This window comes from Argentina silus (genome assembly GCF_951799395.1).
Source record: "Argentina silus genome assembly, chromosome: 20".
Lineage (NCBI taxonomy): Eukaryota > Metazoa > Chordata > Actinopteri > Argentiniformes > Argentinidae > Argentina > Argentina silus.
Window position 1 is genome coordinate 11,292,565 of NC_139674.1, and position 140,000 is coordinate 11,432,564.

The following is a 140,000-nucleotide window of genomic DNA, read 5'->3' on the forward strand; positions in this document are numbered from 1 at the left end:
TCTCTGTGTATCAAAATAGCATTACTTGTGCACAAGCTTCATAGCTATCCTAATAGAAAGCCTATTCTTCCTCGAAAAGGTCCATGACAATGCAAGATTTTGCAAAAAGCATCATCATGGATCACTTCCAGGAAATAAAAATCGGCAAGTTTCTGTTGTGTCCACTGTTGTTCATCCTGTCATCATCATGGTTGTCGTGGGTTGCTAGGTCTGCCCATCTCCCTCTCCGAGCTGCACCTGGATGGAAACAAGATCACCAAGGTGATGGCGGACAGCCTGAAGGGCCTGAAGAACCTGGCTAAGTAATTATGTTTTGTTTTATGTGTTTAATGTTTCAAAAACATTTGGCAAATGTTAAACCAAATTCTGTTCACAGAACAGTCTGTCCACGAACGCTAACCTAACATAAGTACTCGGATTGAAGCTATGCTTCATGCAGGCTCACAATAACAGTGAAATGCATAGGATGAACGATTACAGTTCTGATCAAACTGGTTTTGAAAGAATCAAACCCCATTTTCATTTACAGCCTTTGGCTTCTCTACCATATGTTCCTGCCTATCCTACTATAGTGTGCTGTATATACCTCTCTCTCTCTCTCTCCCTCTCTCTCTCTCTCTCTCTCTCTCTCTCTCTCTCTCTCTCTCTCTGTCCTCTCTCTCTCTCTCTCTCTCTCTCTCTCTGTCCTCTCCCTCTCTCTTTCTCTGTCCTCTCTCTCTCTCTGTCCTCTCTCTCTCTCTCTCTCTCTCCCTCTCTCTCTCTCTCCCTCTCTCCCTCTCTCTTTCTCTGTCCTCTCTCTCTCTCCCTCTCTCTCTCTCTCTCTCTCTCTCTCTCTCTCTCTGTCCTCTCTGTCTCTCTCCCTCTCTCTCTCTCTCTCTCTCTCTCTCTCAGGGAAGTAGATTTATACCCCAGGGAAGTAGATTTATCAAAGCATTATGTATTTTGAGAGATTTTCACAACATTGATATGAAAACAGTACTTTTTGAAATTCAAACAACTATTTTGCTTTTAAAATATGATACGCCGGGTTTATAAGATCAGGGCTTGAAAGTGCTATGCCAACGCATGGAGAGACTAAACAGGAACCAAAAATACTTTTATGCAGTACAAGCAGTTTATTTTGGAAAGAAAAAAGGTTTGAATATTTTTCCATTTGGTGGTTCTCATCACATTCACTTGTGAGTAGATCATGGTTAATTTTGTTTCTCAACTTGAAATTATTAATTCTTTCTCAGATTGGTGCAATTAATTGTTTCTTTCTCGTTTATTTGCTCGCACAATCATTACATTGCCCTTGCACTTCAATTTGTGAATAGTTGAAGCCCTGTTTTCCACTCTATCCTATTGGCCCTCATACATTATTTACCACTTTCCCATTGGCTGGTCTTTACACATGCTGTGCTTCTCCCATTGGCTGTTGTGTCCTCCAGGCTGGGTCTGAGCTACAATGAGATCAGTGTGGTGGAGAACGGATCTCTGGCCATGATGCCTCACCTGAGAGAGCTGCACCTGGACAACAATGCCCTGACCAGCGTGCCCGTGGGTCTGCCCGAGCACAAGTACATCCAGGTGGGTATCCACAGTCATGCCACGGATTCTGTCTGTAGTCGCAACACAAGTTTTCACAGAACAGTTGCGTCATTTACCTTGCTCATTAATATTCCTTCAAACGCTCCATGCATGCCATTAACCACGCCCTCACGTCAATGTCCTCTCCAGGTGATCTATCTCCATGTCAACAAGATTGCTGCCGTGGGAACAGGGGACTTCTGCCCCGCGGGCTACAACACCAAGAAGGCGATGTACTCTGGCATCAGCCTGTTCAGCAACCCTGTGCCCTATTGGGAGGTTCAGCCAATCACCTTCCGCTGTGTGTTTGACCGCTCCGCCATCCAACTTGGCAACTACAGGAAGAAGTAGAGTGTCCCTGAGATAGTGTGTGTGCCCGTGTGTGTGTGTATAAGTATGTGTGTGTGTGTTCGGACCGCAGCCCAACAACAATCTGCAACCCATCACCCGCTAACGACAACGTGATCCAAGTGCACACCCAAACCTAGTCATCTCTGACATGTCACAATACCATTTCAAACACATAGTACAGTTTTAGCAAAACTATTCATGGTACAGCATGTTTTCACAAGAAAGTACAGTTACAACACTCAGGACCAGACCATGGCACAGTCCTAACTCAAACCAGCTGAGCAGATATCAGTTCATGTTCAGTCCATACTCAACAGTTATTATCTCCAGGATTAACTCACGAATAACACATTTTTAATACCCTCTATAGAGTCCTAGTTATCTGTCAGAAAGGTCAACTCACTGTCCATATTTTTTGGTATGCACCTTCATATCTCATTACTGGAATGTTGTTTTGTGTAAAAGTAACGCTATGAAAGAAGACAAATAATTTTCCACAACGAAAACAAAATCTATGACCACTTTGAAAAGACGTACGCGTTTAACCCTTTAACTGTCGCACGTCAGCTATAGAGAGTGGCGGACGAGAACACCAGGAAAAAAAAAATCCAAATTTGACAGTTGTAGACATTCTGGACCCCGAGCCATTTTGCGCATAACTCTGTGACAATTAGGTTAGCTGACCTGCAGCGCGGGCAGCAAAGGGTTAACAAAGGGTTAACAAAGGGTTAACAAAGGGTTAACCATTAACAACAGCTGGTATAGTAGAATGTACTAGAGTATATTACCTGTGTAGTGCTAGCGTTCAAAGTGTACCATTAAGATATTTTGTACTCTTTGAGGGAATTCTGATTTTCTTTTCATATCGTAGTCAATTGAAGTAGAGAAAAAAAACGATTGTTTATTCTGTCACATTGCAATTTCTCCTGCTTGCTTCAGTGTTGATTAAGTTTTGATGTTTTTACAAATGTTACAATAGTTTTATGATTTTTCTCACATCCCCCCCCACCCCACCCCCCTCTTATGTAATATTAGATATCAAAACCAAGGTGAAAATAGCTCATAAAGATGTAGAATAAACAATATATATGTTTTGAACAGAAGCCATTCCCAAAGATCTATACGCATGCTTTGTTTCTTTTGACTTGAAGCAGGTTGTGGTTTCTGGAATGCCATGTTTATGCATATGTATCTCTTTTTTTTTATTTTTCCTTTCTTTTTCTTTCTTTTTTTCAAGTCTGAAGAGAATTGGAGGGTACGGTTGGACTGGCATGCCCACCGCACTCATGTTAGTGTGAATGTTGTATGTATAGACGCTGTATATAAATGCTGTATAAAAAAAAAACCTCTTCTTGCTTAAAAGCACAAGCACTTACAGTAGTTTAGACTTAATATATCGGCAATAAAGGTGTTCCTCTATTTTTCCCGAGCAGGGGCTCCAGCTAAGGTGTCCTGAACCAAATAAAAAGTCCAATTAAAAAGCAGTACTTTCTGGGGGGTGTCACAACCAGATCTTATACCATGTCAGTGGTGTGTATGAAGGGTGGCACTGTACTCCCTGTCACTAGATGGCGTTATGTCATACATGGCACAAGAAAACAGCAAGACTTGATGATGAGTTTCCTGGTGAACAAGGCCTCAAGGAGGAACAGGTGAGAAATCAGAGGAAGGATTTCCGCTGATATACTACACTCTACACTCTCACACACCGAATGCTACATAAATAAATGCCACAGGATTGTTGTCACTAATTCAATAAGATTTTGGCTTAATTGTTGACTATATAGTTCATCATATAACATCAGTTAATTTATTATCGTATTAGATCACACAGTCCTCCGTTTAAGGCCAACAAACTTTTGCAGAAGAAGGTTTTGTTCATGGGTATAGGGAGGTGTGCCTCTCTGTCCAATCAGGTCAAACGGGAAGCCATTTTTGGCTCGTGAGCGCTCATTTTAGAACTAGTGGCTGAAAATATACAAACATCCTGTAGCATGCAGCTGTTAGGAGTCCCAGAGGCACGCATAACAAGCTGCGTTCATCAACATAAGTTCTGATTTTGTGGAAAAACGAGGCAACAGCTGCCGCCATCAGGGACAATGGGGAAAGCATGGAGGTGAATTGAGTCTGTACCACTAGCCCTTGTCCACTAAAGGCTACCTACAATAGATCTGAAAGGATTGCATAGGTTGAAGCGAAAGGACTAATTGCAGCACCTAGCCTTTTGATTGGCAGGATGACATTTCATCATATTGCTTAAACCTATCGAATTGTTACAGAGATACAGGGGAGCCGAGGCAGTAGAGAACAAGGAATGTTTTAAAAAAAAATGGTTGCATTCCAGGTCGCCTACATTGCAGTCACACAGATCATCAGATGTCACAACATCTTGATAAATGTCAAGAAGCACAACATTATGCTATAGCTGTTAATCTGCTAATCCCGACTACATTGTACATTGTACGTTGTAGACAACCTGGATGATCTGTCTTCTCCATGAGGAAAGGTCATAGGGTCATGTTGTCTGTTCTCTCTGTGGTTGTGGGGTTCTCAGAGTTCAGGGAGAGGACTGAACATCCAGTACAATCAGTCTAAAGTGTCCGAATAATTGGTGGGGAGGAATATAAATATTTCACAAGAATATAAAATATGACCACAAGGCATATCTAATAACACAGTGTCATGGGCACTTCATCAATAGATAGCAACTACTTTTGTGGGTTGAATCTGGAGTTTGAGATCTCTGACCAAGTTAATTTAAAACATTCTTCAGTTGTGGTTTAATAGTCTGGAGAGCAACATAAATGTGATATGAAGTCGGTGACACTCTATGTGTCGCTGTGGCTTTGCAATAAAAGTAAAAGTGTCTCCTCTTTCAGCACATTTTAGCCATCGAGGCACATTTGAAGCCTTTTTTATATGAATCATCCACCCAGACTCAAGACATCTTGTCTTGGCCCAAAAGAACTGTAGAAAGGTTTTGCCATCTGGTAACAATACATCTACAGATGCTATGACACAAATGTTCTCCCTTGAACTCTTCAGAAACCCCTTATGAAACCTACAGTGTTTCTAAAAAATATATATATATATATGATTTCTGATGGCTATACTGCGTCAGAAATGTCTGTAAAGTTTCCAAGTTGTATAATCTCACGAGCCATTTACACTCACTGAGGTTCATAGAGGCCAACTCATCCGCACACGTCATATATTGAAGGGAGGGGGGGTGGGGGGCAGAACACTGAAGAGAGCGTGTACATACTGTACTATTTTGTCTGAGCTGGGAGGGAGTTTGAAACAGAGGGGTGTGCAGTACATACAAAGCTGAGACATCATGCGCCACCTGGTGCAAGGGGGGGAAGGCCTGTAAGCACACACATGAGTAATACAGTGAGGTAAGTATGTAAGTATGAGTATAGCCAAAGTATAGTCAAGTACTAAGAACAGATAAATAAGTAACAAATATGTTTAGCCATTCTCACAGGATTTACAAAGGTAAAAGCCCCAGGTAGATTTCCGAAGCAACAACTTAAGTTGCAACATTGAAGAATAGGTAGGTGCAAACTACACCCATTGCACTCCTTTTTTATATTATGAACTGCACTTTCATCTTGGAGATACAGATATGTTCCATCTAGATCTGTTACTGTAACAATATCTGTATGGGTATTACCAATCTCAAACATTATTAATTATTAATTGGTAAATACTTATCAAGTTATTTTTATTCAAATGTTTCTAGAAAGATGATTGAATTGGGCCTTTGAGAGAACAGGGACAAATATGATGAATAATTCAAATAACTGTCCATAAGATTGGTCCAAAAAAAAAAATCAACCACAAATGTGATTGGTGCAAGGTATGAAGAAGGTAGGTGCATTTGTATTTATACAGGCTGAAATAAATGCATCAGTGTTGGACCCACTCAGTGTATCCCAGTCAGTCACCACACAGCATAGCACTATATGACTCTTTTTTACCTCTCTCTGTTGCCCCCATGTGGTTTGTACTGGTAGAGCTTATCTCTCTGCCCAACCCCTCCACACACACACACACACACACATACACACACACACACACACGTGCGCACGCACGCACACACACACACACACACACGCACACACACACACACACACACACACACATGTGTGTATGTGTGTGTGTGTGTGTGTGTGTGTGTGTGTGTGTGTGTGTGTGTGTGTGTGGTGTTTGACAGAGAGAGAGAGAGAGAGAGATTTAGAGGCTGGTAGGAGAAGATGTGTGTGTATGCCCATGTGTCAGAGTGAAACCGTGTGCGGGTGTGTGTGTATCCATGTGTCAGAGTGTGTGTGAGCATGTGTGTACAGTAGGTGTGTGTGCCTGGGCCAGGCGCCTGGCGCGTGTCACTTACGTAACCAAGGAAACCTGAACACTCTTGCCATGCGTTCCAGAAGCAGGGCGTTAAGATCCTACAGGGAAGCAGAAGAGAATGAAACTAATCTACTCTACACACCTACAGGCTTCATCTATTGGCAGTATGAGGTACCTTAAAACTGATAGCACACTGTTTTAAAGTCACTGTCATCAGCCTTGTACAGCTGTTGTCAAAGGTTGAAACCAGCTTTGGGTCTGTGGAAAAAATGATCACAAGTATCTCATACCAGAGTTGAGCCAATAAGACAGCCTGCATACTGTAGGCTACTGCAATATGTTGCTTCCACGCATTTGGTCAACACAATGTGAAGACTTTCTTTCTTCCATTTCTATGGGAAAACATTATAAACTCAACAAAACTGCAAAACTGCTTACAGTGTGAAACAAAAAACAGTCAATTCAAATGTTTAGCCAATTCTGTACAGTTAGCCAAGTTATGTTTCACTTATTCCAGAAAGCATATCCCAGCAGCCTGTTGTTTGGTTGGTTGGACCCTAAGAGTAAGTTATCTGTGTAGCAAAACGTAACGCAACATAACATAACATGATTCATTGCATTACAGTACATTACATAACAATACGAAGCAATACAATGCAGACGAATACAAAGCAGAAGAGATAATACTAGAGTATTCAGTATACTTAGAAAACAAACAATGTAGTCTATGTTCATTTATTTGAACTTGAACTTGAGTGTGGAAGAAAATAAGAGGATTGCACATTTGATGACACTCCCAATTCACTCCCAGATCATACGGTGAAGTGGATGAAGGTTGAAGCTGTCTACATGCTTTTAGGTATTAATTTGAATGCAAATCTAATGAATTCCCACTGTATGCTGCTGTCTCCCATCCTCAGACGGTGGAGATCTGGGTCATGGGTTGTTTAACCTTCTCTCTGTATGTGGTTCACCTGAATGTATGCATTCTGTCACATATTCTACTGGGCAAGCACTGTCCTCTGGTACACTACCTCAATATAGTGGTAACAATATCCAGCAGGATAGCCTTAAATCACTCTACCAAGCAAGACTTAATGTGGTGCATGGATCAGGTGAGTTAACGTGTGTGTGTGTGTGTGTGTGTGTGTGTGTGTGTGTGTGTGTGTGTGTGTGTGTGTGTGTGTGTGTGCTCTTTAAGTGTGTTCTTAATCAGCTTGGTCTGTCTTACATTAAGTGGATGCACTTGTTGCCCTTTTAATTCTGGCAGTCCTGCAGCACACGTGAGACCATGCGTGTGTGAGGGCCACTGTGAGGCGATCGGCTGATTGGTGCTTGGGATGAGCCGGTCTGTTTTAAGTAGTTTTAAGGTTGTTGTTGTTTTTATTTCTCGTCTTAGCTAGAGGGGGGAGGTTTCTACGTTTCTCACCTCGCCTGCACTCATTTTTGCACGAATGTATAATTTGATTTATTTGTTTTCTTGGCATCACCAACCTGCTCTTTCTTGTGTGCTAAATAAATCAATTAAAATGTTTAAAAAAGAGTTTGTGCGTGTGTGTGTGTGTGTGTGTGTGTGTGTGTGTGTGTGTGTGTGTGTGTGTGTGTGTGTGTGTGTGTGTGTGTGTGTGTGTGTGTGTGTGTGTGCGCGTGTGTTTGTTTTTAAAGAGCCACTGCTTCAATACTACAATGTGGGTTTGATTGAATATCTTAGCTTTTTCATGAACAGAATGGAGTTTATTTGTTCTGGTTTGGCTGTATGAAATTAGCTGATTGTGATCCATTGTGAAATTGCAGTTGTGCAGATGTAAATGTACAGTGTGCCTGGCAAATGGAAACCATATGTGGTACCTCAGGAATAGACATCATACATGTATACAATTAGGAAAGATTTAGCTTATTAAGAAAGAAAACAAAGAAAACATACCAAACTGTCCCATTAGATTGTGCTGATGCAGAACCTTGCATTACATCTGAATGTATACAGTAGGAGCAATAGCGAAGCTGCTGAGAAAGCAAAGGGATAATTCCATTGTTTTAATGAGACATGCAGGCAGTGTACTGTTAGGGTTTGAAATGTTTGCACATTTTCAAATGTGTTCACAAGGAATAAACTGCAGCATACAGGAAATTGGATTGGGAAACAAAGGTTGCATTCTCCGCTTGTTCTAGTAGCCAACACATGACATAATGTTCCAGTGCCATGCTCTACGGACTCACAGTTACAGTAATAGTCATAGTACTGACAAATAATGGGGAAAAATAGTGTTCAAAGCCAAAGTCCACCATGTTGGATCCATTGGCTCCGTTTTGAGACATGGAAAGGAAGTAAGAGCACAGGCTTGACGTCATCAGTGTCCAGAGAGGAAGGTGACTGGACAGAATATGTGTTTTCCAAGCTCAAAGAGCTTAAATAGGGACGGGATCGGTTCCAAACGAAAGCACAGCAACTAGCGAAGCTCAAAACATGTCGTACTCAAGACGTAAACACTCAGGACAGGCTGCTGACGAGGCGAGCACAACAAGGACCGGACCTGGCAACGACAAGCTCTGTTATAGAAACATTTCACTGTTATTTGGTTTTATCACCAAATACTTTCCACCTTTTGTCAATGTTTTGCCCTTCAAGAGAATATTGAGGAAGAAATTGGCCCAGGCAATGCCAAGGTGCCCATTTGAATGCCAGCTCTAACCAATTCAATATGATGGAGAGAAAGTGGATAAAATAAACATTTATAGGACAGATTTCATGAACTCTGATTCAATGAGTACTGTAGGCCTATTAGTTTAATATATAACTAAGAATGTGATTTCATGAACATGGATTAAAGTTGGATCAAATATCTCTGGACCATAGAGTCTTTGACACTGGCGTTCCAGATTAAGTGTAGCATTTCATTCCTTGATCGCTACCGATTTATCACGGCCATTTAGCATTATTTAGCATTATTTTGAAGCTGAAATCTACATACTGGACCTTTCAATAGCAGTTTTACAGTTGTTGTTTTGACACCATTCTCTTCAGAAGAGGATACTGTTGCAATAGCAGATGAATTGGAGTGTCTGGAAAGGGGTTTTGACCAGTTTTCAAAGTGAATGGTTTTACAATTTGTGTTTTAAGTAAAATGTCTAACACCAAACAATTGAGAGTCTTGATTTAAAGGAGTAGGGTTAAGTCAGTGGACCCTGCTCTTAGATCCTACCCATTCAACCCGATGTTTATCAGTGTCTCAAGTACCAGTCCCTAAGTAATTACTTTGTTTACTGACCATAAAGAGGCCACACATTCTTTATTTTTTCACCCCTAATTAGTCATGCTAAAGGCCACTGACTGGCGTAAAGATCACCATCAACTCTGAGGTTACTGTGTCACTAAAATAACAGTAGCCAGATATAGAGAGGGATGTGGGGGAGGGGAACTTAGAGGGAGAATTTAGACTTTGTTTACAGTGTCTGTCAAGTAAATCAGATCAACAAATATGGTAAAACAAATGCCTTGAAGCAACCTTACGGGCTTGCTAGAAACATACAAAGTAAGAATAGAGAAAGAATCAGAGCTACTTCGAAAAATGCCTGTTCAAAAATGGGCAGACTTGGACCAGCAACCAGTTTGCATGACTTACAATCAAACATGCTCAAAACATTCAACTTCAACCAGGTTGCTATGGTCAGTATACCCAAAGGCCCTGAGTATCACTCCCCAAATCATGAGCCTGGGGGCTTTAACGATACATGGAAGGTGAGCTAGGATAGGGGGACATAACCAAGTCACGTCAAGTTCATTTTTAAAGCCGCAACACACTTTACAGACAAAAACCAAAACATGTTTTTGTTAAAGATAGGTTCTTTGAATGGCCATAGGGGACATGGGGGGGATTGCATGAGCGAATGAAAAAGATGATGTACAGACAAGAGGGTCAAAGGTGAATACAGAAGCAAGCAAAGACATGGTGGTTTCCCTTGGATGCAATATACAAGGAACAGTTAACTATTTGGCAAATCTTAGAAACATTGACATAGAAATTCAAGCCTTAAGGTACAGTATAAGGTGCCTGTATGCACAGTAGGTATTGTTTAAATGTTTAAGTTGAGAATCTTCAGCTATTGTTCTTGGTATAGTATGACATAGCTCAAATTGTCTCTGTAGTAAAAATATGAGACATGAAGGCTTTGCTATCAAAGATGGCCTCCAGAATAGCATGCAAGTAGAGCCACAGATGGGACTGCGACCAATTCGATCCAGACATCAACTCTAGCCTTTCAGTGACATGATGGACGTATTAAAACAAGTGATACTAGGCTTTTCGATACCCACTATTTTGTTCAATAAAGAATACAACTTTCTTACAACATGTGGAGTAGTGTAGTAGACTTACAGATAGATATGGAAGCAGATAAAGAGTGCTTTGAAGCATGTGGAGATGAAAGGAGGGGTGTCTGTCTGACACATGGTAGAGTGATTTACAGTCGAGACATATGGGATGCGTTGGACACACGTCTGCCTTACCCTACCTTTCTCCTCTTACGGTGCCGTCAGTGGAGGCTGGTGGAGGTAGAATTCGGAGGACAGGCTCAATGTAATGCATGGAATGGAATGAGGAATGGTCTCAAACACGTGTCACACCCACCATGCGTTACAATGAGCCTGTCCTCCGATTTCTACCTCCACCAGCCTCCCCTGGGGTCCATGCTTTAACCATAGCAGGACAGATGAGTGAAGACAGTGGTAAAATACAGAGTTATGCAAGTCTTTTCTGGCTCACTTGAAAGCCTCTTGTCAATTTTTCCAAGGCCTTATTTACAGCTTCAGTGCCTTCTGCTGAATTTCAGGCTGCATAATAATCGGCAGCTGGCTACACCAGCAGCCAAATACATTGCTTTTTTCTTTTTCCACAAGAAACTTTCCTTACCCTTCCAGGAAGCTTTTGTTGGTCCACTTATCTTTTTTATAAGCAAACATTAGGTGCTGGCGCTTGTTAGGGCTACTATTAGCCAGCGTTGTTTACCCTTAATGCACAATAGGATGTTTGTTTGCAAGGGTGAGGGGGAAAGGGAGGGAGGTGATTATTGGTGAAAAAGAGAAAAAATGACAGGTATATATGGTGCCATGCCTTCTTTTTGAGGCTTTGCAGCCTCCTCCACACACAGGCAGACAGACTGTGTATCTCAGGCTGCACTGCTGCACCTGCTCCTGGTTAGGCAGAGCACATCATTCTTGGATGCCACACTGTTTATTGATGACATCGTCGGTTTATACCACAGCCTGACTCCAATTTGGGCTGCTGCCTCCTGTCAGTCTGGGACCACAGACATCTGAAGAAGCCTCCCACCCTTTCAGTCTCTCTCTCTATCTCCCCCTCCCTCTCTCTCCCTCTCTCTCTCTCTCTCTCTCTCTCTCTCTCTCTCTCCCTCTGTCTCTCTCTCTTTTTCTCCTGAGACTTCTGGCTTTTGCACGCCACAGTGTTACTACCTGCTGACACCCCACACACGCAGAGAGAGAGAGAGAGATAAAGGTAAGCTTGCTCACAGAGGAGTGGACTTTTGTGGTTTCCTGGTGGTTTCCTGTTCTATTGTCCATCTTTGGCTTTCCCTACTGGGATTATCAACTGTCCCAGTCACAGCTAGGCTGTGTGGGAAAAGCTGTGACATAGTGCTAGTCCTCATGTATCCCATAGACATCCTTAGTGGGTGAAGTTACTGTATCTGATGATTTGCATGTTACAATGTGTATGTCCTATATATTCCCCAACTGCATTCATGTATTGAATTGTCTTACTTGCATAAGTGGGTTTATGTCACTAGTGACTGTGTTTGCATTTGCAGTGCAGTATTGTTAATTCAGTAACTGCCCTAAAAAGTATTTTCTATATCGTATTTTACTGTTCACTATTATTTTGACTGGCGGCATAATGCTGCATACTGCACTTGCTACAATTGCTGCATACCTCTTTATTAGTAAACAAACAATGCCTCTTAGCTTTGCTTGTTTTTCATTTTACATTGCCACAAGATGATTCATACTTCAGATAGTCAGAGGTGTTACATAAAGTAGGGGTTTTGATGTTTATCTGGTTCTGGTTTAAGGGCACAGCCCTAATACAGTCTAGCTATTTTCTGTTAAATTAAGCCATATTACAAGTATATAGATATTACAATATTCATGTAGTTTTGTGAGGGTGCAGATGATTGGTGTGGCAGACATGGACAGAAAATTGAACCATATTTCTACTGTGAGATCAGAAACAACAACTGATTGAGCAAGATGAATTGTACTGAACTAAACTTAATTTCCAAATTGATGAAGACTAAAAGTATGGCTTGTGGATTCTTTCTACAAATGTCCACTTATACGTATGTATGCATGTACAGTATATATACTTATATGTATAGTATAAGACCATTACATATAGCCTCATAATCCTCAATCCTGCTGCCTTTCTTTTTCTTTCTCTCTCCATCTTCCTCTTTCTCTGTTTAAACCCCCAGAAGATATGTTTCCTCTCCGTGTCTACATACTGGCCGCGCTGGTCAGCCTGGCCCTGTGTCAGTACGACTATGACTACCAGCCTGCCTCCCAGTACGGACCCTCAGGAGCCAACTGCGCCCAAGAGTGTGATTGCCCCATCAATTTCCCCACCGCTATGTACTGCGATAACCGCAAGCTCAAGACTGTGCCTATGGTGCCCTCAGGGATCAAGTACCTCTACCTGCAGAACAACCTGATCGAGGAGCTCAAGGCAGGCATCTTCGACAACGTCACCGACCTCCGCTGGCTGGTCCTGGACAACAACCAGATCACCAGCGAGAAGATCGCCAAAGGCACTATTGACAAGCTGGGGGTTCTAGAGAAGCTGTTCTTCAGCTACAACCAGCTGACAGAGCCTGTGGTGCCCCCGTCCAAGAAACTGGACGAGATCAAGATGATGGGCAACAAGCTGAACAAGTTCCCTGCCGGGTTGCTGGGCGACAAGGAAAACCTGACCATCATAAACCTCCAGGAAAACGAGCTGACCTCAGACAACATCGGCGGGGCCTTCAAAGGCCTCAAGTCACTGGTTTGCCTGGACATGACCAAAAACAAGCTTAAGAAGCTGCCCGCGGGGGTCCCCAGTGGGTTGGAGGTTCTCTACGCCGACTTCAACGAAATCGACAGCATCTCGGCGGGTTACTTGAACAAGCTGCCCAAGCTGCAGTACCTGAGGATGTCTCACAACAAGCTGGTGGACTCGGGGATCCCCGCGGGTGTCTTCAACGTGACCTCGCTGATCGAGTTGGACCTGTCTTTCAACAAGCTGCAGAACATCCCAGAGGTCAACGAGATGCTGGAGCAACTCTACCTGCAGGCCAACGAAATCAACAGTGAGTGGCTCAACTTGTGGCTCTGTCTCTTTTTCGACATTTGTCTCCTTCTCTCTTTCATCCTTTACTTGTCTCACTCAGTTTATGTCTCAATCTCTCTCCTGCTGTATCTTTGTTTCTTTGTCTTCACCATAGCTTTTCACTTACACAGTATAAGGGGCACTGTACTGGAAGTGATAACTCGATACAAATTGTCGTTACAAATAAATCTTACACCAAATACATATCTCATGGTGGGATATGTTAAAATTAACCCTGATATTTGAGTAACCAATAAGCCAAACTACTTTTCCCATTGTGTCCCTTGTAGAGTTTGACCTTAGCAGCTTCTGCAAGTTCACCGACTCCCTCAACTACTCCCGGCTGAAGCACCTGCGTCTGGACGGGAACAACCTGACACAAAACAGCCTGCCCTTTGACGCCTCCAACTGCCTGCGCCAGGCCTCTGATGTCGTCTTCGATTAAAGACCCTCCCTGACCCTGAGGCCCACGTGATAACCAGGCAGCCCTCCATCCCCTACACCACAATGGAGTCACTGACTTTGTCGTAATAGCCAAGCATACTATTTAGTGTGCATGGCAAATACATAATCGCATACTAAGTAGTGTGCAAATGTGTATATTGGGACACAATTTCAGTGTTGGTTCATCCCCTCTACAACTCCCTACTGACCCAAGCCAAATTGAGGTCATTCTTAAACTGTAGGTATAAACCAGATAGGACCAACCAATTCTGATTAAAAACCCTGAAGAGGTCCTTTTGTAAAATACCTTGCATATCAATACTAATACTGACTCGGCGCTTCTGAAAGTTGTTGCAATTTTTGGTACAATCGAATTGTGGCTATGCAGGGTGGCTTTGTCATGATTATCATTGGGGTATTTTTGACATAGTAAAAGACTTGTCCCATACCATTAGTGTCACCTAAATCGGCCGCAAAAGGCAATAACTTTAACTTTTGGTCTTGTCTATCTTATAGCGTCACAAATTAATAACTTGGATATGGACAGAAATGGGGACATAAAGACAGACTCTCCAAATTACAGTATCATTCTCAAACAATTTGCAGCATCCAATCTAAATCCCTTAAAGTAATGTCACATAGTGCTACAAAGTAAAAAAAAAAAAGAAAAAAAGAGAAGACAAAAAAATGGTATAGTGATACCTGAATGAAGTTCTTTTGATTAAAAAGCAAACTTGCACACTTCAAACATTCCAAACTAGTGGCACATGTTGTTTTAAGACAATTACATTGAGAAACATGGGGAAAAAAGCTTACTTGCAAATGTTAAGGATCTACGGTCCTCCATTCTATAATTGTGTGTCTTGTATGTTCTGAGGCTTTTTATGTTTTGTTGGTACACTCTCAAAATCCTATTGCTGTGCAAAAGACCTGCAGGTAAGGAATAAGAGAATCTAAGATAGCGTGTAGTGTACCGGTTCAGGTGTGTCAAGAATATTCAACAGATTTTAGTTGAATACTTTCTGGATCAAATTCAAGCTCAAATGTCATACCATGTTTAGGGAACCTAAAGACTGCCATAGCACCCATCTGTGAAAAAGATTGTATACAGCAACCATCTTTTTCGATGGGAATGTCCAAAAATATGTTTTTTATTCTTAATCAACAAGATTAAAAGGCTTCACACTGAATATCTCTGCTGAGTTGAAAATGATTCTGATATTAATTTACTGTTTTCTTTCTAATGACAAGTCATTATGCAGTTAAATAAGAGTCAGTGTTTTCTACATATTAGCCTATTCGTTGCAGTTCACTGTTACGCACACTGCTAACATTTATACAACATTGCATTACTTGCACGCCTCTCATGGTGACTGAATGATAATAAACAATGGCATTTTAAGACTGTGTGCGTCCATGGTTACCTTGTTTTGCCATGTTTGATGTGTGCTTTGCCCACGTAGCTTTGTCACAACGATGCCCACGTGTTGTGATGGTATTATCATGTTGCTCTAATGCTGTGGCAATGTTGTCAGAATGTAGTGCCAGTTGGGCACTTTTTTTTAGTATATCCTGATTTTACTTCATTATGGCTTTTGACTCAGTAATCACTGGTGAATTTACTGCGAGCACATACAATACCGTTGAATAAACGACATTTTCAACACACGTGTCGCAAAATGTTTGCTTTATACACCTGTAGCTACTGCTACTGTGACCTGTTTCTTCTTCAAGCTATCTCTAACTGAAATGGTTTACCAATCGTTACCGGGCAATCCCTCAATTAATCACATTGCTTATCCTAGACCTGTTGGTGAAGGAACAATCAAGTAAAGAACAATACACCTGCGTACTTTCTCCTAATGACACACATTTTACATAAAGCCAGGGAAGACAGGTGTAAAACACACCAGGTCTAGCGCCTCCTAGTTTACAGTGGTGGTCTTATCTGTGGGACTTTATCTTTTAGTATCACTCTGGGGTTGATTATCCAGGACTTCGATTCAAGATTATGATTCTGGTAGTGATTAGCCAGGGCTTGTGGCCTGATTTCCAGGCATTCTCTGGAGTGTTAGCCTTTTGGCAGGGCCTTAAATCGCATCCATCTGCTGCTTCCTCCCAACCCGAGCCCAGGGACTGGAGCCTGCAGATGAGATGAAGTCATACAGTTTTCTCTGATGGAGAGAATAAGAGAGAAAAAGAGAGAGAGAGAGAGAGGGAAGAATGAATAATGGGATCCCTCTCTTTCTTTACTTTCACAGGCCCTTCAATGAATCATGTGTGCCGCTTGTTTTCATGACCAGATTGTGTTCTAAGGGTTCATGTTGTGTTTGGGCCTGCGCCCACTATGGCTGGCAATTCTCTTCCTGTAGGAAGTCTCTGTCTCCCTGTATGACATTGTGTCTCTGAATATGAAGTGGAAGGTTCTATATCTAATCGATTACACATTCTCCCTGTGTGGGTTTAGTGCAGGGATGATAGGCTGTGGCCCTGGAGGGCTGGAGGGCTGGAGGGCTGGAGGGCTGGAGGGCTGGAGGGCTGGGGGGCTGGGGGGCTGGAGGGCTGGAGGGCTGGAGGGCTGGGGGGCTGGAGGGCTGGAGGGCTGGAGGGCTGGAGGGCTGGGGGGCTGGAGGGCTGGAGGGCTGGAGGGCTGGAGGGCTGGAGGGCTGGAGGGCTGGGGGGCTGGAGGGCTGGAGGGCTGGAGGGCTGGAGGGCTGGAGGGCTGGAGGGCTGCGGGGATTGCAGGGTTTGGCTGGATACCAGTGCTCATTATTTCATTTCATAGGATAGAAGGGGTGCAAATGGAGATTTGTAGTTATAGCCTTGCAAAATGGCTAATTATATCTCCACAGGAGAATGCCAGTATTCCAGAATGCCAGTATATGAATTTGGTATTTGTTTTCTTTCTAATTTGTTGCAGTAGATTAGTCTCAAAAGTGCATACACTGCCCAACAGGTACTGTACACTGGGAAAGAGAAATTACCTGCATTGGTGTTGCATAAAAGCACTTTCACACCTTGCCAGAACACTTTCATAAATACTTTCATACCTTGCCAGAACAGGCCCAAGCCAATGGCTAGGTGTCCAACAGGTGTGAGTACAATTGAGAACCATCACAGAAGAACCTAGACATTCCTAAGATGTCTGCAAGCGTGTTTTTTTTGGGGGGGGGGAGTTTAAACCCTCGTCTTGTAGAGAACTTCTCCAGGGTGAGTAAGTAGAATGGTTGGAGCTAAAGGGTCCTTTAGGGGGGAGGGTGGTAAGGGGGATTTAGTGAAGAGTTGTGTGGATGAGCAGGACCAGGACCAGGATTAGGGCCAGACTAATCTCACATTGTGCCATGTAATGCTGAAACCCCACACACTCCCTTTGATTCACAGACTAGACATGTTCTATTAATGGCACATAATACTGAAAATGTACCATTCTAGAATGCAAAACTTTGAGATGGGGTTGTTCTGACATCGACCTTATTTGGTAAAGTACCTCTTCTGGTCTAAATGCTGCAGCTGACAAATCAAAGCACCAGAGTTGGGAAGGGATGAGAAATACTGTCAAGTAGATTGCTTCATATGGGAAGTATGTGTCTGTTAGTTGTGTTTTATATTTCAGGCATTTCATACACCTCCTGTTCTCGTTAAACATTGAAGATGAATGGAAGAACTTTGTCAAAGTACTTTCTGTTCTAGTTTTGTGTGGGCCTTTACTGTCTAGTCGATGAATAAGGATGAATTGGAATAATACTCAACAGTGTCATCTTTTCCAGTCTTTTGGTAGAACATCTGTGGTCCCCAGTTAACTACATTGTGCAGGTCCTAGGAGACTGAATATTCTTGTTTTTTTGTTGTATATTTCAATTTGAGTTTGTTACAGGAAAAGTTGCTTGTAATATGTTGCATTTTGGCAGATTCTCTTATGAAATAGATGCTACAAGATTGATGTTGCTAATTCCTTAGACGACATGTTGACTGTATGGTTCATGATATGATGTTTATCAATTTCTTTAGACCACACAGTCCTCAGTTTATGGCCAACAAACTTTAAATTTAAAAGCTAAATAAGCTTTAGCTCATGGCAGTGGAAACTATCAGAAATGTATAACATTATTACATAATAATTCCTGCCCCTATGTTCTTCAGGAAGTCCCATGTGATCCAGCTATAGAGTTGACCTGTGCACTTCTTCAGTGTCTCCAACATAAATCATGTTGTTTTATAATCTTTGTTATTGCATGTGTATTTCCCTTGTGTATGTCTGTCTGGTTCACAGTATTAATGGAGTTACATAAGAAGAAATACTCCCGCACACACACTTTATCTCTTATTGAATGTGTCAACGTTTCAAGACATTCTGGGTTGAGAGTTACTCCACCGCTGATCTAAAGTCATATTCCAGATGCTCTGGGATCGCTGGTTTTGGTCTAGCATGCCTAATTAGAGCAGACACTTTTTAGGAGGCTCCAGGTCAGCTAATAAGCTAAACGTCTTTAGTAACTCTCACTTAAGGTTTGCCAGATGTTCAATTTTTCTCCACCCAGAGTCTTGTAATTAGATCCTGCTGTTACAGTCAATCACACCTTGCAAATGCTCCTCTTATGTAAAAATGTCTTGGAGAGTGCTCTATTATGTGGCACAGTAGTCTTTCAATTTCCGTTGAGTGGTATTCTAGAGGTACTACTGTGCTGAGTTTCTGGTAATTCCGTAGCCAAGACCAGAAACACATAATAAGCTAATGCATACTGTTAAGTGTGCAACGTCTAACTCAAGTGATGTCTCAAGGAAATTTGACACAATTGTAGATTAAGCAAGAGGATTAACAAAACACCTATTCTTACCATGGATAACATGAATCATATTTGTCTTTACATTATTGCACACATTTTTTGTGTGTTCTTTCACACCATTCTTACTAACCCAAAATCCTATACAATTTCCTCCTCTTCCTCTTCGCCGGACCCAGTTTTAGACCAGACCATGGAGCTCCGGCTGCCCCTGTCTAGACAATAAAGCCCTTCATAAAGCCCTGGGCCTCACTTCCTCTGCCTTTCGGAGATGTTAAATGAAGGTTTAATCAGCTGCCTGGCCTGGCCGTCCAGCTCGAAGGACCATCCTAGGTAGACTCTCCAGCTGTTCTTGCTCTCCCTCTCCCCCTGCATCGTTCCCTCTCTGTTCTGTTTATCTATCTCTCTCCACCCTTCATTCTACCTCTCCCCCCACTGTCCTCTGCATCTACTCTAATGCTGTCTCCCCCCTCTCCTGTTCTTTTCTGTTCTCCACCTCTCCCTTTCCTTATATCCTCGTCCCCCCTTTTCCCTATTCGATCGCTCCTATTACCCCCTTCCCCACTGCTATCTCGGGCCCCTTCTCCATCTCCTCCTTTCCCCCTGTATATGTGTCACTCACCTATACCCCTTGATTCACTCTCCCTCTCTAATACCTCTCTCTCTCTCTCTCTCTCTCTCTCTCTCTCTCTCTCTCTCTCTCTCTCTCTCTCTCTCTCTCTCTCTCTCTCTCTCTCTCTCTCTCCAAAGCAGGATCCAGATGTGGGGCCCAGATGTCCCCTCTCTGGCCCTGTCCTCCCTCACTGGGACTGGCCTGCCTGCTTTAACCATAAAATAAACATTGAAAGCTGAATACAGAAACAGGGAGAGTGCCCCGTAGGGACAGAGAGAGGGGGAGAGGAGAGATGGGTAGAAGTCTGCTGTGTTAACCCTATTGACATTCTTGGCTCCCCTGGTCTTAAAGTGTGTGTGTGTGTGTGTGTCACATACTGTGTGTGTGTGTGTGTGTGTGTGTGTGTGTGTGTGTGTGTGTTTGTGTGTGTGTGTGTGTGTGTGTGTGTGTGTGTTTGTGTGTGTGTGTGTGTGTGTGTGTGTGTGTGTGTGTGTGACTGCATAAGACATTGGGGGGGGGGGGGGGGGGGGGCACAGAGCGAGAGTAGCCTAAGTAGAGTAAGATTCCCTAAGCTGCATACCAACTCAGATTGACACTTTGCTAAACATGCCCCCGGGTCCATCTGCTCAAATGAGTCATGAAAAGGTCATGTGCTTTACCATGGGGATGGGGTATGGCCTAATGTTTTGTTCCATTGCACACGCAAGGGTTAACTGTGTCCAAGCCACCTGTGAGCGAGGGGGGCTGCTTTTTAACCCCTTCACCCCCGCCATAGCACAATGATGACTTCACTTTTTTACAAAAGAGCAGAAGAAGAGGAGAAAAACCGCTGCGCTGGCAAAAGTAGCCAATGCATGCTTTGAAACAGATCCCCACTCACACACACATACACGCACCCCCCCCCCCCTCCCCCCCACACACACCCCTCTCTCAGCTCAACCAGTGGATGTCAAAGGTACAGCTGGGAATAACACTAACAACAATACAAACTGAATAAGGCTTGCTCCCCTCTCTCCGACCACATGGACGCTAGTGAGACTGCTCCAGCTCTGTGGACCGGCACCAGAACAGAGCTCAAGAGGATCCGAAAACCAGCACTTCCTCTTAACCAAGCCTTACCTGGCTACACACAACACACACACAACATTTGGAGAAGCAGGTAATGTTGTTCTTTTTTTTTGCATGATGAAATGAGGAGGGGTGAAAGGCTGTTGGGGGACGGAGAGTTCCTCATTCTTTCTTTGTTTGATTATTTACATCTGGGGAGATTGCTATCCAAAGTATCCCTGTCTTTACCTTTGATCTGGCGCTCCAAGCCAGCTTCTGTTCCAAAACTAACAGTTGGTTGGAGATCTGAAAATGGCCTTGCATTCAAATATAGGGGCTCTAAATAGTGTTTGAAAGTGTTCCTTTGGCTGTTGTGAAGAATTTGGGTCTATTGTGATTTTTTCTTTTTGTCATACAGTTTTTTTCTGTAAGGTTCAGAGAGAGAAGTTTTCTGTAGTACTTTTGCAGGCATGACTAAGCCAGGTAGAGGTTTTTAGCATCATCAAATTATCCTCAGTGTAGACTTCCTTGTCTAATCAACATTTTGTTGCAAGTAATACTTTACCAATGTTTTATTTGCGGGTAAGTGGAAAATATGATTATGCCATGGTTTAGATGTCAGTGGCATAATTTATTTCCATCATTAGTCTCATATACTGTAGTTATTCATAGACACTAATGGAAACAAATAATTAGGTAGATAAACTGCATAAAATTGTCATTCCAATGCCAGACAGTTATTTTTCCAGAGCAAGTTTCAAGTAATTATCCACAGACACAGGGCTTGTTCAGTACTACTAATAAGTTAGCTGCGTCTCCACTTGATGCTGGAGAGAAGTCAACTGCATTTCAGCACAGTCATCAAGTGAAACTGAACCCAAATCCCAGTGCAAATACAGCCCTTCATGTAATTAACATAGCTGGCCACGACACAAAGCCCCTTCCAGGAAATTAATATTATCGTATTCCTCTGCATGTGTTTCCCTTTAGATTGTCAAACAGGGAAGTGCCAACATTTGTTTTCAATACTATTTTGCTCAATTCTGCAAACTCGTGGGAAGATCTGAGTCACCAGATTGTACTTCAGGAAAGCCAGAGTTTTTGCCTGACAAGAGTAATGTGATTACAAAATATATCAAGAATGATAATGATAATGATAATTCCATTTTGGTGCGTATTTACATTCTATTTCTAATTCTTATTAAGCACTTTGTTACAAATGTCCATTGAGTGGAGGTAAGAACATAACTCAAATGTGGCCAAGTAGCTGCAGCCCAAATACAAAACACTTCATTAGGGTGTTATTGTGTGTAGATTTCATACACATTTGTCAAGTCCAGGACGAGTGTTTAGTTACTGCTGATGAGCAAGTGCCCCCTTAAAGAGAAACAGATGTTAAGTGGTAATACAAACAGATGTGTGGGTAGGGAAGCACTTCAGTCTTGGCAGTTACGATCCGTTGCTCCAGTTTTAAGGATTCAACAGCTCTGCTATAGAATCATAGCTTGTTTAAGGAGGGGTGTGTATTTATGTGTGCTTGTTTAAAGGAGTTGTGTGTATAATGGAAGTGGATGCTACCTGGGATCCCTTACCTGGGATTCAAACAACAACAAAGCAGTCTCCCTGCCATTATTTTTAAGTAAACAGCTGATTGGGGATGGGGCTAGAGAAATGTTACCACTCTCAAATTCATAGACAGAGCTGTGGATGCAAGGATTGGCCATCCATGAGACAAAAAATATAGCTGTAACCACATTTTAATCCTATATAGCATTTGTTTACAATTATTTATTTAAAAAAAAACAATGGAATAACTATCTTATATTTTGCTTATAAGTGTTGACTGTGTGGTTCATGATCGAATGTTAATCGATTTCTAATCTCATTAGACCACACAGTCCTCAGTTTAAGGCCAACAAACTTTTACAAAATAAGCGTTTGCTCATGGGGGTGGGGAGGTGTGCCCCTCTCTGTCCAGTCAGGTTTTTCTTGACAATATTTCCGTTAATTTCAGGGACCCTCTTTTGGCGTGAGCGCTAATTTAAGAACTAGTGGCTGAAATTATACAAAAAACCTTGGGTTGCGGCAAATGCTCATAACTGATTTGATATTCGATGTGTTTCTTTCATCCAGAGACCCATAAATATTAGCCGCAACTTGATGTGATGTCATAAACATAAGTGATGTCTAGGTTTTGAATATCTAGATAATATGTAGGGTTGTCAGTACCCTTTTATGTAAGACTTTTATGTAAGCATATTAAATCTAGTTAGAGCGCATGTGTTGGCCAACCTTTTTCTGAAGTGGGCATCGTAATTAACGTACATTCTCCCAATACCGAAGTCTCTAAATGTGTTTGGGTTTCATGGTACAGTAAGACAGGTAACATTCCACAGGTCAACTTCTGAGGTGAGCACAATGATTGACACGCAGACCTGCTTGTGAGCCAATTACCTTGCGATTTGGCATGAGATCACTTTAAATGTGTTTGGGATTCATGCCATGTTTTACAGGTGGTTGGATTCTCTTCAGGGATTATTGCCATGTTTATGCCTCTCCAATTGGTGTTTCCAATGTCTTGGAGACTGACTGCTCTGTGCAGTCGCACTTTCCCAGACACAAGGTGATCCCTAAAGTGTGTCCATTTGCGGATCATCTTGGATCAAGGCTGCCTCCAACCTTGGGCAAGCCAATCACATGAGATTATCCAGAGGCATTGATGGGCCTTTGCCGGCGTCAAAGGAAATGAGAACAAGCTAATCACAAAACGAGATTGTCAACCAATGCCTACTTGCTTCTTTGATAATAGTTTGCCAACCCTATTACTTAAATCCCCTTATTTGACCCTAATCCTACCCTGCCTTAAATCTCATGTTTGAACAGACCATTGTGTGCTGAAGAATCAGGTGTGTGATGTCCTTTAAGGTCAGAGGTATCTGACTGTGTTTGATTGGATCAAGACATTCCTGGTTTGTCTTCAGGAGACATAAACAGGGTACATTTAGACCAGGCCAACTGTCAGACTCATTAGTACGAGCTTTTAATGCAAAATGTATGGGCACTGAATGTTTCCAACATTACCAAACTGTTCATTGAAGATGAAGAGAGATGTAAGAAAAAAAACTGTAAGAAATAGTACTTTCTCCTTTAAAGCCACACTTCGTGAGTTGGCCCAAAAGAAGTCCAGCGGCAAAACCATTTTAACAATACCATGCCAATAAAAGATGACTATGGCCATACTTCTGATTGTCATGGAATTAGGGCCAAACCATGATTCATAACACATGAATTGCTACCATGCCAATTCAAATAGAAAGAGAGGAAGAATATGAGATTTGTCTCTCTAGATCAGTCTGATTCAACTTTATCTCGCTTAGACAACAAAGCCTGATTAGTGCTAAGGGCATTAGAGTTTTCGGTGGGATGTTTGTCTGAGGGACACAAACAGGATGACAGTGCCAATCGTGGAGGTATGGGGGGTGTAGCCTGATTCTTAATGGGCCATGTCCGAAACCCTTGCCTGCCACAGTGTGGCAGGATTAAGGGAGATTCTGCCACCATGGGATTATGACCTCTGATCTCAAGACCGTGATTGGCTGAGAGGTCTCGTGTGGCCATTCATGGATGAAGGGCCAGATGGTACAAATAGGTGAGCAGTGTGGTTCATCATTTAAGACTGAAATTGTCACCGGGCCTCCTGAGCAAGGCAGAGACAGGACGCAAAGACAGGCAAATCAGAGACAAAGGTAGGTGTGTTTTTTGTGGGAAATTGCATTGGGTTGCCAGTGTCAGGGAAGTACAGTAGGGATGGATGGGACTCTGCATGCAAACTTATGGTCTGTTCAAGGAGCCATGAGTCAGTGTTGGGAGTGGACAGCTGCATAGTCTACAGGGCTGGACTATCAGTTGCTTGTTGACTCGCACCTTCATTTTTATGCTGCCAAAAGTGCTTCTGTGGATAATTTTCTGTACTCAGTTTCAAAAGTATTTAGTTTTGCAGTGAATGCAGTTGAGGCTTTGATTGGTTCATAAGAGTGTCCAGGTAGTGTCTTTTTGTGGTAATAGCTTAATGCCTGCTATAGCTATAGTATATGCAAGGTCAACATTTTTCCCGATCTTGGTCACACTAAGACATCTAACTACTAGCTGTGCACTTAGTCAGGTGTATGGCAGGACCGCAGCATCTTCCCAACATGCAGTGTGTTGACCTTGTGTGCCACACCTGGCACCTGCTGCAAAGTGAGGAGTTGGTGACCTTTATAGAGATATAAAGTGCCAGAGGCCCCATAACCCATTACAAGGTGTGAGGGCCCCTTTGAAGTGGGCCCAGACATGGAAGAGCCAGGCCCAATGAAAATTAGTTCCAGACAAACACGTGGAGCGTACACCAAGACTTTAAACCAGCACCAGATGACAGCTGAGAGGAATCAAATACATGAGGGTAGGATGGGGAGAGAAGGCTTTCTCGCCTTTTTTATCTTTGTGTCTCTCTGTCTTCCTGTCTAGTTCCCTTTCTTTTCTGTCTTCCTGTCTAGTTCTTCTTTCTAGTGGTCTCTGCCACTCTCTCTCTCTGTGTACCACATCCATGTAGTACTATCCATCTCTCTCTTTCATTGTGTGCGTGTGTATCTGTGCTCAAACATGTTTGTGTATGTGTGTGTTCAGGTGCTGTTTAACTCACTATTGTCAGGTGGACATGCTCTGTGTTCACTCTCAGAATAGCCGTGCGTGGCATCCATGCGTGTTTGACAGTGTCTGACGCTATCAGCCTCCGCTAGTCTTAATCATAGAGATTAGCATCCAGTCAGGAGCAATGCTCTTAAAGTTGACCTTGCACTGTATTCTGTCTTTAAGAGACTGAAGCTCTTAGAACAAGAGGACCGCTGGGATGCCTAGGGCATGTTCCTGGTTCTTGGCAACGTGTGTTATCTTCATGTGAACTCCGATGCTAATGACCTTCGCATCAACTCAGCTATGGTTCATTAGGGCTCGTTGTTACCATCTGAGGGCATCCCTACATTCATAGACATCTGAATGGCCTGCTTAATTGTATCGAATGAGGGACTAGATTAATGAACCATCCCCTGGAGTGAAGTCATCTTTATGCATGCATGTGTGTGTGTGTGTGTGTGTGTGTGTGTGTGTGTGTGTGTGTGTGTGTGTGTGTCCGAGCAAGCAGGTGTGCTCTAGGTTATTCCATTCAAATGTCATCCTCTCTAGTGTGTGTTCCATGACCATCAGTCTCATCTGCTTTGTTTGTTTGTATTTGTGCTTTATCCTAGGCTAAGCATCAAGATGAAGACTCTACTGGCCCTTCTCTTTACCCTCCTGCTGGTTGGCCCGGCTCTGGCCCAGGATATGCCCTATGAGGACTTCCTTGTCCAGCTACAGGCCTGCCCGCGTGAGTGTCGCTGCCCACCCAGCTTCCCTAACGCTGTCTACTGCGAAGGAAAGGGCCTTAAGCACATCCCCAACATCCCCCCACACACTTGGTACCTCTACCTGCAGAACAATCTCATCGACGTGCTGTCGGAGGACGCCCTGCGCAATGCCACGAAGCTCCGCTGGCTCAACCTCAGCCGCAACAAGATCACCAGTGAGGGTGTGGAGGAGGGTGCCCTCAAGAACATGCCTCACCTTGCCCACCTCTACATGGATGACAACCTCCTGAGCTCTGTCCCCTCAAACCTCCCCTCCAGCCTGGAGCAGCTGCGTCTCTGCCGTAACCGCATCTCCAAGATCCCTGCCGGGGTGTTCTCAGGCCTGGCCAGGCTTCGCCTCCTGGAGCTACAGGGGAACAAGCTTCAGGATGACGCAGTGACCGAGGTTAGCCTGAAGGGCCTGAACAACCTGGTCCAGATCAACCTGGCCAAGAACCAGCTGTCCAATATGCCCCTTGGTCTGCCACCCACCACCACCCAGCTCTACCTGGATAGCAACAACATCGACAAGATCCCAGCCGGGTACTTCAAGGACCTGCCCAAGATGGCCTTCCTCAGACTCAACCGCAACAAGCTGGACAATGCTGGGGTGCCCAAGAACGTGTTTAACATCTCCAGTATTCTGGACCTGCAGCTGTCCCACAACCAGCTGACCGAGGTGCCCCTCATTTCCCAAGGCCTGGAACATCTGCATTTGGACCACAACATGATCAAGAGTAAGTCTATGAGACTCTTCTACTTTCATTGATTCATATATTGAATAACAATCTGGTGGCTATAAGTATTCTGTACATTGGTTTGATTTATTCAACACAAAAACCAAGTAGATACACTCTGCGCCCTCCCGTGTCTTCTAGAAAAGATTCGGGACCAATGAGTTCATCGGTTCTTGTCATAAGCTCTAGCCATCTCAGAACAGAACATTCTAAAGTAAAATGTGGAAGAATATTTGACTAAAATTATGTCTCTACAATCACAGGTGTGAATGGCTCTGAAATCTGCCCTGTGCCATCCGAAACTTTGGATGACCAGCTCAACGAGAGTGTTCCTCAACTGCGCTACCTCCGCCTCGACGGCAACGAAATCAAGCCACCAATCCCCAGGGACGTTATTCTGTGCTTCCGTCTCCTTAGGTCTATCGTCATATAAAGTGTTATAAAACTATACCGGTAGTCTCCCAGATCAGATGACAACTAACTAACGGCGATGAAGATGCTAATCTAATCAAGGACTTTAGATCTGTGGGTTCACAGGTCGAGGATGGCATTTGCTGTTGAAAATGCAACTAATGAATTAGAAAATAACAGAATAGAATTGCAATTCCTCTCTTGAATTGGCAGAATTTAAATGGAATTGACTCTATCCTTGTTGGGTGAAATTCATCTGACACACCGTAGATAGATTTTGATGGGACTGCAGTACTGTCTTTTGACCACTATGCCTTAAAATAGCCCTTATAGTCTCCATGCAACAGCACAGTATGTATGAGTGCACTTCTTAAAACACATTGGTACATTGATCTGATCATCTGGACATGGTAGAAAACCTGCTTGAAATTGTGTCACAAAATTATGAGGGGACACATTCATTACTCTGACAATGTGACTGGGACAGGAAAAGTAGAATATTGTTTAAACAGTATATATTTAAGGCATGTTGTATGTACTGACGACCCTTGGTCCTCACTCCCTTTCTTTGACCAAGAGAAAATGCTTTTGAATGTTTAGCCAAAACAATACTTTTTCTACTGCTCTACTTTGAGTTTGTATTATAAGTTTTGTGGGGATTTAAGTCTGCTCCACTTTCTTTAGAAACCTATGCTTTTCCAGAAACATACAGTGATAAGTTCTTCCACATACCATAATTTATTTTTTATTTAAAATTGCTATTTCAAATAAATAGTTGTATTCAATTAATTAATGTTCTCTTTTATCTGGACCGTGAAATTCAATTTTGTACATCATGGGTCTGTAGTACTGTTAGCCAATATATTTTGGAAATACCAACACATGTGTGAAGTTCTTGTATGTTGTCCAGAATATGGAACATAGTGAATGTCTTGTAAAGGCCATGAATATCAATAAAACATTTTCTGATATAAAGTGTGTACATTGACTTTAAGGCGTTGCAGTGCTCATCTTTCTCTTAAATATAAAAGTACTGTATGTAATGAAGTGCAGCATAATGATTATTGTCAGGGGATTTTTATACGCACATCTTGCGTGGTTGTTCATATTTGCAGCAGTTTCTATGATTTACTGCTGAAGAGTTGGAGATCTGAAATCCCCCAGAATGCTGTTAGTCATGCACTCCCGCATGTGCCAGAGGGCTGTCATTTAAACACTGAGTCAGCAGTTCTAAGTGCAAGTTTCAAGCCAGTACACTGGAAATTAGATATTGATGCAAATCTTGTAATTGAATTCAATGCTTCACTGTGACAAATGGAATATTTTCCTCCCTATCTGGTGACTGATTTACCATGATGGCACGTCAGTGGGGCATTCAAAAATGCGACAATGTTTTGCAGTGCTCTAAACATATTTGGCAGCCAAAGCTACAACAGAATGAAAAGCAGATGGACGCCACCAGCACAATTAGTATTTTACCTTCTACACTCTTCGCTTGCCGCGTATCCCAATACTTAACCGTCTTATGCCAATTCCTCCTGAAAGCTCAGCAGTAACTGTAGATACTGTACATTTTATTCTGTAGCTAAATGGAGTGATTAGCTCTCTCTGTCTGTCAGGGATTATTCTTAAGTACCAGAGGCAAGCATTCCTCCAGTCAGTCATGATCGATCTCTCTCGCTCTGTTGCGCTTTGTCTTACTCTCTCTCCATTCCCTCTGGATCTCCATCTCCTTTTCTCTCGCTTCATTGCTCCCTCAGTTTTATGCTCTCTATTTAATCTCCTCTCCACTTAATCTCTCCATCACTCTCTCGGGTTTATTCTTATTTTATTGCACAGTTTTGGCCAGATAATTTCAAGTCCCGAGGACGAATCCTACAGTGAGATTCATGTTGATAACTTGCTATGTGGACAATGTGTTAATATCACTGAGGGAAATCTCAAAGGATGCATAGGCCTACACATCTCCATTTAAATGTCAGTCTTCATTTTCTCAGTGCAAGAGTCAGTCTTCAGACTGATGGTAATGAGGGAGTTATCACTGTTCCCATTTTGAATCAATACCTTTTGAGAATCACGCAGGGGTAATTGGTGACATCACAACTGCCATATTCATTCCACCACTTCAAGAGTTGTAGGCACTATAAAGGTAGCAGGTGCAGAACGTTCCAAAATTCCAGCACAGTGCTCTTTCTCTCACTCAGCAAAAGCTATAGAATTACCAAAAGAGAGAGAGAGAGAGAGAGAGAGAGAGAGAGAGAGAGAGAGAGAGGGTGGGGGGTCAAGTGAAAATTGAGGCCAGAAAACCGCAAACATGGATAAAGCTGACATGTGAACGCTACTCAGGAACTTCCTGTCTGTGTCCCCTACCTTGTTTCTGCCCTGGCCTGCACACCCAACTACTGTTTCCATTGGCGTAAGTGGAAGTGCCTCATAAAAAGGCTGGTCCTAGCTCAGTTTTGCATTCACTCTCCAGTGTACAAGAGTAGGGTTTGAGATAGAGTACGCTGATCCCAGATCTGTGCATAATGGCAAACTCTGCCTGCGTAGGGCCGTATGCCTCTAGGTGGAGGTTCCACACCACCGATTCAGGATCAGATATCCCCACACCAACCGAAACACTTCAGAATAGGAAATAACAAAAAAATGACGATAAAACTGACGATAAAGCGCTAACCTTCTGTAGACCAGCTAACGCAGAGCTGCTTGGCAGTGAATAGAGAAGAGAGCTGAGGCCTTTCTCCAGGCAGGGACTTCCTCTCAGCATCGTGCTAACAGGGGCTCTTCACAGAGGGCCCATTGTGTGCTGGGGCCCCATCGATTCCCCCCATACATGAAAGAAGCACATGCCAGAGTTTCACCTCAGGAAAAGGAAGACAAATATTTCAGTCTGATTATACCACGCACTCTTCTAGAAAAATAAAGGATACTCTTGTTGGGGATAAAAGGGTATTTTGCCATTGGGGGGGCCTCTCCCTCTCTCCCTCTCTCTGTGTCTGGTGTCTGTGTGTGTGTCATGTGTGTAGTGTTAGAGAGACTTGTGTTTGTGAGTGTATGAGTGTGTGTGTGTGGGTGTGTGAAAGTGGTACATGGTGTGGGGTGGGGGCAGCCTGAGTGACCAAAAGCAATCCGCTCCCCTCCGATCGGTCTCAGTGCCTACCTTCACACACACACGGTAGGGCAAGCGGGTCTACCAGACCATACATACACACATTACACACACATTACACACACACACCTACACACACATTCACACACATACACAAACATACACACACACACACACACACACACACACACCCTCCCTCCTTCTCCCAGGCACCCTGCGCGACCTCTCACCATTGGCCAGGTCCCCTAGCCCTCAGCATCTCCATCACGGCTGTAGGGACCATTCGGGAAAGCAGGAGACACAGGTAAGCGTTCTGAGTGCTATCTTCAAGCTGTGTCTATAGGGTTTTCAATGTAGAGGATTTGCAAAATAGGCAAAATTAACCCTTCCAAAAAAACGCTGCTCTCAGGAGTTTGTGCATAGGCAAGGTGGCTAACTGATTGGGTTTAAAGTAAAGTTAACTGTGGTATAGATTTTATTTGCTTACTTTTTTTTAGTATTGTTGCAATTGGACTTTTGGAGCTATGATGACCCAGGGTTTTGTTTGAAATGGTGTTGGCTTTGGTGATTATAGTCGTTCAGGTGTGGATGAACAGGTGGCTTTCTGGAATAATGACAACTCTGCTGGCATGTTGCTGATTTGGACCTTTTTCCATTTTTATTTTATTTTTGCATTTGGTAACAAAGCTCATAATCAGCCCAACAGGGAGGATTGACTTGAGCTCTTTCAGAGATGTAGTTGAAGTTGTCGTTGACTGGATTTTTTGGGCAAGATGCATCCTTATTCTGATGTGTGCCAAAGCTCCTGTAGTCACAGGGATATTGGCACCACTGATTTACAGTATGTACAGTATATCTAGATAGATGTATATAGTCATTGATTGGCACCTTGGTTTCTAAGTGATAGTTGCAAAGTATATTTCATAATTGTCAATTCATGTTGTGCCTTAATTCAGAACCCTGGGACAAGTTTTACCTTTATATCAATTTGGCTTTACTATATATTGATGACATTGTGCTGTAGATTTGTTTTTATTGCAGTTTGCTTCCTCAGTGTTCTAGAAATTAGTCTCACTTCTAAATCTGTACTGGAAGTCAGTCAAAAAATACATAAACTTTGTGTCCTGCATTTAAAGAAGAAAAAAACGGTAAAATCACTGAATATCAGGAATGCCCAACGCAGAGCCAAGCAAAACATAGAGGCAGTCTGTAGGTTACACACACACACACACACACACAGTTTCCACACACTGTACGCTGTGATGGCGTGTATAAAAGCACACCTCTGTCTTTAGTATATAGTCCCTCTTTCAGTGTTGCCATGCTGGTTTTCACGGTTTCATGACATTATGAAAACTGACAGGATTCCGTTCTAGCGGAGATGCACACCAATCACCTGACTTTTCTGGACATATCAATAAAGAATAAACAGTGAGCTATATTTATAATGACCCCATAGATAATGATTAGACGGACTTAGATGACAGTCTACCCCATATCAACGAAGAGCAGATTTATGACTAAAAAAATATTTTCTTATTATATCTGTTCTCATCCTAAAAATAGTGAAAGCAGTAGCTGAATCTTCTTCTGAAAGATAGGTGTGTTAGGTGTGTGTGTGTGTGCACTCCTCTGTGAGAGTGGTGTGTGTGTGTGTGTGTGTGTGTGTGTGTGTGTGTGTGTGTGTGTGTGTGTGTGTGTGTGTGTGTGCGCACTCAGCGCTGAATGAAGGTTTTCCTTGCAGTCGTAACTCACTGCCATCCTGTCCACAAACCTCGGTGGAATTTCGAGCGTGAGTGCTGAGACAGCCCGGGACGGGGGGCTCATAAAGGACCTCTGTGAAGGCCGAGGGGGAGAGTCAGCTAAGCTTTCTCTCACACTCTCTCTCTCTCTTTCACTCTCCCTCTCTCACTCCCTCTCTCCTTTCCTTGCTCTCTCCATCTAACCCTGAGGGCCAGCGTATCGTCCACGTCTCCTACTACTCTCACTTGCTCTTCTTTTTCTCTTCCCTTGCTCTCCGTTTCCCTGCCGACCTAGAGGACTCTCTCTCTCTCTCTCTCTCTCTCTCTCTCTCTCTCTCTCTCTCTCTCTCGCTCTCTCTCTCTCTCTCGCTCTCTCTCTTTCTCTCTCTCTCTCTTTCTCTCTCTCTCGCTCTCTCTCTCTCTTTCTCTCTCTTTCTCTCTCTCGCTCTCTCTCTCTCTCTCTCTATCTCTCTCTCTCTCTCTCTCAGCCCGAGTTAGGCCATGTCTTTCTCCAGGGAGTGTGTAGGATGAAGTTGCCCATAAGCACAAATCCAGTGTCAGTTTTGTATTCCCTGCTGTTGCTTAAGGTTAGGGTGGGGGTGCTGATCGTAGATATTTGCCTTAAGGGCAACCTCTACCCAGAGCCTGTCAGAGGAGTCTGGTCTTTTTAAAGCAGACACCTGATGACTATCAGACCTGTCCACTGGAGATGAGAAAGAGAACTTTGGCCTTCTCTTTTACTCGATCAGTCTTCCAGCCAACAGTCTGTCTGAAATGATCTTTGGATCTCAGAGTGGCAGTTTGTTCCAAACCTGTTTCCCACAAGTATGGCTAGTGTCTGAGCATATAGGTAGAGGGAGGGAGAGAGAGAGAGAAAGTCTTAGAATTCTCCTCACAGCAAGCGAAAAAGCACACATTATAAACAATTTTACGGATGCTAGTTGAAAACCAGCCCAAACTGTAGTCCTAAGCATCAATTCAAGATTCAAGAGATTCAAAGTGTTTATTATCATATGCACAGCAGAAAACATGTTTCACTGTACAACGAAATTCTTGCTTTGCTGTCCGCAGAATGCCAACCAATGTAAAATATACAATACTAAAGAATATACAATATATACTAAACAAATGTACAAGACAGCAGAATTTAAGGCATAAAATAAAATAGCAGCAATAATAATAATAAAACAGTGCAAATGTAGCAGTGCAATTATGCAAACTGGAAAGTTCAGTTATTGAGGTAGTACGGTTATATTAATCTCCTATGGGTTGTTTAGGAGTCTGATGGCAGTGGGAAAGAAGGAGTTCTTCAGTCGGGTGGTCCTGCATTTAACACTTCTGTACCTCCGGCCTGAGGGTAGAAGTGTGAACAGTCCGAGCTGGGGGTGGGTGGGGTCCTTGAGGATGGAGGCGGCTCTCCTGTGGACTCTGCGGTGGTAGATGCTCTGCAGAGAGGGCAGTGGAGTCCTGGTGATTTTCTCAGCAGTCTTCACCACTCTCTGCAGGCGTCTGCGGTCCATAGCAGTAGTGCTGCCATACCACACAGTGATACAGCTAGTTAGGATGCTCTCAACAATGCAGCTGTAGAAGTTGCTGAGGATCTTGGGCGACATGCCAAACTTCCTCAGCCTCCTCAGAAAGTACAGCCGCTGTTGGGCCTTCTTAACCAGCTGAGTGGTGTTAAGTGTCCAGGTGAGGTCCTCGCTGATGTGGACGCCCAGGTATTTGAAACTGCTCACCCTCTCTACTTCAAGTTCCCGGATGTACAGTGGCCGATGAGGTCCCCTCTTCTTCCTCATGTCCACTATCATCTCCTTCGTCTTGTCCGTATTGAGGGTGAGGTTGTTGTCCTCGCACCATGTTACCAGACTGGCCACCTCCCTCCTGTAAGCTGCTTCGTCCCCGCCAGTGATGCATCCTATCACTGCGGTGTCGTCTGCAAACTTTAGGATGATGTTGTCCTTGTGGGAGGCGACACAGTCGTGGGTGAACAGGGTGTAGAGAATGGGGCTGAGGACGCATCCCTGTGGGGTGCCAACATTTGTAATAATGCTGGCTGAAGTCCTATTGCCAATCCTGACAGACTGGGGCCTGCCAGTCAAAAAGTCTAGGAGCCAGTCACAGAGGGTGGGGTGCAGGCCAAGTGTGGACATTTTGTGGATGAGTCTGTGGGGGATGACTGTATTAAAAGCAGAGCTGTAGTCTACAAAGAGCGTCCTGATGTAGGAGTCTTTGTTTTCCAGGTGGGAGAGGGAATAGTGGAGATATCACACAATCTTGTGATAACCTTCAAAATATGATTATCTATCAAATTGTTGCAACACCGTTTAGGGGAGAATTAAAAAGATTCAGGTTTCAGCAATAAGAAACCAAAAAAATGCAAGATTGAGAAATTGGGGAGACATTTGCCATATGTCTGAGAGGATTGTAAGAAATTCTCATGTATCATTATCAGATCAACTCTAACCTTTTACTTCTGACACACCACAGGTGGCCATTAATTTGAGCCAAGATGGCTGCTCCCTTGAACGGTGAGCTTCTAGCTGCAGCAAGTGGGTTTCTAGGGAATTTTGGGGGCTCATATTTCAGCTCATTGGGCTGTCTGCACCTCCATAATTAATATTGAATTCCCTGACCTCAGAAATATGTGCTCTGCTGAAACCGGCCCCTAGTACACACACTTTGCAATATCCCAGCCTACTAGAAATATGGATATATGGAATATTCAAGATGGCATGCATCTGATAATTGATTATTAAGCAATGCATTTTCCTTTTCTGACTTTTAGTGTATGAAATATGAACTAGATCCAAGATAAATATGTGCTTTAGTGCTGGCTGTTACCAGTTTGCATTGCAATTAGTGAAACTATTTAGTATTTGCATGCAGGCCACATAGCTCAACAAGTCATTCCCTTAAACTTTGGTGATGATGGTTTGCAACGTGCATTAGTCACTTTGGATGAAGGTCCAAATCAACCGCATGTAGATTTATGGCAAATGAATGTTTTAGTCACTTTTTGTGCCTTTTTCCATACAGAATGTTGTGTTTGTCAGTCTCAGTAAAAGTTTATGGTGATAATGGCTCCTTAAAGACATTTTCTCTTTTCCACTATTAAGAACTGAAAAGTATTTCTCCCTCTGTGTATTGAGGTGGATTATGGAAGATGTTGGTGCTGCATTATTCATATTTATGTCTTGACATGTATATAACATTCAGACATATATATAAACAGTACTTCTGTCTTTGTATGGACCGTACAATGTTGTCGCTTCACTGACATTCATTTCTCCAACTATGTCAAGGTGGACTATGAGAATGTTGACGCGACTCGTATTGGGACTCTTCGTCCTCAAAGCGGTGGTGGCCAGTCCCAGGTATACCCGGCAGGTGGAACTGGACACGTACGACAGCGCCAACTATGATGTGGATCTAGAACACTTGAATTTGGAGAACCAGGATATCTATGATTATGAAGATGGACTGATTGATGAACCTCAGGTAAGAGGATACTGGTGGAGTCACAGGACAAGAAGGGGTAATTAACACTGAGATTTCAACCCAGGCCTAATTCAAATACTCATTTAATTCAAATACTCATCAAATCATTTTCTCCTCCCTTCCTTGAAGTGGTGGATATTTGAATGCCAAAGATTCTATTACATAGCTTACATCAACCATTTGAAGTCAGAACAGTGATTACTCCAAGAAAGGAAGGGAAGATGAGGGCAGGTATTCTTTGAGCATTTTAACTAGGCCCCAATTTTAGTTTCTCAGTGTCCTTTGCAGATTTTTTACAGTCTTTCCCATCATACAGTATAAAGCCTTTAATTTGTACCACTTTTGTTTTGGTTCATATTTATTCTCCACTCCTAATTGCTTGACACTTACCTTGACTTCAAGGCATTTCTGCGCCTGTTAGGGTTATCATTGGCTGGATGTATTGCTCTGTTTTAATGGATGCTGTGGTGGTTGTTAAAAAAGCATTGGAATACTGGAAGCATTGGAATTGTTCCTCATCTTGTGGAGGATGTTGTGTTGCTTGATGAGGGATTATTTTGGCCAACTGCATCATATTCTCTCTTTGCCATTATTCCGACCTGCCAAACTTATGGCATCATGTGGAGGATTTAAAGATGGCCTAGCTAGTTGTATGAGCTGCATATAGCTTTGATGCTTCTTGTTTAATACTGTATGTTTTGCGATGTTTAACACAAATGTATACTGTCTCTGCTTCTCTCAGATGCATTGTGAATAAACGTTGAATGACTGTGAAGTGTTGCTGCCTTTCCATTTGGTCATAGAGATATTACTTACCTCTGATTTGCACAAGTCGGCCTATTTCTGACTGTAATTACATTTCAATTGACACAAAGGATGCAATATCATTTTGATGGTTATTCTTCCATTACCTGCCCTGCTAATATGAGGGATATGCAACCCTAGTCTTTGTTGTTGATGAGACTGTGAATACATTCATCTATAGATGAATTCATTCAAATGTGTATTTGCCCATGAGTGATGGCTGTGCTTCTTTTGGTCAGGGTATGTCAAGTTTATAGTTTTATTGGATGAAGGCCAGACTGCTCTCCAGCCACAGTTGGTCTTATGGCCAACATATTTCATTTTTATGCCCAAGTAGTAGTCAGTTCATTTTCATCCACAGCCTGAAACCCATTAATACCTGGATCAAGTATACCCGTGTAACCATAAGATATGTATGCCTTACCGTCAGCGATATCAGTTATTTATCAGCTGTGTTATATGGACATTTACATTTAATTCAACTCTTGTGGCTGGCTCATGAACATTTACGTCTTTGTGATGAGCAAGAACTGCACCATTTGAGCTGCTGATTTACATTTGATAAATCGTTATTGTTCCCAAAGAGCAGTTTGGGAAAGAGAGTGTAGAGGGTAGGTAGAGGGCAGGAATTGTCTAATAGAGTACTTCAGATATGCTATGATGTCATTGTTATAAAAAATGTAGAAATATGTTTGAGGATCAAACCAAATGAGTGAAGTTGTTCCTCCTGTAGCTATACCTGTGTATACTGGTAGCTATGTCATTTGGGATAGCCTTTGCTAGAAAGGTCAAATATAACCCACATTAGGCCTTAAAGGGGCACTCTGGTATTGGTACTTAAATTTTTTTAATTTTTAAATAAATTATATATAGCCATTTATTCTTGAAGAATATAACTTATGAGCTTAGTAAACTGTCTTACCCCATCAGAACCCAAAATATAATCTGGTTTACTCCATTGTTTGTTAACAATGCAATTGTAAGGACACTGTATAGCTTCAAAACATGGTGAAAACTATTATTTTCATCTCATGGATGGTCAGTCATGGCATCCATAGCTCCATCTATGAATTTGAGAGTGCTAACATTTCTCCAGCCCCGTTCTTCAGCGGTTTACCAAAAAAAGTGGCGGGGAGACCATTTTGTTATTGTTTGAATCTAAGGTTGCCCCTTTAAAGTAGTGACATACAGGTAGGCATCCCAAACCGCTTTGGTTCTGCTATGCAAGTCCAGGCCAAGTGGTTTTGTCATGGGCTAAAGTTTATGTATGACATTGAATAATCTGAACCTATTAAATGAGAGTGAAAAATTGAGGGAGAGCAAGAGAGGGAGGGAGGAAAGAGGAGAGTAAAGGGCTGGGAGCGCCTACTGTATGCCAGAAGTGCCCTTCAACTCAGCCCAAGTTGGATGTGATGTGACCAGAATGCAATGCAGGTTTGGACTGCAAACACTAAAGCAGTCTTTTTTTAGCAGAGCCAATGTTCTCGTTTATTTTCCTTTGAAACAAAGAAATTAAGCCAAAACGATGTCAGGTCTTGCACAAAGCAAATCAACAAGATCAAATTGAAATAAATCAAATCAAATTGTATTTGTCACGTACAGCCGTAATTGATATACTGTAGTGAAATGCTTCAGATCTTAGACTTGCTCCCTTCAAGCCAAATCTTTTAATCTAAGCCTGGTGTGATGTGCAATCAGACAAACTCCTTAATGCAATCAGACATAGGTCCAAAAGTATTTGAAATACGTTTGATCGAGCTTGCCTTAAGTGCCAGATCGGAGGAGTTTGCACTATTAAGACTATTCAATTGGTTCCATTGTGCCAGGCAAACTCAATCAAGCACAGCTGAGTATTTGAACCGATTTCAAATACTTTTTGAACCTAGGTCTGAATGCAATCCCACAATCCAATGTACTCACTATTATGACATTAGAGATTTATGCACAAAACAGAGTTGAAATATAAATGATAATATAAAAAAATATAATATAAAACTTCACAGTTACATCAGTCAAATCTGTGTGCGTATAATGGCAAAGCCTCTTGTATCTTGTCAGTGATTCAATGTCAAGAATTCACATATCCAAATTAGATTATTCTTACATAAGTAACATACAACACCACCACATAGTGCATACAGCCGGCTGGTCACCATTTTGCTGAAAACGTAATTAAGGATTGAGGCTTTAAATTCATATTGGTGCAAATTAAACACTGCATGTAAAAAACACAGACTTAGCAAAAGTGTAGAAAAGCTCTACAATGACACAGGGGGGTGAGAAGCCTGACATTATGGAGAAAGCTCCAGCGGTTCCCTTCAGACCTTCTCTGCAGTAGAGTGTGCTGGAGAAAAGCAGTTGCAGTGTCATGGCTTCTCCCTGAAACAGTATTTAAGGATGAGAGGGCAAATTTCAGATTAGGGGGGTCTAGGGACGGGTAGTGGGGGACAAGCGGTGTGTCTAGGGAGAATCTGAGCCATGAGATGTAGAACTATGGAATGCTGAGTCTCAACTTCCCCCAGCTCTCTGTTGGTTTGTGTTTCATCTTCCTTCGGGCTCTTCTCTTTTAAGCAACTTAAAAGGCTTATGTTATCTTTTATTGAAGCACATCTTTTCTGGTCTGCTGCATTGAAAGACACTGGGAATTCCTTCAAGCAGGTGCAGACATGGTTTAGAATAGCGTGTCAAATTGCTTTGACAAGATAGAGGAGAACGTTTTAAATGTTTTCTTCAGCTACTGTGTACAGCTTCAGAATAAAACGGCTGTGTCACTGTAGATGTGCAAGTTATGTAGTCAAATCCATTTTCAAACCAATACCTGCAACATACTAATTGCCATGATCCTCCGAAAGTGATGGCTGTCCCTACCATACCAGATTTTTATCAAACACAAAATCCCCAAAGGTTGATAAATGGTATGACCCAGCCATTATGACAGTGATTTCTCAAAAAGCCTCTCTGCTGTCAGTATGAAAACGAACGGCAACATGAATATTCGCCTAACCTCTGATTCCTTAGATGACCCATGACCTTGGCATTTGCAGGGTGGGTTAGTCTTTGAATGATTCTGCCAGCTTTGGTCACGCAAGCTGCTTTTAGGTGATGGATGGAGAATTGCATGGAGAGGGGGTAATTGTTAAGGGACCTAGAATTTGAAGAATTTGAAACAACAACACATTGTAAGCAAGGATAATAATTATAAACAAGTGAGTAAACTATCACTAACACTGAAAATATGTATTCCCACCTGGTTGCAATATTTGCTAGGAGATGTCTTTACCATTCCCTCTGAAGTAGTGGTGATTGAAATGGTGAAGTAAGTGGACGGTGTGTTCAAAAAGAAGCATACAGTGCATAGGCAAAGGCAGATATACACACTCATATGCACACTCCCATAGTTCTGCCACTGAACCCAAATACTTATGGATTTAAATATAATGATAGTGGGCTAACATACACATCATCCTATTAGACAGAGATTTTCCAACAGACAAATGGTTGGTTTTATGCCAATTTTAAGAATGTCACAGCTTGTAAAAAAAGTCATGGATCGTAATATCACTCAAAGTGATGACTGACAAAAAGTGCTTGTGCAGCCGATGTCTTTCCTCAAGTGTGAAGCTTCAGCCAAATGAACCGCTCAAGAGTGCATTGGTGAGCAAGCAGTGCAGCACAGAAGACATCAATGCTTAGAACGATCCTCTCTCTCTCTCTCTCTCTCTCTCTCTCTCTCTCTCTCTCTCTCTCTCTCTCTCTCTCTCTCTCTCTCTGTGCACATTCTGTATTCCCACGTTGTTTCTCTGAATTTTTTTGGTCGCCTAGCTTTCGCCTCTCGTTTCCCCAGAGTGTGCATGTTTGCTTTTTGGGGGGACGAGGAAGGGGGAGCAGCAGCAAGCTCACTCTGTGTAAGACTACTCAAAGGCCTACCTTGTTGTCTCCCAAACTCTGCCACTGCCAAACTCTCAAGACTGCATTTAAATGTCATATCTGTTCATGCTACATTTAACAAATGTCTTCTTTGCTAGTACATGCTGTACTTTTGCAGTATCTAATTTTAGGAAGTTTAATATAAACAAAAGCCACAAGGCCATTTAATTGAGGTATGTGGTTACATCTTGGACTAGCCTACCTCAGATTAGAAATCAGTCAGAGTTGGAGTGCCCCCTGGCTTATAGACAGCTGGACATTGTTTGAGAGCAGAGGAGTGAAATATGGATTTTGCAGCTACCATGTGTGTCTTGGTTCCACAAGGACCATTCCCTTTTGGAAGATAGAATCAGCCTTTATGGGAGTGAGAGAGTGTCAGGTATTACCTGTGATGCAGTGTGGGGTTTTAGCGCCCCTGTGTGGCTAACTATAAAACTGCAAATCAGTGCTCTGGAAGTTTGCTGAATAGCTGGCAGTTAAAGCCCCCAACAAGTCACTCAAGCACACGCTTAAAATTAAGTTGAGTTGTCATTGAAGGTTTTTTGTGAACTTCTTTATTGGTAAGATAGGTGTTATATGTGTGCTTGAGGTGATGTAAAAGGATGCACCTGAAGTGGCTGAGCAAATCTAAAGTTATGGTAGTGAATGCATGCTTTTTACAATTCTACAATTTTACAAGGTGAAGTCCCTTCTAGGGCCAAAGCCTTCTCCTGCAAAGTGTTTCCAAAATTTCCAAATGCACTGATGATGTTTGTTTTGGCCGTCTGACACACACACACACACACACACACACACACACACACACACACGGATGGGTGCACTTCCCAGTGCGGTCCCTAGGTGTCTCCCTCCGGCCACCTACTGTGCCGCCTCACCCATGGTCTAATCACCTGCACCTGTGTCTAATCACCTGCACCTGTGACTAATCACCTGCACCTGTGTCTAATCACCTGCACCTGTGTCTAATCACCTGCACCTGTGTCTAATTAGCACTGGGCCTTTATGTTCCCTCACTTCCTTTCACTCCCCGCTGGTTCTTCACCGCGTGTTGAGGACTTGAGAAACGTGAGCTGTCGTATTGACGAGTACTGGTTTTCGGAGACTGTGTGCTCTCGAGTGAGTCCGTGTTGTATTCTGTTTTGCCTGTTCTACTTCAGTAAAGATCTTTATGTTTGTTACCTCTGCCTACTCGTCTGCCTCCCTTCATATGCACCGCACCTGGGTCCGCTCATCTAACTCAAAACATTACACACACACACACACACACACACACACACACACACACACACACACACACACACACACACACACACACACACACTTGTGTTGTTACTGTAAGTCTAACGACAGCATGTAAGGGGTTTGAGAACCTCATATGTGAGGAGGTCAAGAGGTCATTTAGTTACCTGTTGCACCTGAATAGAATGTGAATTTGGGTTTCAGAGAGGTTTTCCACTAGATGCACCTTGTAGTAGACTATTCCAAATGCTTTATGAACAAGCACTGTAATAATTGCTCTCCACAGAGAGCAGAAGTACAGACAAATAGCATACTGTACTCTCTGCTTACAATTGATCCTAGTCAACCTCAATTGGGTCAGGTATAATTGATTTGAGACACTAGCAAGCACAGCTTGATGGGAAGGGCTGGGCTACTCATCACGAACAGTGATTCCAATTATATAATGAGTAGCCTATTCATTTATATTCACATCCAATCTCAGGTCAATACAATATAAAGAATACTATCATGCATTAAAATAGATTTAATCTATTCAGCCTTGAATTGAAATGCAAACGCCATGACAAACATGAAAGAAGTAGTCATTGTCGCTGTCAGCCATTTTCCCCAGAGCTTCTTTGCCTCTTCTGAGACGTTCCCTCTGACGGGCAGCTGTCAGGGCGTCGTTTTCTTTTCCTGGACACCCTTGGAATGCTGGGGCCATCGGTGTCATGCAAGGCCTTGGGATGCAGCCTCGAGAAGGCAGATGAGGTCATGCCGTGCTCCCACCTAGGGGTCCAGAGGAGTTCTTGGACAGAAACTCTTGGCCGTTGATCTCGGTTTTCCATGTTTGGCATGAATGTAAGACAGCGCCACAGCCTAGATGGCCGCTCTGCCTCAACATGGGCTCTATCTCTTTGAGGGTTGTGGGATCCTCCAGGGCAGGACCTGTCACATCCTTTTTCTTCAAATCAGTACTTACCAGAATGATCAGTCCAATGAGTAAAGTTGTCTTGGAACATATTATTCCTATTCATTTTTCTTTTCAAAGTTATCCAAAGTTCTATGAAGTTTTATCATCAAAAGATATAGATGATACTGAGGGTAAAGGTTGGTGTGTAGACTGTTGCAGACAGTATGTTACTGATAGTTGCTGTGACAACTCAGGCTTTTTAATTTGAGAGAAAGGTGATATTATGTTGATTTGTGACATCATAATGACTGTTAAATAGATGTTCTAGAAGGTTCTGTCTGATGGATATTCCATGCTACTACTGTATGTCAACAGACCCAAATTCAAGTTCTAATTCTATGTCATAAAGAGTACGAGGCTCTATTTCAGAAAAAAAAATGTATACAAATGTCTGAAACTAAAGAGTATTTAAATTGTATAATAGCTTTGCACGTTGTTGTGACGTGTAGGACAGCATCACAAATAAAATATGAAAAGTCATAAGGTGTCATCTCGATATATGGCCATTTGCTTCCAAGTGAATATTGTCCCCATGTGTTGCCTGTTGAACGTTGTGGAATAAAAGCTGTCCCTTGTCATTCATAGAGCACTGATTAGCAGATTATTTATATTTTCCGAGTAGAAAGCTGGTATCAAACTTGAAATCATCCCTTCACACTTCAAAGATAGCCATACATGTTTGTTGACCAAAATGCTCAATTACAGTCAAGAATGACATTTGACTAATAGATTAGTTGTTAAGGTACATATTTACTACTTTTTTAAGGTTTAGTAACATTTTTAGTGACATATGTAAGGTTTGTAGTAAATGTTGGATGATAAATATCTTCCAGCATGAGGTTTAAGCTCTAAAATATTTTCCCATTGAGTGTTTTTGTGTCAGAGCACCCAACCCAAGGGCATTTTACAACACATACCTCCATCAGTGGTCCTTATATCACAGACTATATCATACTATATCATTGACTCCCTGTGTCAATTTCTTCCCCTTAGATAGAGATCGGCACACCTGCCCCTCCAGACTACAACTACCCAGCTCCCGGGGCCTCACTGGAGGAGGAGGAGGAGGAGGAGGAGGAGGAGGAGGAAGAGGAGGAGGAGGAGCAACCCCTCAGACCACAGCTCATCCCCCAAGGCTCAGGGGGGTCAGGGGTACTCATGGGCCCTGACACACAGGGAGGTCTGTACACACACATGCACTCACACATGCATACATCACACACACACACACACACACACACACACACACACACACACACACACACACTCACACTTGATGCACACTCTATATCACACCTGATTCATATACCTATTGTTACTATTGGCTGGGAACCTCATGAGTCCTTACACACAGGAAAGTGTGTACCTAGCACTGACAATGATAACCAAACTTGGCGCATTCACGCCATACACAACCAAACAAACGCAAGTCAACCCCTTTTCCAAATCATCCTCATTTCCAAACGCATGAGTTCCATTTAACTGGCTGACAATGGTTAAATGTGTATTGCTCAACCATATGTGTCCACTTGTCTCTTGTCATCTTAACCTAATTTTGTCATTTCTTAACCTAATCATAATTGTAAACATGACTCTGGCCCTAAACCTGAATCATGGTGCCTTCTGATCTAATCTGTCTTTCCTAACACCTAATCTTGTCTCTAACAAGAGGAGGAGCTGCGCCTGACGCCCATTGACATCCTTCATATCTCCGGGGACTTTGGGGGATCCGTGGGTTCCGGGGGCTCTGGAGGTTCCGGGGGTGCTGGGGGTTCAGGGGGTTCTGGAGACCTCCTAGGTTCTGGGGACCTCCTAGGTTCTGGAGACCTCCTAGGTTCTGGGGACCTCCTAGGTTCTGGAGACCTCCTAGGTTCTGGGGACCTCCTAGGTTCTGGGGGTTCCGGGGGGTCTGGAGACCTTGGTTCTGGAGGTTCCGGGGGGTCTGGAGACCTTGGTTCTGGAGGTTCCGGGGGTTCCGGAGACCTTGGTTCCAGAGGTTCTGGGGGTTCCGGAGACCTTGGTTCCGGAGTGTCTGACGCTTCCGGGGACCTTCTGGGGTCTGGGAGTTCTGGAGACTCTGTGGGTTCTGGAGGTTCTGGGGGTTCTGGAGGCTCTGGGGGTTCCGGAGGCTCTGGGGACTCAGGAATAATATTGATATCTGAAGGTCAGTACCAACACTTCAAAAGAGTAGACCGGTGTTCCTTCACTCCTGGTCCTAGATAGCCACAGTAGGTGCAGGCTTTTGTCCCAGCCCAAATCTAAAACACCTAATTCAGCTAATAAAGGTCATTTCAGGATCAGGGATGAAGAACACTGGAGTAGACCATAGCATAGCAAGAGTTAGTTGTGCCTTAATTGGACTTGTAGACCTTGCACAGTAGAGTTTACAGAGTTCACCGAAGCAATGGATAAAACCTCTTAGACTACATGTGATTTTTCATCATTTCTAAATGCTAAATATCCATTTAACTGCCTCACATTGGTTAAATGTGTCACTTAACATTATTACAATTCTTTGTCATTGCTTTGTCACTTATCATCATTGTAAATGTCACTCATTGTCCTACCATTGTCATTGCATTTCTTGTGTTGTCAATCTAACCCACTGCCTGTCTCACTTGTGAGCGTGATTGATTGATTGATTGATTGATTGACTGTCCATCCCACCCCTGAGAAGCACTAACCTGTCTCCTAACCCCTCCCCTTGGCTCTAACAAGAGGAGGAGCTGCCCCTCATTCCCGACACTACCCCCCAGGAGGCATCGGGTGCTTCTGGGGAGTCCGGGGCCTCAGGCACCTCAGGGGCGTCAGAGGCCTCTGGAGGGTCAGGGGTCGTTCTTGAAGAAGGTCAGTACCAACCATAGAAATGAATAAGAAAGAAACTCTTGGAACAAGGAACTCTATGGTATCCATTGAGCCTACCAAAAAGCAAAAATCATTCAAACCCTGATTGGAAAGAATGCTCTTGGGTCGTGTTCGTATTTGGTCCTGATTTCTACACGTATGTTCATCAAGATGACGCATAATTAGATTAACACTCAAAATCCATTCCCAGTGTTCCATTTAACTTGCCCCTTACCAGTTAAATGTGTCATAAACATAGTTAACATTGCTCACCTATATGTAACCTATCATTGTGGCAAACGGCACTCGTTGCCTGTGTCATCGTCCATGCTGTTCTAACATGTCTTCTTTAACACCTCACCTTGTCTCTAACAACAAGAGGAGCAGCTGCTCCCGACTACTCCAAAAACCCCTCAGGAGTCGGGGGGTACAATAGAGTCAGAGAGCTCTGGCATTGACATTGACATTGACACTGGCGTAGACACGCAAGGTCAGTACCCAGCACCACAGGTGTTGCAAACACTGAGGGCCTTATTCAATCAAAATCTGTATCCGGGGGTTGAGAAGCTGGAAAAATGTGTTCCTATCATGTATGTCAGGAAAATGCTTCTTTTTTTTTCAGTGAAAGACAAAAGTGAAATAAGTTCAGGCTTAAACATACCAGTTCACATTTATATAATAAAACATACATATTTTATCATAGAGCAAGAATGTTTTTATTTCGCCTCACCATGGAAACTCGGTTATAGTTTTTGACTGAACAGGGCCCTCTCTATATTGTAATCATTTTTTCATGTGTCATGTGTTCTCACAACCTGACAAAAACATTTCTGTCTAAAACATGGATGATCCGTTACACAGCAAACTCATCATCTTAATCTAACTCATGTCTGTTATAACCTGTCACAAACATCATTAATCAAATACGTATGTGTTTGTAATATTGGTAATCCACTACATCTCAGACATTACTCCACACAATCCACAAAATATAGACGAATCAAGAATATTGACAAAAACAGTTGATCAAGTGATGTTTTCATCGACATCGAGTGTACATCAATACTACATGCCAGATTTGTACCGAAGGTTGGTGGCCTAAATATTTTGATACTGTATATCGCTGTAGACCTATTTACGGTTCTCCATCTTATACCTCCATTTTACTGTACTTCCTTAGTCTGCATTTCATCCTGTCTATCTGTCTGTCTGTCTGTCTACCCATGGCCCCATCCATGTGTCCCAGGTGTGCCCATTTGCCTGCTGTGCACTTGTCTGGGTGGGTCCGTCTACTGTGACGATATGAAGCTACAGAGCGTGCCCCCTCTCCCCAAAGAGACCACTCACTTCTACGCCCGCTACAACAGAATCACCAAGATCAACAAGTCTGACTTCGCACACATGAGTATGTTAGCAGAAATGGGAAAAGGATCTTATCTGATCAGTTTAACCATTCGATTTTTGTGTGTCTTCTCGTTATAGCAGGAAGAAAAGTGCAAAACCATGCATGGTGAAAATGCCAACATCAACATTGAAAATGACTTGCTTTCTTTCTCTAACAGACAAGCTGAAGAGGATCGACTTGACTGCCAACGAGATCTCGTCTATCGATGATAACGCGTTCTCCGGCCTGCCGGCGCTGGAGGAGCTGGTTATCCGAGAGAATGGAGTGGCACAGCTGCCCGCTATGCCGGCCTCTATGACCCTCATCGACGCCAGCCACAACGATATTGGCGCCACGGGTATCCACAAAGAGGCTTTCAAGGTGTGTAGACCTGACAGAGATAAAATGCCCATGGCACTGGTATGCTGAAGCAATGTAAAAGTTAACCTATGGAAGAATGTGCCTTTGGAGGCGCTCTTGAGCCCAAGAGGGGTCCCATGAATAGTCCAGAAGTAAAAACTAAAAAAGTATTGGTCTTTAAGGGGCACACTTCCGAATGCCTGTGAGAATAAGCTTATTTTGCCAATGTGTATAGGCCTATAGCTAAGGGTTGTGTGGTTGAGTGAACTATCTCTTTAAAACTATACTATATGTAATTGTTTAACTTATTAGATGCACCTTAATGTTGCTTTGAATAAGTGTGTCAGCTAAATGACTCAAATGTGAAATGTTGTGTTTCATTTCTGTTCAGGACATGGCTGGTCTACTGTACCTCTACCTGACAGACAACCACATCGACCACATCCCTGTGCCCCTTCCAGACAGCCTGCGCTCTCTGCACCTACAGGTACCTGCACTCCTGCCTCTTCTCTGCCCTCTAGTCGTCAGCAGAGGATCTGCTTTCTTACCTCAATACTGACCTCTGGTGGTGACTAGAGGAAAACTAAATCCCAAATCAACCACTGGCCCTTGACCATCTTGAGACTTATGTAGATATGAGAGGATTGGATATAAAAAGTGAACACTTGATAATGCTCAGCAACAACAAGTGAGTGTATTGTGTGTTTCAGGATGTTGTCTAATTGAATCCCTGTGTCTTGTTTTCTAGCGCAACAACATTCAGATGATGCACGGGGACACGTTCTGCAACCTGAAAGACTTCAACTACATCAGGAACGCACTGGAGGACATCCGTCTGGACGGCAACCCCATCAACCTCAGCAGGACACCACAGGCCTACATCTGTCTGCCCCGCGTACCCATCGGTGATCTCATCTAACCGCACAAACACACATACACATACACACACAAAAACACAGATAGACACTTTTGCACATAGACTCCCATTAAAACAAACTCATACACACTCACATATTACACAAAAACAATCCGACAAACAGACATGCCCATACAGATACATGCACACAGTAACACACACCACGAGCATACATACTTACACGTCTCATCTTTCACATCTTGTCTATCACACATATGTACATACCACACACACACATACACTCCCATGTATGAGACTGATTCTAAAATTGGTCTCTCTATCTTGCTCAATGACAATCTGCACATAGACACACACACAATCAACTACCTTTCCATTGCAAAGGAAACTAATTTAAGCCTATTGATTCCATACATTAACACATATTGAGAGATTTTACCTCTCTTCTATACACACACATACACACACACACACACATACACACACACACACACACACACACACACAAACACACATTCACAGACACCAGAGAACTTTATTTGTCAGAGGCCAAACCGCTCTGCAACTTGATAAAAACAAACGCAAATCAATACAATTCTGATTAATCAATTTTATTGATCAAGCGATAGACCATCCTGTTTGTTTTATTTTGTGTCTCTTTCTGACTGGTAATGACAACCAGTAATATTGTTTAAATATGTTTGTTTTGTAAAGAAAAAAATAATATGAATATGAATGACATAAATCTAACACTTTGGAAAATGTTAATTTTACTAGCATAAACTAATTGAAGCTGGAGCTTATTGAAAGGTAAATTGAGTATTTAATGCAATAAAAGAAGCATTTAAACACAAGCATTTGTTGTAAAGTCTGTACTGTAATATAAAAAATATATATATTCTGAAATAACTTTTTTTTTTTTTTACATGAACTGCAATATTTGGTATATTTCAAAGTGTTGTTTTAACCATGCACAATAGCCTATACATAAAAGACTATTGTATGACTTTCGGGAGGGAGGTTGTTGGGTGTGGAAGGGGTTAATAATAATAATAATATTAATAATAATAGCTTGCTATTGTGTGCTTTGTATGGAAATACCACAATTGAATAAAGTTGTTTTGATGACCTCTCCAACACAGGAGTGGCTTAACGTTTTCATTGAGAACTGATGGGTGAGATGAATACAAAGTTGAAATGGGCAGATCATGAAAATGGCAACAACGTTTTTAGGAGGTTTGAGTAGACTAGTATAGTCTTGGTAATCATAGCTGGCGAACATATCTGCCTAGCATACAACGCTTGAAGATAAGTTACCACAGTGTATAGAAATAGGCTTATCACTTAGTAGACGTACAAAAAGTATAAATCCCAACTGAATGTTCTCCAGAGGCTTAAAAAAAGTACAGACTGGGGCATTGCGAACATTTCTGTACATTCTCATATAAAAAATATTCAATTATATTTGAGTATACGTAGCCAAGTATAAACACACAGCATGTCTAGACAGTTCTTTTCACAAAGTGTCAATGAGCTTCTCAAAAAGGTTGAGGAATCTCTCCTTCCTTTCCAAGGATTCAGAGACTGACCTTCTTCTGTCCTCCCCCTCTGTTCCCTCTCTTCCGTTTCCCATCCCTGTCTTTGCTGGTGTCTTGAAGAAGGACAATTTGTCCTAGTCAACTGCAACTGGGTCAGGTATAATTGGTTTGAGACACAAGAAGCACAGCTTGATATGGAATCACATATCGTGATGAGTTGCCCAGCCCTGCCAGTTACATAATGTGTAGCCTATTATTGGCTCATGTATTCACATCCAATCTCTAGTCAATACAATATAAAGAATACTATCATACATCAAAATAGATTTAATCATCTTAGCCTTTAATTGAAATGCAAATGCCATAACAAACATGAAAGGATTAGAAATCTAGAGCCTAAGGGAGTCAGTTGACATTGTCGCTGTCACTGTCATTTTCCCCAGAGCTTCTTTGCCTCTTCTGAGACGTTCCCTCTGACGGGCAGCTGTCAGGGTGTCGTTTTCTTTTCCTGGACACCCTTGGTGCCCGAGGTGCAAGCGCCCAGTCGGGCACTCTGGCGCCCTCAGGCACGAGAACCAGGGGCATTTCCAAAGCTTCGAGTCGCTCTTCATTAGATGGGGCTGCAGGGTTTCTCTGTCTCTGTAGCTCAGCCCTTATGTTGTCATGGTCCTCTCCAATGACAATCCTTATCACATCCCTCATCTCCTCCTCCTCAAGTCTGTCCATTGGGCTAACAGGGCGTTGGTCTTGGGCTGAGGGCCCTGCAGTGGGTGAGGAGGCGAGGAGGCGGCCCACATTTCTGGATACATCCTGGTTGTAGAAGCTGTCAAGAGGGGGCTGAATGCTGGGGCCATCGGTGTCGTGCAAGGCCTTGGGATGCAGCCTCGAGAAGGCAGATGAGGTCATGCCGTGCTCCCACCTAGGGGTCCAGAGGAGTTCTTGGACAGAAACTCTTGGCTGTTGATCTCGGTTTTCCATGTTTGGCATGAATGTAAGACAGCGCCACAGCCTAGGTGGCCGCTCTGCCTCAACATGGGCTCTATCTCTTTGAGGGTTGTGGGATCCTCCAGGGCAGGACCTGTCTCCCACAGGGTTGGTGCCAGAAGGAGCATGCGCAGAGCCATTGTGAAGGTTCCAGGTTCCATCAAGTCCAGTCCCAGAGGAGAGCTCATGGGATATGTGAACCACATTCCTCTCCTCCTCCTCCTCCTCCTCCTCCTCCTCAAAGTCATCAATGTAGTGCCCTGAGTAGTCACTGTCACTGTCACATTCCAGCACCATAGTTGGACATGAGACATTGCTCCCCTGGCTCTGCACCTCTTCATCCTCACTGTCCAGTATTATTATGTCTTCTGGCACATCATCATCATCATCATCTTCAGATAATACAATTAGTGGAGGAGGAGCGTGGAACACAAAATCCCTCCCTAGTTCATTCCCTCTGGTTGTCCAGTGGATCACTCTCTGGGGAGATCTGTCTCTGAAGCCAGGAGACGATGCATGAGCGTCTCTCAGATGGTGCTGGGACACAGAAGGAGAATGACCTAAGAGAATAAAAACAGTCATATTATAAGTTATATTATAAGTTAGAATGTTAAATGTAGACCTTCTCTGATCTCTCAATCTACAAAACTACTCTGACTGACTTAATTTCACAAAAGTAATTTCATACTGTACATCCTCACATACTCTGATTTCATACATCCTCACATCCTTTTTCTTCAAATCAGTACTTACCAGAACGATCAGTCCAATGAGTAAAGTTGTCTTGGAACATATTATTCCTATTCATTTTGCTTTTCAAAGTTATCCAAAGTTCTATGAAGTTGTATCATCAAAAGATATAGATGATACTGAGGGTAAAGGTTGGTGTGTAGACTGTTGCAGACAGTATGTTACTGATAGTTGCTGTGACAACTCAGGCTTTTTAATTTGAGAGAAAGGTGATATCATAATGTTGGTTTGTGACATCATAATCACTGTTAAATAGATGTTCTAGAAGGTTCTGTCTGATGGATATTCCATGCTACTACTGTATGTCAACAGACCCAGATAATAAAGCAAATTCAAGTTCTAAATCTATGTCATAAAGAATAATAAGGAATAATAAGGAATAATTTGCCTCTGGGGGTGCTCTTGAGCCAAATAGGGGTCCCATGAATAGTCCAGAAATAAAAAATAAAAATAATGCCTAGAAAAGATCTCATTGGTCACCACCGAATGCCTGTGAAAATAAGCTTATTTGGCCAAAGTCTGTAGGACTAAATCTAAGGGTTGTGTGGTTAAATGAGTGAACTATCCCTTTAAAACTACACTCTATGAAATTATTTAACTTATTAGATGCACCTTAATGTTTGTCATGTTGAATAAGTGTGTCAGCTAAATGACTCAAGTGTGAAATGTTGTTGTGTTTCATTTCTGTTCAGGACATGGTTGGTCTACTGTACCTCTACCTGACAGACAACCACATCGACCACATCCCTGTGCCCCTTCCAGACAGCCTGCGCTCTCTGCACCTACAGGTACCTGCACTCCTGCCTCTTCTCTGCCCTCTAGTCACCAGCAGAAGATCTGATTTTTTACCTCAATACTGACCTCTGGTGGTGACTAGAGGAAAACCAAATCCCAAATCAACCACAAGCCCTTTACTACCTTGACACTTATGTAGATATGAGAGAATTGGATATATGGCATTGAATTGCACTCCTTCGTCAACAGAGAGGATTTGAAATGGAATTCACCCAAACTCTGCTGCCCTATCAAATAGGCAACAGACAACAGACAACAACATTCAGATGATGCACAGGGACACGTTCTGCAACCTGAAAGACTTCAACTACATCAGGAACGCACTGGAGGACAGTCTGTCTGCCACACAGACCCATCAGAGATCTCATCAATCCCCCAATCTGCACACACTGTATATACACACACACACACACACACACACACACACACACACACACACACACACACAATCAACTACCTTCCCATTGCAAAGGAAACTAATTTAAGCCTATTGATTCCATACATTAACACATATTGAGAGATTTTACCTCTCTTTTACACACACACACACGCACACACACACACACACATACATTCACAGACGCCAGAGAAGCCAAACCGTTCTGCAACTTGATAAAAACAAAAGCAAATCAATACAAGTCTGATTAATCAATTTTATTGATCAAGCGATACACCATCCTGTTTTGTTTTGTTTTGCATCCGTTTCTGACTGGCAATGACAACCAGTAATATTGTGTACTAACCATAACCCTAAAAAATTATATGAATGACATAAATCTAACACTTTGGAAAATGTTAATTTTACTGGCATAAACTAATTGCAGCTGGAGCTTATTGAAAGGTAAATTGAGTATCTAATGCAATAAAAGAAGCAATTAAACACAAACATTTGTTGTAAAGTCTGTACTGTAATATATAAAATATATATATTCTGAAATAACTTTTCTTTTTTTGTACATGTACTGCAATATTTGGTATATTTCAAAGTGTTGTTTTAACCATGCACAATAGCCTATACATAAAAGACTATTGTATGACTTTCAGGAGAGAGGTTGTTAATTAATAATCCACACCTAACAACCTCCTGTGGGTTAATAATAATAACATTAATAATAATAGCTTGCTACTGTGTGCTTTGTATGGAAATACCACAATTGGATAAAGTTGTGTTTATGACCTCTCCAACACAGGAGTGGCTTAACGTTTTCATTGAGAACTGATGGGTGAGATGAATACAAAGTTGAAATGGGCAACAACGTTTTCAGGAGGTTTGAGTAGACTAGTATAGTCTTGGTAATCATAGCTGGTGTACATACATATTGGCCTTGCATACAACACTTGAAGATAAGTTACCACCGTGTATAGAAGTAGTCTTATCACTTAGTAGATGTACAAAAAGTATAAATCCCAATTGAATATTCTCCAAAGGCTTTGTACATTGTCATATAAATAATATTCAATTATATTTGTATTTATATTTGTATACGTAGCCAAGTATAAACACACAGCATGTCTAGACAGTTCTTTTCACAAAGTGTCAATGAGCTTCTCAAAAAGGTTGAGGAATCTCTCCCTCCTTTCCAAGGATTCAGAGACTGTCCTTCTTCTGTCCTCCCCCTCTGTTCCCTCCGTTCCGTTTCCCATCCCTGTCTTTTGCTGCTCCAAGACCACTTTGTCTCTTTCCAGGACCGCTCTCTCCCTCTCTAGCGCACACCTATCCCTGCTCACTGCTGCCCTGTCCTTCTCTATCAGCGCCCTCTCTCTCTCCATCACCGCCTTCTCTCTCTCCATCGCCGCCTTCTCCCTCTCCAGCGAGGCCCTGTCTCTGTCCATGTAGGCCATTTCCCTGTCCAGCTCTCCTCTCTCTCTCTCCAGGGCCATCCTCTCCTGCTCCAGCACCTCTCTCTCGCTCTCCAACGCCGCTCTCTCGCCCTCCATCATGGCCCTCTCGTTCTCCATCTCCTCCAGGTCGCAATCCATCACCCCCTTGCTCCCCTCTTCTTCTCCTTCTTCTTCTTCTTCTTCGTCTTCCTCCTCCTCCTCCTCCTCGCCGTTGACCCGGACTTCGATCTCCATCTTTCCCACCTGCCGTACGGACGGTCTCTTCTTCTTGGGCCTGGCGTCGGGTAAGAAGTCTTTACCGCCATCATCACCCGGGCGGATGGCGATGAGTAGGGGGGCACTGCCGGCCAGTCGGCCCTCAACAGCATCATTCACGAGCTGGAAGTAACGCCACTGGTCGGGGTACACCCGGACCCCCTCTGGCGGGTACTTCAGCTCCTGCCCCAAAGAAGACAAAGAAGTCAGTGTTGGTAATAGACCAGTTCGAATATTACCCCCCCATAGCCCCCCCCATTCTAATCTTAGTTATTGATCCCTCCAGAAAAGTTTGGATGGGTGGAACCAATATAGTAATGAGCCTTAACAAACAGTGACAACTGTTGCTAAATGGACTGTCACGGATAAATAAAGAAAAAAACTAATACTTTAAATGCATAAGTAGCTATGACAGGAGTGTTATTAGGGTTACTTTTACAAAGAGGTACAAGTTGATACCTTGTATTTTTTCTTCAGATTTTCCCATTTTTTCATTGCCTGGTTGGGAGTCATTTTCCACTGTAAGCCCATATGTTTCAGAATGGCCCTGTAAAAAATGTACAAGTTAATGGCAATCTATGGCCATGGATGAAAAAACATATCACTACCGTTGGACACAGATCTACAAAGCGTTTGCACCGGCTAAACCTATTTTTTAAATGCATAAATAAAAAAACTATAAATACATTAAAACAGGTGCGCCTGGTGCAGACATAGTACATCTGAACTCCTCTCTATACATGGTAAATGGAGAGAACGGTAATTACTGTGATTGCATAGTAAAATGTGAGGAGAACTAGGCTTTGACAACTGGGAATCGATACCAGCCCCTTTGGTCACACACAGTTGCACATTTTGTGATATACAGCCCTAACACACCATTGATGTATCAATCCCATCATTCACATGTGTTAATGCAGGACCGCGGAAAATGTGGTTCAAATTGGGCTGGAAAAAAATACACAACAATGACCTCAACAATACACAGACATGTGGAAACTACAATATGTAAACTTGATAAAAAACTTACCTCCATGCATATTTGGAGGAATTTCTCCTACCGGTGAAGAGGCACTGGTTAGAGACGCGCAGTTTCACCAAATCATGAGTTTCATTTTCAGACACTGAAAAAACAAACGTTTGAAGATCATTTTAATTAAGAAGACTGATTCTGCAGTCATAAAAACACAATATGGATAAACTAAATGGAGGAGTGTGCACAGTGTGGACACGTTCTAGCTGACAAGTACAGTATCTGAGGGAAGGCCATAATGTTTTGTCGACTTGGAAGGTGGCTCCCTACTAGCTAGGGTTAGAAAGCTCCAGTATCTCGACTTAGTTCACTTGCAGTCCGCACAAAGGACGTTGCCTTTGAGTACTCACATTTATAGGTGTATTCCGCTGGGTCATAAGTGTTAGTATTATATATGGTGTTAGTATACATATGATCAATGCTACTCATGTTCTACTACGAAGGGTCCTCGGTGAACACGACGGAGTGTACTCGAGTGTACTTCGCAGAGAGAGGGCTTCACTTCCGCCTTTCCAAGGGTCCCTTTCTTTCTTCTTCTTTTGCGCATGATCACAGTAGTGGCATTACCGCCACCTACCGCGCTAGCCTTATGCATACAGTAAATAAAAGATATAACACATGTATATCTCATGATATACTTTATTCTGTGTTTCCTAATCGATAATGAATTGATTTCTAGACAACGTTCGTTGATTGGAGCCTTTGGAGACAAATGGCATTGAGAAACTTGACATACTGTTGTATTTACACTCATTTCAACCTACAGTGATAACAAAAATCATTTCTAGAAATAATGCCTTATCGCCTTAGTGTAAACTAGGTTATGCCATATCACGCCTATGCAGATCAGACACCAAAATATTATTTATATATATCGATAATCTGCACTATTTATAGTAATAATACCATATTCTGTGGGTACATTCAAAGTAACCCAAAATGATTGAATTGTAACCTAAATGTTTATTTACTCAGGTTCCCAGCATGCAAGTTGCCACTTATTTATTATCAGAGGGTTGGGCAATCGTCACTGGAAGTATATAAAGTTTCAATGAAACGAAACGAAAACGAAACTAATAACTTCTCCCTATGGCGTCTGGCGGCACAAATCGTAAGCACTCGCTTGGAATCTGTTTACTTTGTGTCAATGTTCTTATCAAATTCGCCTGCTGTCTATTCATTATTGTCACTGACCATGATAATTGTTGATAGTAAATTATATGTATTTAGAATCTAAATAGAACGCAACAGCACCACCCGTGGTTTCACTTTAATTTAGCCTATACTATCAGTGTCCGCGGTGCAGTTTAGGCTATGATTTGTATTTTTAAAATGTGTTTTATTCTGTTGTCTTCACTGAAAGGGTTTGGAAAATGTTCCACAAGGGGTTATCATAGGACATAATAGATAGCAGTAACCATGATCTGTCAGTAGGAGACAGAAGAGCATTATGGTATGGGGGAAGGGGTACGATAAGAGGGCAGTAGCTTCCTCTCCTTGCTCCTTGGTTTCCTCTCTCCTATCCTCATGGATCTGAAAACACAAGCAAGAATAAAGCAATGCTTGTGAGATTGCTTTAACCTGTTTAGTTATTAACTATCCATGCACGTTGTGGAAAACACCAGTGGAGGCTGGTGGAGGTAGAAATTGGAGGACAGGCTCATTGTCATACATGGATTGGAAAGAGGAATGGTAGCAAACATGTTTGATAACGTTCCTCATTCCATTCCATGCATGATAATAAGTCTGTCCTCTCATGTCTACCTAACCTCCCCTGGAAAGCATGTGGAGAGAAGCAGCAAGCACTTCAGTATTTAGATGCACAATGCACACAGTATCACCACTGAAATGATGAAAGCAGGTGTGAGGTTTGCTTTTATCAAACAGTGTTAAACCAAAAGTAAGACTGACACTAGGTCTGTGAGGAAAATCATTTTGTTATCTTGTACATTTTGTTTAGTATATATTGTAGATTTTTTAGTATTGTACATTTTACATTGGTTGGCATTCTGCGGACAGCAAAGCAAGAATTTCATTGTACAGGGAAACATGTTTTCTACTGTGCATATGATAATAAACACTTTGAATCTTGAATCTTGATAATCTGATCTTTTCCTCAGCAGACGACCAGTCCTACAGAGAGGAATTAAGCCTCTCAGAGAGTGACTCAGGGAGCAGTGACACAGATGAGAACTCAAACAGTGATTCAGCAGGATCACAGCCAGGGGCGACACCACCTACCACACCCCAGGTCAGTTTACCGGGGCATAGAGAGGTCTCCCCTGGGCTGGCCCCCCCTGGTTGGTGGAAATGTCATGATGGGGTTGCATCTTGACATCTGGTACTATGATTACATAGGGAGGGCGGGCCAATTTATAGGAATTGGTGTGGGCAGCCCTGAAGAACATCACATGGGCATGTAACAGTGGGAGTATGAACTATGGACTATATAATAGGATGATAATAATATGTTCATTTAGGTGATTTTATACTTAGAACTGCGTCATGCTGTGTCTATGATCATTTAAGTCAGTTATCTATTCAGTGATGGATACTGTCTGGGTTTTAGGCTGAGGGAGAGCCCTGCAGGTACTACAACCAAGGTGGCTGCAAGAGTGGGAAGAAGTGCCAATATCTACATGTCTGCAAGTACGCCCTGAAGGGGAACTGTCGCCATGGAGCCAACTGTCACCTCACTCACCCCAGAAGCCCTAGATCTGCCTCTAACAAGAGACGGGGTGGGGCCAGGGACAGGAGATCGTCATCTACAGGTAAGAATGACATTAGGGTGTGATAGAGGCTGGAGGGTAGAGGTTCTAAGGGCTGTCTATGTGGGGTTACAGTGTAAATCATATGCATTTTGTTGTGGGTGAGTAAGGGAATGAATTAAGGAGTGTGTGAAACGAACTAATGAATGAAGTGATTGAGTCTGGCGATTGATGTAATGTTCACTTCGGAAACATTGACTTACTGGTAGTGAAAACATTGACTTCCCTAATGTACCTACAAGTACTGTATGCTGATTTGTGGATATGCTGGCTTGTCTGTGTGTGTTGGCTGAACAATGTACCAATATCTATTTCTATATCCATCTGTCAGAGATACAGCTTAATGATGGCAGGCTCTACCAATGGCAGTTGGATGATGGGAGAGGCTGGATTGACATAGCCAACGATCACATTCTGGAGGCCCAGTACTCCCTGCCTAACACCAAGGGGATTAAAATTTACAACACCTCCTATGGGTAAGGGAAGGAAGTACATCTGAAGGACAACTGCAGCAGACTGATTGAAATAGTTAATGGTTAATTGATCAGGACAGTCTCTCAGTTTCTCCCAATTTATTTTCTCTCTCTCTTTCTCTCTGTCTATCTCTCTCTCTCTCTCTCTCTCTCTCTCTCTCTCTCTCTCTCTCTCTCTCTCTCTAGGGCACTGTGTATTGATTTCAAGGCCATGAGGATCAGGGGTAAAAAGAATCTGAGAGTGAGGCGTTTGGATGGCCAGCAGACAAAGTGGATCTGGTACTATAGCTGCAGTCGTGGCTGGAACAAGTTTGGAGGAAAGGTACCAGGCACCAACCCAGAGTGTACCCTTATACTGATGGGCTTAACTTGTATACAGACAATGAGCAATTCTTCACTTGAACTGTCTGCTGTCTTTCTACTGTACATTAATTCTTCAAGTAATGATTCTTAATGGACGATTCTTAAGGGAGGTTGAATTCTCGTGATTCTTAAAGGACATTTAGTGAGAGGATGTGTTTTTGACACAGGATTCAAAAGGAAACCCGGGGCCGGCCCCGAGTTCTGAGATCGAGAGAAAATACCGGAGTAACCCAAACAGTTCCTTCACATTCAGTGTCGGCTCTGATACCTACGAGATCCGCTTCAGAGGTCTGTCAGTCAGGCTACAGAACCCTAAGACAACCTTCACAGAATACACATTTTCACACAATTTATCGTAATTTAGGAATTACAAGTTCAAGTTTGTGAATGTGGTTGGAGTGGTGTGGTTGTATCTGTGCTGAACAAATGCGATGCAATCAAATATGTTTATTGTGTGCTTATTGGCCGTTTGATTGTTTTTGTGTGTTTATTTGTCAGAAATGCGACAGGTGAGTGCCAAGCGGAAGAGAAAGGTTGTTCGTCGTCCAAAGTACCAGTCTCCCCAAAGTGGAACAGGGTGAGTTAGTGTTGGGTAAAGGCACAATCCATAAGACTTCTGTCCCTATCAGCAAATATTATCTACCTGTGTTTTGATTTACCTGCAAAAACACTCCTCCAAAAAGTGTAGGGGGGAAACAGTTTACAGAGATCAAATGTATTGATTGTGCCTTAATGACTGTTGATTTAATTGTATGATTACTGATTCCCAAAACATCTTAATTTGACGAAAAAATGCCCTCTCTGATTGGACAGAATCGCTTCAGCGACGTCAGCTCTCAAGAATGTGGACGTGTCCTCAGCAGCAGCTCCTAAATGGCAGTTTGAGGGGAAAAGTGGAAAGTGGTTCTCCTTCAAACAGAGTGTGAGATTCATTTTACAGAGACTACCAACATTGTTAATACTCCAAAGGGAATTTTTGTACTCAAACGCATGAAATGTGATTCTTGGAATAAGGTCAATAATATGATTGATCTTATTCTAATATGGTACTGTAGAGGTTGGTGCCATGCCTTTTGGCAGTCAAAATGAATAAAATCTGTAATCTATCATGCACTTGCACACACATTGTATAAGTATATTGATCTATGAAACCTAATATACACAATATAAATCAATCGTACAGAATTATCTGAAACCATCTCTGATGATACTGTGTGGTTCATGTTTTCTTTTTAACCTATTGTTTAGTTCTCTTCCCAAATGCATTTGCTGACCCCTGTGGTGTTATGCTGTAGGGACCCCCTCGAAAAACAAGATGATGCATCTCAAGGGATTTAATCCTGTCACCAGAATTTCAAAGAAATAAATCTCATATAATATTGTCTTTGTCTCAACAGAAGGAGTGCTCAGTGTCAAGTGCTGACATAGAGACACAATACCAGGGAAACCCCCACGGATCCATGCCCTTCACTGTCAACAGGCAGCCCTGCAGGCTGGACTTCTTAGGTACAGCCAGGACACAGTGTGAACAGGGTTGTTTTCAACAGGCCAAGTTGAAATGTATCTTGTCAAGTGTTACCATACTGACCATAAGATAAATCCTGATGTGAAAACATGTGTTATTCAAATAAATAAATAAAGTAAATAATACCTAAAGTAAATAGTAAATAGAGTAAATCATCCACTGCTGCCCAAAAATTCAGCACATACTGGCATTTATGGCATTTAGCAGACGCCTTTATCCAAAGCGACTTACAACAAATACATTTGTTTAAGTAAGTGAATCATCTATCCATCAGTCATCATAAGATAAAGTAATCAATGCCGTTTGATGAAAGTAAATGTCACTGTGCAGTTCGTCATTGCCATAACACTTTGAAACATTTAAAAATGTGTTTGTCTTTTGCAGCCATGATGCAAACCAACTTGACTACACAGAGGACACACAGGATCAAGCGGGTTTAGACCGTCTGCGTTGGGAACGACAATCATCCTTGTCGCCACGTTGACTGTAGTGGTGTCCTTCAAGCGGTATATTATTTAATAATAAGTAATGAAGGCAGGCTCTACCAATGGCAGTTGGATGATGGGAGAGGCTGGATTGACATAGCCAACGATCACATTCTGGAGGCCCAGTACGAAGTATTTTCAGGTTGTGCAATGACTCTACTATTGACAGGTTGTGCAGTGACTCTACTATATTCACTACTATTGTTTACGTGTTTCATAAGCTTCTCACGACAATCCATGTAGTAGAAATTGTTTACCTATCCACAGACATTACTGCTGTATCTGTGGATAGAGTTACTGCCTTATGAACACAGCTACTAGATGGTTCGATTAGTCTTTCGCCCCTATACCCAGGTCGGACGACCGATTTGCACGTCAGGACACACATGCACAAGTTGTTGTTTGTACGCTCAATACACATTTGCCACATTTATGTCAAAGGTTAGAAATATTTGAAACTGTTTGAATTATGTAGCAGTGTGCTGCCATCATCCGATAAATCAACTGTAGGTTGATCATTTGTTATATCTCTGGTGTTTTCAATGAAGAAAAACGATTATAGGAATTTCAAAAGCCATAATCACACATGCCTTAGAATGTATATATTCTAATGGTGTATTCGCCTTTTAAAACAGTGGGGGGTTTTTTCAACATAAGTACTACACTGCCCTAATCTGTACCTGTACTTTGCCCCTCAACCTGCCAAGATGTGTCAGACTGTTATTGAAGAACCATGACAAACAAACAGTTCTCACATTTGATAAAGATGTCTCAACTTATTGAAGCCAAATGTTTTACATGTGTTATGAAATGGAATTAATCAAATTCATGCAAATCAATATACAATGTGTTTGAGTAAATGTACGCTTCCTTATACTGCCATCCTTTTACCTTCTTCAAATAAAACATGTGAAATGTCCATGTCATTCTTTTGTGCTTGATTCAGGTAGTTTCAACTCTCCCACACAGTATTTAGTAGTGATACTATGCATTTTGTGATAAGTTGAGAATCTACTGTGCATCTGATAGGGCGATCAATTAAGGGAGTTTCCCAATGGAAAACATGCCTCACACGACACGAGTCAGAAATGAAACCGAAAGCTGTATTTGCGGGTCGCGTTGAGTAGCTGACACTTTCACTTTGCGGACTCGCCTAAAAGTAAGAACTTTTGTGTACTCTTATGTTTAAGTAATGAATCATAATTTTTAATGAAGCGTTGCGCATTATTAGAAGTCAATTAGAAGTAAATGCGAACTTGTCATACCGATGCTGTTTTCAGTTAATGTCGGCTGTCGATCTAAGTCCTTAATAATTGCTCTAAATGTATTCATTGTCAACAGTAGCTTACATATATTCATTTGTTTGTTAATTATTCAATTTATGTTGATTGCAGTGTCCAGTTTGTGGCGTTCACATTTGGTGAGTTACACGACCTATGTCAAGTCTCAGTGGCATATTAATCATAACTACGGACAATTCATTTTTAGAAATGACTCACATTGATGGCTGCTTTAGTTATGTCTATAGCGGGATAACGGATCAGGAAGTTCACATGTAGGATAAAATCTTACAATAGTTTCAGCATTATTCAATAGCAGTGTGTACTCTTGCAGAGATATGGAGAGGAGGAGGAAGAAGACTTGTATGATACACCTAGCCAGTCTGCTTCAGGTAAGGCAAAGTCCAGGAGCTTCAGAAGGGTATGCCTGTTTTACTTTTTAAAATGTTTTATTATTGGTTCTCCATGCTCAAATCTTCATTACATTTGATCTGGTTTGACTGCTGCCTACTTTATACTCTGGAAATTGCTGTGAAGCACAGACCGATGATCAGCCTACCCTCCCCAAATCCTAGTCATAACCATATGAAGGGAAAGCTCACAACTAACCTGAGACCACTAGGGGAGACTTTTTTTTAATGCATCTCTGATATGCACCACATGAAACAAAGCTGTTCCTTATGTTGACAGCCAGCGGGAGCCATTTTGAGTGGCAGCAGAATGATGGACAGCGATGGCTGCGTATTGACAACGACCATGTGATCGAGGCCCACTACTGCCAGCCAGGGGCTAAGGGAATGACAATCTACACACCACAGGGGTCAGTGTGACAGCTTGGTGTGAATCTTCTCATAGATTGAGTACTAGTATTCATCTTGAATAGCAACATCTCTCCTCATCTTATTTCAGCCTATTATCTGTGGATATCTAGGATATATATATCTATGCCATTTAGCTGACGCTTTTATCCAAAGCGACTTACGTTGCAGTGAGTGCCTACATTTCAGTATATATGGTCCCAGTGGGAATCAAACCCACAACCTAAGCGTTGTTAGCGCCATGCTCTACCAACTGAGCCACAGAGGACTATGACATATCATTAATAAGTTAAAGTATCTAAATACATACTCCAATAAGCATTTTGTACATTACGTTAGCTTTTTGTGTGTGCACAAACCCAGAGGTTGGATTGATGATGTGTTTCTTGCCTGCTTTGTGCATTCTAGGCAGGTCTACATAGATTTTGATACGATTAATACTTCGAATGCTGCCATGGAAGTACGGAGACTGACGTTCCTACCTCAGGGCCAGACTGAGACCATGGGGTGGTATTTCAGAGACAACAGGTTGTGGCGAGAATACAGTTCTCAGGTAAGTGATTCTGACAGTTCTTAAAGGTGCAATATGTAACATTCAAGCTTTCAAATGGTTCTAAATGACTTATGTTGACGTTGTTTAATCTGTAATGATCAGGGAATGACACATGTAATTTACAAACGCTGTTTTGGTCCAGAAAAGCGCTTTCTAAAATCGAGTGTCTCGGGGTGACACCTACTGTAGGTTTGTTTACAATTGACCAGGGGTGTTCTAAGGGACTGGACTCACCGATTTGTTGCTTATCTGTCTTTGGTCCACTCCCCTAGGACACCCCTTGCCATAACAACATGTTTGTATACAAACTGAGTATTGGGTAGGACACTTTTAGAAAGTGCCTTCGCGGGACCAAAACAGCATTCATAAATGAAATATTTCTTTCAATGGATCTCATTCCCTGATTGAACATCGTCATTACAACAATTAGGAAGCTTTTAAAAGCTTGAACGTTACATACTGGACCTTTAACATGAAGCTCCAAATCTGTATGGAAATTCAACTTGGATTATGATTACACGTTACATCCCCTTTCAATATTTCCTTAGCTCTCCTTCAACAACTTTTTTCTCACACACACACACACAGAAACAAACACACAATCCTCTCTACTACCCTCTCCACCCACCCTGGTCTCCACTTTCTCTCTCTCCCAAACCCAGGGCTCAAATAGTGGCTCCTCCTCTGTGAGCAGTCAGGACGTGGAGCAGAAGTACAGCCACAACCCTCAGGGAACCTTCCGCTTCACAGTGGGGAGCGCCGCCTATTCCTTAGACTTCTCAGGTAGACTTCACCTCATTGGGCTTCTCCTTACACCCCGACAGCATCATAGTGGAGGTATTTCAAGTGTTGGATGCAGCGAGGGCTAATTTTGCAAACACGGTTTCTGCATTCTCCTTGCCATTCACCCAAGCGCTCCCCTTCATGGATTTAAAGACATTGGATTGGTGCTATATAAACATTTTCAAAGTTCCAGTCTGTTGGACGTAACTTTGATACTTGAACTTTAAGCAGGTCTACATTGATTTTGATAAGATTGAGACTCAAAATGGTGCCATGGGTGTATGGAGACAAGGAAAAGAAGATACACAAAAATACATTTAGCACACTCTCATGGATGTTATACAATGCAATACAGGTTTCCCTACAGTCCATAGTACCATTTTCCTGTCAAGTCTCACAATGTTTCCCTAACGTCTGTACATGAGCAGTTCAATGACACCTCTCACCAGGTATGTTTATTACAGCTTTGACGCAAACAAACCTAGCCACCCAGATGCAGAGAAATGTCCGGAGACGTCCAAAGTTCAACTCCGTAAACGGCAGGTATGATGCATCGCCTGTGGCCTGATTCCATTTCGGCTCTTAGGATCTACTCCGTAGATGTCCAAGTATAGCAATGAACTGGATACTGTGGATGTCAGCAGCAACATAACGATGGGGGACATTTGTGGGATGTATTTTGCAGTGTATCCAGTGCCTTATCAACCCTGACCGTTGGTCCCCATCTACCTCCCTCTGCTGGCTACATCTGGGAGTTCATGGGTGAGGAGGGAGTGTGGACCGAATTCAAGACTCGTGTAAGTAAGAGTGAGTGATGAAGGCAGGCCGAACTGCACTGACACGACCTGTGAAAAGAGCTTGTGGTCAAATTATTCAGTCAGAAGAGGATCTACATGACATACAGCTGCATAACCCATTCACCGTAGGCCTACTATACTGTACAGAAGTGTGTAGCTGTATGAAAAGATTCAATTAAATGCTTGCGTGTGTCTGTGTCGATTTGTAGAGATGCTCATTTGACAGTGCTGCTATCGAGGGACACTACCAACAGAATCCTCAGGGCACGCTACGCTTCAAGGCTGGGAGGTTTTCCTATACCCTCAACTTTGTAGGTAAGACGCATCTACTCCTACTATACACCGAGGTGAGCTATGCTGACACCATAGTTGCTTCAACAGACAATGGAAAGGCTGGAAAGGACATTGTAAAAAGAAAAGTACAGTTGGCCCCACCGTGTTTAAGCTCATTACTGCTCATACTCAATTTCACATGTGAAGGTCTGCAGACATTACAGGAAGGTGATTTTCTTTTTTCTTTTTCTCATATTTTATTATGATACACCAAAACCCTATTTCACACTCAGATATTTTCCTTTGCATTTTCCTGTCCAGCACTGTTTCAGCAGCTATGGTGGGTGCATAACCAGGCTAGCTCAGCTTGGTTCGGTTCTGTATTGTAAATAAGGGTCAAGTTAGTCAGCGGCCTGATGTATGGAGCAATCTGACTGGTGTCTCATACTGTGATGAAAAGCCACTGGTCCACGGTGGCTCTGCCTATGCACTGATATACCCAAACACTAAGCCCGTTTCCTATAGGTATGTGTCAGACCAACGACAAGATCGGAACCAAAAGGGCTGTGAGAAGGACTCCATATGGAAGTGAACAAGGGGGCAGGTATGGGCCAAATTGTGATGTCAGATACTTGTCTGATCTGTTATAGAGGCAAGTATGGGTTATATCCATATAGAAATACAGTATCTGTTATGGATAAACGTGGCGAAAGCGTGAGAACTCCTGTATGTCTTGTGGCTAATGGATCTCTGCCTGCCTTACAGTGGTGGTTCTGGGTCACAGCCCCGATGGCAGTTTCAAGATGTTGATGGGTCGTGGAAAGACTATGGCAAGGTAAGAAAGACAATTTTTACTTCTCACTCTCATCTTGAAGTCACAATGCCATTAAACTGAAATACCCCATGTCCACCTGTATGATTGAGGTGAGTGAGTAACTTACCACATTATGACCATCCACAAGAGTTAGCCAATTAGGAGCTGCACAGTTTTGATAATCGTTGTCCATGACGATCAGTCAATTCCTTGTCGTTTGAAAATTGAGGTGATTTTTAGATCAGTGAATAGACAGAGACTAATGCTTGTGACTAAACATGTATGTGTTGTGCTCTTTTTTTCCTGCAGAAAAGGGGAAGAAGCAAAAGCAGTGTGTCCAGTCAGGACATTGAAGTCCAATACCAGCAGGATCCGAACGGGACTCTGGCCTTCAGTACCATGAGCTTCAACTATGAGCTGGACTTCTCAGGTAAGCTGGCTGTGACTACCCAAGTCATCTACTCTGCAATTGAGCTGTGGTGGAAAAGCGATGGGAGCCCTTCAGCAACAAAGTCATCTTAAATGGAAGTGATGGGTTTACCAGACGCTTTGGGGGGGACCTTGTGTCATGAGAAACCATCTGGCTTTGCAAGACTAGCACTTTTGTGACTATTCTACTGCTTCCGTTATACCAAGTGAACAAAAATAAAGTGTCAAAATACCTGACATACCGCATTTGTCCCAGCTCTGATACACTGTTTCCACTGCCAGAGAACAGGACAGTGCTGTAAATGATTGTTTTGATTTTATGTCTTTCACAGTCATGACTCAGAGGAACATGTCCACAAACACAACTCGATCTGTTCAACGTCTACCACCGGTGACAGGAGACGCTACCGGCGGCAATCATCTGCAGAGCTAACCAAATAGGCCGGAAAAACTGAACTTACAACAACCCATGGCAACTTCGCCCGACTCCGATGAGTCAGGAAAGCTTCAGACCCCAGCTTTGCACCCGCCACGCCTTCTACTACTTGATGTAACCATCTATCTGATGACTTAAACAGGTTAAAGCCTTGACCTCAGCAACCAAGTTCCAACAATGGTTACCTTAAAGGAAGGGAAGAAGAGGAGATGGATGGTACTTACAAGAAATTGAACAGAGCCAGATCCTCAATGCAATACCCTGTCTTTACACTGCCCACATGTAAACATGTGTTTACATGTTGTTAATCATAGCTTTACTGTACATTTCCTGTTACATGCACATGCTACCAAAGATGGCCTAAAAATAGCTTTATCCAAAGAGACATTCTATATACAGTAGTTTCCTTTACTGCCAATAATCATGAATAGAGCATTATACTGACAAAGCACAAAGTAACAGCTGTGATATAATTTCTAAATTATAATTCTGAATGTGAGCTATACTGTGTATACACTGCCATTAGTGCCAAAGTAATCATATCATTTACTGAGTGCACTGCCATACTGCAAATGTTTCACACATTATGATCACCCTTCATTCCAAATAAAGGTGATTTCCCAGTGTCTATTGATATTGTGATCTTCTGTAGAGAAGCCGTCTAAGAAGTGAATCCGTTTATCCAAGTCTTCAGTGAACCCTCACAATGAAACCCACAGACATCATAGAGAATATTAGATTGTGTATTTTCATATGTATGTACAGATTTTCATTGAACCACCTCAGACAACAACACCTCACACACAGTACAAAGTTCATAGAGGCCACTCTACACATGTTACAGCAGTGGTACACAAAGGATCTCAGCTCTCATAGAAGAATAGGTTTTTTTGTTTTGTCCACGTTTCACAACAGGAAATGCAGTCCACTTCTCATCCAATCACGTCTCCCTTGTCATGGTCACATGAACATTGCGGTCTGTGGAAACCCTCTGTGATTGGTTATAACCCTCTTATCGACCCATCTATCAATCACAGTATACCTCTGGTGTCACTTGTGTCCAATAGCGAGAGGTTTAGACTCCAAATGGCCGCCCTTTTTTTTTTCCTTCACTAGCCACTAGCCATCACCATGCCAACTGTGTGACAGCTCATCTGGACAAGTATTATGTGCATTAAAAAAAAAGCAATCCAGTAAAAGGCCTGCAGATACACTACAGCATGTGTTTTGTTAACAAAACCTCCCCCCCTTGTCGGCAAACAGCATTCAATGAGAATTCACACTAGGGCCACATCCCATATCTAAAATGATGTTCTCTCCTCATCTTCTATGCAGTAGGTGGAGGGGTGAGAAGAAAGCTCCCCCGGTCGACTTAGTCATATCTTTTTTTTTTCCTCTGTGACTTCAATGACTGCAGATTAAGAAAAGGGGACAAGGAGAGAAGGCCACTTTAGACTATTGTGACGCACCCCAGACTTCCCCTCACACACTCCACCCACATGGATTATTGCACACAACTCCTCTAAGGCCTCTCATTCATGATCACAAGAGCACAAACACACCAGGGCCCTTTAAGTCCACTCCATTTTTAAATAGCTGTATATTTCTTACATATCAACAACACCGGTCCCCTTTAGCAAAAAGTGCTCAACTCAAAATATATATATATAAAAAAGTGATATCTTCATTGTACATGTCATTCGATAGGATATGTTGAACAATTATGAACACCATGAAAATGTGTTGTACGCTTCGTCGAAGCAATCGGGTTCCGACTTGTGGAATAAAATCATAATGTTGGTCATTGTGTGTGATTTCGATATGCCTCATTTTCAACAGAATCACAGGTGTCAATTATCTAAAAAAAATGCATCTTTTGTGGTCTCCCAACTTGGTCAGGTCAGTAACATGCACAGAAAAAGTCAGAGGGTGATAAACCAAGACAAAATGTACTGCAGAGCTAAGAGGTTTGCAGAGGGGGGAAAACTAACTCATGTATTTTGAGAAGTTGCATTGCAATTTCATTTTAGTTCGGCTGGTCGCTCTGTATACCTTCAATATGTCCCTATTCTGAGCACCAGAGCCAAACCCGACTCTCCATCACAATCTTTCCTTCAGAATCTCATGCATCAAAAGTCACTGACATAAGTCCCTCTTGGTACAGGCCTCATACAGTATGCAGTCCAGATTATTAAATACATACAAGTACTCAGTCTTCATTTCCAAAATAGTGTGGACACACACACTGTAACAAGCCTTTTCAAACCATTTGTTGAGTGTTCTACTTGAGGACAGAGACTGCAGTGGGGGAGGGGGGGGGAGGGAGGGGAAACAGAGGACAACCCAACAACATGTTTAGATATCAGACTGCGGTCCTGTTGAGTACCAGAATGAGGTGAGGAATGATCGGACAGGCATCGCGTCCAAAAGATCAGGCAATAAATATGGTCGCCATTTCCCAACGCAGACAGGCGCAGATTACACTTCCTCAAGACTCCTAAAATTCATGACATCACCGCCGTCTAATCGTCCCTTTATCTCATCGGGCCTGGAGTCGGGTGCAGAGAGCACGGACAGACCAGTGGAGCAGGGTGCGCTACTGCAGAGAGCGTTACCATGGAGACAGAGCGCCAAGGGGCTACTTGGCCTTTACAGCCAGCCAGCCTGCCAGCCAGCCACAGCAAGTTTAACCAATCACCTCTCCACTGTTCCCTTTTGGATTGTCTCAAATATCAGAGGAAAGACCCCCTCTGAATACAGATGTGTGGATCTGGGCTGTATCGCTGATGTAATCACCCGCTGTAGCCCAGACCAACAGAAGGGAGGTTTGGAGAAGATAGGCTACTGTATGAATGCGCTAGAGTACAAAAACATCACACCACAGCATTGATAGCTTTACGGAATCGAATTGATTTCGGGTCAATTCCATTGTGATTCAGTGAACTGAGATTCCGTTTGACAATTTCAATCCGTACATGATTGGCCTTTATCTTCTGTTTGCCTTCTGAATTGGTTGAATTTCAATGGAATTGACCCCATCCCCGATCTACGGTATATTGTCTCAGGTAAGAAACGGTACGAAACCCTCAGCGTTACTGAGAACAGTATACAGAGAGAGACTTTTCCACAGTCTTTCCAGTCAAATCATTTGGAATCCAGGTTGCAAGTTGAATGCAGCGTCCTCAGTGTCCGGTTCAAAGATACTGGAGGAACTCAAGAATCAAAACTGCAATCAAACCAGGTCAGGTTAAAATACAAACAGCAACGCCCTCAAGTGGGTTCATCATTTTCACATTCGATCTAGAAATGTCTTTTTCTTTCTTTGTTTGTAGTTTCAAAGTTTAAATTGCCCCTTATCCATCCATCGTCTTTAAAAAAGGGCTGTGAAGGTGGGAAAAGTTACTTTTAACCGAATAAGTCTTTCAGGTCATTGTTGACAGATGCGCTGTGTTTAATCCCACCAGGGTTCATACCGGGAGCAGCAGTGGGCTGGGAAAAGTTCTGTGGGCTGAAGAAAGGGTTTGCCTGCATCCCGAACCCGCTGGGGACCCCTCCCATACCCATTGGGGGGGGCTGGATAGGGGCAGTCTGAGCAGGCTGGGCCGAACCATACTGATTGAGCCAGGGGGTGGTGGTCCCCGGGGTGGGCTTGGATGCCATTTGGTTGAGGCAGACTTTGGACTTGTTGGAGGAGAAGAGGGAGTCCAGGGCCGACATGTCGGGGGCCTTGTTAGCCTGGCCTGCGGATCCCTGGGTTAGGGCGCTGAAGTTAGGAGTGCTTGTGGTGGTAGCCATGCCTCCGTAGAGGCCAGGGCCCGAGGGACGCATGCCCATCCCCATCCCCATGCCCCCCGTCTGGAAGCCCATGGCCGGGTTGAAGCCATTGCTGATACTGCCCATGGGGGTGGGGGTGGGGAAGGCGGCGATGGTGCTGCCCTGGATGGGCGATGGCCGGGGGGCCGAGAGGGACATGCTGCCCAGGGAGGTCATGTTGTTCATCAGGCTGCTGGTAAGGTCCTTGGCCTGCCAAAGACATCAGGCAATGCATGACAGATCATGGAAAATGGATGCCTCAAGGTAAAGTACTGATCAATTCTCACTCACAGGTTGTGGATGGATGGATGGATGGATTGTGTGTGCGTGTGTGTGCATGCGTGCGTGCGTGCGTTACCTGTGTGGAGGGAGTAGCCGGTTTGATACTCTGGGGGGCCAGAGGCTGCTGGTTTCTTAGTTTGATTGCCTGCTCTTGTTCCTTAGCCAGCCGCTGTTTCTCCTCTAGAGTCAGGGACATCTTTGGAGAGAGAACGAAAAGGAGGAGAGAGAGAGGAGAGAGGGATAGAAAGAGAGGGGGTAGAGGGAGACAGGGATGGAGAGAGAGAGAGAGAGAGAGATCAGTATCAGTAATATCACCAAGTTCGAACAAAAGAGGTACTGCCCAGGCTATGAATGCTAATTCACAAGCGTGTAATATGTTTGCTCTCAGTTGTGCATTATGCCCCCGCCCGTTGACCTACCCTGTTGGGTTGGGAAGCTGGTGCGGAGGATCCATGCTCTTTCCCATTAACCCCTGCACTGCCAGAGCTCCCTCCGAAGAGTTCGTCAATCTAGAAAACACACAAACAGCATCAACACGCCATAACGTGTCTGCATGACATACAACCAATATTACCCTACAAAGGTAAATATCGTGCGTTACGTCCTTCATCAAATTCCGCTGTGCCTCGTTGAATGAGAATCGAACACTTTCCCCCCCGTTGTCAAGGAAATGACCTCTCACCTGGTTGCCTGAGCTGGGGGTGCTCTTTGTGTCTTGTGATTGGTTCCCCGGGTTAGTGATATTCATGCTCCTGAGGGAGGAAGATAAGATGGGAATAGAATAGAACGTTATTGCCTTTAAAGAAAAATTAAAACAAAAAGGTGATTATTCAAAACTACACAATCACACCAGTAGGCTATACACAATTTCACTATAAGGGTACCAAAACAGCTATGACCCGTTTTCAAAAGAATTACGATACATAAACTTGTTCTTTCATAGATAACAGTCCTTCATAGGTCATCACATTGTTGTACTGTGAAAGGAAAATCATATTCCTTCCTTCCTTTACTCCACTCCTCCCTCCTCACTTCCTTCTCAAAATGCATTGGATGAAGAGATCGAAGGGGCTCCTCCCCTTCAGGCATTGTCATCCAATGTGTTTTGAGAAGGAAGTGAGGACACAGGATGTGAGGAACAGAGGAAAGACTTCTGGGATGCAACCAGAGAGACCGTTCAGTCTGTCCTCAGACGGCAGCCTATTGTAGTGTAAGTGATTTGATTGACACCTCTGCTGCTCCTGCATGGCGTGCAGCTGCTCCAGTTTGGTCTTGTGTTCCGTCTCCATGCGACTCAGCATGTCTTTGATCACAGCCATGAACGAGTTAAACTGAAACACAGACAGCCGAGGGGAGGACAGAATGAACTTGTGAGTAAGAGAGAGAGAGAGAGTTGTGTTGGTATTCAACACCTGGATATTGTAATGATGGTGTTTCAGATATTGAAGAATAATATCCAATGATGCGTGGAAGAAGGTGGATACTCAAATTGAAAGTTAAATAAAAGACAATCTGAGACACCACACAACTGCCCAAGAGAACGGTCAGCAGGGAAGTGGCATCCACAAAGAGTTTGCAGTCAATTTTATAGGAGGTAATAAACATGAAACCAGGACATAAGGCTCATCTCAGTTAGGCTTGGCGCCAGTGAGTCTGACATGTTATCAACAGAGATCTTGGGGTCTGGTACCCCTGGTTGTAAACCATATTCCAAGGGTCACTCAAGGAAAATACATTAACAGATATTGTGTGTGTGTGTGTGTGTCTACCTGGTTGAGGTTGAGGTTGTTGTCTATACTGAGAGAGACGAGGTGAGGCAGACTCTTGGTAGCTAGGTGCTCTTTGGGGATGCCCAGTTTCTTATGGCTGAAGGTGCACTTGTAGATGCCTGTGGAGAAGAGAACCAACCATACAATCATTCCACCAAAGATCAAAATGAACGTGTGTTTGTCAGAGGCAATCAGTTCATTCATATAACCATGAACTGGTTTTATAAATATAACCATAAACTGGTTCATATAAAATCATAAACTCTTATTTCTACATTCGATCTTAGCCAAAAGGCAGAGAATCGATATACACGTTAATTCATGAACGTGAGAATCATTTCAAAAATAATAAATAAAGGCCCAGCTCCCTCTCTGACCTAGTATTCCCATAAGTACGGCAGGTTCTCTGGAGGGGATCTGCTGGAGGAAGGTCAGGATCTCATCGATGACAAACCACTTATCTAGGTACTCCAGGATCTTCCCCAGGCACACCAGAGAGTTCACCCGTACCTGAACACACGCACACGCACGCACGCACACGCACACAAAGAGTAGAGACAGTCACATATTTCAGTTCAAATTAACAAAATAACAGATCTTTTCCAGGTCCTGTGTAAAAAGGGGTAGGGGAGACAGAGAGAGAAAGAACAGAGGAATAGATAGATAGATAGATAGATAGAGGGAGAGACTGACTGCGAGCGAGGATGTCTGTAGACAGGCTGACTTGATGCGGGGGATGAGAGAGTTCTTCATAGAGGGGTAGTCGATCAGGTTGGCGAACGTAGGGATGATGTTCAGGCACAGCTCCTGTAGGGGGAGGGGGGTGGGGGCCACAAACACAAGAGAGGATACGTCATTGACCATGATGTCATCACTCTGCGACCGGTTGGCAGTGGCAGTGGTTGCCATCAGTTGGTATCACAGGGCACATACCCACTGCTGTGTTGCCAGTACCTGTATCTGTATAGATGGGGCCTCCAGGGCTCTGTAGACCATGGGCAGCACACTGTTCTTAATGTCCTCCGGTGGGGTCTTGGTCAGCAGCAGGTCCATCTTTTGCAGGAATATCAGCAATATCTAGAGAGCAAAGAGGGGTCAAAACAGAGGGACATTAGGAGTCTATTAGGAGTTGAGGGGAGAGTGTAACAGAAGAAACAGAAAACGACTCTACGTGTGAGTAGGGTAGTATAGTACCTAGTAGCTAGTGTAAAGTAGCTAGTAGTAGCTAGTGTAAAGTAGCTAGTAGTAGCTAGTGTAAAGTAGCTAGTAGTAGCTAGTGTAAAGTAGCTAGTAGTAGCTAGTGTAAAGTAGCTAGTAGTAGCTAGTGTAAAGTAGCTAGTAGTAGCTAGTAGTAGCTAGTGTAAAGTAGCTAGTAGTAGCTGGTGTAAAGCAAGTGAAAGGACACTATGAATAAGCACTTTTAACCATTAAAGACACAGACAGACACACACACACACACACACCTTAAGCACCTAGCAAAGCTTAGCGAAGACCACTCACCATATTGCTCGCCTGAGAGCATGAAAAGAAGAGAACAAAGAAATGGTGAAGCCCAAAGCACAGAGAATTCTCTCTAGTCAAGTCATTGAACCATGCAATCCCCATAGCAAACACCAAGACAGTGAGAGTAAAGCCCTTGTTGCCCCCCTGGGTGTACGAGGGTAGACTGTGAGAGTGGAGCCCTTGTTGCCCCCCTGGGTGTACGAGGGCAGACAGTGAGAGTGAAGCCCTTGTTGCCCCCCTGGGTGTACGAGGGCAGACAGTGAGAGTGAAGCCCTTGTTGCCCCCCTGGGCGTACCTGTACTGGCTCCTGCTGTTTGAAGACGGGGGTGAGGTCAGGGAGGATCAGTTTGATGTACTCCTCCTTGGTGCACTCCTCCGCTATGAGCAGCACGTTGGGCAGGACAAACGGCACCATGTCTGGGTTCAGGAACTCTGAGGTGAGCGCCGGGAGGATACGATACACCACCACTCGCTACGGAGGGAGGGGGGGGAGGGGGAAGAAGGCAAAAGGTCAGAGATCATAGAGCGGCCTGTGGTGGGATGGTAGCATGACCTGACAGTATGATTGTACATAAACAAAAACAGTGCTGATAACACCACACACACACACACACACACACACACACACACACACACACACACACACACACACACACACACACACACGTTCCAGAAAGAGCCCGTAGCCCCTTCTCCCTATACAGTGTAGATCTGAAATGCTTGGATAGGTGCAAGCAAGATGGTAGAACCTCCACCATGCAAAAATAAAAAAATACATATCGATTATTCTTTTTTGCAAATACCAATTTTTCTCAGATCTACAGTAATGTCTGTGGAAAAGGACCCTACGTTTGAGAACTGCTGGGGCTAGGGGATGTTTCTGAACAGGGCCCCGGTGTGTGGAGGATAACCACCACAGCTCTCACCTTGGGCAGCTTGGGCAGGACCTTGGGCAGGCCTTTGTAGAACTGAGACTTCTGCAGGTTGTCCCTCTGGAACAGGGAGTCAAAGTACTGCAGCGTCACCGCCCCCACGTCATCAAAGAACGGGATCTGGAAAACACACACGAACAAAACACGCACACACAAACGCACAGGGATTACCAAACTAGACTATGAAGTACCCCCCTGGGTGTATGAGGGTAGGCTAACCCTAACCCTTGTTGGGCTCCCACTCCTTACCCAAGTACTTCGGCTGGGGGGGGGGGGGGGGGGGGGGGGGGGGTTTAACAGTACACAGAGTCAGACACACACGCATGTCCACGTGAATACACAAGTGTAAACAAGTCGAAGTCCAGGGACACACTTCCCAAAGGACAGGGATAGCGTAGCCAGCGTAGGCTAAGATATGATAACAACTCTGCCCCTCACCCTGGCTTGAGGTAGGACCAGTAGCATGCTAGCCTTGAGAGTAGAAGATATACACTTGGAGCATTTCATATATTATCTGTCACACCACGTGCGGTCACATGCAGCGGTCCTGACCTTGGTCATCTGGTCGGCGTCTGGTCGAACGTTGGGTGTGACGCTGAGAAGCATCTTGACGTGCTCCCGCACCTCCTCCGGGATCTTGTTCAGCATGGCCGGACTCAGCCTGCTCAGCTACAGGGAGAAAGGAGGGGAGAGGAGGGGGTTACCACGTTTGTCCGTTCCATAGACTTGTGATTCAGTGGAACGAATGTTAAACTATTGCTTCAAAATCCAAAAATGTGGTTCTCTCTCTCCGTCTCACCTGGTCCAGCTGCCTGCTGAAGCTCTTGAAGATGTCGTGCTTGTTGACCTTCAACACGGGCTTGCCCTCGTTGAAGACGGCGTGCATGACCACGCCCAGCGAGTACATGTCTGAGGCCGAGTCACAGCTGACGGACAGGATGTACTCTGGGGCCAGGTACTCCGGGTTGGGCAGGCAGAGAGGGGGGAGGTTGGGCTCCCACTCCTTACACGAGTACTTCAGCTGGAGGGAGGGGGGGGCGGGCAGCATGGATGTGTGTTTTTAACAGTACACAGAGTCAGATACACACACGCATGTGCACGTGAACACACAACATGAATACGTACAAAAGACTGATTTTCTATAGACACACAAACAAGAAAATTAAGCATTCAAACATACACTCACACATGTATGGATTCAAACACACACACGCGCCACAAAATGGTATTCCAGTCGTGTGTGTGTGTGTGTGTGTGTGTGTCTTACCTCGGGGTCTGAGGGGTTGTTGGAGGAGATGCTGAAGTCGAAGCCCATGATCTTCCAGGCTCCGCTCTTGTTGAGGATGATGTTCTCTGGACACAGGTTGCCCTGGACCATCTTCACCCCGCTGTGGAGGAAGGATAGGCCCTCCGAGATCTGACAGAGAGAGAGAGTGTGTGTGTGTGTGTGTGGGGGGGGGGGTGATGAGAGAGAAGGGGAGAGAGGGGGGGGGGAGTGAGGAGGAAAGGTGATGAGAGAGAAAGGAGGGAAGGGGGGGTTAGAGGGAAGAGAGAGGGGAAGGAGGAAAGGTAATGAGAGAGAGAGAGAGAGAGAGAGAGAGAGAGAGGAGGGAAGGGGGGGAGGTTAGAGAGAAGAGAGAGGGGGAGAGGGCATGGAGATATGGAGTAGAGGGAGAAAGAAGACATTTTGTAACACTTGAGGGGCCAAAAAAAGAACAAACTGTTCACAGTATAACAGCCCATTCCTAGCTTAGTACTTGACAGGAGTGTTCTAGCCCCTGTTAAACTATGCCTAGTTACAGATGTTCTTATGAAAGGCATGACTCTTCATAACTATACTACCTTGTACAGAGTGTAAATCAACAGCAATAGAGAGGTGTGGTGGTTAATTGTGTTAGTCCAATAGACTCTAAGAGGAACTGGTCACATGCCTGGTAATATGCATAACAGCAATTAGAGCAGCTGGACACAAAAGCAAACAGATGAGTGCAGTAGTCACATGAGGTCGTGTGTGTGTGTGTGTGTGTGTGTGTTCAGTGTCAGGTCCTACCTGTAGCAGGCCATATTTGGTCTCCACGTCGTACAGCTTGTATTCTTTGATGTCTGTGGGCACGGGGGTGGGCAGGTTCTCCCACTGGCCCAGCACATTAGAGAGGCTGGCAAACACTGGCTCTGTACAGAACGCCAGGCAATCCCTGGGGAGAGGAGGGAGAGAGAATTAAAAGTCAGCACCACAAAATAATAAGGAATCAAAATCATATTCAAAATGTCAGATTCAAAGACAGAGAGAGAGAGAGAGAGAGAGAAAGAGAGAGAGAGAGAGAGAGAGATGCTTCTTCCACTTGCTCTGGCAGGGAGCATGTATAATTCATTGCTCAAACTGCGTAGCTGGCCCCAAGGCCTTTGATCATGCTTGGCTGCAGCGCGGGTGCGCACACACACACACACACACACACACACACTACACACCCCTTCGCTCTAACAAGTGTGTGAGAAAAGTGAGAGAGGGAGTATAAGTGTGTGTGTGTGTGTGCGCGTGTGCGTGTACTGTAGTGTGTATGTAGGTCATTCCATAAATAAGAGAGCCAGTGAGGAGTTGTTGCCGTGGTCAACCTCGCAGTCCGTTTATGTCGGTGTTCATGATCAAACCATGATCATTTCATGTAATCACATCAAGGCATAAAGCAGGAACATAGTAACATCACAGTCATAAATTCATTTGGAAACCAATGTTTAGTCCTTCTTATGCTTGGTGTCTTCAAAGATTTGGCAGAAATCCCGTAACACAAAATGGTACACCACTTCCTGGAGATGTATGGCAGTATTATGCACATTTATAATGAATGTTCAGTGATTACACATTAGTGTTGAACCCTGTAATAATCCTGGACCTCGGTCTTTGATGTGTTATTAGGTGCACCTTGGAATCACACTGTAACATTTAGTGTCTCCTGTTCTCCATGTTACGCAGGGAGAAGAGTTTTCATGATCACACAAATACAAATAACTGAGTTTGTAGGATGTAATGCTTCCAATCGTCTACCTTGACTCCTCCATGTGTGTGTGTGTGTCTACATTGACTCCTCTGTGTGTGTGTGTGTCTACATTGACTCCTCCGTGTGTGTGTGTGTCTACATTGACTCCTCCGTGTGTGTCTACATTGACTCCTCCGTGTGTGTGTGTCTACCTTGACTCCTCTGTGTGTGTGTCTACCTTGACTCCTCCGTGTGTGTGTGTGTGTGTGTGTCTACCTTGACTCCTCCGTGTGTGTGTGTGTGTCTACCTTGACTCCTCCATGTGTGTGTGTGTGTGTGTGTCTACCTTGACTCCTCCATGTGTGTGTGTGTGTGTGTGTGTCTACCTTGACTCCTCCGTGTGTGTGTGTGTGTGTCTACCTTGACTCCTCTGTGTGTGTGTGTGTGTGTGTGTCTACCTTGACTCCTCCGTGTGTGTGTGTGTGTGTCTACAGTGACTCTTCCGTGTGTGTGTGTGTGTGTGTCTACCTTGACTCCTCCGTGTGTGTGTGTGTCTACCTTGACTCCTCCGTGTGTGTGTGTGTGTGTGTGTGTGTGTGTGTGTGTGTGTGTGTCTACCTTGACTCCTCCAGCGGGTGCTGGACGGTGAGCAGGCGGGGGTGGCGTAGTCTGGTCAGCTGCTGCACTCCTTTCTTGAGCGAGTCGATGATCTGGTCCTTGTCAAACTTCTGGTATTTATCAATCATCTTCTTATCAAATACAAACACAGCCACCTCCTGGAAGCGCACAAACAACCACAATGGAGTCATTATCATCTGCAGAGTTAGACGCAGATGTCACATTTATGGTTAAGTGGAAGGAGCCTCACATACATAGATGTAGCCTATATGAGATGCTTGTCGCTTTCTGACCGTTTTTAACCATAGTCCTAACTTTCCACATTGAATAGAGAGAGGAAGCTTGTAGTCTCTTTCAGTCTCTAGACAGCCACCATTCTCCACACACACACACACACACACACACACACACACACACCATTGAATGTTGATTTGAATGTCCGTTCTACTCATTGTGATTCTATGCTGCCACCCACCTGTTTGGTGGACTTCTTGGTTCCGTTGTAGATCCTCCAGCACATGCCAGGCCCCCCGCTGGCGATGTGGCGGCCCACCTCAAACTCCCGCGTCACCGGGTTGCCCATGACAGCGCTGGTGACGTCGGCCGTCACCTTGGTGACGGTGCTCTTTAGTTTGTTCAGCATGGACTCCATGACTTGGCCTGACGTTTGACCTGGGGAAAGAGAGAGAGAGAGAGAGAGAGAGAGAGAGAGATCACAGAGAGGGTTAAAGTCATGCACTGTTAGGAAATGAATCAGGAAATGAATCCGTACGCGGACAGACGGAGACAAACGCATCTCAGACATCTCACATACACTCACACACCCTCTGACGCACCTGCCGGGTTGTCCCCAGAGCAATATCACAGCCTTGCACATCAAACACCACACCGTGTCCTGTTATGGCTACAGGCAGGCACAGTGCATCAAATAAGGCCGTCACCTCCGCATTCAATCAACAAGTTGGTGACACAGAGCACTGGATACACTCTTATGGCTCAGCCCGACACACTCGAGCTGGGTGCAATCTTCACTAGAACAGTCTGCAGTGTATGTTTCCTCCTTACACACACACACACACACACACACACACACACTGCAGTATATGAGAGAGACAGATCAGAGTCAATAAATTAATGAATAGCCTACAAATTAGTATGCATTGTCACCACCCAGTGTTTGGACATTTCCCGAGGCTACACGCTCAACCCAAGATAAATATCGCCACAATAGCAGAGAGTGAACACACACTCGGACATAATATCCTATTAACATATCAAACAGGAAGCTCCCACCACCAACGGACCACTGAGGAAGCCGTTGATCACTTCTGAATAATAAAACTCATTGAGTCACTGAAGCCTCTGTGCCTCATGTGGCATGATGTCATTGCTCTCCTTAACACCTAGGCCTGCCTCTGCCATTGCCAGCAGCCATAATCGAGTGAGTGGAGAGAGCCAAGAGCTTAAATGAGGAGGAGAGGAGAGAAAACCGGTCGATAAACCATGACTTAATCAGCCTGTCTCCATTTGTCTGTTTGTTTCAAGAGTCTGTCTGTGTCTCTCTCTCTCCACCCTGAATTTTAAAACATGACTCACACAATTTGTTTTATCATATACATATAACATAGGCTTGAGTGTCAAAGCCATGTCCCAAACACTTTTCATGAGGATACAATCATTTTGATTTCTCCATATTATACATTTGTTGATTGGACACAGTCAAGCAAAAAGTGCGTCTGTAGATTGAAACACGTATAATGTTAAATCGACAATCTTAAATCGAATGTTAGTAAATTGGATGAATGCACAGGCACAACTGGCAGTCCTTTACCGTACACTGACGCAGACACTGCTGATGTGGTCCATAAATTAATGTCAAATGTCTATTGGCACAAGTGAACCTCTGTCTGTCGGTCATGTGTGAGCAATGGTTGCAATGAATAACGATTCGAAATCATTGAGGAATACAGCATGCAAAAACGATAGACTTGTCATGTCGCCGAGAAACACCTGTGACCGTGCGACACAGACACAGAGATTCAGCAAAATAGCGGACGGCTGTGCAACTCGTCTGGCAAATCCAGTCAACAGTTGAGCGATTGCGGAAGAAGCATGTCATACATGAAATGTCATCATGGTTGGTGGGTTGTGTTGTCCTAATGACGCATACAATATTAGCACATATCCAGATGCTGACCAACCCCGAATTCATTTTTTCCCCCAGAATTGCCGTTCTCAGTTTGCTATGCTAACCACGACCTATCCAGAATAACCTGTTCGGGCCTCACCTGCTAGCTAGCGGGCTAATGTTGGTGCTACCAGGCTAGCTTAGCTAACAACAGCAACAACACCGTAGGAACACACTAGGCAGACTAGCAGTACCATGCTAGGCTAGACATGTTTATTCAAGATGCGGTCTGGCGTTACTGCGTCTTCAAACAACTGTTCCACGCTTACCTAGGTCACGAAGATGCGAGTGATATTCTGGTTCCGATGCGTCGAGTGAGAGGGCTAAAACAGCTGTCAGTGGGAGCTGTGGTACACAGCCTCCATGTCTTCCAGCCTTCACAATTAGCGAGGTTGCTAGCTGCTATCCGTGTACTGTAAGCCGTCACTTCCGACTGCTGGAGCGCTGCTTTGTCGCTGTGTCAGCGGTGACCTCTGATTGGACGAACTAATACCTACTATGCTGTCTTGTCCAATCAGACGTCCAATGCGTAGAAGCGTTGCTCTTCTAACTGATTATATATATATTATAACTTCGAACCTGATTCTCCATGGAAAAAGCCAGAGGACGCAAACCTCTGTATCCTCTTTGGAAAACCAACTTCAAGCACCTTCATGTACAGTATGCAAGTAGTGTATTGTACAAGTCATTAGCTTCAGTCACAAGAGGAAACAAATGCTATTCGATCCAAGGATTTTATTAGATGATTCATTGTATTGATTCATTGTATTAGATGATTCATTATTCATCGGAATACAGTGTAATACAACATCATAAAGTGCATTTCAAAAACAACTCAATGCAATTAAACAGCATAACTGAATTGGCACATATAACCCATGATTTCAGAACCTATTACAATAGATGAGTGTTCAGTGAATGTTCAGTTTGTTTTGAGTTTACGGATACAGTGGAAAAAAGCTGGTAAACTACAACATTTTAATTTTCACAAACAAAATAAAGTTTCAAAGAATTCCCTTTCACCCCCAAAATAAATGTACAAATATGGTTAGATTAAACAACAGTAAGTAGTGCGGTGCTACATTAACTAGCATTATTCCCTTCACCAGTTATAAATATGCTACATAATTCAAGACAAATTGTCATTTGTTAAATTATGCCATTCTTAAAACATAACATTTTCTTATATTCTGTTTAATATCCAGAAATATCACTCAATACTTTTTCGTCAAAAGCAATTTCCCTGCAAGAATGACCTCTAATCTACTATTCACAGTACCTAGAATACAATCTACCTGAGAAAACTAGCTAGCTACATGATACCAAACCCTGAATTAATTCCCAGCCAGATCGTACACCTGTTAGTAACATTACATGTAAATGTGTCCAAAACAGACACATATTGCTAGTGTGTAGATTCCAAAAATCAAGTATTTGTCAGGCATCAGCCACCTAATAGAGCAGGAATTAAGAACATAAATGAGGGTTTCATTCACAATGAAATGAAGTGCATCAGGGTGCAACTCCTCTTTAGAAAAGTGAAACAGCTGCTACGACAGGTTTGTGCACTTCTTGACTATAATAAGTAATAATTCTTAACAACAGCATCTTGTGTTGGTGAGAAGAACATGCTTATGACCTACAAACTAGTGCAACGGGGTTCAGAAACTTTTTAAAAGCAAGGCCTCATAAGAGCAACAGCGCTAAAAAAGACGAGGAATAATCAAGAGATCAATTATTTCAAACCATAGGCTACAGCTTTGGTATTGTAACTAATCACCTAACCTGATTACATCTCCAAACCCTCTTCTGCCTATTACCAGTACTCTGGTACTAGAAGATCTCTGGCAGTGTCTCAGCCAACAAGGAGCAAACCAACAACTCAACCATGGAGAATGTTGAAGAAAAACAAAAGGCTGTGATTCTCATTCAGACCACTAGGTGGGGCCGTTTCCACTGACTAGTAGGTGGAGCAGAAGTGCTTGATGAAGACCACAGGGTGGTGCTTCTGGAACTCTTTGACCAGCCGCCGCCTTTCCTTGCCAGACAGGGCGCCACTGAGCGAGATGTCCCGAATCAGCTGCTTCAGGCTCTCCAGGGTGGCCGCCTCGCGCTGGTCCTCATACTGCTGCGGCGTCACCTGCTGGCAGAAGGTGAACACTGCAACGCAGGGGGGAGGAAGAGAGTTGACAGAAAGACAGGTGGTGTATTTATTGTATTAGGAATAACTTCTTATAGTTTTGGGAATAACTTATTTTTCTATACTGTATGTTGTATGGCTAAGATGATTAGTCCTGGTTGCTTTAATACTGTATCGGTGTGGTAAATGTACTAAACTTTGACTTACTTGCCATGGAGTCTGGATCTCTTCCCTGCTGCAGGGTCTGCAGAGTCGTCCTCACAGCTTCAATCAGTGATATGGGGGTCTGTTTTCATAACAGGGAGAAAAGGGCAAGGAGAACAATGGTAAATCAAACGTAAATCAAACCCTGAATGGTACTACTTGTACACTTACATTTACATTAATGGTATTTAGCAGACGCCTGTATCCAAAGCGACTTACAACAAAATACATTTGTTTAAGTAAGTGAATCATCTACCCATTGAGAATGTCAGAAATCAATCCAACGCTTTGAGGTCAACAGATGAGAACAACAATGGAACAAGATTCCAGAGGTATGCTATTGAAGGGATGTGTCTTAAGGTATGTCTGGCATTAAAAGCAGAGGTGTGGCATTGTGAGAACCTGGTGGGTAAGGTGTTTGACGCCCTACATTACCTTGAAGAGCTGCGTATGGTTGTCTATCAGAAAAAGCACAAGGCTCTCACTCTGGGCGCGTGTCAGCTCCTTGTTCTGCACGACTGCCTTCAGAAACATCCGAGTGACCAAGGCCCTGTTGTCCGTCTTTAAGAGGAAATTGCAGGCTGGTTAGTAACAAGGTAACAAGCCGATACATAATCAATTCGCACACGGATAAGTGTCTGATTTTGATGTCATGCAAATATTATGGATAGCTTTTATGTCGGTGAAAGTATGCACTACAAAGCGCATACAAAAGGGCCAATGGCGCCTGTTGTGCTGCTGGTCCCCGGGGGGGTCGTACCTGTACGTGCAGGCGGAAGGCGTCCGGGTGGGCGGCCGTGGCCATGAAGGCCAGGAGTCTGCGCAGCTCGTCTCTCCCGCTGGGCTCCAGCAGACGCAGACACAGCTGAGAGGCCCGCATGGCCTCCTCCGTCTTCCCACAGTCTTACAACCAGAGAGAGGTACACAGAGACATGTTCAAGTGATGCAAGTTTGCCTTCATAAGAACTTTCAACAACATAAAAACCTTGCATCGCTATACATCATCTCAACCCCCCCCCCCCCCCCCCCCCTCCACCAAGTCAGCCAACGAGCCACTCTCACCCAGCAGTTCCAGAATGCCCGTGTGGATGTCCAGGTAGCGCCCAGTAAGCAGGGGCGCCCTCTCCTGGCCACTGTAGTACTTGGCGATGATGTCAAACAGCAGTCTTTTCTGGGTGGCCAGCTTCTCAGCCCCAGTCTCTCCAGCTCCACCGTGCTGGCCGAGCTGCTCTCCAGCCACCACGATCAGCTGGTCAGGGAAGTGCTCCAGACAGTCGGCAGCAGCCGCCAGCCATGAGTCTAGCCTACGGCAAGAGAGACGGGAACTAAGTTCATCTTCGTTGTTCATTTAGGACCAAACGATTATGGTTTTTTTCCAATGGAGGACAACTGCAAATGGCCGTTCAGACGTGACTGTTTCGGATTGATGTGGTAAATCAATTAAGTCTTGGTTGATTCATGACTAAACCGTAACCTAAAGTTTTGATAGGGTCACGTCTCTCAAATGTTTTTTCTGCATTGATATGTCAGCTAGTCAGCTAGAGGCATCCAAGCCATGTCAAGGCCTGTGGTACTGTAGGTACTGACTCGGGTAGATTGAGGCTCTGAGGCAGCTCTCGCTCCAGGCAGGTATTGGAGATGACCAGGTCCTGGTGGCTGGACAACGGGGCGCTGGGCTGAGGCCGGGCCGGGGATGCCAGGATGCAGTCTAGGACAGGCAGCTCCATCATCTGCAGCAGCAGGAGCAGAGTTTGCTGCCTCCACACCCCCTCAACAACTAAGGAGAGGGGGGGGGTGAGATTAGTCATAGGAGTTGGCTGAAGCACATACAACTCTGCAACCACCAGACCACTGTGTTCTATCTGTATTGACATGTGACAACTGGGTTTGCCATTTCACCTGACTTGGAGAGGAAGCTGGTGGTGGGGGCTGATGTCAGGGCTGAGGGCAGAGTGGGCTGCAGGTTGATGGTCTTCAGCAGCCTCTCCACCCGCCTGTCTGACGGCCCCACTGCCAAGGGGTTAGAGATGGTCCTCAACTCCTTCAGTCTGGGGGAAAGAGAATCATAATCATCATCATCATGGATGAGAAGAAGACGAGTTGTGACGCAAGTGTGTGTGTGTGTGTGTGTGTGTGTGTGTGTGTGTGTGTTTCAAGATACACAAGAGATCAGCAGAAACTGTGCATCTGGAAACACAGTCTGGCTGTGTGTGTGGACCATAGATGTTCTTTGTTGTGGATATGATCATTTTAATTGTTCACTCAATAAAAATGTGATGCTTCTCTTTTGGAATAGATGGCGATGACAAAATGTCACAGCAACAGAACTGAATTGATAACATAAAGGGCGAGCCTCATACATACCTGGACCCTTTCTTCCTCTTTCTACCCTGGTCCTCGGTGGCCGGGTTCTCTGTGTCACTATCGCTGGCCTTCTTGGTGGAGCCTGGCAGCGCGTCACAGTCCAGGAAGCGGAACAGGCTGCTGCCCGTGTCCTCGAAGGCCACCTCTTTGTCGCGACGAAAGAGCTTGGTGCCGACAGGCTCGAACACCTTGGCCTCCATGAGCGCCTGGCAGAGCCGGGTCGCCTTAAGGCGGGACACCTCGCTGGCGCAGAAGAGGACGTTCTGCATGAGGTGGCTCAGCACCGCGTCCACCGCGTCTGAGCCAGTGAAGCAGTCGGTGTGGACGCGCAGGTGTCTGCGCCGGCGCCGCACTTCCACCTGCGTCTGCAGTGCCTGGATGATGTTGCGCCAGAGCTGCGTGGCGCGGAAAGGCCCTGAGAATCCTTCGAGGGAGGAAAGAGTGACATACATACATACATACATACATACATACATACATACATACATACATACATACATACATACATGAGTTTGTGTTTATTTTGATTGTCTACAATATTCATTGCTGTGGTCTCTCAAGACTCAGGCCAGTGTTCTGTTTTCCATTTCTGGAGTACTTTACTGTCTGGCAGTTACATTAGACGAACAGCATCCTCCTCCATACAGTCCTATGGACATGCATCTGTCCATAGACTAGAGAGGATGCTATCCCGCTAGCTAAAACCAGACGCGTAGCATTTCATTAGCTCTGTTTTTTTTTGTTCGGAAAATTACGAAAAGTTGAGCGCACCTTACGTGCTCATCATATAAATCTTGTCATTACAGAAATATAAAATGTTCACCAGGTTGAATGTTTTCACGGAGGCTCCGTGTTTGGCTGTTCAGTCTTCTAAACCTCGGTGTCAAATCAACCGCCATCGTGCATTAGGATGTGACGTATCTACTTCGTGTCTTCTCCTTACGAAGAGCGTTCGTTTCCTAAGCGATGTCTAAGCGGTTTAACCTGCCCGGGGCCCCGCTGATTACATTCGATTTTACAGCCGGCGGCCCCCCGGGCAAGAGCCGTGTGCCCCCCGGTTCGAAGCTTACGGCTGAACTATAAACGACAGTCTTTGTGAGCTCGTATATTTTTTTGACATACTTCCTTTGTTGTGAATACACCCACTCAGCTTCAAAGCAAACCTGAAATCCTGGCTAAAAAGCAATAAAGTGCAAGTGGTCTCTGAATACTTGGAACTGAAGTGACTTTTTGACCCTCATATTTGATCATGTTTTATTTTTTTTATTCTGCTGTGCTTTATGCTGTATTTTATGCTGTATTTTGTGATGATATGTTATGTTTTCTTCCCAGGTACTGCAGATGGAAATAAGATGTGTGGTGCAATACTAGTTGTGCATGGTCCCTACAATTAAAAAGAAAACTGAATAAATGTATTGAGGTTGACCCTGGCTGAATGCCTTGCAGCTGCCAAAAAGAGGTGTTCAAATTCTGAACATGGAGTGTCTCAAAACACTGTGGTATGGGTAAAAAAAACTCCGTGGCCAGACCGTGGCTTATATGTGCCTTCCAAAGGAAAACTAGTGGACATGAAAGGACATGGTGTATGTTTCTGAATGACACATCAAGCTGCAAATAGTTTGCTATGTGACCCGCCGGCGTAGATTTGTCTTCGATTTGAGCATGCCGCTCCGCCCTTCCCGGTGTAGCCCACCATCCCCCAGTTCAACTAATCGAACGGACCCTTTCATTAACAGATTACGTCCGGTTGAAAATACAAATTGTGCAGCACCGTTGAAACTAGTTAGCTAGCGAGGTATGTATGAACTTACTTTTGCCATATTATCATGTATATTTCGTCTAACAATGATGTTATGACTGACATTAAGTCACATGGTACAAACTATGAAAGGAGTGTGTAACATAGCTAAAAAGTCTCGCTTTCATTGCCTGCCAGCATTGATTATGTACGTCGTTATAGTAGTAGCAATGCTATGCTAGTAGCTAACACTAGTAGGCCTAGTAATCACACACTGCTCGGAAATCTTGGAAGGGTGACTGGGACCCGATATTTGTTGTTGTTTTTGGCACACTGTCGTGTCTGTCAGAAATATAATGTTGCTCTGTGATTTGTGTTGTCTCCATGACATGAGAAATACACGTGTGTGTGTGTGTGTGTGTGTGTGTGTGTGTGTGTGTGTGTGTGTGTGTGTGTGTGTGTGTGTGTGTGTGTGTGTGTGTGTGTGTGTGTGTGTGTGTGTGTGTGTGGCAGCAGCAGCAGCCAAAATCATTAGTTTTGGTCATCGTGGTTTGCAAATAATCTAATGTTGTCTGTTGCAGCTGATTGTATTGCTATGTGGTCGTGATGACCCCGACCAAGGAGGGCATGTCTCTCATCGACAGAACGATGCGAATGAGGCGGGAGGAACAGGCGCGTCAAGTGGTCCTTGCCTGGGCAGTCCTCAATGTATCGCTCGCCGGCATGATCTACACAGAAATGTAGGTTGAACAAAGTAATGTGTACATCTCAGTGAAGGAAGCACTGAGCAACCTTTTGCAACTGATGCACTGCAATTGTTTTGTTTTAATGGCAAGCTGTCACATTTTTCTCTCAGGTCAGGGCAATTGCTGTGTCGTTACTACAACATATCTTACTGGCCCATCTGGTACATTGGTGAGTGATAATGCTACTGTATGTTATTGAGGAGGGGAAGAGCTTGCATTCTGTTATGAGATGTGGGGTTTGGAGGGAATCAGCACTAACCCATCCGACTAATCAGGTTGCTGGTAATGCTTCTAATTAAAAACGGAAATGTTCTTAGGACAGTATGAAATAATTAACCTGCTGGAATAAAATCATTGCCACTTCCATGTCACCCTTTCTCACAGAGCTCGCCTTGGCCTCTCTCTTCAGTCTCAATGCCCTGTTTGACTTCTGGAAGTACTTCAAGTACACCATGGCCCCCTCCACCATCACTGTCACCCCAGATCAGCATCGCCTTCTGGGCCTCAGTACCTCAGGTAAGACCTCTTGATGAACTATTGAACCATGATTGGAGGTACACATGTATTGTAATTTGTGCTGGGTTTGGTGCCCAAAACATGACATTTGTCAGTTAAACATGCCCTCATCATGGAAGTGAGCTCTGACCTGTCTCCCTCTTGTACACTCATGTAAAAGTGTGTGCATGTGTGTGGCTTTCACGTCTTATCAATGATGCCCCAGAGTTAATCCTCTTCTTTGCAAACACCATGTAAAGCAGATTTTTGTCTCTGTCCCCCCTCAGGTATCCAAGCCTCTCCCCCTCAGAAGCCAGAGAAGAAGGAAGCTCCGGACCCGGCTCAGTCCTCTCCCCTCCAGGGCCAGAGTGTGCTCAGTTTCAGCCCCTCGCGGCCCGCCAACACCAGCCCCAAGTTCTCCCCCAGCTGTGTGCCCGGGTACAGCCCCCCCCTCACCAGCCCCACCCCCCCAGGAAGCGGGGGGCACTTCTCCCCCTCACTGGCCTTTGGAAAGGTCTGTCTGTGGCAGAGCTACATGTTTAAACTTCTTTACCTGGTTTTCCCTGGGCATCTGTCAATGTCAGCATCTGAGCCATGTGATCCATCAATACAGTTCTTAATTGTCCCTGATGGGATAAATAACCTGGTATTGAACCCTGTTTTCATTGCTCTGTTACAGGAACAGGGGGGGTCCTGTACTTTAGTGTCCAACAGATGTTTGTTGATACTTGGTTAGCAGACGTTTTGCTGATAGTAAAGACATTAGCAGTTGTAAGCCGTTTTTTAATAGATGTGTGTTGATTTCAGGTGATGAACTACAGCCCATCCCCGGGGTCCTCCCCGTACCCTAGCAGCTTAGGCCCAGTGGAGGGCACCAGCCTGAGAGCTAGGTACCGTACCTCCCCCTCCGTGTTCAACGCCCCTGGGGGGAAGGAAGACTACATGGAGGACCTCAAGACCCTGGATAGATTCCTCCGCACCGAGGAGGAGAAGAGTCACCGCAGCCAGTTAGGTGGGTATGGCTGATGATGGCTGAATCTCAATACTCAACAGTCTCTTTCTCAAGGGAGATGTGTCCGACTAGGCAGGTAATTTCTGTCTTATTTGACTCCTTGACTTCTTGTTCTTGTCTTGCTCCAGGGAGTCCAGAGTCTGCATCTCCCACCCACAGCCCTACGTTCTGGAACTATAACCGCTCGGTGGGGGACTACGCTCAGAGCCTAAGAAAGTTTCAGTACCAGCTGGCCTGCCGCTCGCAAGCACCCTCAGCCCACAAGGACGAGACCGACCTTGGCTCCAAACAGGCTGCAGAGGAGGTCAGAGCTGGAATAAATCAATCATCAATAATTCAAAGGCACACAACACATGGGTAGTGTTTAGAGTGCATGGGGGGGGGGGTTTGCTTCGTTTTTGTTGATGTTAAATAAACGGATGGCTTCTGGAGTCAGTAAGTAAATCAATCAATCTTTATAGTCACTGGGGAAATAGGGTGCATACAGATTATAAACAGTAATAATAATAATAACAGTAGGGGGCGGAGTTAGGAGTAGTGGTGTCTTTGGCTGAGGTACCGTAAATATCTACCATGTGAAAGTGGTCTGTCTCAATTACCCGTGTGTTTCCTAACTTCTCCTGCCAACCTTTTCATCTGCAGGTCTGGGCCAGAATCACAACCAGTCGCCTCGTGGTGGACAGCATAGACAGCTGGACTGCCAAGCTAAGGAATGTGAGTGTCACCCTGAACTAACACTGATGCCGTGGGCAAAATCAGCCCATTAACATTTTGTCAAAGGAAATCTTTGATAATATGTGATGCTGTGTGTTTCTCTTCCCCACAGTGGATCAATGACACCATCCTAGTCCCGCTGGTGAAGGAGATGGACTCAGTCAACAGCCAGCTTAGGAGAATGGGCTGCTCTGAGCTCCAGATAGGAGGTAGGTACTGCTTGTGTGTAGAGAGAAACATGGGGAAATGTTAAACGCAGTTAATGCTGACATGCTTTACTGACCCCGTTCACACTGCTGTCTACCCAACAGAAGCCAGTATCAGCAGCCTGAAACAAGCTGCTGTACTGAAAGCCTCATCCATTCCCACCATGAATGCTATCGTGCAGTACCTGGACATCACACCCAACCAAGAGTATCTAGTGGAGAGAATAAAGGGTAAGGGGAGGCTATGGTTCAGTCCAGAAACAACCCACTAGCCCGTGCTCCCTGGACACTTGTGTGGATCTAAAAGGTTTGGATACTGTCGGTACGAGCAATATGGTAAAGATTCCACCTGCCCTATCAGAGGGTATGGTGGAGCTACCACAATCTTGCTCATACCTATCTTTCTATCCTTTCAGATCTTCACAAGTGTCTATGGCGTAAGGGCTAGTGGTTTGTTTCTGGGCAGGGCCATTGTTTATATTCGTGGCGTGTCCACTCTTGGGTTCCTGATGCTTCAAGGAAGAAAGGGAGGAAGGGAGGTGGACAGGAGATCTGCCTTTGACCAGTTCTCTCGTGTAAAATAGATCTGATCTCAATGATACAGTGATCTGTACAAATAAAGGTGAAATGAAAAATAAAAAGATGAAATGGGAGGATGACACGTCCTTCACACAACATGCTCCTTCTCCCCTGTCAGAGCTGGCACACAGCGGCTGCATGAGCTCCTTCCGCTGGAACGGGGGAGGGGATCTGAAGAGCAGGAAGTGGGACACGGACCTCCCTACAGACTGTGCTGTGAGTGCCATCACCTCCCTCTGCACATTATTCCCCCACGGTGATTTAACAGTGAAAGAAACCCCCAGACCTACCAGACCTACCAGACCTACTCCCTAGACACTTGGGTAGATCTGAAAGGATTGGATACATAAAAGCGATATGGCAAAACAAATTCCACTAAGACTATTAGAGGGCAACGTGCAGCTCCTACCGTCTTGCTTATACCTAGCTGATCATTTCAAATCTTCAAAAGTGTCTCGGGAGTAGGGGCTGTGTGTTTGTTTCAGAGCTCAGTAGTCTAGAGGCTTCCCTGTGCTTGTCTCTCCTCCATCGGCACTGATCTGGAAAGAAACTGGACAGGTTAAAGCAGTTTCCACCGCAGGCTTCCGCCATATTGTTTTCCCCTGTTCTCCATTTTCAGATCAGTGCAGGTGAAGGCGAGGAGGCTACTGTAGACTGTTGTGATGGAGGGATAAATGAAAGGTTGGTTTGTGTTTTCTGTTAGATCCTCATGCATGTGATGTGCACATACCTGGACTCCCGGCTCCCGCCTCACCCAAAGTACCCAGACGGAAAGACCTTCACCTCCCAGCACTTCACCCAGACGCCAGACAAACCCGGTAAGAACACACACACACACACACACACACACACACACACACACACACACACACACACACACACACACACACTGTATAGGCATACACACACACAACCGAATTCCTTTCCTTGTATTTTCTCTCCTGAGACTCTCACCTGTTCATGTGTTTCCAACATAGATGTGACGAATGAGAACCTCTTCTGCATTCACCAAAGTAGCACCAATCCCCCTCATTACCAGCTCATCTATCAGGGCCACATCTACAGCTTGCCCAAGGTGAGAACACAAACCATATTTACTATTTTATTTATATGCTGATTGTATTGTTTGTGTACTGCAATTCATCCTTTTGGCTGCAAATGTGAAGATTTTTAACGAACATGTCTGTCTATGTATGACCACGTCTGTTACAATTGTCATATATTACATACAACATAATGTCATATTTTAGCATCTCACCAGGGGTTTTAACTTAGTAACTATTTTCTATGCTGTCCAACATGCCTCAGTCTGTCCATTCACTATCCATCGACTTTCTTCTTCTGCTCTTAGGGCAGGAATAATCTGTTCCACACAGCTCTCATGTTCCTCTTCGTCATCAAAACCAAGGAGTCTGGGATGCTTGGGTGAGTGTTCCAATACTGTAATCACTTTTTTAGTCTCACTGGACAGGAGGTGATTATTGATGACTGACTCCTGTCGGGGTAATATTGATGGTTCATATTGACAGTTTTTTCCTTTTCTCAGTTTATTCATTTGCTCTGAGCACTTGGAGCAAACTGTTGTGAACTTTTCTCAAACCAATAATGACATTTTGAGAATATTAATAAGATTTCTTAACATTTCTGTCAAATAATGTGTCTGTTTTGTATTTTACAGGAGGGTGAATCTTGGCCTATCAGGTGTTAACATCCTGTGGATATTTGGAGATTGATGCCATGAATGCCAACTCCAACCCTGAACATTTTACAGAGGACACATATTAGGTTTTTCTTTTTTTCTAAAATTCTGGATATTCTCTCACCTCAAGATCTTCCTGTGAAGCATCATAGCCACTGCCAACAACACCAATCTCTAGTGGGTGGTCTCCCAGACAGATTAAGCCAAATTCCGGAAAACTGGCCCTATAATACAGCCCTGAGATCCAGGCTGAAGCACTTCCCTGAGAATGTCATGTGTTCCACAGTAAAACTGATATAGATCCATATTCAGTCTTTTTTCTTCTCTTACATGTGAAACAGCACAATGGATTTATAACATTTTTTTCTCAATGTGAGTTTCATTTGGAAGTATATTGTCATTTGTGACATTTTAAAAACTGTTTCATACAATTTACTTTGACCATAGTGTGCTTCAAAAACAACAGTACTGTATTTTATCTTGGAAGTATTCACAGTTGTCAATTTTCTCAGTATTCTGAGAATGTACGTACCAGTATGACTTGTAAATAGTATCCTACACCTCAGTTTTGTCTGGTGTATTGTAGAGGGTTGAACCCTTGAATGTATATAAGTGTATTGACTTTTGAATTGTTTGTCAGAGTTTGAATATTGCAGTTAGAATGCTTGAGGTTTTTCTTTTTTCTTTTTTTTTTTCTGTTGAGTGGCAGGTTCTCCTTGCACCCTTTTGAGCAAAATAACGTTTACCCTCAAGGCTGCAATGCATAAGAAGAATGGATTTTAATAATAACTAGGGCTGCAGCAGTTTATGGCATTAGCATGCATAATAAGTGTATTCCAACTTACAAAGGGATATTTGTTCACCAATTCAAATACTAGATACACAACCATGTGCATAGTATGCCTTTTGTTAGAATAGAAAGATTATGGAGGGAGACTGTAAAACTGTTGCCTATACTTGGTGCCAAAGTTAGTTGTATGTAGTACTATTCTCATTTCAGTGAACTATCTGCCTGAATGGAATGTATTTTTGAAGAAAATAAATGGCAGGTTCAATAATTGCAAGCCATGGTTGCAGAGACTCCTATTCCCTTGTTGACATTTTGAAATTGTTTGCTCTGGTATGTCGTTTTATAGTGGTTTTCAATTGAGAAATGAACATTAAACATAAAAGATTTAGTCTGTCTGTTGGGTTCTTTGTTGTTACAGCCTCTAAATCTAGGTTGTAGATGACATTTATTTGGATTACCAGAATGCACCACTTGAGGGGGGTATACACTTAAAGTGGAACGTCACTCGCTGTTTGCTGGAACATCAAAGACTTTAATAAGAGGCTTTGTTAAAACTGACTTTTTTTGTGTGGAAAGATTACAGGTTCTCCTGTCTGCTGACATTAAGATGTTGAAATGTGGCTGCCAAACTTGCTCCCACCGTAATACAAACTGAATAATGTTATTTCAATGCGCAGGTTAGAATTTGTATTTCTAAGAAAAAACTAGCTACCATCACTACTTTTTCATAGAGAACTGTATGAAACAGACACACATGTCGTCCCTCGTGTGAATTCTCCCATCAGTAGCATACTGATACTGCTTTACTGATACTGGATTTCTGTTTTTCTGGATTTCTGAATATAGTGATGTGGTTTGATACAAGCGTTGGATCAAAAATGAAATGTCATATTGACAGAAATGAGTAACTGCTGCTGGCCTAATCGCGCTTATGTTTTGTAGTACTGCGTGTCGTCCCCGTTAAATATACACTTCATTGACCATAATGCACTTGGGAAGAGAAATATTTGTTGGGAGATGCAGTTCTGTAGCCTTCTGCGATTTGCCAAATTTCTGTCTTAATCTATGAGAATTGTGAATTAATTTCACTCTTCCCTCTTTTAAGTCTACTATCTCAATATGTTGCATGTAATATGTCATGGTGGTTATCAATGATCCTCTATTCGTGTTGAGAGAGACTCGTAGGACTACTTGTACCACACTCCCTTGTTTTTAATCAGTCCTCCACTCACATCCGTTCGCCTCGTTATCTGTGTTGGTAAAGGACTTTGTGAAATAGCAGCGATGTCAGTCCAGGTTGTGGCAGCGAAAATGGCCGAGGTCGACTTAAAAGACGTCCCCAGCAAGGAATTGACACCTGAATCACCTCTGACACCTAAATCTGAGGAGAAAGGTTTAGGTAAAAACGAACCAAATGCTGTCGTTACTTCGGCTACTAGCCCAACGACGGAGCCTACCGTAAAAGCTGGGGACCCGAGCCCTGGTTTGCTCAACCCGAACCCCATGAAGATGCCGCAAGCCTCCGCGATGAAGCGGACAGACCCGCAGCAAAACGGCGGAGATGCTTTCGTAAACCGCGATGGTACGGTCGCCGAGGCCCCGAGAATGAAAAAGGTGAGGGGAACGCATATGGGATATTCATAGTTATGTTATCACCACCGCAATGGGTTTTCTTAGTGTCAGGCAGCAAGCTGGAAATCTCTGGCTAGCATTGTGTGACGATGCTTAGCATAATGCTAAAGATTGAAGCCACGGTAGCTTTGTCAGCTATCTCCCAGCTGTCAGGAGTCTTAGCTGGTCAGATAGACGATGTGTCATTGATTTTGCTTACTCAAGATATGTCTTGTGCTCGTTGTTTTAGCAGTATGTGATGGTGTGTTGAAAGACACAGATTTGGCTCTGTATGTAGCATGCAAGCTAGCTAGAACGCACGCTTTGACCGCAGTGCGCTTTCGTGGCGACTTACGAGAAATGCCAATGTTGTGGAAACTCGGAATGGTAGCGTACATGTACAGTTGAGGCAGTGGTGTGTACATAAAGGTTATAATGAAGTTGACGTTTTTGTTGCCTATGACTTGTTATTTTCCCTGTTTTGGGTTATCGTTCTCTAGCGATTGTAGGATAAAGGGATTCCCGTTCAGCAGTCCTTTCCAACATCAGCAGCCAGCATGCCATAACTATGCATGCTCCGGAGATCCCTGTCCCCTGGTATATGCCCATCTACATCTAGAAAGCTATCAGAACAAGACCAGTTGCATTTCTGTTAACCTTAGTAAATAAACCTGCTCATAGAAAATGACAACGTTGCCAATGTAGTCATGTTCGATTGAAACAGTGCGGCATGATTTATTGACATAAACCACGTACCAGCAGTCTCCAGCTGTCCGAATCAAGAAAGTAGCAGCTTTGGCTTGCTTTGCAACAGCAAGGTCGTTCAGATACTCATGGACAATGTGTATATAGTTTATAGTTAAGCAGTATAGTATAAACTATAGTGTATCAGTATAGTTCATATGGCTTTCATTTACTCGCTCCTTTTATATATGACCACCGAGATATACAATTATTTGACAACTGAAAGGTCAACGATAATTTTAATCATCGGTAATGAAGGGACGAGGAAAGGAATCTATTTTTAAATTGGGGGGCATATGTATGTGCCTTCTCTACATCACCTTATTGTGGTGGCCATTTCGTAGTTGATGCCTTTTGTTCATTGATCTTAGTCAAGCGTTTGTTTTGTACTCGTAGTGGCCATCGTAGTGGGGGATAATTGGCCTAATTGATGCATTGCCGCTCAAGTGCTTTATCCTATCAAATGCTATGTTTTGCTACCTGTCTGGTTTACCCTGACCATATCAGCAGCACAGTAAATCTGTGATCCTGTCACACCGTTGTCACCTATTTCTCGTAAGCCTTACTTAGCTTGGGGGTAGAACAGGTGCTTAAACATCCTTCAGGCTTACCTCTGTACCTCTCACTGGGCTGTGTATCATTAGCTGTTCAATAGTAGCCTCCCCCCCCCCCCCCCCCCCCCATCCACGCACACACACACCTCCTGAATCAATGAATCTTATCTTCTCAATGTTCTTTTCAGAAGTGAGCAATGGGACTAAGGTTCAAGGAAAGGAGTCTTTGATCAAGAGTCTGTGTTGATTAAACTGGTGTAGCGTAGGTCAGGTCAAAGTGTCAATAAGCAGTCGTTTATGATTAATAGTCTGATCGCTGTTGTATAGTTTATCTCAGTAGGTGTTTGATGTTCTTAAAGAGGGAGTTCATTACAGATTGTAATGACATTGTGTTCTGTTATTCAGGATAAGAAGGTGGGGTTGGTGTAAAACCATCCTGGGTTTTTTGGTGCCTACCTTTGCATCATGAAAGTGATGACAATGGTCTTTGGGGATCTTTGCCCCCCAACAACAGATTGAAACAGAGAAAAAGGGGTGGAAAATGTGACATAACACCCTCACAATTCTACCGACTATCCAGTGATAGTCATCAGAGGGAGAGAGAGCCGCATGGCACCACCAGATGGTCCATTCTCCCTCCTCTCCCTGTTAGAGATAAGAGCCCCTGGCCAGCAGCGCGGGTCGGACAGGACCAGGCCTCCTGTGTACACCATCAGGAGGGGGCGGGGGAGAGGGAGCGGTATGGCGGGGGCCTCACAGAGGAGACCTGTTGTTTAGAAACCGGTAACACATTGATTTTAGTGCCATCTGTCAGGTGCCGAGTCAGTGTTTGTTTTTGTTTTTTTTATGCAGGTACTTGCCGGTAACACCACAATCACTTTCCTGAGGAATAATTTAGTTTTTTTTCTTTTTCTTTAATAGTCAGTCCCCTGTAAAAGCCATCCATTAAAGTGATTTGTATCCGGGGGTCCGCAGTTACTCAAATAGCCACGTATGCATTGGAACAGAACAGGAGAGCAGCATGCATAGGCCTATTCCTATTTATAGCCATGCATGCTTTGTGAAGGGAGTGTGTGCATTATGTATATAGGCTAGGCTGCATCTGTTGAAACCTCCCGTGTACGTGACTCCGGCAGAGAGGCCAGGGCCACCAGTGAGTGGAGCAGCCTCTGAGGCGATGTTGGCGGTATGTGTGCACGGATGGCTGATTTTAATCCATTGCCTTACAATGTCACCACACAGGGGATTAAGGGGGTTTTTGCTCTCCGCTCTAGGTGGGCAGATGTTAGCCTAGCTTAGCTTCCGGACTAGTGGGTGAGATGAGTGACCTGTGTAACCCCCGGGTCTTGCCGTGGTGCTGGTGGCCAGCGCTGATTAGACTAGAGGGATTCGTTCGCGCTGCCAGGAGAGGAGAGGATTAGTAGCGGGGGTATAGATCTTGGTTTGGGTGCCGTACAGGGGCTAAGAAGACAGGGCGCGAATGTGCCCATCTTCATGCTGCTGCCGAAGGGCAGTGCCAAATTACAAGTGCTTACGACTGCTGAGGGTCATAGGTTGTCTCTGTGGTATACGCCCACTCTGGGCTAAAGCGTTGGGCATCAAGCAGGCTGCAGAGAAGAGCATAAGGATTCGTTCAGACAGTATTTTTTCATATTTGAGTCAAGCTTTGGAGGATAAACGGTAGGGATGGGCATGATTAATCGACGATCGATTAATTGATCATTAGAATTTCGTCTGACATTATTTTTTTAGTCGATGAAACTAGGCTTCGCGTCGTGCCAAACAATTCCCCTTACCTGTTGTAAAATCAGCGAAACCCGCGGCCTCTTGGGGCTTATTGCTTAATTTTACCACACGGGGGCAATATTTGAAAAAAACGCCACAGGCCTACTCAGTTACCTGCGAGTTTCCGTGTATTTCAAAAGTAATCATGAAGAGGTCACGGCGAAGTGTGGTGTGGGACCATTTTGTTTTAAAAAATGACTTAGTTAACTGCAAACACTGCGAAGCTGTGTATAATTATAACTCGGCCACGACTCAAATGATGTACCACTTGAACAACGCGCATCCGACCCTGGTTAGTAGCGGTGCATCCTCCTCTCAGTCTCAACCTAGCATCAACTCGGTGTTAGCACGGAGGAGCTGCGATGCACAACGAGCAGAGAAAATTACGCAAGGGATCTGAAGTTCATTGAGATGGATATGCTGCCCTTAAGTATTGTTGAGGGAGAAGGTTTTCGAAAACTGATAAACTTATTGGAACCAGCATATCACATTCCGTCACGACGTACTATCACGTTGTATGTGAGTTACTGGTTATTTTTTATGAAGCTTTGTTAATAAGCCTAATTCATTGTTGGGTAGGCTAATCTCCCTCTTTCTCGACTTGGTGCCTTTTTTGATAGTTTTGAGTTACATTTGGCAAAACCTGTCCGACCTAAGTATTATATATTTTTGGTTAAGTTATTGTTTAACATGATTGTTTTTTTTTAATATTATTATTATTTTGGAAAAAAAACAAGGGTCAGTTGTGTTTATAAGCACCGGCTTAGCTGCCGGCTCCGCTGCTAGAGCACAGCAGCGCGTATCTTCAATTGAACGGATCCGGTTTAACTGCCACAAGAGTTGTTCATCTTGTAAGTTTAACTGCCACAAGAGTTGTTCATCTTGTAATAAAGATCTCAATGAGGAAAACACGCTGTGTTTTTGTATTTTCATTGCATTTTGAATATAGCCTATAAATAGTGAATTTTAATATAAAAATATTAATGATTAATCGAAAATCGATCGTTAATTCTCCCGACGATCGACTAAAACAATTTAGTCGAATGCCCATCCCTAATAAACGGAATGTGCGATGACCGAGGTTGTGTATAATCCATCCATCTCTGTGTGAACAGAGCCTAACAACGTCCCGGTCCGCCAGTATGAAGTAAGGTTGTCATTAAGCTGCTGTTCCTTGTAGAGATAACTGGCTTACTGTGCACTGGGGAACACCTTTTTAAACACCCTGAAGACATATGGGCAGACGAGGTTCAGATCTTAAATAGACTCCTTATAAAACCTCCTGGTTTATAAATGTGTTTGGCTACAATGTCTTGTCTTCGTTCTTTGGTCTGTTCCAGGTAGTTGCTTGCGAGGCTATATGACATTTGAATGAAAGGCTACATTATGGCAGTTTGCCTTATGGTCTGTTCCATCTCAGAGACATGATTTATTGATAATAATAAAAAAAACTGGGACAAACCTAAAACTGGGATCCGGGTCACGTAAGGTTTTCAACATTGATTTGGGTCAAGCCCTTTGGAGTCAGACCCTGATCTTGGAGGTATTGAAGGACACCTGTGGGTGTCTAATGTAAGAGGGCTCTCATTGCGTTCCAGTTGATGACCTCCTGTAGCTCCTCACTGCAGGAGAACACACCTCACCATCCTGTCATTGTGAACCACGGTCTCTCCCTCCCTCCGCCCATTCTTCTCCTGCTGAGATGGAGAAACGTGCAGCGCTCCTGTGACTCACCCCCGGTGGTGCTGGTCATCCCAGGCAGCGCTGCAGCACACCCAGGGGGATCCCTCCCTGCTCATCTGAGTCAGACTGAGAGGCTCCCTGACACCAGCGTCGTGCACAGGGGAGGTTGATTGAGTGTGGAATGTGTTTGATAACATTCCGCGTTCCGTTCTATCCACTACAATGGACCCCTTCTACGATTCCTACCTCCACCAGCCTCCACTGGTAGTGCAGTGTCTCCTCTCCTCCGTCAGATCAGCAGCATCCAAGAAGACCCTGCTCTGTCCTGCCCTGCTCACATCCCTCTTAAACAGGGACCTCCAACTGGAAGCTCTGATTCAGGCAGTGTGAAGGCAGAGAGGGGGGTGAAACGGCAGACCTTGAAACAGCAACAGAAAACACTTACTTGGCTACTTCCTATGCCATGAAGGTCCAGACATCTTGGCAGAGGTGATAAGCACATACTCATGCTTTGTGTATCAGCGTGAGTAATGGCGTTACAAGACTAATCCTTCTACACTGATATAGGGGCCATTTTGACTTCCACGATTATATCAATAGATCTCATAGTCTTATTGTTGTCCTAGCTCAAGGTCAAGGAGCAGATCCTTTGAACTCTTATCTGTCAATCTAATCCATGCTCTGTGTTCCATGAAGACCTCGTCCCCTGGCGTGACTCTGCTGCCTGAGATCTCACCACCTGAGATGCCCCGGCTCCAGTCTGTCGACAGGCTGAATGTGGCACCGTGGTGTGAAGTTTGGAGCTGACTCTCTGGGCTCTTATGGAATGTCCTGCTCTTCAATCTCTCTCTCAATCCCTCTCTCTCTGTTGCCTTAGGGCCTCTTCTAAACACGATTTCTGAGTATCAGTGGATGACAGTGTTGGCATATGAGTGGTCTGATCTCTCGTCTCCCTTGAACCCAGCAGAGTTAGACCCAGAGGAAACACGTGTACTTGATGTGCAGACAAGGCAAACTGGCTTAGGCTTGCTTTGTATTATTAGTTACTGAGTGGTGAGGATGGCAAACCAGTTTGAAAATGTATACCTTCATTCCCATAGGTTAGTTAGCAGGCAAGGCCACCAGAAACCAGGCCTGCCTGTACAAACAACGAGAGTAGCAGATAGCGCCTAGCTGAGGAGACCCAACCGTGAAGTGGACACGCTTGACTGGGGCTTCAAGGAGAACACTGGGGCCTGGGGTGCATGTGATGTGGTGTTCATTAACATGGAGGGTGGTTGGAGTGTATGAAGAGAGGGGGGAGGTGTGTGTGTGTGTGTGTGTGTGTGTGTGTGTGTGTGTGATGGTTGTACTCACGACAATTCACTGAGCTGGAACAATCTCTCTCTATGCTGGGCCGTACTGCCCTGCTCCTGACTGGAGTACAGGAGTGGCACAAGGGTCTTGTGATCCTCCGAACCACTATGAAACGCATCAGTCCATTCTGCCCCTTGTGGTGGATGCTTGCAATCACAACTACTACGCACAGACACGCACACTTTTTCTTTTGTCCCCTCCTTGCCTACACACCTGATATTACTCTTCAATGCAGAACTGTGTTCCAAAATATATCGTACACCCATATGTATGTCTGCTCTTTTTTGATTTCTGTGCTTCTTAGGCTGCTTTTGACACGCAGCTGTGGAGTGTGTACTTTGGCACGGTACCTGTTTTCTGCACTTAAGTCTCAGATGGGTTATCACTGATTTTAATGGCTTTGGAAAAAAATAAATCTCTCTCTCTCTCTCCCTCCCTCCCATCCTTCCTGTGTTCACCTGAAGTCAACCCTCTTTACTCCAATGTCTTTAATCCACGGCTTGATAACGAAACCAACCAGGACGTCTGGCTGACTGGCTGAGTCACCCCACTTCCCGTGTGTGTGGTTTACACACTAATTGTGTTCCTTGGTGGAGGTTGAAGTGTTGTTCACTCTGTGCTTTCTTACAGAATAATGACTGTACATTACAACAGTGGAGAGCTCCGTGTCACCTCACCTCCCCCGTCTCTGCTGTTGTGATATTGCCGGGAAATTAGCTGTTCTTTTCACACAATTGGGACACAAACATCTCTCTTCTCGACTATCTCAGTGTGCAACCAGAACACACAGACCTGAGAATGCCTCGTCTGGGTCTCGTGTACTTTCACCCCCCCAGCCCTGTTCTCTCCCCCTGTCCTGTTGTCACATGGTACTCAAGCCCTGGCTTCACATCATGACGGCAGACATGGGTCTTAAGGCTGGAGGATCCTCCTCATGTTCTTAGAACGCTGCGGTCGGCAGAAGGCGATGATGATTAAGGGTAATTGCTTTTCCTGGAACTAGTTATGCATTAAGGTGAATTTCGCTGATGTCAAACCAGTGCAGAGTTGACCAAGCGAAGCCCAGCTGCTCTACTTGTGTGCAGTGTAGGGTCCTCGGATCTCAAGTTCTCAGGACTGCGTTCAGCAGTGTCAGTGTGCCGAGGGGAACATTTCCGGCAGTTACGAGTAACATTAGCTAGCTAGTTAGCTATCTAGCTAACGACGCACATGTTTGCCTGTGTTTAGAGTAAATGGGGGTGCATTAGAGTGCTGACTGAGTGTACATTAGGATCTGCAGACAGTACGTGTCTCTCACAATGGCCTCTCCACTGGGGAAGGAATGCAGGCTCAGCCTCAGACACAGGGCCCTGGACAAAGACCAGGCATTGTGTTCAAAAAGTGCTGCATCACCAAAGGGGGAAAAAGCACTGTTCTGTCTGCCCTGTTTCCTCCCCGCCACAGCTAAAAAGGCGCGTGCCGCCGTGCCATGATAGTGCTAATCCATTGCCCTGGGAGATACCATTCTCTTAACCCGGGGGGGAGGGGGGTAGTAGTAAAGTGCTCCAATGAGCTAGCTTGATCTGTAAATCTGCTCCCTTTCATTTAGTTTTTCCAACCTGCGGCCTCCACTGTGGTCCCCCAAGCTTTAGATAAAATGTTGGCATCTGTTGTCCCACAGCTGTTGCTTGTTGACAGTGAGTGCAGGACATTTTTTTGGTTTTAGTTGTTTTTTGTCATCTTTTTTTTTTTTTTTGTCTTCTGTGAGGGAGGGGGGGACAGCGAGGCAGGACACGTGCGTAAGAAGGAGAGACATGGCGCTCGTGTGATGTGGATGGCTAGTTCGCACCCCCAATTAAATTAAGAGCATATCCTGAAATAGCATGACCCTATGAATGACTGAAAGTGCCCTGTGTGTGTGTTTTTTATGCGATGATTATACCTTTCAGCGAGAGAATCTGCCATTTTCTGAGAACTCGTCTCTCAAACATGTAATTCCCCCAATCCTAAACTCCTCGTCCCTGGCTTTTCTGTGGCGCAGTAATCCTTAAATGGCTGCTCTTCTGTATGATTTTCAGTTAATTTGGCTCTCTCTGGGCTTAGGCTAGATACAGGCTCAGTCCTCCATCTGTTATGTCCTACTAAGTGACTGACCTTGTACCTGCGATTCTGGGTATTTATTTGGTTGTTCATTTGGAGAACTGAGCAGCTAGTTCCATCAAAGCTGCAGTGTGATCCTGCATTATCTCCCTATTAGAGGAGAGAGACAGAGAGCACGATAGCATGGTGTTTGTGAGGTCAGGATTTGAACCGGTCATAGTGTATTGATTTCACGTCGCTTTGATAAAAAAACAAAACAGTGTAGAAGTGGTAGATCCCACGATCGATACTCAACAGGGATTGGTTGGTGTTTAATAGATTCTTTTTTGATTAGTATGATGGGACTGGTTACATAATGGCCCTGGCGTGGGGGAAGGGGGTTGAAACTGTGACCTTGTTTCTGGTTCACACAGAGACCCCCATCTCTCTTACACACACACACACACACAGAGGGAAATAGTTGTTTAGTTTGTTTACAAGTCCCAGTTTACAAGTTGTTGTCTTGATTCCAGAAGTAAGGGAAAGGCGTCCTCCTAACCTGAATGTTCTCTGTTCGTCAGTGTGCTGCACGTAGCAGGTGTAGTCCCACCTAACCCGGGACACATTCCCTGCCTGGTCCTACACATACAGGCTTGGCTTTACAGTGTCAGTGAGTCGATAAATCCATTCTCTGCGCCTATCCTTGGCTTCATGTTGGAATGGAGAGGACAAGCAGACTGAAGCTAGTGATTCTATAGGGTACTGTTTGTATGCACTCTGGGGGGGGTGTGTGCGTGCGTGCCAGCCTGCTTGTGATTTGTACTTTTCTTATTTGCAGGAACACTTGTCGGTATAAATCATCTGGGCACCGTTTTGTTTTCCTTACATCACTACACCCCCCCCCCTGGGTAGCATGCTGGGCTCTGACTCACCCATGAGCTAATGCAGCACAGCCATTGGACTAGAGAGACGCTTCAAACAGCTATTGGACTAGGCCTCCTTGGAGGTGTGTGCGTCACCGATAGGATGTTGAATGGGTGTGTTGGACACCTCTTGCGTTCACCAAGGGAATGTTGACCACAGTCCTTCACCAGTAAGGCTGGATGTAGTGTTCTGCTTGAACGAATGCATCTAATGTAGCCGGTGATCATGCAGTAAACCCATGTTTGTCGCGACCGAATTAACATGCTCTTCAAGCCCTCAAGGACCCTACCCTGTGATGTATCTAACGTACCCTAGACCCAGCCAGGCAGGCAGGACAACAGGCTTACTTCAGATCAGACGTGGGAGCGTTTTCACTCAGATTGTCCTCCTCCTCTTCTTTGAAAATGGCCTCTCAAGGTCACTACTGCAGGCTCCCATTTTCTCCATGCTGCTCTGCTCACAGCCCAGGCAAGCAGCAAGCCGTTGACACTGACATGGGGTATTCAAGCTGCACTGAGTGAACTTCATAAATCAGGAGGTGTGTCTGTGTGTGTGTACCGAGGGTGGTACTGGAGCCATGGTGTCTGTCAGAGCTGCTCAGTATCCGTCTCCCTGGCCCTGGACGGAATCAGTCATTGGCATGGTGGAACAAAAAACACACACACAGTCTCTCTAAGCCCTAAAACATTGCAAATAAGTTTTATCGTCTCTGTTCTCGTCAAATGGATGAATAATTTCAATTTCAGAATCCCTGGCTGTTTGTAGGTGAGGTGCTCGGTATCATTTTCATCGTGCTTTTTTTGGGGGGGTATTTGATCGATTGATATGGGGGGGGGGGGCAGGGGGGGAGTTCAGGTTGAAGGAGAGTTGGAGTGGCAGGGGGTCTGGGGGATAATCCAGCCCACACCCCGTCTCTGGTCTCCTGTGTCAATCTGGAGCCACTCAGGGTAACCGGATCTCTCTCTTCCCTTCCTGATGCCCCTAAACTGGCTTAACTATGATAATCTGAAGTTTTTACGTCATGAAAGTCAATTATGATTATGAAACTCCCTTGCACTTTGTGCCCCGACCTGAGCAGGATGGGGGTCTGTCTGTCTTTGCCACTCTCTCTCTTCCCCCCTGTCTGCCTGTCTCTCTCCCTCCCTGTCTCTCTCTCTCTCACACACACACACACACACACACACACACAGAGGAACATAGTCTAAGATGATTTGGTGGGTGTCTGACATGTTGATGAGTCCAGAATACAAGAGCCCTTTACCAGCTGTCAGAAACGCCAAAATTAGCACACAGTATAAGGCATTGGGTCTTCCCCCCAAACCGCTGCCCCTGAAGAAGGATTGTAATTGAGTACCAAGGAGCTCACGTACTTCCTATGACCACTTTCAGTGGATCAGTAGCGACGTGCACAATTTTAAAGCATGGACCCACCCATTCAACAACTTCCCTGACAAATCACAAACAAGTGACTTGTGCTTTGCACATTTTGTTTGTTGAACACTCAATTTAAAATAATTACTGGGAATAATACCAGATGGAGAAAATCAATGTGGAATGATCGCGTGGACCCAGAAGTGACAGCACCTCAGTACTCTCACCTGGTGTTACATTTCAAAAGTTCAGATTCAGAATATCCTTTTTGAAGTGTATTGACGTCTTCAGTTATCAGTTGTGAGAACAGAGAGAGCCTCTGTAAGTAGCACAATCCCAAAGGTCAAATGGAGTGTGTGTTGTAAATAGTTTATCATCTGCCGTTTTGATATGGCCAGTGTGGGCTATAATACCAACAGCACCAGGGAGAATTAGGAGAGAGTATCATAGCTTTGTTACGTAGCTAGCTCTCATCTTGTTTTGATGGAACGCTGATGCGCCCAAAAAAACATTTTGTTTCCAAGCCGGACCTAGTTCTACGTATTTACTGAACAAATCTGTCCGTCTATCCTGCATGTATAACACACTGTACCGTCTCTCATCCTGCCACTGTGCTTAATCAGGGGGCCACTTTGTCCTGCATTATGTTGGCCTGTTTAGAACCAGTCCTCTATTAGAGTGCTACTCAGAGAAGGGGGCGCACGCACGCACACACACACACGTACCTCAGTGAAGGCGGGGCGGCTGAATGAAAGCGAACGGACGGTGCTGTGAGCGCAGCAGGCCTGGTCTAGCGTCTCTCTCACTCCTTGGGGTTGCGTAAGCAGGAGAGTCTTGGCGGAAGCGAGTGAATGCAGGGAATGAATGAGTGTACGAGGCGTCGTGGGCGACCTCAAAGAGCAGCCTGCACGCTACAGCCTCTTCACTCTCTCTGAAGATGGCACAAAGGGAAAAAGAGGACTGGGGTCTCGAGCTAGTAAGAGCTAGACGCAGGTGGGCATGTTACACAACACGCGCGCCGTTTGTGACATCTTTGTGCGTAGGCTGTGCGTGTCCAGTTTGTGTGGGCAATTTTTAATAAACGCAAACTCGCGCTAAAGACAGTTTGTTCTTTTTTTTCTTTTCTTTTTTAAAGGCATTTTCAGCTTAGTTGCTGTCATCCTAAAACCTCTGCGTTCTTTTTAGAACAGCTGGGCATTCATAGCCTCACTTAGCCGGCATCAGACAGACCCGGCTGTTAGACAGACAATAATGAGTTTCCTGAAAGCTTTGCAACACTTAAGATCATTTTAAATCCATTGCCTCTCTGGTGGAACCCTGTTCCGCCATGTTATCCGTTTGTTTACAGTCATTAAGCCTCACTGTCGCTGATGTTGCCAACCATTAAATGGTCGTTTACGTCTGGTGCCCGGTCTTGCCAGTGCTGTGGGGTATGGCCCGGTGGACGACGGTAATGTGAGATTCCCTCTCCGCTTCCCGGAACGACCAGTAGTCCTAGCAGGTGTTGACACAACACAGTTAATTGTGTCTTGTCTTATTTGGAGTCTCAACACCTGAGGTATGAAGCGTCAGATCTCACTCTTGTGGGTCAACACTTGTATCTTTCTGAGATGCTCTTGTGTGTCTTTTCTTGCTTCATGAACCTGGAATTCACGGTTTTCTCTGACCACCCCCAATTCAATTGGTAAGACACAGATAAGAAATGATATTAGCCAACCATTAATAGTGTTAGCACCCGAACAGTTCGCTTACTATATGGTATCTGTATCTTATCAGTATAAACATGCAGACTTTACCCCCTCCCCCCCCGGATATCTGCATTTGGTGCAGATATCACTGCAGGAACCCCATTCCATTCCCTACCCTAATCTTTATCCGACCCATCTGTTGTTATGCACCATTATCAAGCTGAACCCATGGAACACAACCATAAATCTCTATGTTTTCACCGCCCGGCGCTGTTGACAGAGCCGTCACCAGCATGTGAAATGAATGAAGGTGACCTGAGTTAGAGGTTTGTGTCTGAGTAAACAGCCAAGGCAGCAGCGTCTGTCTCTCCCTGGTTGGACGATGTGTTCCTAGCCAGCTCCTGTTTGCCTGTGAGAGCAGCCAGGTTCCCTCAGAAGGGAGTCTGAGGGAGGAGGAAGTAAATACCCAGCCTGCAGCCCCCCTCCCGGGGGGAACACATCCTTCCTGTTGACAGCCAAGTGTCTGTGACAACCAGGGGAACAATCCTCCATATATATATATATATATATATATATATATATATATTGTGTGTGTATGTATATATGTATATATATATATATATATATTGTGTGTGTATGTATATATGTATGCAGTGCCCTGCGTAAGTAATGGATTAGTAAAGCATGTTTTCTTCTTTTTACGCGACACTTGAAATCAAACAAGTACTATGCAGTTAAAGTTACTATTCTGCTTTTATTTGATGCTGTTTGTGTGCACCAAATTACAACACTCACACAGGATGATGAACATCATAATTAAGAAAAAGCCCAAAACAACTGTCCCACAGATCAGGAACACACTCCAGGAGGGAGGCGTGAATGTGTCAGAGACTACCATCCACAGAATATGTCATTAGCCGAACTACAGAGACTTCACTGCAAGGTGCAAACCACTAGCACTTTGAACCTCCAAAAAAGCTGGTCAGGTAACTGTTTGCTAAAGTACCTAAGAAGCTTGCAGAGGTCTGGAAAACAGTCGTGTGGACAGATAAGACAAATATTATCATGTACCAGAGTGATGGTAAGAGGATTGTTTGGAGAAAAAAGGATCTGGCCAAGATTTACAGCATACTCACTCATCTGTGAACCCTGGAAACATGGGCATATATAGCTGCCACAAGAATTGGCTAACTTGTCTTAATTGATGATGTTACTGCTAACTGCAGCAGCAGAATGTATTCTGAAGTGTACAGAAACATCTTGTCTCTCTTGTACAAGCAAATGCCTTCTTTGGCGATTCATCATACACTAAGACAATGACGCAAAACATACTGACATAGCAACTAAGAAGGTTTTCAGGTCAAAGTTCTTGACTGGCCAAGTCAGTCTTCAGATTTAAATCCAATTACAAGAACATGCATTTCATTGCATGATTTTGATTTTTGGCAAAAGACCTTAAAACAAACAACAATGGAAGATTGCTGCAGTACAGGCCTGGCAGAGCATCACCAGAGTATACCCAATGGGTCGCAGACTTCAGGCAGTTATTGCATGCAAAGGATTGTCGACCACGACAATCGTGCATACTTCATTTGGTCATCATATGATTGTTTCCAATGCTTTTGGATCCCTGAAATGGGGAGTATGTTTAAAAAATGTTGTACTTTCTAAATGGTGAACCCAATCTGAAAAAGAAAACCACTGAATTAAGGCTGATCTCTACTTTGACCTCATAGTAATTGTTTGATTTCATTTTCTGTTGGAGTTTAGAGTTAAAAGAAGACACAATGCTTTGTGTGTGTGTGTGTATAAAGCTCTACTGCAAGTCCAGGAAGTCTGATGGTGGTGGTAAGGGCGTTATAATGTTGTAGAAGGTGTCAGGATGACTGATGACAGATAATGACGGCTATATGTGTTGTGTTTGTGTGAGATTCCCTAGTCCTCTCTGACAAGCACAGTAGAACAGGCTTTGTCATTAGAACATGCCATGAGGCACAGTGTAATCCTAACATTGCTGAGATGGTGAGGCTCTCTGGAAGAATGCAGCTGGTTCTGAGCCACGTTGCTCCTGTACAGGCCATCGTGAACTCAGGTGTGACATCACCAACGCATCAGCTCAAGTCCAGAAGCTGAGTACAGGTATAGGCCTTTTAACCCTCTTATTGAAGGGTAAAAATACAGTGTATATTTTCATCTGCGGCGTGGGTTGTCCACGTGTGTCCCAGCTTCCTCCCGTCTCCTATTCAAACCCTTTTGAATAAAAGGCATCTTTCAGAAACAGAAGGCAGCGTAAGAACCTACGTCGTCAAGCAGAGGTGTCGTGTCAGTGCGTCATTCATGAAAGACTTGTCAGACTCTTCCTGTTGTGCAGATCTTACGTGGGATTCAGCGGCATGGAGACAAATATACAGTTTCTCACAGCTCTCTAGACAATGATTGGCTTTTGTCCCCCAGGGGGAAGAAGTTGGAAGATTCCGGAATGAGCCTTGTTGACGAGACTGGACGGTCTGGTCTGAACAGGTTTCTGGGCGTTCTAGAATGCTTGAAGGTTCTAGAAGCAATCAGTGCTCATAGTCTAGACACTCGGTATAAATGGATGAATTATAGAAAGAATTAGTAACTGCATATTTTCTTATGTCACACAGCCTTATGTAACTCATCCCTTACGGGATTATTTGACACTTGATCCAGGAATAACTTGATTGGCCTGCAACAGCTCAACCTCCGTTGACAGACAGACATACCGTAGTGTGCAGTAAGTGCACCCTGACAACCCTCATCAGCTTTACTAAAGTGGGGGGTTGCGATTGATGATGAACGGCCTTGAACTTTCCTGAGTGGTCTTCAAATAGAAGCAGGGGGTCAGCTCTCTCAGCCCACCCATATCCTGTCATTGCGTCTGATGGCGATGTGGCATTTCAGATGGGGGTGGGTGTGGGGGGGCGGGTTCAGTCAGGAGCTTAGCAGTTGTTAATAGGTATATTTCTGGCATGTTGTGGCATACATTAGCGGTGGAGTTAACCAGTATGAAGCAGCCTGGGGCAGTAAGGAGATGCTAAGCTAGTTTGAGATGGATACGATGAGAAGGAAACACACACACACTCACACTCATACCAGGGTGTCCTCAGCTTACCCAAGATGGTCCTCAGTGTGCCCTGTGAGGAGGGTGTTGGGAGTCTCTCCTCTCTAATCATCCGTGCCTCTCAGAGAGTTTACACCCACCACAGAGCTCACACAGCATTACACGCTTCCTTTTGTGAGACTGAGAATGAGCTGTCAAGTCACCCCCATGCCCAATAGGACACACATTGGATGCTGGCCTAGTATAGAACATCTCTATCGGATGCTGGCCAAGAATAGAACATCTCTATTGGACACAGCAAGGTGTAATGCTGTGTGTAGGATCTTAACTCCCATAGATCTAGAAAGAAAACCGAGACATATTTTCTAAACCAATGATCTATTAGAGTAGTTGGATCAGATTTCTTAGTGCTGGGTGAGAAAAGAAAGTGCAACTCCATGACCAATGGCAATGGGTCTCCATGTCCCATTGTATACAGGTATGAGTGCGCACACACACCTCACACACACACACACACACACTGTGCCTGCTCTGGATGGGTCTCAGTACACTTCAAGGTTTCAGAAAACAGAGCATCCAAGCATCACATGCAAGGATCATCTTAAACTACACAGACTCGTTCTCTCTCACACACACACACACACACACACACACACACACACACACACACTCCTCCACCGTATCGTCCCTGGACCGCACAAAGGCACAATGTTCCCCCGCGGTAACTGGCTGGTCTGTGAACTCTCTGAGTGGATAAGGAGGTGCTGGCTGGTTGGCTGGCAGGCTGTTCTAGTTGGCATGGCCCAGAGCCTGTGTCCTGTCCCCGGCTGGCCTGCGTGTGCTGCCATCCAACAGACAGCGGCATCCAAGTCATCTCTGTGACTTTCCACTGGAGCCCTTTGGATTGGCCTGTATACTAACAGTGTGAGAGACAGGAGGGGTGTGTGTGTGTGTGTGTGATGGCGTGGGGGTGTGTGTGTGTGTGTGTGTGTGTGTGTGAGAAGAGAGAGAGACAGTTTGTGTCTGAATGTTCCCACCGTCTCCTCAAAAGACTTCACCAGTGGAAAACCTAACCACCTCAAACCTTGGCGCTGAAGTCACTAGCTAACTGATTTAAGAATCCCTGGAATTTTCCCCCTCTGTTTTAGGTGATATTTGGCAACATGGTATGGTGAGAGGAATTGGCCATACAGTTTGCCATATTAGTAAAATACATTTAATATGGGCTAGCTAGCTATTATTTAGAGCCTGTAGTGTTACAAGGTGACGTCACAGGCTCCTCTGTCCCTTCATAACTGATCTTTTATGTCCTATTGGTTTCAATGGAATGTTTCAGTAGTTGCAGCCCGGAGTGCTCTGTCCTCAGTGGTCTTTTGCACCCCATTAAAGAAGAAAAGCCCAAGGGGGATTCACTGCACTTTGTTGGTATCAGTGATGTAGTCGAGGGGAAACGCACGTAAACTGCCTTTTTCCGTCTCTTTTTTTTTGGGGGGGGGGGGGGTAAATAGCGTTGACCCCCCTTTTTCAGAAGATAAGCACATTTGGCGTTTTGCTTTTCGTAATTTTCTCCAGTGTTTACCCATCTTTTTGTTCGACCACTAGCCTTCATCCCTGGTTGCCACTGACTACATTTGGCACCGTCTCCTGTCTCCTCTGCAGAGTCGGGGTCCCCACCCTGCTCCGTCTCAGCCTTGTTCCCAGGCCTCCTGGTACAATAGTCTGATACACACTCTGTCCTGTCAGAGCAACACGTTACACACACTCCTATTCTACTGCAACCAAACACACCGTCATGTCCTTGTCATCATCTCTACTCTGTGTGTGTGTGTACTGTGTGTGTGTGTGTGCTTCTGTCTCGGTACCTGTACCTGGTCTGTTGTGGTGGTGCTGTCTGAATGAGGAGGTGGCTGTGTTGAGAGAAGTGGAGAGAAGAAGTAAGTTCTGTGGAGTGAAGAAGAAGAAGAAGAAGAAGATAAAATAAATAAGTAAGTTGTCACTGTGGCTGTGTGGCCTGAAGAGTAGACGACACCATGAGGAGAGTCTCTGGTCTGGTGGCCCTAGGAAGGAGGACCAGGGTGAGGAGAGAGGCCAGAGCACTCTGTACACCAGCAGGTGGTCCAGGCCGCCCGGGGGCCTTCAGCCTAACACACTGTAGGCTTTACACACCACTGGGCTGACACCAACCATACTGTGCTGGCCGGCTCAGACATTTTCCTTCCTTTAATACAGTACATAGCCGACAATCTCCGGACGTTCTCTAGATACTCTCTCTCACGACCGCCGGCTGGATGGGGAGAGGAGATGGTGCTGGTGGTTGTGGGCGACGGAGGTACAGACACATGCAGTGATATCTAGGCTATGGGACGGTATGGCTCTTAAAGATGTCGTGTTCATGTGGCCGGAAGGATATGCTTGTCATCGCTCATTAAATTATTCTCGGGAATTCTCTCTCTCTCTCTCTCTCTCTCTCTCTCAACCTTGGGTTGACAAGCTCTGCTGTGACATAATGAAAAGCCCCCTCCCTCCCCCGTCTTTCTCCCTCCTTTCTCTCTTCTCTGCTAGAACATCAGTTCATCCCTGATATCCGCTCCTCCAGATGAAACACAAGCTCCTAAAACCTCTTCTGCTGAAAGCCCTGTTTGACTAATTTCCACCTAAAAACCAGACCCTAACCAACCTGCTCACATTAGAAATATGCCGATCAGATACAAAAGCAGGATGCCATTTCATAGGAAACGCCTTGAAGTGGATATGTTTAGATCATAGTTCAGAATAACATGCTACACATGACAAGGAGATAAAGTAATGAATTTAAAGCTTTAAATTTGGGCCCGTCCGGCTTAAGAAGTTAAGAATTTTGCTTGAGTTTGAGGCTGAAGTGGACCCATCCGTCATTTGAGATGCATTAGGCATCAGGGAAGTCTGTCAGGGTAGTGCTGTAAGTCCATTTGATCACATTCATTAAGGGGTGTCTCACTGTCTGTCTGTCTGTCTTCCTTTTTTGCCTTTGAGGATTTGTAGTCTGTATCTAATCTATACTGGTTTGATCCAGTTGATAATATGCTGTCATGTTCTGATGGTCTGAGACTCGCTCTCCCAGGCTAGTCCTATGAGCCGTGCTGTGTGTGTGTGAGTGATCTGACAACCACTCAGAGCAAGGCCTGTCAGCTCTTGTCCTCACTCTCCCTCTCCCCCTTTTAATTATTTTTTAATTCTCACCACTCTCACCCTCCCCCTCTTTTGCTCTCCCTCTTGTCCTAAACTCTCACTCTGTTCTTTTATTTTTTGTATTGCTCGCCCTCTCCCCCTTTCTCTCTATCTCCACCCCCTCCCTCCCTCTCCCTCTCCCATGTACAACCAGTCCTCCTCCAGCCCCTGTGCTAGGCCCTGTACCCCCAGGCCTGTCCTGGTCCCCTGTGGCCTATAGACTCCCTCCCTCCCTTCCTTCCTGCCTGTCTGTTTTCATAGTCTCAGTTCAACCCCTCGGCCCACGCTGGTCTCTGTCCATTCCACTCATATCACATCTCATCACATTTGACTCCATCACATCTGGGCTTGTTTGTTGTTCCCGGCGCTCTGCTCTGAGCGCAGCCCCAGCCCGGTGGGTCGGTGCGCGCCTGTTTGATGTCCCCTCTGTTTTCGTTAGCCTGTTAGCCCTTGTTCAGACCCCCAAAGGTGGTTGGCGTGCTCTGCTCTGCAACTTAACCCTAATGCCCACTACAAAGCTGAACTGTGCTTGCCTTGTTACGCATCCACTGTGTGTCGTGTGTGTGTATCCTGTGTGTGTGTGTGTCCTGTGTGTGTCCTGTATGTGTGTGTGTGTCATGTGTGTCCTGTGTGTGTGTGTCCTGTGTGTGTGTGTCCTGTGTGTGTGTGTCCTGTGTGTGTGTGTCCTGTGTGTGTGTGTAATCTGCCAACCTCCCGACTCTAGGTGAGGTCCAATAACAGACAGATTACAAGTACAGCAGGCTACACTCCCAGCTCTTACAATAATAATTACACGACAGAATGATAACAGTCATAATTCCACTCGAATGTAATAACAAGGGGGGGTCAAGCCAGAGTGACCTCACCTCTGGGGGGTCTGTCTGTCGAGCTAGGCTTACCCTGCTGCTAACACACTGCCACCTAGTGAGTTTACACTGCCACTGCAGGTAAGTGGGCTTCCTCTGGGCTTTAAACAGCACTTGGCACCAGTTCAGTCTTCCCATTTTCACTCTGCCCCGCCGCGCCAGTCTAAATGTGGCACCGCGGTCGGCCGCTCTGGGCCTATGGGTGTGCCCCTATGGGTGGCTGGCACGGATGTCATTCCTCTTCAGTTTAACTAGACCTATTGGCACACACACACACACACGCACACACACACACGCACGCACCGAGTCTGAGGTGTTGGGCTTAGGTGTCGGTGTGTTCTGCTTGGCAATGTTGAGTTAGCATATATTATTCATGTCTCATTAGCCACATAATCACTGAACATACTGTGTGTGTGTGTGTGTGTGTGTGTGTGTGTGTTGGCAGGGCCTCAATGTCAAGGGTGGGACCCAGCCAAAGAGTCCTCCACACTGGGACAACTCTGAACTGGTGTTGAAGACCCCATTGACCCTAATCTGATCTTCAGCCTATTTTCATTGGACTGAATATTGCGAGTGAAAATAGAAATTGATTAACCAGACACTGAAATGGGCTTTTCTAAGAAACCTGTTAGAGCTGCATGGGCTATGGATCAGCGGTGACTGATTAGTTCAACAGTTCAATAATTCGCAACACATTTATCATGACATTATAAATGGCCTTCATAAGCTTACAGTCAATATCCTCTACTGTTCTGTCCAAACAACTAATGATCAATGGCCTTTTCCTTTTCCTCAGGAAAAGTATTGTTTTATAAATATGAAGGGCTTTGTTCATTTGTCACGGCACGCGGCGGATGCTAGGCTAACGTTCTCCTATAATCCCAGTGTTGGGGCTGAAGGCTACGTACTGGAGAGCAACAGCTTACTCTGTTAGCAGGCTGTTGGTCCGCGGTTATATAAGCTGCCATTTTTCTCTCTCTCTCTCTCTATTCCCCTCTCCGCCCCCCCCCCTCTCTCTCTCTCTCTGTCATGCCATGAGCTTTAAACATGTGAGTGTCCCTCTGGGCAGCATATCGGCTGGTCCAGTCGCTCTGAGAAACAAGAGGCTTTTAGAGTTGTGTTCATTCAACCATAAATCCTCCTCAGATCTCATTAATAACATCCAGAGCTCATCCTATAGTGCGGTCGATGTTACCATTCACAACACTGTGGAATTCATTCATTCAAAGTCATGAGAGTCGCAGCTGTTCATTCATCGATCCGTTGAATTTAGTTATTTTATTCGTTGAATGGATGGATCATATCTGTACTACGTGTGGTCTTATATACTACTAGAGGCTTACTGGTACTGGCCTTTCTAGATAGCCAACTGTGTTCTCCTAGAGTGTGTGAGTGTTTTGTGGGAGCTGTGTGAGTGTTAGTGTGATAGCACCCAAATCCTTGATTGAGTCTGGATTAATGCCCTGTTTACTCCTGACCTCCACTCTGCCCGCAGAGACAACCGCTCACACCCACAGTATTTTGTGTGTGTGTGTGTTGGTCCGTGCAGTGGGGTGGGCTCAGGACACACCTAACATCAAGAGACACATGTCCAGGCAACCCATGTCACACAACATGACACAAGACACACACCCTGTAAACACACACACACACACACACAATGAGCTGTCATGGGGAGGCACGGATCTGCTTCCCCTCCGTGTCCCTCTGTGAGCCCTGGTCATCTGGTCACTTCACTTCAAACAACAACAAACAGATGTGACTTGCTGTGGAAAGGTACAAGAAATAGAAATGGAACCAGAACCTGGGTTTGTTATGTGATCTCCTGGAAGCTTTCTGATGACCTGATCTCCCTCTGTCTTTGTCACTATCAAGTTCCTCTCCGGGCAAGTCCAGGGCAGGCATGCCTTTGTCAGATATGATGTGAATCGAAGGACCTGTGTAGATCACCTGTTGGTTCAACAAAAAATCTTCAAAAAACGTGATGCCCCCTTGGTAGTAAGAGTCTTTTGTAGGTCTGTTGAACGAACACACACACACACACACACACACACACACACACACACCCACCCCCTGTGTTCCTAAAACAGGGCTCTTGTAATCTGACTAGTGAGCATAAAGCAGCTATTGTCCAGTGGCCCAGCAGTTGTGCTGTAGCTAGGATCCTTCTCTGGCAGGACCCACTGTCCTGAGCTCTGAGCTGGGACAGCCTTACAGTCCTAATCTGCCCCTGAAAACTGCCCCCCAAAACAGCCCTAAAGCCCCTCTTACCACTTAGCTACCCCCCCCCCCACACACACACACACACACACACACACCTTACCATCTTACCAGCCCTAACCCCCCCCCCCCCCCCCCCCAAACCACCATGACATCCATCTCAAATAGCGTCTACTTGATTCCTTCCTAGTTCTGTCTCTCTCTTCCTCTTCTCCCCCCCTCCAGAGATTCTCCTCCAATGAGTTAAGAGAGAGAGAAAGAGGCCAGGCTGGAGGCAAAGACACAAGGAATGGAGGAGCAGACCTTTGACCTCTGGTCATCCGGGGCCACCGTTGGCCGTGATAGGAGATCCCGAGTCCAGGCCATGTGAACAATTAACAATTAAACGAGTGAACAGTGTGAAGAGAGGGGGAGAGAAAAAAAAGTACTAAAGAGGGAAACAAGTCTTCATTGTGTGTGTCTGAAGGCACACGGTGGCTGGTCCACTCACAGTCACACCAGTTTGGACCGGATCAGAGTAACGTGGAGAGACGTTATAAACGGGCAGAGCCTCAACCGGCAAACTTCTCTTTCCACACTCACACTCACACACACACACACACACACACACACACACACACACACACACACACTGTGGTCATGTTGAAGAAGAAGAAGGATGTTGAAGCCGGTGAACCTAGTATTAGGAAGGTAAGGGGAGGAGGGGGGGCGGGGGGGTGGATAATAATGGTGGTAGTAGTAGTCTACTCTTATACACTATAGGATGTGTATGTTGTCTGACTGACTGGAGCTTCCCTGCTGTAGCTGATGTGTTTCGCTGATGCGTGCCTCGGTAGGCTGTTGTTAAACTGAGGACTGAACTGTGCGTTTGTGAGGAATGGAGTGTGAGAGGAAGCGTCGGTTTGAAAGCAGGATTTTAAAAGCCGCTTGTCTGGTGGACAGTAGCGGGCGGGGGCTTCGGGTATGGGGGTTAGCCTATAGGCTGGGATGGATGGGGTCAGATGACCCGTCCTTCCAGGCAGCAGCAACGTCCTTTTTATGAGCTACCAGAATACCTGTAGAAGGCATACGTGTAATAACAGCCATAGTCCCTGTGGGTATTGAGGGGGGAAGCCATACGACAACATAAGCCTAGCTGTGCATGTGCGTGCGTGTGTGTGTGTGTGTGTGTGTGTGTGTGTCTGTGTCTGTTTAATATCCCTTACAGTATGTGTTTCAACTTGTATAATGTCAGCCTACGGCCTACCTGAATATTGCAAAGCCATAACTTTTCCCTGTGAGGTATTGTGGCAAGGAACCAACCGAAAAGCACAACGTCACGATTCTTACCTTAGTCATCATCATCGTCATCATCATGTCTCGCTACATGCCAGACTCCATGACTCAACGCTGCAGCATGACGGTGGTTGTGCAATACAATGACACACGGCTTCATCTTTATCACACTCAGCATGAGTCAAAAAGGACACACAAGCCGGAGACGGCAGGCTGGGAGTCTGAGCGAGCGAGTGAGTCAGTCTCACGGTCCAGTCACAGCGTCCTGTATCCTGCGTATCCTGTGTCAGGGCTAGGCTAGCAGACTGACTGACAGACAGTGATTGGCCCGTCCCCGGTGTGCGTCATTCCTGTGTGTGTCTCGGTGGTTTGGTTTTAGGTCAGGATGACCACGGTCGTGAGGCGCGGTGGAGCTGTTCTCTCCAAGGCCGTTTGTGTTCATGTTTTGTTTTAATGTAGGCCTGGGCACTCGCATTCCTTTTGGTTCGAGATTGTCAAACGAGCAGACGGATGGTAACGTCACTTGTTGTGGGCCAGGGGCTCGCCAGGGAAGTGAACAGAATTGGAAGCTTTCAGTTCACAACTCTCAAATGCTTTTCTTTTTTTTTTTTTTTTTTAATCAACATTCTGTCACACATTCCTCTGTGTGAAATCTCGCTCTCTTGGCTCGATGACACACTTGGATTTTGGAATGATTTCGACCAGATTTTGTTTTGGGGGGCGGGGTGTTATGTAACCATTAAACAACACCACCATTCGCTAGGTCACTGATTAAAGGACGTCGTTTTTGACGTTTTTATCACAGTCCAATTATTCACACTGTGTGGCTGTTTTTATGACTCTGTTCCATTAAGGTAGTGTCCTTGCTGTCTGGGTTTTATGGCAGCAAATAAGTAATCCATCAATAAATATTAACGGTAGATTAATAATGAGGTATTAGTATTATTGTGTTACTACTGCATTGTGTGCTAAAGCTTCTTACTACCATTCCAAAATTCAATCCTCTGCCTCTGACCCAAGGGAAATGTTCTCCACATTTTCCTCACTCCTCAACCAACCTCCTCCCCCTCCTCCCTCCTCCCTGTCTGCCGATGACTGTCACCTACTTTGAAAAGAAGGTTGATGACATGAGCATCTCTTTCTCTCTACCTCTTGCCAACACTGCTACCACTCCTCCCAAACCCACTGCGCTACATTCGGTCTCTGGTTTATCAGCTTTTTCCCCCTGGATCCTTGACAACCACTTATCCCGTGCGGCGAACATCACAGCGACAGCACGCTCCTGTAGATTCTTCCTCTACAACATCAGATGGATACGTCAATTCCTCACCACAGAAGCAGCACAAGTTTTGGTCCAGACACTTGGGTTCTCCCGCCTTGATTACTGCACCGCACTCTTGGCCGGGCTCCATCCCTCCGCCATCAGACCTCTGCAGCTCATCCAGAATGCTGCCGCCCATCTGATGTTCAATCTCCCAAAATTCTCCCATGTCACTCCACTCCTTCGCACCCTTAACTGGCTCCCGGGAGCAGCTCGCATCAGATTCAAGACCCTGGTGCTCGCCTACTGGGCAGCAAAGGGAACAGCCCCTCCCTACTTGCAAGCAATGGTCAGCCCCCAAACCCCCGCCTAATCACTCCGCTCTTCCACCTCAGCTGGACGCCTGGCACCACCGCCTCTACATGGATGCAGCAGTCGCGCTACTCATGGCTTTTCACTGTCCTGGCGCCCAGGTGGTGGAACGAGCTTCCCACTGCAGTCAGGACTGCAGAGTCACTACCTATCTTCCGCCGTAGACTGAAGACCCATCTCTTCAGGCCACATCTTGACTGTCCCATCCCCTGGTCTTCATCCCCACTACCCCCCTGGACAGTTTCTGTCCTATAATATACATTTTTTTTAAAAGTAATTCTTCCTCCTTCTATAGATTTGTTTTTCTTATGATGATTGATGGATGGATAGATGATTCACTTACTTAGACAAATGTATTTGTTGTTAGTCGCTTTGGATAAAGGTGTCTGCTAAATGTAAAAGATGTGAGGTAAATGTTATCGAAGAGGAGGTTGCGAGTAAGAACGTCATTGTACTGAGTGTGAGTGGGTAAGGGGCTGATTTAGGACGTGACCTTGCCTTGTTAGTGTCCCCGTGTCCGCTTGGACAGGACAGGATGTCTCATGTCCGTCTTCTCTGTTGCAGATCCAGTTTGCGGACCAGAAGCAGGAGTTCAACAAACGTCCCACCAAGATCGGCCGGCGCTCCCTGTCCCGCTCCATCTCCCAGTCCTCCACAGACAGCTACAGCTCAGGTACTGGCACGACACCACACACACACACACATATACAGGCATCTCTCTCACACACACACATATATATACAGGGATCTCACACACACACACATATATATATATATATAGGAATCTCTCACACACACCTCTTACCAGAAGACCTCTAATTATAACTCAGGTGTACAGTATCATCTAACACAGTAAGAGTCTTTACTGGGGTGGTTAGAGTAGGGCTCAGGAATGCTGCCTGTAAGGGATACCTGGATTTAGATTAGAACAGATACTGGCCATAGAGGCTCTCACAGCTCTCTCTGACCCTGGGAGAGTAGCTGGGTTTCAGGTGAAAAGTGAAACCCACACACACACACACAGAGAGTCATGTTCTTATGAAAGTGTGAGATCAGTATGGCAGACAGGCCAGTGTAAGAGGATTAATACTGGGCGGGGGGGTGGGGGGGGTGGAGGGTGTGTGTGAGAGGAGAGACTGTTCCCACTGAGGGACTGGAATGGGTGTGGGTTAGGGAGGAGGCGGAGGTGATCATGGTAAAAAAATGTAGAGGCCCTTCACAATACTGGCTATTGAGGGGGCACCAATGCTTCAAAATGGCTCCTTCCTTCCCTCCCTCCCTCCTTCCTTCCTTCCTTCCCTCCCTTCCTTCCTTCCTTCCCCACGTCATTTAATCTATCTCAGGTCGGTGACAGAAAGATGTCCACTACACAGCTCACACCATCCCTGTCATGTGAGATCAGCCATCAGTCCAAGGAAGAACACATTTATCCAGAGGTTTTTTTTTCTCCAAACAGAGCAGAGATCACTGATGTCACAAGGTCACCAAGAGGACACATGCCAGCTGTACAACTAGCAGAGATAATCAAGACTGACTGTGTGTGTGTGTGAGAGAGATATGATATGATACTGTTCCCAAAACAAAGGCCTGGCGGTCCCTGTCTGTGTGCCTCCTCCCTGCCTCTCCCTGTGAAAGAATTCACATCCCTAATTTGAATGGTCTTTAGCGTACCAGGCTGCCCCTAATCTCTGTCACACAGTCTCCAGCACACACACACACACACGCGTCTTTCTCCTACTGTACCCACTCACCCCTCACCCCCCCCCTCTCTTTCTCTCTCCTGATGTCCTGTCCTTTAATCCCCTCATTCCTCAGCCCTCTCCTCTCATTCCTGTCGTTCTTCCCACAGAAACAGCCAGCATACGGCCTCCTGACTCCCCCCCCCCCCCCTCCTCCCATGATCTCTCTTTCTCGCTCACTCTGAATCATCAACAGTCAGATGTATTGCACTATAATACTACATATGATTGGAAATGGCAGTGTGGACATCTGTGTGTCGTGTGTGTGTGTGTGTGTGTGTGTGTGTGTGTGTGTGTGTGTGGTCTAACCTCTGGCTGCCCTCTCCCCTGCAGCGGCCTCTTATACAGACAGCTCTGACGATGAGACGTCCCCACGTGACAAGCAGCAGAAGAACACCAAGGGCAACGGAGACTTCTGCATCAAGAACATCAAGCAGGCCGACTTCGGACGCAGGGAGATCGAGATCGCCGAGCAAGGTACAGTAGGGTAGGGTTGTCTCTGTGTGTCTGTGTCTGTCTGTGTGTGTGGAGATTGGCCTTTTTAAAGTGAGTTGTTCAACTGGTCAGTGTCAAGTCATTGGTGTAGTCTGACCAGGAAGCCGTTGTGTGTTTTCATCCGTCCAGAGATGCCAGCCCTGATGGCCCTGAGGAAGAGAGCCCAGGGAGAGAAGCCCCTGGCCGGGGCCAAGGTGGTGGGCTGCACCCACATCACCGCCCAGACCGCTGTGAGTACAACACACACACACACAAAACACCCACGCATACTAATTGACACCTGCCTTGAGACAGCTGTAAGCATATTCATTTCATTAGTCTCCTGACTAAACCGTGTGTGTGTGTGTGTAGGTGCTGATGGAGACCCTGTCAGCCCTGGGGGCTCAGTGCAGGTGGGCCGCATGTAACATCTACTCCACTCAGAACGAGGTGGCAGCTGCTCTGGCAGAGGGAGGTGAGTGTGTGTGGGCGAGGGGGGGGGGCTGACCCCTCCCTGTCATGACCCTATAGGCTGTCTGAGCCCCTCTCCCCCTCCTGACTTACTGTTTCATCCCTCTGTGATTGGCTGTGCTTACGGAGTCTCTCTCTCTCTCTCTCTCTCTCTCTCTCTCTCTCTCTCTCAGGGTTCTCTGTGTTTGCGTGGAAGGGGGAATCTGAGGACGATTTCTGGTGGTGCATCGACCGCTGTGTGAACCTGGAGGGCTGGCAGCCCAACATGGTACATCAACTCACCCAGCCACACACACACACACACACACAATCCCACCATCTGCCTCTTTTATAATCATTCAAATCACCCTCACAAAACGGACACTGTGTCAACAAGATAAGACAGTACGTCAATACATATATTAATAGACCTTCAAATGAATAACCGTCTGTCCGTGTTCCAGATCCTGGATGACGGCGGAGATCTGACCCACTGGATATATAAGAAATACCCCAACATGTTCAAGAAGATCAAGGGCATCGTAGAGGAGAGCGTCACAGGGGTGCACAGGTGGGTCTCCTTCACGGTGCTACTGGCTCAACAGCAAGCTGCCCTGCGATGCCCTCCTGTTTAGAAGCGGACAGACTATGAGTAGTCCATCTCTGTGGTCGCGTCGCCATCTAGTGGCCATAGTGGGGCATTTCTGGTTTGACGGCACTAGTTTCGTAATGAATAGGCTTGAGTGAACCGGGTGTGTAAAATGTGGAATATATGGTACTACATATAGAGTACAAGTCAGTGATGACCTCCTCCTGATGTTGCCCTCCTCTCGACCCTGTCATAAACTCTAACCCTTGACCCCTGTGTGTGTTCAGGTTGTACCAGCTGTCCAAGGCGGGGAAGCTGTGTGTTCCCGCCATGAACGTCAACGACTCAGTCACCAAGCAGAAGTTTGACAACCTGTACTGCTGCAGAGAGTCCATCCTGGACGGGTAGGACTGCTCACCTCTCAACACAAGAAACACAGAAAACAAGTGTTCTGATGCACTGTAGTCCTTTAACTGGAGTAAATAAGAAAAAGCATCTTTTCACAGTCATGACAAAGTTGTACATAGGCAGAGTCTGTTGTTGTAATGCTTACCACATCATCATTATTAATATTATTATCCCATCTTGTTCAATGTAGTGTTCATACCCCTCTTTTTGAAGACTGTTATGGATGGCATGGTCTTGTTTTCATGACTGATGAAAGGATGATGTTGTTGTAACTCCCCTGTCTGTCTGCTGTCTCCCCTCAGTCTGAAGAGGACCACTGACGTGATGTTTGGGGGGAAGCAGGTGGTGGTGTGTGGATACGGAGAGGTCAGTCTTACACAGGCTTTAATAGACTCAAATGTAACGACCAGAGTTGGCCACCAGAGGGGGCTGTGTGCTCATGATTACGGTGAATGTGTCCACTCAGGTGGGGAAGGGCTGCTGTGCTGCCCTGAAGGCCATGGGCTCCATCGTCTACGTCACAGAGATCGACCCCATCTGTGCCCTGCAGGCCTGGTAGGTCAACCAATCAGACGATGGCCAGTCAAGCTGGCAGCCAATCGGCTGTCAGGGAGTCAGTGTATTAGCCTATCACACAGCAGGGAGAGGAACATGGGAACATGGGATGTATCTCAGTAATCTTAGGTGTCTTCCTCCTCTTGGCTCCTCGCCTCCCCCACGTGTGGTCATAGTAGGGTATAGTAAGGTGTTATGGTATAGTAAGGTGTTATGGTAAAATAAGGTGTTGAACTACCGTTTGTCTGTGTCCCTCTGCAGCATGGATGGCTTCAGACTGGTGAAGCTGAATGAAGTCATCAGACAAGTGGACATTGTCATCACCTGTACAGGTAGAGTGGAGCGCACACACACACACACACACATTACGTAAACGCCACGCCGCACACACACATTACGTAAACGCCACGCCGCACACACACATTACGTGTATGACACACACACACACACACACCCTCACACCCCCAGGAGCCAGACTCTCCAGGCGTCATCTGGGTGTCAATAGCCAGCAGCCGTGGCTGCTCCAGTTGTGGGTCAGACCAGTGAAGAGTTAACTGCAGCAGAGACCACATCACTCCCCCGTTAATTACCTGTGTTGACGAGCAGAACGCAGGCAGCTGCTCATCTTCAGGGGAACGCTAATTGAAAACGAATGAAAGACGGCGTTAATCACTCCAATCTGCTCATGTGCGTACACACACACACACACACACACACACACACACACACACACACACAAACTATTACATGTTTCGATTTAACACTCTTCCAAAGTACGTAAGGGGAATGGAATGAGGTGATGAGTGGATCTACATCACAGATCCTCTGAGTTAATGTCGCAAATATACAATAATAATAATCTCCCCCACAGCAGTTTGACAGCTTTCGCCAGGTATTACGGGCAGCATTTCTCTCTCTCTCTCTCTCTCTCTGCTAAACCGTATCAAGGGGGACATCTCTGATGATGGACCGTACGCTCAATCTATCTCGTAGACGTGATGAGTGTCTGTCTGGGCGTAGCACGGTCTGGGTCTAACCACTGACGGTGTGTTCCCGCTGTTCCCCATCCGCTCTCCGCTGCAGGCAATAAGAACGTGGTGGTGAGGGAATACCTGGACCGCATGAAGAACGGCTGTATCGTCTGCAACATGGGCCACTCCAACACCGAGATCGATGTGGTGAGTGTCACGTCCCAGACGGGCAGACGTTAGTGGAGGAAACAGCAGGGACGTTTCTATCGATGCCCTTGATACGGCAGAGCTGATATCAGTCACAGGCGGGAGGGAGGCTGTTGTTTTTACACTGCATAGATAAGGTTAGGTTCTGCATAGATAAGGTTAGGTTCTGCATAGATAAGGTTCTGCATAGATAAGATTCTGCAGGTGTGTTTGCGATGGCGCTGAGCGATTTGAAGTGCCTGAAGCAAAGCAGAACTTAGCTGTGTGTGTGGTGTGTGTGCGTGCGCGTGTGGGAGGAGCAGACCTGAGTGAAGCAGCTCTGAGCCAAGACGAGGCAAAATAGGAACTAACAAAAACTAAGGTACACCCTGTTCTTAATGCAGTGAAGCACTAACGATCTTTTGGACACTTTGTGTGCGTGTGTGTATTGGTGTGTGTGTGTATTGGTGTGGGTGTGTTATCGTGACAGAGACAGCCGGACTGAAGGTGTCTTTCTGTCCGTGGGCTGGGTTGCGGCTGATGTTGGGTGACCATTGTCGTCATGGTGACGGGGTTGTTGTTGTTGTTGTTGTAGGCGAGCCTGCGGACTCCAGAGCTGACCTGGGAGAGAGTGAGGTCACAAGTGGACCATGTCATCTGGCCTGACGGCAAGAGGATAGTCCTGCTGGCTGAGGTGAGAGAATCCCCCCCCCCCCCCCCCCCCCCCACACACACACACTGCAGACTATGACAGAATGAGATCACTGTGAAACAGACCTTCTGTTTGAACTCCCTCAGATTGAATCTGGGAGTAGAATATCCCTTCCCTCTCCTGTCTCTCTCTCTCTCTCTCTCTCTCTCCCTCTCTCTCCCTCTCTCTCTCCCCCTCTCTCTCTCTCTCCCCTCCCTTCTCACCACTCTCTTCTCTCCTGTGACTCTCACTTCCCTCTCCTCTCAGAGTCCTTCCACACAGTAAAGAGAAGTGCTTTTGTGTCGTCCTCAGAGCTCAGATCTCATCCGTATGCAGTCAGCCAGCGGAGGCTGGTGGGGGTAGAAATCGGAGGACGGGGCTCATTGTAACGCATGGAAACAGAATGAGGAACGGTGTCGAAACCGGCCCACGTTCCGTTTCCATGCATTACAATGAGCCCCGTCCTCCGATTTCTACCTCCCGCCAGCCTCCCCTGTCGTCGGACTACTGCAGAGCGGGTGATGAGAACAGGGAAGTGTGCGTGTGTGTGACGCCTCTCCGTTCCACCCAGTGACCATAACACAACACACTCCATTGTCACTCACTCACACCAAATGGAGAATTGAAACGAAGGGTTAAACCTAAGCTCATAGGTTGCTTCGATTCCTCATTCTTCATTTTCCCCCAGCAATGTGCCGCAGCTGCGTGAGATGATCTCACTGCGGGCTTTTGCGTTGTCACCTAGGAGAGTTTGGCCTGGTGAGATCTAGGACAGGTCGGTTGGGCTCCTCTGAGCCCGGAGACACAGTCACGCTGCCTCTCTTTGTTTGGTGGTGCACTGCTGTGCAGTTCAGGTCAGGGAGAGACGCCAGGTCTCCGGATAAAACCATAAAGCGTTTTCCCTAATCGTCTATTTCGGTCATGTCCTACTTGTGTGTTTTTGATTTGTTGAAATGGGCTGGTCCTGGAAAGTTGGGCTCACTACTCTTGTCTGTCTGTCTCTCCCTCCCCAGGGCCGCCTGCTGAACCTCAGCTGTTCCACGGTGCCCACCTTCGTCCTGTCCATCACCGCCACCACCCAGGTAGCGTTCTAGACCAGACCACACAACAGGCAGTCACCTGGTAGCCTAGATACCGGACTAGAAAGAACAAGCATGCTCACTCATATCTGATTAAAAAAAAAAAAAAAAAAGTGTGTCTCACTCTAATAACTGTAGAGGTGGGGATGTGGTGCTAACCTCAGGCTTCTTATGTAATGAGGTTTGCCTTGGCGTTGTCATGGTGATTGAGCCTTGCCGTGTGTGTGTGTGTGTGTCCGTCCTCAGGCCCTGGCTCTGATAGAGCTATACAACGCCCCAGAAGGACGTTACAAACAGGACGTCTACCTGCTGCCCAAGAAGATGGGTAAGATCCTCAGCCCTCTGTTCTCATCCCCTCTTCCCTCCCTCCTTCTCAGCCCTCTGTTCTCATCCCCCTTCCCTCCCTCCTCCTCATCCCCTCTTCCCTCCCTCCTCCTCATGCCCTCTGTTCTCATCCCCCCGTCCCCCCCGTCCCACCCCCCCCCCAGCCAACACCAACCCGACGGCACCCGTCTGCTCCTCTGAACCGTGTCTAACCAGACTGAGCCTCTGACAGAACCAGCAAACATGAGAGGATGAGGTGAAGGAGGAGAGGGGGGGGAGAGAAAGAAAGAGAGGGAGACCGCAGAGGAGACGCGTAGAGAAATAGAGGGCGGATATCGCGGATATATATTTTTAGATGGAAGTGGATGGGTAGAGATGGAGAAGAGAGAGACTTGTAGAGGTAGAGAAGCAGCTCTCTACTGTTGTCTCACCCCGACACCTCCCCGATGATGATGATGATGATTGTCTGTGTAATGACCTAGTAGCAGATTCAGAGTGTGTGAGTGTTTCAGAGTGTCTCTTTCTATTGACCCGTGCCAGTCAAGTCTCGTCTGCAGCACGGAGATGCTTCCCCCAGGCCGCAAATCATTCACAGCAGAACGCATCCTATTGAGAGTGTGTGTGTGTGTGTGCTTGCATGTCCACTCACTGAGCACTTTATTATGAACACCTGTACACCTTCTCATGGTGGAGGTGGTGTAATGGTGTGGGGAATGTTTTCTTGGCACACTTTGGGCCCGTTAACACCAGTCAATCATCGCTTGAATGCCACAGCCTATTTGAGTATTGTTGCTGACCATGTGCATCCCTTCATGGCCACAATTTACCCATCTTCTAATGGCTACTTCCAGCATGATAATGCACCATGTCACAAAGCAAAAGTCGTCTCAAACTGGCTTCATGAACACGACAATGAGTTCAGTGTTCTTCAGTGGCCTTCCTAGTCACCGGATCTGAAACCAATAGATATACCACCTTTGGGATGTGGTAGAACGGGAGATTCACAGCTTGAAAGTGCACCTGAAAAATCTGCAGGAATTGCGAGATGCACTCATGTCATCATGGACCAGAATCTCAAAGGAATGTTTCCAACATCTTGTGGAATCAATGCCACAAAGAATTGAGGTTGTTTTGAGAGCACAGGGAGGCGCTACCCAGTATTAGCATAGTGTTCCTAATAAAGTGTTCAGTGAGTGTATGTGTAAGCGTGTATGTTTGTGTGTGTGTGTGTGTGTGTGCGCATGTGTGCGCCCTGACAGTGTAGCCGGGACCCCAGCCGTACGTTCTCCTCTCCTCTGCAGGGCCTAAGAGGCAGACTGGCAGAGACAGCTGAATGTAGGTCACCCTGTCAGAGTCGCCTGCTCGCTGCACCATCCACTGGGTGGAGAGAGAGAGGTGGGGGGTGGGGTGGGGCAGAGGAGAGAGGGTGGGGGACAGGAAAGAGGGGGGGGGGGGGTGGAGGAGGAGGGGGGGGAGAGAGAGAGAGGGAGAGAAAGTGGAAGAGGGAGAGAGAAGGTGGGGCACTCAGAGAGAGAGAAAAGGGTGGAAAAGAGAAAGGAGTGTGGGGGGTAGAAGCAGCCCCAGTCTCCGCTGTGTGCTCAGCTCCTCCCTCATAAACAATCACATGAATAACTAAGCAACTCCGACTCTCTGGAGCGTCTGTGTGGGACTGTGTCTCTGTCATCCCAGTTTTATAGACCAGTAGTGAGTTGCCCCAAAAGCTTGGAAGCTGAAGTACTCCTTCCCCGCTCCGTACCAGGTTCTTCATTTAACACCTTTCGTAGAGGGTTGACCTGCAAAACATTGATTTGACAGTTATTACTCTCTTGGGAAATTAAGTTCTACTAAAGCGACGAAGCTTTTGGGGAAACTGAACCCTTGGACGAAGGAGGGAGGGATATGAGTGCGGTTGGAAAGACGGGATTTAACGGCGGTAGTTTAGGGGCGTGTTGTAAATGGTAGTTTTGGCGTGTTTAGTCTGAGTTTTAATGATGAGAGATGAGCTGTTTTGATAGTCACGGGGTCTGGTTGAAGATGAGACGTTGTGTTGACGTTGTCATGTCGTCCTGTACCAGATGAGGAGCAGCCAGACCAGCTGGGATGAGGAAGCTCTCAGCCAGAGTCACTTGTCTAGCTGTCCCTCTTCCTCCCTCCCTCCCTTCAACTCTTTCCCTCCCCTTGTTCCCCCTGTCCCCCGCTGTCATTCTCCGTCTCTCTCTCTTTCTTCCTCTTAAGTCTCCCTTTCACTCCCCTCCCTTTCATTCTGTCTCACTCCCCCCCCCTCCTCTCTCTCTCAACTTTCTCTCCCTCCCTCATTCTTGTATCTGTTCATCATTTCAGATGAGTACGTCGCCAGCCTCCACCTACCTACGTTCGATGCCCACCTGACTGAGCTGAGTGAAGAACAGGCCAAATACCTGGGCTTGAACAAGAACGGCCCCTTCAAGCCAAACTACTACAGGTAATAATAATAATACACTTTATTTATATACTACTACAGGTAAACCATCACCCCTCTCAAACATAACCTGCGCTGAGTTTCCCCAAAGAATACTGTCCATTCAAGTCCATTCTAGGCTTCGGACAAAAGATTTATCTTGGCACTGCACAGCTTTCAGTAAAACTCACCCTCGATCATTTGACGTGTATCAAGTTACTGAACAGGAAGTGTAATGGCATCCCTACATTTGTCTTTTCTTTTCCTAAGGTATTAAACCGAGAGAAGGGGATGAAGAAGTACCAATACTCCATACGAATCGCACAGATACTCATAGGAGGAGGAGGAAGAAGAAGAAGAAGAGGAGGGAGGAAGGAAGGAAGAGGGAGGACGGAAGTGTCGCACACCTGCTTTTTACCAGAAAGGGGAGGGGCTCTTGGGCAAACTCATCAGAGCGAGGGGGCGTGGCTTACCCGCGCTTTTGGCAGTGTTTATTTATTTACGCTAGAATAACGTAACTAACCCTTTTTGAGCTGCTCCTGCCATTCGCGCTCCCTAGCAACGTCTCCCGGGAGATTCTCACCACCATGTCCGTCTTCTACTCTCCAGCTACCCGTGTGTCCGTCAGTCAGTCCGTACTCCGTTGTAATCCATTACCTGATCTTTTATTGTTTATCTATGATGAAACTATTGATGAAAAAAAAAAAGAAGAAAATGAAAAACTTACAAAAAAAATGTGTGTGAATGATGATGATGACCTCTGAAGATTAAGTGATGGACGCGTTTCTGTCCGATTTGTCTTTCTTTTCTACTTGTGATTTTTGTTTTTCAGAGATATTATGGGGTTTAGATGAGGGGGGGGGAAAGGGGGGTGGGGTGGGGGGGGCTTGTTCACTGGGTCCAATCATATGTCTTTAATTTGATTGTTTGATTGAGATTCTTTCTTTATTGTCTGTTGTTTTTAAGTAAATTTTTTTTTTTTAATGCTTTCTCTTATTATTCCCTCGATTCAAAAGTGTGGTTTAGTTCAATTTAACTGGACGGTGACAGACGCAGGGGCCGGCCCTTCTCTTTGATTGGACGGGACCGCCCCCTTTCGCCTGTCACTCAAACACAGTGAACCCATCATCTCAGCTGCCTGCAACTCAGCCTCTGAGCTCTGTGGCTACGTTCCGGTATTCACTGGCATACTGCTTAGAATGCATGCCCGTTACCGTGGCTACTCCCACCTAAGTAGTATGCTAGTGTGCATATAAGGAACCTAGCATGTGTTTCTCAGCTTCCAACTGCTCACATGACGCCAGTGTTGTAGTCTGGTATTCAGCCAGCAAGAGCTTCAAGGGCATCCATGATGTCTGAAGCTGTTTTAGTTTTTTTTTCCTTTTTCAAGCATTATACTGTATTAGAAGAAGCATGGCAGTTTGTGAGATCATTACAAGGGGTATATATTTAGATATTTATATAGAATTTAAGATTTTTCTATCTTTTTCCTCCACCGTCTAATATCTTTACCTTTGAAAAATCAACATATGTCATTATAAAGATAAGCAATTAAATCATATATGATATGCTAAGTGTAATAAATGTACTGTACTGGAAACTCTCATCTTGAATACTGTGACACAAAGACTATTTCAGTGAGATATACCAAATGTACAGACAGTCTGGTACTATTTTCCTCGGCCAGGTCAGTAATGTGTTGCTGTAAAGAATTATGTCCTTATAAAACACCAACTAATTGGTACACACTGCAGTTGTCCGGGGCTTGATTCCGATTGGTCGACAGCGAGGCTAGCTTGATTTACTGGATCAGTCATACATACATACGCTTGTTGTAATTAATCGGGGACCTTCATTTTCATCATGTTCCAAAAAACATCACAACAGACATTCGTTCACTCATCTATGCGATTTGTATGTATTTATTCACAAAAGGGAATATTCACCTTTTTTAAAATCCAGATTTGGTGTAGTTTGTTCGCGGTGAGTTGTTTTTTTCTGTTAAAGAGGGCCAAACTTCTGGTACGCTAAATCAATTAATACTCTCCTCGTTGGTTGGTCTAGATTAAATTCTGACAGTATCCCAGCTGCTATTGACTACACCTGAACCAAGATTCCCTTCTAGCCAGTAGGGAGACACCAGCTTTATTTGCATTGCATAGAATCAACTTAAAAACAACATGCACTCTGGGTTCTTGAGCTTGACCCTGTAGGAGAACCCTTTAAGGAACCCTTTTTAGGTTCTATATGACACCAATAAAGGGTGCCTCAGTAAGGTTCTGTTAAATGGACAAGCTGAAGAACCGCATGTTGATTCTAGCCTACTGTACAGTAGTTAGAACATATTTTCTTTTTCTAAGTGTACACCCATGCCTCCTAAAATGTCACCTTGTTCATCCTTGTTCACCCTCTTTAGTCTTGAGCTACCATTTGTGCATTTCTGCCCCCGCCTCCGCACCCGTGGAAGTGGCACCGTGTGTCTGTGTGACCCATCCATACCTGTATGTCTACTCCTACACTAGAATGATCTTTGTCCTGATGATATCTCATCTGTTATTCGAACAGTTTGATGATCTGTGTTATATCCATTGTCTTAAGTTTTTCTGTTCCTTTTTTCTGTGTGTGTGTCTGTGTGTGTATGTATGTGTGTGCAAGAGAGTGTGTGTGAGTGTAAGAAAGAGTGTGTGTGAGTGTGTGTGAGTGTACGTGTGTGTGTAAGAGAGTGAGTGTATTAGGGTTGTGTTGTAGGACGTGGTTGCTTCAATGCAGTGGTCTCAGGATCAAAGCCTGTGAGTTTTGGGGATGCAGTCGTGGGTCCTATAGAGCAACATCACATGGGTGGGGTTGACACCAGCATCTCGTACGGTTTAATGAACTCAAAAGTATAGGAACGAAAACGCAGATCAACTCCTGTATTTATTGTTGTAAATCCTCAGTACAAATGGAAAATTCTGTTTGTTTAAGTTGTCTAAAAAACAATGTTTAAATATTGCAAGTGATAATGGTAGATGAGCAATAATACACATCTGTAATCTTAAAGAATAAAAATGTAAAAAAATTCTATCAACCGTACCTTTTGTGCTATTTGTTCCTCCGGTGTTTAACTTGCTCTCCTCAAGAACACATTAAAATGAAGACAAAACAGGATTTATACAGTTTGAGATGGATTGTTCTGGAAAGGAATGTATAAACAACTGAACCAGAGATGAGAGCTTTGTCAGTCAGAGTGTGTGTGTGTGTGTGTGTGAGAGAGGGAGAGAGAGAACATCATGATGATTTCCACAGGCCTTGATGCGGTTGTTTCCAGACACATTGTGATGGATGAGAGGACGGGCCTGCTGGTATGAAGTAAGACAGAGAGACATCGGTAAGGACACTGTCAGAGACATCGGTAAGGACACTGTCAGAGACATCGGTAAGGACACTGTCAGAGACATCGGTAAGGACACTGTCAGAGACATCGGTAAGGACACTGTCAGAGACATCGGTAAGGACACTGTCAGAGACATCGGTAAGGACACTGTCAGAGACATCGGTAAGGACACTGTCAGAGACATCGGTAAGGACACTGTCAGAGACATCGGTAAGGACACTGTCAGAGACATCGGTAAGGACACTGTCAGAGACATCGGTAAGGACACTGTCAGAGACATCGGTAAGGACACTGTCAGAGACATCGGTAAGGACACTGTCAGAGACATCGGTAAGGACACTGTCAGAGACATCGGTAAGGACACTGTCAGAGACATCGGTAAGGACACTGTCAGAGACATCGGTAAGGACACTGTCAGAGACATCGGTAAGGACACTGTCAGAGACATCGGTAAGGACACTGTCAGAGACATCGGTAAGGACACTGTCAGAGACATCGGTAAGGACACTGTCAGAATGAGAGAGGACGTTCGCCATGTGAAGCTGGACCTGGAGTTGAGGACGGATGAGGAAAAATGTCTCTCATTTTGTATCAGTGGTTCTATTTTTAGGGTTTGATATGATAGGCGTTCCATTATCATGTCCTTAAATCAGACTATTCTGGGGGCAGTGGTCCGCTCCTTCATGTGGATATAATTGGAGTGTGGTGACAGTGGCTTGACTCCTGACTGTCCTCCATGGAGTGTTCGTAGACAGAGAGAGCAGTTCAGAGCAGCTGCTGCTGCCTGTCACAGCCATAGTGATCTAATCTGAGTGCACACACACACACACACACACACACAGACACGCCCTGAGGACTCCAGCGAGTCGAGAGGGAAAACACTCTACAATACACACACTTGCCGAGTTTAGCTGCCTGTTAGCCCCTGATAATACTTGATACACACACTCTTTCTCTCTCTCACACACACACACACACAAACACACACAACTTTCATATGCTTTAATATGCGCAGAAGATGTATCACATATGAATAGAAATATTTTTGGAACGCAGCATATGACTACATGTGAACATTACCGATACTAATCTGTAACTAGCCATGCAAGTTAAAGGCAGTTTTTTCCAGTGGGGCTTGTGAATCAATATTGATTAACCCCATTTGAGTAAATGCTGCAATTAAAGGATGACACAGTTGTATGTCTGACTGAGATGGTAGTAATCGTGTTATAGAGCAAAGACTTCTAAAGATTCTTTGAGGAAGGATCATCCATGGAATTTGAATTAGTTCTAATTCTATTTCTATAGATTCATGTAATCTACATTTCCAAGGACACCACCCCCAACTCATTTCCAATGAACTCTTACCACTCACACACACGCACGCACACACGCATGCACGCACGCGCACCATGTAGCACGTTCACATTGGGGGGACAGAGAGGGGGGCTTTCATTAAACTGTACACTCCAATCATATCATGTTAAGTGCTTTTCACAGTCAGGGGTTGTCTGGTGAGTTGGGGGCTGTGTGCGAGGCAATCTAAATGCCCCCGTCCCCCCGCCCGTCCCCCCGCCCGTCCCCCAGTGCCACTGATCAATAATTCACTCTGTTCACCACAGTAGGACGAGAGTGACCGTCTACAGCCCCCCTACCCCCATCAACCTCGCCCTCACCACCAACCTACACACACACACACACACACGTACACACGCACGCACGCACACACACACACACACACACACGCACACACACACACACACACACATGATATGAAGTGGGGAGTGGGAATCGGGGGTATGAATTGAACTCCGGAGGCTCGTTCTTCCCTACAACAACAGAGGTCTGTCTAGAGCAGCAGATCTCTGCATCCCATTAGAGCCTTTCAGGTCCAAGTGGACAGGGTCAGTTCTTGAGTTGGACCGGCCGGTACCACGCACAGCTAGACCACCATCGGCACCTCGGACCTTCATTCACTACTGCTTGAGTACCAGCACATCTTAACACAATATTCACTGAACATCTCTGAAGCTTGCCCCGTTTCTCACCTGATAGTCACGTCCCCTGACGAAAGTGTGAAACACATGACAAACAATCAATACATTCTCCATGACAACGCAAGACGGGTGACACACAGTGGACACCTCATTTAAAGACGGTAAATGCCCTCTGGGATCCTTAAAACGCCTCGACTCTGACGTCACCCCCGTGGAAGTTGAGATTTAAAACGTTTCAGGATAGGTAAGGGTTATTTATGGTTATGGATGGATGGATGGATGATTCATTTAGAGACTGAAGGGATCAGGTGTGAACTCATTGATGAGCTTATTTCCATGGACCTGGAACACACTTGCAAGTGTGACAGGCTAGGGTTCAAACCCAGGTCCCCCACATGGTTCACACAAGCGTCTACCATTTAGTCTTGCGTTTAAATGTCTTAGGCAGGTTACCACACCACAAGAGAGTGATTCTAAATCCCCACAAGCATACAGTACTTTAGCAAGCCAAGAGCCCATCCCATTGGGCTCATCATTTACGCTCTTGATTCTAGAGGGGTGAAAAGCTGCACCAGAACGACCCACAGACTTATGATTCTATCTTCCAAATTCATATAAGTCACCATAATTCATGAATCAATGTTGTGATCGACTGGCGACACATTGGAGTAGCCTTTACAAGGGGCATGACAGGGGCCCATCAGGATAAAAAGCACACGCAATGCCTAAGGAGGTGTGTCACCATAGACACACATCATTGCGAATAAACCAATCCATCGATCCCTGTTTTAAACACCTTCTCTCCTCCGCGTTCATGGATCAACATCACTACGAGCCACCACCACCACCACGAGCCACCACCACCACCACCACCGTGTCCCCGCCCTCCCGGGCGTCCAGACAGCCAATCAGAGCGGCGGGGACGGAGACTCTGAACTTGTGAATCCCGATCCGGTCTCAGCGGTGACACGCCAGGCTCGAGCGCTGTTCCCCCCCACCGGAATGCTGTAGCCGCGCGGAGAAAGTGAACAAGACCGAACAAGACAGATGCAGGCAGACGACATGGAGGTACCTATGATTCCTAATATTAACCATAACTGCAAACACACACACACACACACACACACACACACACACACACACACAAGATGCCGAAAAGGAAGGTGTGTTGGAGAATCAGCTGAAGGGTTGAAGCTGAGGTATATATCCGAGGCACTGGTGTGGAGTACAGCGGGAGTCTGTAACAGAGGGGTGTGTGTGTGTGTGTGTGTGTGTGTGTGTGTGTGTATGTGTGTGTGTGTGTGTGTGTGTGTGTGTGTGTGTGTGTGTGTGTGTGTGTGTGTCCGTGTGGAGCGGTTGTTGCTGGGGAGCTTTAGCCGAGTGTCCTTGCGCTAGAGCCGCCTCGGAAAGCGAAGCGTGCGGTCCGAGTTGTTATTTTGGCGACCGAGCCAAGTGACCGCTATAAATACCGTAAGCTTTTGGATCTTGGACGTGGCGAAGGCAGGTAGCGTATGTGACTGTCCGTGTCCACACGGAGCAGAACGTGCTGTGTTCACGTTCTTCCCTCGTCGTCTCCGAACGGACCTGACATTGTCGACCTGGGATAAGATGCGATTATGCGTAATAGGTCATTCATGTACACGTATAGCATCGATTTATCTACTACGATCTACTACGATTCAATTAAACCAAGAGGGATTTAGATGGATAAATAAGCCTCCGTGTTCAGGAGTGCATTTCCAATGAATGAATGAAATAATGAATTCAGTGAAAGATACAGTTCAATGTATCATCAGTTTTGTGATGATATCGTCTATATGCTAAACAGCAAGTTCATAGTAATTCATCCAGTCATTAAAAAATCGCATTAATTCACTGCGAGAGACTGCTGCGGGGACATGTGCAACCAGTAAAAATCACACCAATTATACCCTGGCCTGTGTTTGTTGAGCACATTAGATGATTTTAAAGGAATTAGAGCATATTTACCCCTCCAGCCCAAGGTTTCTAGGATGGAGGGGGGGGGGGGGGGTCCTTGGTGGTTGTGGTGGTGGAGTGGGTTTGAGATGATGGCCATGACATAAAAAGCACTTTAAAACCATTTGTTCATCGTTCCCTGCTGTGCTCGGTGAGTCAACCCTAACCCTTTCTCCACACTGGGGGGAGTCAAATTGAAAGAACCTCAGGGCTCATTTTCCAGAGACTTCTGACCTGACCTACTGCCTTTAATCTATTTAAACAAGGACTGGTGTGTTAAGCACAGTCAGTGCTCCAGCCGCCACATAAACCATAACAGATATGAGAAATTAAATGTTATCACCCTTGTTTACTGTTATTCTCTTTGCACTGGGTGTTCCTGGTGTGTGCTCAGTGTGTTTGTGTTGGGTTGTATTACATTGGCCCAGTACTAGTCATCTGGTCATTATTACATATGCTGATATCAGTGGAGGTGGGGGGTATGTGGTGGGCTGATTTGAAATGATGCCCAGCATTCGCACACTGACATGAGCGTATGTGTGTGTGTGTGTGTGTGTGTGTGTGTGTGTGTGTGTGTGTGTGTCTGTGTGTGTGTGTGTGTGTGTGTGTGTGTGTGTGTGTGTGTGTGTGTGTGTGTGTGTGTGTGTGAGTGAGTGAGTGAGTGAGAGAGAGAGAGAGAGAGAGAGAGAGTGTGAGTGTGAACACAGGGTTGGCTGCTTATGGAAGGAAGGAGGGAAGTATTTTCATTAGCAGTTGGTTGGCAGAAGGTCTGAGAGAGAGAGAGATAAAGAGAGAGAGAGAGAGAGAGAGAGAGGGAGAGAGACACAGACATACTTTAGAGAGAGAGAGAGAGAGAGAGAGAGACACACACACACACACAGATAGACACGGAGAGAGAGAGAGAGTCTGTGTGCCATGTTGATGCCCATGAGTAGCAGAACGGGGCTTGAAAGACATACAGTATGAGTACAGCAGCCACAACAACAGCAACGACAAAAACAATCAACAACAACAACAACAACAACAACAACAACAACAACAACAACAACAATAGGAAGCTTTCCTCGGCTTTCTCCAGCCCTGATCTGCCTCTTGTCTCCTCTGATCTCATCTCCTGTCCTCAGGGGCCACTTCTCTCTGCCAGTGCCAGCCACTTAGATTAGATATGATGCCTGTTTAACGATGCCAATGGAAAAGAACAGTGGGCTGAATTGAGAATTGAGAAAATGTGGTGGTGGAGGGTTTCAGCTTGCTCTGATAAACACTGCTGTATACAGGGAAGTTGGTTCACCGCCAGTTATTTCAGTTAGGATTCAGTAGCCAGACTGGTTTTGGTCGGTTGGTGGTTCTTCATATGGCATGACACGGGTCGAAGTGAAGGAAACATGCTTTTTATTTAGGTGGTGGTCAACATGATAGTCTCGTCGTGTCGAATTCTGTTGAAGTTTGGTGATAGTTTGGTGTCGCCAGGATATCAAAGGAATTGCTTCCACCGCTATTTTTTTCTCGGTGGATCCAAATCAACGTGGCGCTTTATATATTTGTCATCGATTGATTACTGAAAAGCATTACCATCATTGACTCTGCTTATAGTGAGAGAGATTGACCTATGGGGAGTGAGACTATTGAACCGTATCTTGGGTATATTGGGTAATCCAGGCACGTTCCATGTAAGGTTTAGAACAATATCATAGAGGAAAACACACTCGACATGTGTAGGTACAGTCAACATATTTGTCCTGGTAGGGGAACAGAACTGCACCCCTAAACAGTACCCTTATTTTTGTACAGGACAGTATCTAAGCCCACATCCCCTGAGACTGTCAGCTCAGTTCCCAAAACTTTAATGTACTCGAAAAGGCAATTTGTTCTACAGCAGCAGCTCATGAAAACAAGACATAAAAACAACAGCCAAGATAAAACAGACCGCGTACACCAATAGGCCTATCTATCGTAGAGCCTGTGCAGAAGTCGGTTAGAGTCTGTGCAGAAGTCGGTTAGAGTCTATGTAGAAGTCTGTTAGAGTCTATGTAGAAGTCTGTTAGAGTCTATGTAGAAGTCGGTTAGAGTCTGTGCAGAAGTCGGTTAGAGTCTGTGTAGAAGTCGGTTAGAGTCTATGTAGAAGTCGGTTAGAGTCTATGTAGAAGTCGGTTAGAGTCTATGCAGAAGTCGGTTAGAGTCTATGTAGAAGTCAGTCGGGGTAGGTTAAGTTCCCCCTAGACACTGATCCCGGGTCAGTGTTTGGTGTCCTCCCGCTGATGACCATGGTTAGGATAAGAGTGAGAGTGAGGGTGAACTGATCTTAGATCTGTGTCTAGGAGTACCTTCCACCTGCGGTGAGACACTTTTCTAGTCACACCTTTAAAGCAGTCTGCCCATTGTATTCTCAAGTCGCCCGCCGTGATCCTTCCTCTTTGTGCCATCTGGCCCTGCCGCCAGAAAACCTACCGCTGTGTGTCTCCTTCACGTGTGTTTCTGTGTGTGTGTGTGTGTGTGTGTGTGTGTGTGTGTGTGTGTGTGTGTGTCCAGACTAACATCTGTTCTGGATGGAATGCAGTGGACAGACAGACTGTGGGTGACAAAGTGTGCGAGAAAGCTGCCTAAAATCCAGATGGGGTTGGAAGGACGGAATCTTCTGAATTTGTGTGTGTGTGTGTGTGTGTGTGTGTGTGTGTGTGTGTGTGTGTGTGTGTGTGTGTGTGTGTGTGTGCGCGTGTGCGAACATCATATCGCTCAGGGGTTGTTCTGTTACCTGAAAAACCCTTGACAAGACACAACAGGCCCCCATCTGGAGAAGAACCTGTCAGAACGACCAAGTCCTTAATGATTCCTTTCCGTTTCACATCCTCTGGTGCGTCCGGCTGGGTCTATGAGTTACCTCCTCCTCTGACGTCCATGACATCAGCCTGACAGCCTGCTGCTGGAGGCCCTGACTCCCTGAAGCAGGCGGATGTGAAGAGCTTCCACTGGAGATGCTATCCTCAGCCGCCGCTGCTTCCCTGTCAGAATACCTGGTTATCAGAGTAGCTTCGAAGAGGGAAGATGAAAAGATATCTCTCCCGTTGTTTATTTTGGGCTTATGACGCAGAAT

General features: G+C 44.9%; 12 protein-coding genes across 16 annotated transcripts in view; 9 read left to right on the plus strand and 3 right to left on the minus strand.

The window, feature by feature from the left end:
- dcn (decorin) overlaps positions 1 to 3,171 on the plus strand; it is a 19,967-nt gene extending 16,796 nt beyond the window's left edge. Inside the window, exons 6-8 of the mRNA XM_083691705.1 lie at positions 209 to 302; positions 1,431 to 1,569; positions 1,720 to 3,171. Of these exons, the coding sequence (XP_083547831.1) occupies positions 209 to 302; positions 1,431 to 1,569; positions 1,720 to 1,920 (434 nt within the window). The 3' untranslated portion in view covers positions 1,921 to 3,171. The remainder of the gene's footprint in view (positions 1 to 208; positions 303 to 1,430; positions 1,570 to 1,719) is intronic.
- An 8,547-nt stretch (positions 3,172 to 11,718) lies between these two features.
- lum (lumican) lies at positions 11,719 to 15,753 on the plus strand. Of its 2 annotated transcripts, none has more exons than XM_083691983.1 (3): positions 11,719 to 11,783; positions 12,760 to 13,629; positions 13,940 to 15,753. In XM_083691983.1, the coding sequence occupies exons 2-3, from the start codon at positions 12,762 to 12,764 to the stop codon at positions 14,092 to 14,094; spliced, it is 1,023 nt and encodes a 340-aa protein (XP_083548109.1). In that variant the 5' UTR covers positions 11,719 to 11,783; positions 12,760 to 12,761; the 3' UTR covers positions 14,095 to 15,753. The 2 variants fall into 2 exon arrangements, with proteins under 2 accessions (XP_083548109.1, XP_083548108.1); XM_083691982.1 differs by having other exon boundaries at positions 11,720 to 11,783; positions 12,757 to 13,629.
- A 10,076-nt stretch (positions 15,754 to 25,829) lies between these two features.
- Positions 25,830 to 27,124, plus strand: kera (keratocan; the record flags this gene model as incomplete). The annotated part of the gene is made up of 2 exons (XM_083691984.1): positions 25,830 to 26,691; positions 26,955 to 27,124. The coding sequence occupies 2 exons, from the start codon at positions 25,830 to 25,832 to the stop codon at positions 27,122 to 27,124; spliced, it is 1,032 nt and encodes a 343-aa protein (XP_083548110.1).
- Positions 27,125 to 30,348: 3,224 nt separating this feature from the next.
- Positions 30,349 to 48,484, plus strand: epyc (epiphycan). Its single transcript, XM_083691952.1, has 7 exons — positions 30,349 to 30,515; positions 35,259 to 35,454; positions 43,373 to 43,559; positions 46,470 to 46,628; positions 46,786 to 46,988; positions 47,359 to 47,454; positions 47,716 to 48,484. Exons 2-7 carry the CDS (start codon positions 35,266 to 35,268, stop codon positions 47,884 to 47,886), a joined length of 1,005 nt encoding a protein of 334 aa, XP_083548078.1. The 5' UTR covers positions 30,349 to 30,515; positions 35,259 to 35,265; the 3' UTR covers positions 47,887 to 48,484.
- A 4,072-nt stretch (positions 48,485 to 52,556) lies between these two features.
- Positions 52,557 to 55,528, minus strand: LOC310820378 (uncharacterized protein). The gene is made up of 4 exons (XM_083691975.1): positions 55,389 to 55,528; positions 55,036 to 55,129; positions 54,465 to 54,552; positions 52,557 to 54,188 (listed from the first exon to the last, which is right to left on the minus strand). Exons 1-4 carry the CDS (start codon positions 55,465 to 55,467, stop codon positions 53,436 to 53,438), a joined length of 1,014 nt encoding a protein of 337 aa, XP_083548101.1. The 5' UTR covers positions 55,468 to 55,528; the 3' UTR covers positions 52,557 to 53,435.
- A 565-nt stretch (positions 55,529 to 56,093) lies between these two features.
- On the plus strand, positions 56,094 to 61,565 carry LOC310820642 (uncharacterized protein). Of its 2 annotated transcripts, none has more exons than XM_083692365.1 (10): positions 56,094 to 56,149; positions 57,159 to 57,289; positions 57,608 to 57,809; positions 58,138 to 58,282; positions 58,466 to 58,601; positions 58,810 to 58,930; positions 59,141 to 59,219; positions 59,456 to 59,564; positions 60,040 to 60,148; positions 60,552 to 61,565. In XM_083692365.1, the coding sequence occupies exons 1-10, from the start codon at positions 56,128 to 56,130 to the stop codon at positions 60,605 to 60,607; spliced, it is 1,110 nt and encodes a 369-aa protein (XP_083548491.1). In that variant the 5' UTR covers positions 56,094 to 56,127; the 3' UTR covers positions 60,608 to 61,565. The 2 variants fall into 2 exon arrangements, with proteins under 2 accessions (XP_083548491.1, XP_083548492.1); XM_083692366.1 differs by having other exon boundaries at positions 56,111 to 56,149; positions 57,162 to 57,289.
- A 204-nt stretch (positions 61,566 to 61,769) lies between these two features.
- LOC310820397 (uncharacterized protein) lies at positions 61,770 to 67,463 on the plus strand. The gene is made up of 13 exons (XM_083692001.1): positions 61,770 to 61,811; positions 62,047 to 62,072; positions 62,267 to 62,324; positions 62,623 to 62,752; positions 63,159 to 63,303; positions 63,966 to 64,086; positions 64,551 to 64,629; positions 64,772 to 64,883; positions 65,093 to 65,198; positions 65,682 to 65,760; positions 65,922 to 65,991; positions 66,280 to 66,400; positions 66,732 to 67,463. Coding segments are annotated over exons 1-13 (1,149 nt in total). The 5' UTR covers positions 61,770 to 61,810; the 3' UTR covers positions 66,833 to 67,463.
- Positions 67,464 to 68,147: 684 nt separating this feature from the next.
- On the minus strand, positions 68,148 to 81,310 carry scyl2 (SCY1 like pseudokinase 2). Of its 2 annotated transcripts, XM_083692199.1 has the most exons (18): positions 81,185 to 81,310; positions 79,203 to 79,399; positions 78,728 to 78,885; positions 77,185 to 77,329; positions 76,402 to 76,551; positions 75,934 to 76,155; positions 75,687 to 75,803; positions 75,129 to 75,254; positions 74,498 to 74,674; positions 73,654 to 73,776; positions 73,393 to 73,506; positions 73,077 to 73,209; positions 72,700 to 72,818; positions 72,161 to 72,261; positions 71,613 to 71,682; positions 71,350 to 71,439; positions 71,007 to 71,126; positions 68,148 to 70,858 (listed from the first exon to the last, which is right to left on the minus strand). In XM_083692199.1, the coding sequence occupies exons 2-18, from the start codon at positions 79,377 to 79,379 to the stop codon at positions 70,241 to 70,243; spliced, it is 2,760 nt and encodes a 919-aa protein (XP_083548325.1). In that variant the 5' UTR covers positions 79,380 to 79,399; positions 81,185 to 81,310; the 3' UTR covers positions 68,148 to 70,240. The 2 variants fall into 2 exon arrangements, with proteins under 2 accessions (XP_083548325.1, XP_083548326.1); XM_083692200.1 differs by lacking the exons at positions 78,728 to 78,885; positions 79,203 to 79,399; positions 81,185 to 81,310 and adding an exon at positions 78,178 to 78,184.
- Positions 81,311 to 81,712: 402 nt separating this feature from the next.
- On the minus strand, positions 81,713 to 86,537 carry depdc4 (DEP domain containing 4). The gene is made up of 9 exons (XM_083692487.1): positions 86,447 to 86,537; positions 85,624 to 86,047; positions 85,159 to 85,307; positions 84,847 to 85,036; positions 84,322 to 84,563; positions 84,020 to 84,162; positions 83,695 to 83,820; positions 83,263 to 83,341; positions 81,713 to 83,075 (listed from the first exon to the last, which is right to left on the minus strand). The coding sequence occupies exons 1-9, from the start codon at positions 86,520 to 86,522 to the stop codon at positions 82,876 to 82,878; spliced, it is 1,629 nt and encodes a 542-aa protein (XP_083548613.1). The 5' UTR covers positions 86,523 to 86,537; the 3' UTR covers positions 81,713 to 82,875.
- Positions 86,538 to 87,377: 840 nt separating this feature from the next.
- Positions 87,378 to 93,974, plus strand: tmem209 (transmembrane protein 209). Its single transcript, XM_083692010.1, has 15 exons — positions 87,378 to 87,418; positions 87,943 to 88,101; positions 88,218 to 88,276; positions 88,492 to 88,623; positions 88,890 to 89,116; positions 89,410 to 89,614; positions 89,743 to 89,918; positions 90,257 to 90,328; positions 90,441 to 90,537; positions 90,640 to 90,765; positions 91,232 to 91,329; positions 91,817 to 91,931; positions 92,091 to 92,188; positions 92,465 to 92,538; positions 92,792 to 93,974. The coding sequence occupies exons 2-15, from the start codon at positions 87,968 to 87,970 to the stop codon at positions 92,844 to 92,846; spliced, it is 1,668 nt and encodes a 555-aa protein (XP_083548136.1). The 5' UTR covers positions 87,378 to 87,418; positions 87,943 to 87,967; the 3' UTR covers positions 92,847 to 93,974.
- A 912-nt stretch (positions 93,975 to 94,886) lies between these two features.
- On the plus strand, positions 94,887 to 130,401 carry ahcyl2b (adenosylhomocysteinase like 2b; the record flags this gene model as incomplete). Of its 2 annotated transcripts, XM_083691932.1 has the most annotated exons (17): positions 94,887 to 95,216; positions 120,224 to 120,332; positions 121,732 to 121,875; positions 122,023 to 122,123; positions 122,245 to 122,347; positions 122,517 to 122,611; positions 122,787 to 122,893; positions 123,199 to 123,315; positions 123,622 to 123,685; positions 123,786 to 123,874; positions 124,136 to 124,206; positions 124,958 to 125,052; positions 125,627 to 125,725; positions 126,736 to 126,804; positions 127,048 to 127,126; positions 129,466 to 129,586; positions 129,833 to 130,401. In XM_083691932.1, the coding sequence occupies 17 exons, from the start codon at positions 94,887 to 94,889 to the stop codon at positions 129,837 to 129,839; spliced, it is 1,800 nt and encodes a 599-aa protein (XP_083548058.1). The 2 variants fall into 2 exon arrangements, with proteins under 2 accessions (XP_083548058.1, XP_083548059.1); XM_083691933.1 differs by lacking the exon at positions 129,833 to 130,401 and having other exon boundaries at positions 129,466 to 129,590.
- A 5,510-nt stretch (positions 130,402 to 135,911) lies between these two features.
- The window catches only part of strip2 (striatin interacting protein 2), a 29,751-nt gene continuing 25,662 nt past the window's right edge, over positions 135,912 to 140,000 (plus strand). Inside the window, exon 1 of the mRNA XM_083692253.1 lies at positions 135,912 to 136,000. Coding sequence (XP_083548379.1) covers positions 135,980 to 136,000 — 21 coding nt within the window. The 5' untranslated portion in view covers positions 135,912 to 135,979. The remainder of the gene's footprint in view (positions 136,001 to 140,000) is intronic.

Excerpts from the sequence above, each read along its gene's own strand:
- lum (XM_083691983.1), top strand. The coding sequence starts at position 12,762 with ATGTTTCCTCTCCGTGTCTACATACTGGCCGCGCTGGTCAGCCTGGCC. Across the intron at positions 13,630-13,939 it reads GCAGGCCAACGAAATCAACA|AGTTTGACCTTAGCAGCTTC; the intron begins GTGAGTGGCTCA and ends TGTCCCTTGTAG.
- epyc (XM_083691952.1), top strand. The coding sequence starts at position 35,266 with ATGAGAATGTTGACGCGACTCGTATTGGGACTCTTCGTCCTCAAAGCG. Across the intron at positions 35,455-43,372 it reads GACTGATTGATGAACCTCAG|ATAGAGATCGGCACACCTGC; the intron begins GTAAGAGGATAC and ends TCTTCCCCTTAG. Across the intron at positions 43,560-46,469 it reads GGGCCCTGACACACAGGGAG|GTGTGCCCATTTGCCTGCTG; the intron begins GTCTGTACACAC and ends CATGTGTCCCAG.
- LOC310820378 (XM_083691975.1), bottom strand. The coding sequence starts at position 55,467 with ATGAGTAGCATTGATCATATGTATACTAACACCATATATAATACTAAC. Across the intron at positions 55,130-55,388 it reads AGCGGAATACACCTATAAAT|TGTCTGAAAATGAAACTCAT; the intron begins GTGAGTACTCAA and ends TTGTTTTTTCAG. Across the intron at positions 54,553-55,035 it reads TCCTCCAAATATGCATGGAG|GGCCATTCTGAAACATATGG; the intron begins GTAAGTTTTTTA and ends CATTTTTTACAG.
- LOC310820642 (XM_083692365.1), top strand. The coding sequence starts at position 56,128 with ATGGCGTCTGGCGGCACAAATC. Across the intron at positions 58,931-59,140 it reads CTACGAGATCCGCTTCAGAG|AAATGCGACAGGTGAGTGCC; the intron begins GTCTGTCAGTCA and ends TTTATTTGTCAG. Across the intron at positions 60,149-60,551 it reads CTGCAGGCTGGACTTCTTAG|CCATGATGCAAACCAACTTG; the intron begins GTACAGCCAGGA and ends TGTCTTTTGCAG.
- LOC310820397 (XM_083692001.1), top strand. Across the intron at positions 62,753-63,158 it reads ACAATCTACACACCACAGGG|GCAGGTCTACATAGATTTTG; the intron begins GTCAGTGTGACA and ends TGTGCATTCTAG. Across the intron at positions 65,992-66,279 it reads CGTGGAAAGACTATGGCAAG|AAAAGGGGAAGAAGCAAAAG; the intron begins GTAAGAAAGACA and ends TTTTTCCTGCAG.
- scyl2 (XM_083692199.1), bottom strand. The coding sequence starts at position 79,379 with ATGGAGTCCATGCTGAACAAACTAAAGAGCACCGTCACCAAGGTGACG. Across the intron at positions 76,552-77,184 it reads CCAAATATGGCCTGCTACAG|ATCTCGGAGGGCCTATCCTT; the intron begins GTAGGACCTGAC and ends TCTCTCTGTCAG. Across the intron at positions 72,262-72,699 it reads ACAACCTCAACCTCAACCAG|TTTAACTCGTTCATGGCTGT; the intron begins GTAGACACACAC and ends TCTGTGTTTCAG.
- depdc4 (XM_083692487.1), bottom strand. The coding sequence starts at position 86,522 with ATGGCGGTTGATTTGACACCGAGGTTTAGAAGACTGAACAGCCAAACA. Across the intron at positions 83,821-84,019 it reads CCTTCCGCCTGCACGTACAG|ACGGACAACAGGGCCTTGGT; the intron begins GTACGACCCCCC and ends TTCCTCTTAAAG. Across the intron at positions 83,076-83,262 it reads AGATCCAGACTCCATGGCAA|TGTTCACCTTCTGCCAGCAG; the intron begins GTAAGTCAAAGT and ends CCTGCGTTGCAG.
- tmem209 (XM_083692010.1), top strand. The coding sequence starts at position 87,968 with ATGACCCCGACCAAGGAGGGCATGTCTCTCATCGACAGAACGATGCGA. Across the intron at positions 88,277-88,491 it reads CTGGCCCATCTGGTACATTG|AGCTCGCCTTGGCCTCTCTC; the intron begins GTGAGTGATAAT and ends CCTTTCTCACAG. Across the intron at positions 92,189-92,464 it reads ACATCTACAGCTTGCCCAAG|GGCAGGAATAATCTGTTCCA; the intron begins GTGAGAACACAA and ends TTCTGCTCTTAG.